Genomic DNA, 144,179 nt, shown 5'->3' with positions numbered 1-144,179 from the left:
ACTGGAACGTACCAATGCAGAACTCCACACAAACATGACCTGAACCTGTAACCCTCCATAACCTCCCTGTCTCACTGGAACATACCAATGCAGAACTCCACACAAATATGCCCTGAACCTGTACCCTTCATAAACTCCTTGTCTCACTGGAACTTACCAATGCAGAACTACACAAAAATATGCCCTGAACCTGGACCCCTCCATAACATCCCTGTCTCACTGGAACGTACCAATGCAGAACTCCACACAAATATGCCCCGAACCTGTACCCCTCCATAACCACCCTGTCTCACTGGAACGTAGCAATGCAGAACTCCACACAAATATGCACTGAACCTGTACCCCTCCATAACCTCCCAGTATCACTGGAACGCACCAATGCCGAACTCCACTCAAATATGCCCTGATCATGTACCGTTCATAACCTCCCTGTGTCACTGGAACGTACCATTGCAGAACTCCACACAAATATGCCCAGAACCTGTACCCCTCCATAACCTCCCTGTCTCACTGGAACGTACCAATGCAGAACTCCACAGAAATATGCCCTGAACCTGTACCCCTCCATAACCTCCCTGTCTTACTGGAACATTCCAATGCAGATCTCCACACAAATATGCCCTGAACCTGTACCCCTCCATAACCTCCCTGTCTCATTGGATCGTAGCAATGCAGAACTCCACACAAATATGCCCTGAATCTGTACCCCTCCAAACCTCCCAGTATCACTGGAACGCACCAATGCGGAACTCCACTCAAATATGCCCTGATCCTGTACCGTTCATAACCTCCCTGTGTCAGTGGTACGTACCATTGCAGAACACCACACAAATATGCCCTGAACCTGTACCCCTCCATAACCTACCTGTCTCACTGGAACGTACCAATGCAGAACTACACACAAATATGCCCTGAACCTGTACCCCTCCATAACCTCCCAGTCTCACTGGAAGGTACCAATGCAGAACTCCACACTAATATGCCCTGAACCTGTACCACGCCATAACCTCCCTGTCTCACTGGAACGTCCCAACACAGAACTCCACACAAATATGCCCTGAACCTGTACCCCTTCATAACCTACCAATCTCACTGGAACGTACCAATGCAGAACTCCACACAAATATTCCCTGATCCTGTCCCCTCCATAAACTCCCAGGCTCAGTGGAACGTACCAATGCAGAACTCCACACAAATATGCCCTGAACCTGTACACTCCATAGCCTCCCTGTCTCACTGGAACGTACCAATGCAGAACTCCACAAAAATATGCCCTGAACCTGTACCCCTCCATAACCTCCCTGTCTCACTGGAACGTACCAATGCAGAACTCCACACAAATATTCCCTGAACCTGTACCCCTCCATAACCTCCCTGTCTCACTGGGACGTAACAATGCGAACTCCACACAAATATGCTCTGAACCTGTACCCCTCCATAACCTGCCTTTCTCACTGGAACGTACCAATGCAGAACTCCACACAAATATCCTCTTAACCTGTACCCTCCATAAACTCCCTGCCTCACTGGAATGTACCAATGCAGAACTCCACACAAATATGCCCTGAACCTGTACCCCTCCATAACCTCCCTGTCTCACTGGAACGTACCAATGCAGAACTCCACAGAAATATTCCCTGAACCTGTACCCTCCGTAGCCTCCCTGTCTCACTGGAACGTACCAATGCAGAACTCCACACAAATATGCCCAGAACCTGTACCCCTCCATAACCTCCCTGTCTCACTGGAACGTATCAATGCAGAACTCCTCACAAATATGCCCTGAACCTGTACCCTCGATAATCTCCCTGTCTCACTGGAACATACCAATGCCGAACTCCACACAAATATGCCCTCAACCTCTACCCCTCCATAACTACCCAGTATCACTGGGACGTAACAATGCGAACTCCACACAAATGTGCTCTGATCCTGTACCCTCCATAACCTCCCTGTCTTACGGAACGTTCCAATGCAGATCTCCACACAAATATGCCCTGAACCTGTACCCCTCCATAACCTCCCTGTCTCATTGGAACGTACCAATGCAGAACTCCACACAAATATGCCCTGTTCCTGTACCCCTCCATAACATCCCTGTCTCACTGGAACATACCAATGCAAAACTCCACACAAATATGTCCTGAACCTGTACCCTCCATAACCTCCCTGTCTCACTGGAACGTACCAATGCAGAACTCCACAGAAATATTCCCTGAACCTGTACCCTCCGAGGCCTCCCTGTCTCACTGGAACGTACCAATGCAGAACTCCACACAAAAATGCCCAGAACCTGTACCCCTCCATAACCTCCCTGTCTCACTGGAACGTATCAATGCAGAACTCCTCACAAATATGCCCTGAACCTGTACCCTCGATAATCTCCCTGTCTCACTGGAACATACCAATGCCGAACTCCACACAAATATGTCCTCAACCTCTACCCCTCCATAACTACCCAGTATCACTGGGACGTAACAATGCCAACTCCACACAAATATGCCCTGAACCTGTACCCCTTCATAACCTACCAATCTCACTGGAACGTACCAATGCAGAACTCCACACAAATATGCCCTGAACCTGTACCCCTTCATAACCTACCAATCTCACTGGAACGTACCAATGCAGAACTCCACACAAATATGCCCTAAACCTGTAACCATCCATGACCTCCCTGTCTCACTGGAACGTACCAATGCAGAACTCCACACAAATATGCACTTAACCTGTAAACATCCATGACCTCCCTGTCTCACTGGAACATACCAATGCAGAACTCCACACAAATATGCCCTGAACCTGTACCCTCCATAGCCTCCCTGACTCACTGGAACGTACCAATGCAGAACTCCACACAAATATGCCCTGAACCTGTACCCCTCCATAACCTCCATGTCTCACTGGAAGGTACCAATGCAGAACTCCACACAAATATGCATTTTTACTGTAACCCTCCATAACCTCCCTGTCTCACTGGATCGTACCAACGCAGAACTCCACAGAAATATGCCCTGAACCTGTACCCTCCGTAGCCTCCCAGTCTCACTGGAACGTAACAATGCAGAACTCCACACAAATATGCCCTGAACCTGTACCCCTTCATAACCTACCAATCTCACTGGAACGTACCAATGCAGAACACCACACAAATATTCCCTGATCCTGTACCCTCCATAACCTCCCAGTCTCATTGGAACGTTCCAATGCAGAACTCCACAGAAATATGCCCTGAACCTGTACCCTCCATAGCCTCCCTGTCTCACTGGAACGTACCAATGCAGAACTCCACACAAATATGTCCTGAACCTGTAACCATCCATGACCTCCCTGTCTCACTGGAACATACCAATGCAGAACTCCGCACAAATATGCCCTGAACCTGTACCCTCCATATCCTCCCTGTCTCACTGGAACATACCAATGCAGATCTCCACACAAATATGCCCTGAACCTGTACCCTTCGTAAACTCCCTGTCTCACTGGAACTTACCAATGCAGAACTACACAAAAATATGCCCTGAACCTGTACCCCTCCATAACATCCCTGTCTCACTGGAACGTACCAATGCAGAACTCCACACAAATATGCCCCGAACCTGTACCCCTCCATAACCACCCTGTCTCACTGGAACGTAGCAATGCAGAACTCCACACAAATATGCCCTGAACCTGTACCCCTCCAAACCTCCCAGTATCACTGGAACGCACCAATGCCGAACTCCACTCAAATATGCCCTGATCCTGTACCGTTCATAACCTCCCTGTGTCAGTGGAACGTACCATTGCAGAACACCACACAAATATGCCCTGAACCTGTACCCTCCATAACCTCCCTGTCTCACTGGAACCTACCAATGCAGAGCTCCACACAAATATGCCCTGAACCTGTACCCTCCATAACCTCCCTGTCTCACTGGAACGTACAAATGCAGAACTCCACACTAATATGCCCTGAACCTGTACACTCCATAGCCTCCCTGTCTCACTGGAACGTACCAATGCAGAACTCCACAAAAATATGCCCTGAACCTGTACCCCTCCATAACCTCCCTGTCTAACTGGAACGTACCAATGCAGAACTCCACACAAATATGCCCTGAACCTGTACCCCTTTATAACCTACCAATCTCACTGGAACGTACCAATGCAGAACTCCACACAAATATTCCCTGATCCTGTACCCTCCATAACCTCCCAGGCTCACTGGAACGTACCAATGCAGAACTCCACAGAAATATGCCCTGAACCTGTACCCTCCATAGCCTCCTTGTCTCACTGGAACGTACCAATGCAGAACTCCACACAAATATGACCTGAACCTTAACCATCCATGACCTCCCTGTCTCACTGGAACATACCAATGCAAAACTCCACACAAATATGTCCTGAACCTGTACCCTCCATAACCTCCCTGTCTCACTGGAACATTCCAATGCAGAACTCCACACAAATATGCCCTGAACCTGTACCCCTCCATAACCTCCCTGTCTCACTGGAACGTACCAATGCAGAACTCCACACAAATATGCCCTGAACCTGTACCCCTTCATAACCTACCAATCTCACTGGAACGTACCAATGCAGAACTCCACACAAATATGCCCTAAACCTGTAACCATCCATGACCTCCCTGTCTCACTGGAACGTACCAATGCAGAACTCCACACAAATATGCCCGTAACCTGTAACCATCCATGACCTCCCTGTCTCACTGGAACATACCAATGCAGAACTCCACAATAATATGCCCTGAACCTGTACCCTCCATAGCCTCCCTGACTCACTGGAACGTACCAATGCAGAACTCCACACAAATATGCCCTGAACCTGTACCCCTCCATAACCTCCATGTCTCACTGGAAGGTACCAATGCAGAACTCCACACAAATATGCATTTTTGCTGTACCCCTCCATAACCTCCCTGTCTCACTGGAACGTACCAACGCAGAACTCCACAGAAATATGCCCTGAACCTGTACCCTCCGTAGCCTCCCTGTCTCACTGGAACGTAACAATGCAGAACTCCACACAAATATGCCCTGAACCTGTACCCCTTCATAACCTACCAATCTCACTGGAACGTACCAATGCAGAACACCACACAAATATTCCCTGATCCTGTACCCTCCATAACCTCCCAGTGTCACTGGAACGTTCCAATGCAGAACTCCACAGAAATATGCCCTGAACCTGTACCATCCATAGCCTCCCTGTCTCACTGGAACGTACCAATGCAGAACTCCACACAAATATGTCCTGAACCTGTAACCATCCATGACCTCCCTGTCTCACTGGAACATACCAATGCAGAACTCCGCACAAATATGCCCTGAACCTGTACCCTCCATATCCTCCCTGTCTCACTGGAACATACCAATGCAGATCTCCACACAAATATGCCCTGAACCTGTACCCTTCATAAACTCCCTGTCTCACTGGAACTTACCAATGCAGAACTACACAAAAATATGCCCTGAACCTGTACCCCTCCATAACATCCCTGTCTCAATGGAACGTACCAATGCAGAACTCCACACAAATATGCCCCGAACCTGTACCCCTCCATAACCACCCTGTCTCACTGGAACGTAGCGATGCAGAACTCCACACAAATATGCCCTGAACCTGTACCCCTCCAAACCTCCCAGTATCACTGGAACGCACCAATGCCGACCTCCACTCAAATATGCCCTGATCCTGTACCGTTCATAACCTCCCTGTGTCAGTGGAACGTACCATTGCAGAACACCACACAAATATGCCCTGAACCTGTACCCCTCCATAACCTCCCTGTCTCACTGGAACGTACCAATGCAGAACTCCACACAAATATGCCCTGAACCTGTACCCTCCATAACCTCCCTGTCTCACTGGAACCTACCAATGCAGAGCTCCACACAAATATGCCCTGAACCTGTACCCTCCATAACCTCCCTGTCTCACTGGAACGTACAAATGCAGAACTCCACACTAATATGCCCTGAACCTGTACACTCCATAGCCTCCCTGTCTCACTGGAACGTACCAATGCAGAACTCCACACAAATATGCCCTGAACCTGTACCCCTTTATAACCTACCAATCTCACTGGAACGTACCATTGCAGAACTCCACACAAATATTCCCTGATCCTGTACCCTCCATAACCTCCCAGGCTCACTGGAACGTACCTATGCAGAACTCCACAGAAATATGCCCTGAACCTGTACCCTCCATAGCCTCCTTGTCTCACTGGAACGTACCAATGCAGAACTCCACACAAACATGACCTGAACCTGTAACCCTCCATAACCTCCCTGTCTCACTGGAACATACCAATGCAGAACTCCACACAAATATGCCCTGAACCTGTACCCTTCATAAACTCCTTGTCTCACTGGAACTTACCAATGCAGAACTACACAAAAATATGCCCTGAACCTGTACCCCTCCATAACATCCCTGTCTCACTGGAACGTACCAATGCAGAACTCCACATAAATATGCCCCGAACCTGTACCGCTCCATAACCACCCTGTCTCACTGGAACGTAGCAATGCAGAACTCCACACAAATATGCACTGAACCTGTACCCCTCCATAACCTCCCAGTATCACTGGAACGCACCAATGCCGAACTCCACTCAAATATGCCCTGATCATGTACCGTTCATAACCTCCCTGTGTCACTGGAACGTACCATTGCAGAACTCCACACAAATATGCCCAGAACCTGTACCCCTCCATAACCTCCCTGTCTCACTGGAACGTACCAATGCAGAACTCCACAGAAATATGCCCTGAACCTGTACCCCTCCATAACCTCCCTGTCTTACTGGAACATTCCAATGCAGATCTCCACACAAATATGCCCTGAACCTGTACCCCTCCATAACCTCCCTGTCTCATTGGATCGTAGCAATGCAGAACTCCACACAAATATGCCCTGAACCTGTACCCCTCCAAACCTCCCAGTATCACTGGAACGCACCAATGCGGAACTCCACTCAAATATGCCCTGATCCTGTACCGTTCATAACCTCCCTGTGTCAGTGGTACGTACCATTGCAGAACACCACACAAATATGCCCTGAACCTGTACCCCTCCATAACCTACCTGTCTCACTGGAACGTACCAATGCAGAACTACACACAAACATGCCCTGAACCTGTACCCCTCCATAACCTCCCAGTCTCACTGGAAGGTACCAATGCAGAACTCCACACTAATATGCCCTGAACCTGTACCACGCCATAACCTCCCTGTCTCACTGGAACGTCCCAACACAGAACTCCACACAAATATGCCCTGAACCTGTACCCCTTCATAACCTACCAATCTCACTGGAACGTACCAATGCAGAACTCCACACAAATATTCCCTGATCCTGTCCCCTCCATAAACTCCCAGGCTCAGTGGAACGTACCAATGCAGAACTCCACACAAATATGCCCTGAACCTGTACACTCCATAGCCTCCCTGTCTCACTGGAACGTACCAATGCAGAACTCCACAAAAATATGCCCTGAACCTGTACCCCTCCATAACCACCCTGTCTCACTGGAACGTACCAATGCAGAACTCCACACAAATATTCCCTGAACCTGTACCCCTCCATAACCTCCCTGTCTCACTGGGACGTAACAATGCGAACTCCACACAAATATGCTCTGAACCTGTACCCCTCCATAACCTGCCTTTCTCACTGGAACGTACCAATGCAGAACTCCACACAAATATCCTCTTAACCTGTACCCTCCATAAACTCCCTGCCTCACTGGAATGTACCAATGCAGAACTCCACACAAATATGCCCTGAACCTGTACCCCTCCATAACCTCCCTGTCTCACTGGAACGTACCAATGCAGAACTCCACAGAAATATTCCCTGAACCTGTACCCTCCGTAGCCTCCCTGTCTCACTGGAACGTACCAATGCAGAACTCCACACAAATATGCCCAGAACCTGTACCCCTCCATAACCTCCCTGTCTCACTGGAACGTATCAATGCAGAACTCCTCACAAATATGCCCTGAACCTGTACCCTCGATAATCTCCCTGTCTCACTGGAACATACCAATGCCGAACTCCACACAAATATGCCCTCAACCTCTACCCCTCCATAACTACCCAGTATCACTGGGACGTAACAATGCGAACTCCACACAAATATGCTCTGATCCTGTACCCTCCATAACATCCCTGTCTTACGGAACGTTCCAATGCAGATCTCCACACAAATATGCCCTGAAGCTGTACCCCTCCATAACCTCCCTGTCTCATTGGAACGTACCAATGCAGAACTCCACACAAATATGCCCTGTTCCTGTACCCCTCCATAACATCCCTGTCTCACTGGAACATACCAATGCAAAACTCCACACAAATATGTCCTGAACCTGTACCCTCCATAACCTCCCTGTCTCACTGGAACGTACCAATGCAGAACTCCACAGAAATATTCCCTGAACCTGTACCCTCCGAGGCCTCCCTGTCTCACTGGAACGTACCAATGCAGAACTCCACACAAAAATGCCCAGAACCTGTACCCCTCCATAACCTCCCTGTCTCACTGGAACGTATCAATGCAGAACTCCTCACAAATATGCCCTGAACCTGTACCCTCGATAATCTCCCTGTCTCACTGGAACATACCAATGCCGAACTCCACACAAATATGTCCTCAACCTCTACCCCTCCATAACTACCCAGTATCACTGGGACGTAACAATGCGAACTCCACACAAATATGCCCTGAACCTGTACCCCTTCATAACCTACCAATCTCACTGGAACGTACCAATGCAGAACTCCACACAAATATGCCCTAAACCTGTAACCATCCATGACCTCCCTGTCTCACTGGAACGTACCAATGCAGAACTCCACACAAATATGCCCTTAACCTGTAACCATCCATGACCTCCCTGTCTCACTGGAACGTACCAATGCAGAAGTCCACACAAATATGCACTTAACCTGTAAACATCCATGACCTCCCTGTCTCACTGGAACATACCAATGCAGAACTCCACACAAATATGCCCTGAACCTGTACCCTCCATAGCCTCCCTGACTCACTGGAACGTACCAATGCAGAACTCCACACAAATATGCCCTGAACCTGTACCCCTCCATAACCTCCATGTCTCACTGGAAGGTACCAATGCAGAACTCCACACAAATATGCATTTTTACTGTAACCCTCCATAACCTCCCTGTCTCACTGGATCGTACCAACGCAGAACTCCACAGAAATATGCCCTGAACCTGTACCCTCCGTAGCCTCCCAGTCTCACTGGAACGTAACAATGCAGAACTCCACACAAATATGCCCTGAACCTGTACCCCTTCATAACCTACCAATCTCACTGGAACGTACCAATGCAGAACACCACACAAATATTCCCTGATCCTGTACCCTCCATAACCTCCCAGTCGCATTGGAACGTTCCAATGCAGAACTCCACAGAAATATGCCCTGAACCTGTACCCTCCATAGCCTCCCTGTCTCACTGGAACGTACCAATGCAGAACTCCACACAAATATGTCCTGAACCTGTAACCATCCATGACCTCCCTGTCTCACTGGAACATACCAATGCAGAACTCCGCACAAATATGCCCTGAACCTGTACCCTCCATATCCTCCCTGTCTCACTGGAACATACCAATGCAGATCTCCACACAAATATGCCCTGAACCTGTACCCTTCGTAAACTCCCTGTCTCACTGGAACTTACCAATGCAGAACTACACAAAAATATGCCCTGAACCTGTACCCCTCCATAACATCCCTGTCTCACTGGAACGTACCAATGCAGAACTCCACACAAATATGCCCCGAACCTGTACCCCTCCATAACCACCCTGTCTCACTGGAACGTAGCAATGCAGAACTCCACACAAATATGCCCTGAACCTGTACCCCTCCAAACCTCCCAGTATCACTGGAACGCACCAATGCCGAACTCCACTCAAATATGCCCTGATCCTGTACCGTTCATAACCTCCCTGTGTCAGTGGAACGTACCATTGCAGAACACCACACAAATATGCCCTGAACCTGTACCCTCCATAACCTCCCTGTCTCACTGGAACCTACCAATGCAGAGCTCCACACAAATATGCCCTGAACCTGTACCCTCCATAACCTCCCTGTCTCACTGGAACGTACAAATGCAGAACTCCACACTAATATGCCCTGAACCTGTACACTCCATAGCCTCCCTGTCTCACTGGAACGTACCAATGCAGAACTCCACAAAAATATGCCCTGAACCTGTACCCCTCCATAACCTCCCTGTCTAACTGGAACGTACCAATGCAGAACTCCACACAAATATGCCCTGAACCTGTACCCCTTTATAACCTACCAATCTCACTGGAACGTACCAATGCAGAACTCCACACAAATATTCCCTGATCCTGTACCCTCCATAACCTCCCAGGCTCACTGGAACGTACCAATGCAGAACTCCACAGAAATATGCCCTGAACCTGTACCCTCCATAGCCTCCTTGTCTCACTGGAACGTACCAATGCAGAACTCCACACAAATATGACCTGAACCTTAACCATCCATGACCTCCCTGTCTCACTGGAACATACCAATGCAAAACTCCACACAAATATGTCCTGAACCTGTACCCTCCATAACCTCCCTGTCTCACTGGAACATACCAATGCAGAACTCCACACAAATATGCCCTGAACCTGTAACCATCCATGACCTCCCTGTCTCACTGGAACGTACCAATGCAGAAGTCCACACAAATATGCACTTAACCTGTAACCATCCATGACCTCCCTGTCTCACTGGAACATACCAATGCAGAACTCCACACAAATATGCCCTGAACCTGTACCCTCCATAGCCTCCCTGACTCACTGGAACGTACCAATGCAGAACTCCACACAAATATGCCCTGAACCTGTACCCCTCCATAACCTCCATGTCTCACTGGAAGGTACCAATGCAGAACTCCACACAAATATGCATTTTTACTGTACCCCTCCATAACCTCCCTGTCTCACTGGATCGTACCAACGCAGAACTCCACAGAAATATGCCCTGAACCTGTACCCTCCGTAGCCTCCCTGTCTCACTGGAACGTAACAATGCAGAACTCCACACAAATATGCCCTGAACCTGTACCCCTTCATAACCTACCAATCTCACTGGAACGTACCAATGCAGAACACCACACAAATATTCCCTGATCCTGTACCCTCCATAACCTCCCAGTCTCATTGGAACGTACCAATGCAGAACTCCACAGAAATATGCCCTGAACCTGTACCCTCCGTAGCCTCCCTGTCTCACTGGAACGTAACAATGCAGAACTCCACACAAATATGCCCTGAACCTGTACCCCTTCATAACCTACCAATCTCACTGGAACGTACCAATGCAGAACACCACACAAATATTCCCTGATCCTGTACCCTCCATAACCTCCCAGGCTCACTGGAACGTACCAATGCAGAACTCCACAGAAATATGCCCTGAACCTGTACCCTCCATAGCCTCCTTGTCTCACTGGAACGTACCAATGCAGAACTCCACACAAATATGACCTGAACCTTAACCATCCATGACCTCCCTGTCTCACTGGAACATACCAATGCAAAACACCACACAAATATGCCCTGAACCTGTACCCCTCCATAACCTCCCTGTCTCACTGGAACGTACCAATGCAGAACTCCACACAAATATGCCCTGAACCTGTACCCCTTCATAACCTACCAATCTCACTGGAACGTACCAATGCAGAACTCCACACAAATATGCCCTAAACCTGTAACCATCCATGACCTCCCTGTCTCACTGGAACGTACCAATGCAGAACTCCACACAAATATGCCCTTAACCTGTAACCATCCATGACCTCCCTGTCTCACTGGAACATACCAATGCAGAACTCCACAATAATATGCCCTGAACCTGTACCCTCCATAGCCTCCCTGACTCACTGGAACGTACCAATGCAGAACTCCACACAAATATGCCCTGAACCTGTACCCCTCCATAACCTCCATGTCTCACTGGAAGGTACCAATGCAGAACTCCACACAAATATGCATTTTTGCTGTACCCCTCCATAACCTCCCTGTCTCACTGGAACGTACCAACGCAGAACTCCACAGAAATATGCCCTGAACCTGTACCCTCCGTAGCCTCCCTGTCTCACTGGAACGTAACAATGCAGAACTCCACACAAATATGCCCTGAACCTGTACCCCTTCATAACCTACCAATCTCACTGGAACGTACCAATGCAGAACACCACACAAATATTCCCTGATCCTGTACCCTCCATAACCTCCCAGTGTCACTGGAACGTTCCAATGCAGAACTCCACAGAAATATGCCCTGAACCTGTACCATCCATAGCCTCCCTGTCTCACTGGAACGTACCAATGCAGAACTCCACACAAATATGTCCTGAACCTGTAACCATCCATGACCTCCCTGTCTCACTGGAACATACCAATGCAGAACTCCGCACAAATATGCCCTGAACCTGTACCCTCCATATCCTCCCTGTCTCACTGGAACATACCAATGCAGATCTCCACACAAATATGCCCTGAACCTGTACCCTTCATAAACTCCCTGTCTCACTGGAACTTACCAATGCAGAACTACACAAAAATATGCCCTGAACCTGTACCCCTCCATAACATCCCTGTCTCACTGGAACGTACCAATGCAGAACTCCACACAAATATGCCCCGAACCTGTACCCCTCCATAACCACCCTGTCTCACTGGAACGTAGCAATGCAGAACTCCACACAAATATGCCCTGAACCTGTACCCCTCCAAACCTCCCAGTATCACTGGAACGCACCAATGCCGACCTCCACTCAAATATGCCCTGATCCTGTACCGTTCATAACCTCCCTGTGTCAGTGGAACGTACCATTGCAGAACACCACACAAATATGCCCTGAACCTGTACCCCTCCATAACCTCCCTGTCTCACTGGAACGTACCAATGCAGAACTCCACACAAATATGCCCTGAACCTGTACCCTCCATAACCTCCCTGTCTCACTGGAACCTACCAATGCAGAGGTCCACACAAATATGCCCTGAACCTGTACCCTCAATAACCTCCCTGTCTCACTGGAACGTACAAATGCAGAACTCCACACTAATATGCCCTGAACCTGTACACTCCATAGCCTCCCTGTCTCACTGGAACGTACCAATGCAGAACTCCACACAAATATGCCCTGAACCTGTACCCCTTTATAACCTACCAATCTCACTGGAACGTACCATTGAAGAACTCCACACAAATATTCCCTGATCCTGTACCCTCCATAACCTCCCAGGCTCACTGGAACGTACCAATGCAGAACTCCACAGAAATATGCCCTGAACCTGTACCCTCCATAGCCTCCTTGTCTCACTGGAACGTACCAATGCAGAACTCCACACAAACATGACCTGAACCTGTAACCCTCCATAACCTCCCTGTCTCACTGGAACATACCAATGCAGAACTCCACACAAATATGCCCTGAACCTGTACCCTTCATAAACTCCTTGTCTCACTGGAACTTACCAATGCAGAACTACACAAAAATATGCCCTGAACCTGTACCCCTCCATAACATCCCTGTCTCACTGGAACGTACCAATGCAGAACTCCACACAAATATGCCCCGAACCTGTACCCCTCCATAACCACCCTGTCTCACTGGAACGTAGCAATGCAGAACTCCACACAAATATGCACTGAACCTGTACCCCTCCATAACCTCCCAGTATCACTGGAACGCACCAATGCCGAACTCCACTCAAATATGCCCTGATCATGTACCGTTCATAACCTCCCTGTGTCACTGGAACGTACCATTGCAGAACTCCACACAAATATGCCCAGAACCTGTACCCCTCCATAACCTCCCTGTCTCACTGGAACGTACCAATGCAGAACTCCACAGAAATATGCCCTGAACCTGTACCCCTCCATAACCTCCCTGTCTTACTGGAACATTCCAATGCAGATCTCCACACAAATATGCCCTGAACCTGTACCCCTCCATAACCTCCCTGTCTCATTGGATCGTAGCAATGCAGAACTCCACACAAATATGCCCTGAACCTGTACCCCTTCATAACCTACCAATCTCACTGGAACGTACCAATGCAGAACTCCACACAAATATGCCCTAAACCTGTAACCATCCATGACCTCCCTGTCTCACTGGAACGTACCAATGCAGAACTCCACACAAATATGCCCTTAACCTGTAACCATCCATGACCTCCCTGTCTCACTGGAACATACCAATGCAGAACTCCACAATAATATGCCCTGAACCTGTACCCTCCATAGCCTCCCTGACTCACTGGAACGTACCAATGCAGAACTCCACACAAATATGCCCTGAACCTGTACCCCTCCATAACCTCCATGTCTCACTGGAAGGTACCAATGCAGAACTCCACACAAATATGCATTTTTGCTGTACCCCTCCATAACCTCCCTGTCTCACTGGAACGTACCAACGCAGAACTCCACAGAAATATGCCCTGAACCTGTACCCTCCGTAGCCTCCCTGTCTCACTGGAACGTAACAATGCAGAACTCCACACAAATATGCCCTGAACCTGTACCCCTTCATAACCTACCAATCTCACTGGAACGTACCAATGCAGAACACCACACAAATATTCCCTGATCCTGTACCCTCCATAACCTCCCAGTGTCACTGGAACGTTCCAATGCAGAACTCCACAGAAATATGCCCTGAACCTGTACCATCCATAGCCTCCCTGTCTCACTGGAACGTACCAATGCAGAACTCCACACAAATATGTCCTGAACCTGTAACCATCCATGACCTCCCTGTCTCACTGGAACATACCAATGCAGAACTCCGCACAAATATGCCCTGAATCTGTACCCTCCATATCCTCCCTGTCTCACTGGAACATACCAATGCAGATCTCCACACAAATATGCCCTGAACCTGTACCCTTCATAAACTCCCTGTCTCACTGGAACTTACCAATGCAGAACTACACAAAAATATGCCCTGAACCTGTACCCCTCCATAACATCCCTGTCTCACTGGAACGTACCAATGCAGAACTCCACACAAATATGCCCCGAACCTGTACCCCTCCATAACCACCCTGTCTCACTGGAACGTAGCAATGCAGAACTCCACACAAATATGCCCTGAACCTGTACCCCTCCAAACCTCCCAGTATCACTGGAACGCACCAATGCCGACCTCCACTCAAATATGCCCTGATCCTGTACCGTTCATAACCTCCCTGTGTCAGTGGAACGTACCATTGCAGAACACCACACAAATATGCCCTGAACCTGTACCCCTCCATAACCTCCCTGTCTCACTGGAACGTACCAATGCAGAACTCCACACAAATATGCCCTGAACCTGTACCCTCCATAACCTCCCTGTCTCACTGGAACCTACCAATGCAGAGCTCCACACAAATATGCCCTGAACCTGTACCCTCAATAACCTCCCTGTCTCACTGGAACGTACAAATGCAGAACTCCACACTAATATGCCCTGAACCTGTACACTCCATAGCCTCCCTGTCTCACTGGAACGTACCAATGCAGAACTCCACACAAATATGCCCTGAACCTGTACCCCTTTATAACCTACCAATCTCACTGGAACGTACCATTGAAGAACTCCACACAAATATTCCCTGATCCTGTACCCTCCATAACCTCCCAGGCTCACTGGAACGTACCAATGCAGAACTCCACAGAAATATGCCCTGAACCTGTACCCTCCATAGCCTCCTTGTCTCACTGGAACGTACCAATGCAGAACTCCACACAAACATGACCTGAACCTGTAACCCTCCATAACCTCCCTGTCTCACTGGAACATACCAATGCAGAACTCCACACAAATATGCCCTGAACCTGTACCCTTCATAAACTCCTTGTCTCACTGGAACTTACCAATGCAGAACTACACAAAAATATGCCCTGAACCTGTACCCCTCCATAACATCCCTGTCTCACTGGAACGTACCAATGCAGAACTCCACACAAATATGCCCCGAACCTGTACCCCTCCATAACCACCCTGTCTCACTGGAACGTAGCAATGCAGAACTCCACACAAATATGCACTGAACCTGTACCCCTCCATAACCTCCCAGTATCACTGGAACGCACCAATGCCGAACTCCACTCAAATATGCCCTGATCATGTACCGTTCATAACCTCCCTGTGTCACTGGAACGTACCATTGCAGAACTCCACACAAATATGCCCAGAACCTGTACCCCTCCATAACCTCCCTGTCTCACTGGAACGTACCAATGCAGAACTCCACAGAAATATGCCCTGAACCTGTACCCCTCCATAACCTCCCTGTCTTACTGGAACATTCCAATGCAGATCTCCACACAAATATGCCCTGAACCTGTACCCCTCCATAACCTCCCTGTCTCATTGGATCGTAGCAATGCAGAACTCCACACAAATATGCCCTGAACCTGTACCCCTCCAAACCTCCCAGTATCACTGGAACGCACCAATGCGGAACTCCACTCAAATATGCCCTGATCCTGTACCGTTCATAACCTCCCTGTGTCAGTGGTACGTACCATTGCAGAACACCACACAAATATGCCCTGAACCTGTACCCCTTCATAACCTACCAATCTCACTGGAACGTACCAATGCAGAACTCCACACAAATATGCCCTAAACCTGTAACCATCCATGACCTCCCTGTCTCACTGGAACGTACCAATGCAGAACTCCACACAAATATGCCCTTAACCTGTAACCATCCATGACCTCCCTGTCTCACTGGAACATACCAATGCAGAACTCCACAATAATATGCCCTGAACCTGTACCCTCCATAGCCTCCCTGACTCACTGGAACGTACCAATGCAGAACTCCACACAAATATGCCCTGAACCTGTACCCCTCCATAACCTCCATGTCTCACTGGAAGGTACCAATGCAGAACTCCACACAAATATGCATTTTTGCTGTACCCCTCCATAACCTCCCTGTCTCACTGGAACGTACCAACGCAGAACTCCACAGAAATATGCCCTGAACCTGTACCCTCCGTAGCCTCCCTGTCTCACTGGAACGTAACAATGCAGAACTCCACACAAATATGCCCTGAACCTGTACCCCTTCATAACCTACCAATCTCACTGGAACGTACCAATGCAGAACACCACACAAATATTCCCTGATCCTGTACCCTCCATAACCTCCCAGTGTCACTGGAACGTTCCAATGCAGAACTCCACAGAAATATGCCCTGAACCTGTACCATCCATAGCCTCCCTGTCTCACTGGAACGTACCAATGCAGAACTCCACACAAATATGTCCTGAACCTGTAACCATCCATGACCTCCCTGTCTCACTGGAACATACCAATGCAGAACTCCGCACAAATATGCCCTGAACCTGTACCCTCCATATCCTCCCTGTCTCACTGGAACATACCAATGCAGATCTCCACACAAATATGCCCTGAACCTGTACCCTTCATAAACTCCCTGTCTCACTGGAACTTACCAATGCAGAACTACACAAAAATATGCCCTGAACCTGTACCCCTCCATAACATCCCTGTCTCACTGGAACGTACCAATGCAGAACTCCACACAAATATGCCCCGAACCTGTACCCCTCCATAACCACCCTGTCTCACTGGAACGTAGCAATGCAGAACTCCACACAAATATGCCCTGAACCTGTACCCCTCCAAACCTCCCAGTATCACTGGAACGCACCAATGCCGACCTCCACTCAAATATGCCCTGATCCTGTACCGTTCATAACCTCCCTGTGTCAGTGGAACGTACCATTGCAGAACACCACACAAATATGCCCTGAACCTGTACCCCTCCATAACCTCCCTGTCTCACTGGAACGTACCAATGCAGAACTCCACACAAATATGCCCTGAACCTGTACCCTCCATAACCTCCCTGTCTCACTGGAACCTACCAATGCAGAGCTCCACACAAATATGCCCTGAACCTGTACCCTCAATAACCTCCCTGTCTCACTGGAACGTACAAATGCAGAACTCCACACTAATATGCCCTGAACCTGTACACTCCATAGCCTCCCTGTCTCACTGGAACGTACCAATGCAGAACTCCACACAAATATGCCCTGAACCTGTACCCCTTTATAACCTACCAATCTCACTGGAACGTACCATTGAAGAACTCCACACAAATATTCCCTGATCCTGTACCCTCCATAACCTCCCAGGCTCACTGGAACGTACCAATGCAGAACTCCACAGAAATATGCCCTGAACCTGTACCCTCCATAGCCTCCTTGTCTCACTGGAACGTACCAATGCAGAACTCCACACAAACATGACCTGAACCTGTAACCCTCCATAACCTCCCTGTCTCACTGGAACATACCAATGCAGAACTCCACACAAATATGCCCTGAACCTGTACCCTTCATAAACTCCTTGTCTCACTGGAACTTACCAATGCAGAACTACACAAAAATATGCCCTGAACCTGTACCCCTCCATAACATCCCTGTCTCACTGGAACGTACCAATGCAGAACTCCACACAAATATGCCCCGAACCTGTACCCCTCCATAACCACCCTGTCTCACTGGAACGTAGCAATGCAGAACTCCACACAAATATGCACTGAACCTGTACCCCTCCATAACCTCCCAGTATCACTGGAACGCACCAATGCCGAACTCCACTCAAATATGCCCTGATCATGTACCGTTCATAACCTCCCTGTGTCACTGGAACGTACCATTGCAGAACTCCACACAAATATGCCCAGAACCTGTACCCCTCCATAACCTCCCTGTCTCACTGGAACGTACCAATGCAGAACTCCACAGAAATATGCCCTGAACCTGTACCCCTCCATAACCTCCCTGTCTTACTGGAACATTCCAATGCAGATCTCCACACAAATATGCCCTGAACCTGTACCCCTCCATAACCTCCCTGTCTCATTGGATCGTAGCAATGCAGAACTCCACACAAATATGCCCTGAACCTGTACCCCTCCAAACCTCCCAGTATCACTGGAACGCACCAATGCGGAACTCCACTCAAATATGCCCTGATCCTGTACCGTTCATAACCTCCCTGTGTCAGTGGTACGTACCATTGCAGAACACCACACAAATATGCCCTGAACCTGTACCCCTCCATAACCTACCTGTCTCACTGGAACGTACCAATGCAGAACTACACACAAATATGCCCTGAACCTGTACCCCTCCATAACCTCCCAGTCTCACTGGAAGGTACCAATGCAGAACTCCACACTAATATGCCCTGAACCTGTACCACGCCATAACCTCCCTGTCTCACTGGAACGTCCCAACACAGAACTCCACACAAATATGCCCTGAACCTGTACCCCTTCATAACCTACCAATCTCACTGGAACGTACCAATGCAGAACTCCACAGAAATATGCCCTGAACCTGTACCCCTCCATAACCTCCCTGTCTTACTGGAACATTCCAATGCAGATCTCCACACAAATATGCCCTGAACCTGTACCCCTCCATAACCTCCCTGTCTCATTGGATCGTAGCAATGCAGAACTCCACACAAATATGCCCTGAACCTGTACCCCTTCATAACCTACCAATCTCACTGGAACGTACCAATGCAGAACTCCACACAAATATGCCCTAAACCTGTAACCATCCATGACCTCCCTGTCTCACTGGAACGTACCAATGCAGAACTCCACACAAATATGCCCTTAACCTGTAACCATCCATGACCTCCCTGTCTCACTGGAACATACCAATGCAGAACTCCACAATAATATGCCCTGAACCTGTACCCTCCATAGCCTCCCTGACTCACTGGAACGTACCAATGCAGAACTCCACACAAATATGCCCTGAACCTGTACCCCTCCATAACCTCCATGTCTCACTGGAAGGTACCAATGCAGAACTCCACACAAATATGCATTTTTGCTGTACCCCTCCATAACCTCCCTGTCTCACTGGAACGTACCAACGCAGAACTCCACAGAAATATGCCCTGAACCTGTACCCTCCGTAGCCTCCCTGTCTCACTGGAACGTAACAATGCAGAACTCCACACAAATATGCCCTGAACCTGTACCCCTTCATAACCTACCAATCTCACTGGAACGTACCAATGCAGAACACCACACAGATATTCCCTGATCCTGTACCCTCCATAACCTCCCAGTGTCACTGGAACGTTCCAATGCAGAACTCCACAGAAATATGCCCTGAACCTGTACCATCCATAGCCTCCCTGTCTCACTGGAACGTACCAATGCAGAACTCCACACAAATATGTCCTGAACCTGTAACCATCCATGACCTCCCTGTCTCACTGGAACATACCAATGCAGAACTCCGCACAAATATGCCCTGAACCTGTACCCTCCATATCCTCCCTGTCTCACTGGAACATACCAATGCAGATCTCCACACAAATATGCCCTGAACCTGTACCCTTCATAAACTCCCTGTCTCACTGGAACTTACCAATGCAGAACTACACAAAAATATGCCCTGAACCTGTACCCCTCCATAACATCCCTGTCTCACTGGAACGTACCAATGCAGAACTCCACACAAATATGCCCCGAACCTGTACCCCTCCATAACCACCCTGTCTCACTGGAACGTAGCAATGCAGAACTCCACACAAATATGCCCTGAACCTGTACCCCTCCAAACCTCCCAGTATCACTGGAACGCACCAATGCCGACCTCCACTCAAATATGCCCTGATCCTGTACCGTTCATAACCTCCCTGTGTCAGTGGAACGTACCATTGCAGAACACCACACAAATATGCCCTGAACCTGTACCCCTCCATAACCTCCCTGTCTCACTGGAACGTACCAATGCAGAACTCCACACAAATATGCCCTGAACCTGTACCCTCCATAACCTCCCTGTCTCACTGGAACCTACCAATGCAGAGCTCCACACAAATATGCCCTGAACCTGTACCCTCAATAACCTCCCTGTCTCACTGGAACGTACAAATGCAGAACTCCACACTAATATGCCCTGAACCTGTACACTCCATAGCCTCCCTGTCTCACTGGAACGTACCAATGCAGAACTCCACACAAATATGCCCTGAACCTGTACCCCTTTATAACCTACCAATCTCACTGGAACGTACCATTGAAGAACTCCACACAAATATTCCCTGATCCTGTACCCTCCATAACCTCCCAGGCTCACTGGAACGTACCAATGCAGAACTCCACAGAAATATGCCCTGAACCTGTACCCTCCATAGCCTCCTTGTCTCACTGGAACGTACCAATGCAGAACTCCACACAAACATGACCTGAACCTGTAACCCTCCATAACCTCCCTGTCTCACTGGAACATACCAATGCAGAACTCCACACAAATATGCCCTGAACCTGTACCCTTCATAAACTCCTTGTCTCACTGGAACTTACCAATGCAGAACTACACAAAAATATGCCCTGAACCTGTACCCCTCCATAACATCCCTGTCTCACTGGAACGTACCAATGCAGAACTCCACACAAATATGCCCCGAACCTGTACCCCTCCATAACCACCCTGTCTCACTGGAACGTAGCAATGCAGAACTCCACACAAATATGCACTGAACCTGTACCCCTCCATAACCTCCCAGTATCACTGGAACGCACCAATGCCGAACTCCACTCAAATATGCCCTGATCATGTACCGTTCATAACCTCCCTGTGTCACTGGAACGTACCATTGCAGAACTCCACACAAATATGCCCAGAACCTGTACCCCTCCATAACCTCCCTGTCTCACTGGAACGTACCAATGCAGAACTCCACAGAAATATGCCCTGAACCTGTACCCCTCCATAACCTCCCTGTCTTACTGGAACATTCCAATGCAGATCTCCACACAAATATGCCCTGAACCTGTACCCCTCCATAACCTCCCTGTCTCATTGGATCGTAGCAATGCAGAACTCCACACAAATATGCCCTGAACCTGTACCCCTCCAAACCTCCCAGTATCACTGGAACGCACCAATGCGGAACTCCACTCAAATATGCCCTGATCCTGTACCGTTCATAACCTCCCTGTGTCAGTGGTACGTACCATTGCAGAACACCACACAAATATGCCCTGAACCTGTACCCCTCCATAACCTACCTGTCTCACTGGAACGTACCAATGCAGAACTACACACAAATATGCCCTGAACCTGTACCCCTCCATAACCTCCCAGTCTCACTGGAAGGTACCAATGCAGAACTCCACACTAATATGCCCTGAACCTGTACCACGCCATAACCTCCCTGTCTCACTGGAACGTCCCAACACAGAACTCCACACAAATATGCCCTGAACCTGTACCCCTTTATAACCTACCAATCTCACTGGAACGTACCAATGCAGAACTCCACACAAATATTCCCTGATCCTGTACCCTCCATAACCTCCCAGTCTCACTGGAACGTACCAATGCAGAACTCCACAGAAATATGCCCTGAACCTGTACCCTCCATAGCCTCCTTGTCTCACTGGAACGTACCAATGCAGAACTCCACACAAATATGACCTGAACCTTAACCATCCATGACCTCCCTGTCTCACTGGAACATACCAATGCAAAACTCCACACAAATATGTCCTGAACCTGTACCCTCCATAACCTCCCTGTCTCACTGGAACATACCAATGCAGAACTCCACACAAATATGCCCTGAACCTGTAACCATCCATGACCTCCCTGTCTCACTGGAACGTACCAATGCAGAAGTCCACACAAATATGCCCTGAACCTGTACCCTCCATAGCCTCCCTGACTCACTGGAACGTACCAATGCAGAACTCCACACAAATATGCCCTGAACCTGTACCCTCCATAGCCTCCCTGACTCACTGGAACGTACCAATGCAGAACTCCACACAAATATGCCCTGAACCTGTACCCCTCCATAACCTCCATGTCTCACTGGAAGGTACCAATGCAGAACTCCACACAAATATGCATTTTTACTGTACCCCTCCATAACCTCCCTGTCTCACTGGATCGTACCAACGCAGAACTCCACAGAAATATGCCCTGAACCTGTACCCTCCGTAGCCTCCCTGTCTCACTGGAACGTAACAATGCAGAACTCCACACAAATATGCCCTGAACCTGTACCCCTTCATAACCTACCAATCTCACTGGAACGTACCAATGCAGAACACCACACAAATATTCCCTGATCCTGTACCCTCCATAACCTCCCAGTCTCATTGGAACGTACCAATGCAGAACTCCACACAAATATGTCCTGAACCTGTAACCATCCATGACCTCCCTGTCTCACTGGAACATACCAATGCAGAGCTCCGCACAAATATGCCCTGAACCTGTACCCTCCATATCCTCCCTGTCTCACTGGAACATACCAATGCAGATCTCCACACAAATATGCCCTGAAACTGTACCCTTCATAAACTCCCTGTCTCACTGGAACTTACCAATGCAGAACTACACAAAAATATGCCCTGAACCTGTACCCCTCCATAACATCCCTGTCTCACTGGAACGTACCAATGCAGAACTCCACACAAATATGCCCCGAGCCTGTACCCCTCCATAACCAAACTGTCTCACTGGAACGTAGCAATGCAGAACTCCACACAAATATGCCCTGAACCTGTACCCCTCCAAACCTCCCAGTATCACTGGAACGCACCAATGCCGAACTCCACTCAAATATGCCCTGATCCTGTACCGTTCATAACCTCCCTGTGTCAGTGGAACGTACCATTGCAGAACACCACACAAATATGCCCTGAACCTGTACCCTCCATAACCTCCCTGTCTCACTGGAACCTACCAATGCAGAGCTCCACACAAATATGCCCTGAACCTGTACCCTCCATAACCTCCCTGTCTCACTGGAACGTACAAATGCAGAACTCCACACTAATATGCCCTGAACCTGTACACTCCATAGCCTCCCTGTCTCACTGGAACGTACCAATGCAGAACTCCACAAAAATATGCCCTGAACCTGTACCCCTTTATAACCTACCAATCTCACTGGAACGTACCAATGCAGAACTCCACACAAATATTCCCTGATCCTGTACCCTCCATAACCTCCCAGGCTCACTGGAACGTACCAATGCAGAACTCCACAGAAATATGCCCTGAACCTGTACCCTCCATAGCCTCCTTGTCTCACTGGAACGTACCAATGCAGAACTCCACACAAATATGACCTGAACCTTAACCATCCATGACCTCCCTGTTTCACTGGAACATACCAATGCAAAACTCCACACAAATATGTCCTGAACCTGTACCCTCCATAACCTCCCTGTCTCACTGGAACATTCCAATGCAGAACACCACACAAATATGCCCTGAACCTGTACCCCTCCATAACCTCCCTGTCTCACTGGAACGTACCAATGCAGAACTCCACACAAATATGCCCTGAACCTGTACCCTCCATAACCTCCCAGGCTCACTGGAACGTACCAATGCAGAACTCCACAGAAATATGCCCTGAACCTGTACCCTCCATAGCCTCCTTGTCTCACTGGAACGTACCAATGCAGAACTCCACACAAATATGACCTGAACCTTAACCATCCATGACCTCCCTGTCTCACTGGAACATACCAATGCAAAACTCCACACAAATATGTCCTGAACCTGTACCCTCCATAACCTCCCTGTCTCACTGGAACATTCCAATGCAGAACACCACACAAATATGCCCTGAACCTGTACCCCTCCATAACCTCCCTGTCTCACTGGAACGTACCAATGCAGAACTCCACACAAATATGCCCTGAACCTGTACCCCTTCATAACCTACCAATCTCACTGGAACGTACCAATGCAGAACTCCACACAAATATGCCCTAAACCTGTAACCATCCATGACCTCCCTGTCTCACTGGAACGTACCAATGCAGAACTCCACACAAATATGCCCTTAACCTGTAACCATCCATGACCTCCCTGTCTCACTGGAACATACCAATGCAGAACTCCACAATAATATGCCCTGAACCTGTACCCTCCATAGCCTCCCTGACTCACTGGAACGTACCAATGCAGAACTCCACACAAATATGCCCTGAACCTGTACCCCTCCATAACCTCCATGTCTCACTGGAAGGTACCAATGCAGAACTCCACACAAATATGCATTTTTGCTGTACCCCTCCATAACCTCCCTGTCTCACTGGAACGTACCAACGCAGAACACCACACAAATATTCCCTGATCCTGTACCCTCCATAACCTCCCAGTGTCACTGGAACGTTCCAATGCAGAACTCCACAGAAATATGCCCTGAACCTGTACCATCCATAGCCTCCCTGTCTCACTGGAACGTACCAATGCAGATCTCCACACAAATATGTCCTGAACCTGTAACCATCCATGACCTCCCTGTCTCACTGGAACATACCAATGCCGAACTCCGCACAAATATGCCCTGAACCTGTACCCTCCATATCCTCCCTGTCTCACTGGAACATACCAATGCAGATCTCCACACAAATATGCCCTGAACCTGTACCCTTCATAAACTCCCTGTCTCACTGGAACTTACCAATGCAGAACTACACAAAAATATGCCCTGAACCTGTACCCCTCCATAACATCCCTGTCTCACTGGAACGTACCAATGCAGAACTCCACACAAATATGCCCCGAACCTGTACCCCTCCATAACCACCCTGTCTCACTGGAACGTAGCAATGCAGAACTCCACACAAATATGCCCTGAACCTGTACCCCTCCAAACCTCCCAGTATCACTGGAACGCACCAATGCCGACCTCCACTCAAATATGCCCTGATCCTGTACCGTTCATAACCTCCCTGTGTCAGTGGAACGTACCATTGCAGAACACCACACAAATATGCCCTGAACCTGTACCCCTCCATAACCTCCCTGTCTCACTGGAACGTACCAATGCAGAACTCCACACAAATATGCCCTGAACCTGTACCTTCCATAACCTCCCTGTCTCACTGGAACCTACCAATGCAGAGCTCCACACAAATATGCCCTGAACCTGTACCCTCCATAACCTCCCTGTCTCACTGGAACGTACAAATGCAGAACTCCACACTAATATGCCCTGAACCTGTACACTCCATAGCCTCCCTGTCTCACTGGAACGTACCAATGCAGAACTCCACACAAATATGCCCTGAACCTGTACCCCTTTATAACCTACCAATCTCACTGGAACGTACCATTGAAGAACTCCACACAAATATTCCCTGATCCTGTACCCTCCATAACCTCCCAGGCTCACTGGAACGTACCAATGCAGAACTCCACAGAAATATGCCCTGAACCTGTACCCTCCATAGCCTCCTTGTCTCACTGGAACGTACCAATGCAGAACTACACACACACACAAGACCTGAACCTGTAACCCTCCATAACCTCCCTGTCTCACTGGAACATACCAATGCAGAACTCCACACAAATATGCCCTGAACCTGTACCCTTCATAAACTCCTTGTCTCACTGGAACTTACCAATGCAGAACTACACAAAAATATGCCCTGAACCTGTACCCCTCCATAACATCCCTGTCTCACTGGAACGTACCAATGCAGAACTCCACACAAATATGCCCCGAACCTGTACCCCTCCATAACCACCCTGTCTCACTGGAACGTAGCAATGCAGAACTCCACACAAATATGCACTGAACCTGTACCCCTCCATAACCTCCCAGTATCACTGGAACGCACCAATGCCGAACTCCACTCAAATATGCCCTGATCATGTACCGTTCATAACCTCCCTGTGTCACTGGAACGTACCATTGCAGAACTCCACACAAATATGCCCAGAACCTGTACCCCTCCATAACCTCCCTGTCTCACTGGAACGTACCAATGCAGAACTCCACAGAAATATGCCCTGAACCTGTACCCCTCCATAACCTCCCTGTCTTACTGGAACATTCCAATGCAGATCTCCACACAAATATGCCCTGAACCTGTACCCCTCCATAACCTCCCTGTCTCATTGGATCGTAGCAATGCAGAACTCCACACAAATATGCCCTGAACCTGTACCCCTCCAAACCTCCCAGTATCACTGGAACGCACCAATGCGGAACTCCACTCAAATATGCCCTGATCCTGTACCGTTCATAACCTCCCTGTGTCAGTGGTACGTACCATTGCAGAACACCACACAAATATGCCCTGAACCTGTACCCCTCCATAACCTACCTGTCTCACTGGAACGTACCAATGCAGAACTACACACAAATATGCCCTGAACCTGTACCCCTCCATAACCTCCCAGTCTCACTGGAAGGTACCAATGCAGAACTCCACACTAATATGCCCTGAACCTGTACCACGCCATAACCTCCCTGTCTCACTGGAACGTACCAACACAGAACTCCACACAAATATGCCCTGAACCTGTACCCCTTCATAACCTACCAATCTCACTGGAACGTACCAATGCAGAACTCCACACAAATATTCCCTGATCCTGTCCCCTCCATAAACTCCCAGGCTCAGTGGAACGTACCAATGCAGAACTCCACACAAATATGCCCTGAACCTGTACACTCCATAGCCTCCCTGTCTCACTGGAACGTACCAATGCAGAACTCCACAAAAATATGCCCTGAACCTGTACCCCTCCATAATCTCCCTGTCTCACTGGAACGTACCAATGCAGAACTCCACACAAATATTCCCTGAACCTGTACCCCTCCATAACCTCCCTGTCTCACTGGGACGTAACAATGCGAACTCCACACAAATATGCTCTGAACCTGTACCCCTCCATAACCTGCCTTTCTCACTGGAACGTACCAATGCAGAACTCCACACAAATATCCTCTTAACCTGTACCCTCCATAAACTCCCTGCCTCACTGGAATGTACCAATGCAGAACTCCACACAAATATGCCCTGAACCTGTACCCCTCCATAACCTCCCTGTCTCACTGGAACGTACCAATGCAGAACTCCACAGAAATATTCCCTGAACCTGTACCCTCCGTAGCCTCCCTGTCTCACTGGAACGTACCAATGCAGAACTCCACACAAATATGCCCAGAACCTGTACCCCTCCATAACCTCCCTGTCTCACTGGAACGTATCAATGCAGAACTCCTCACAAATATGCCCTGAACCTGTACCCTCGATAATCTCCCTGTCTCACTGGAACATACCAATGCCGAACTCCACACAAATATGCCCTCAACCTCTACCCCTCCATAACTACCCATTTTCACTGGGACGTAACAATGCGAACTCCACACAAATATGCTCTGATCCTGTACCCTCCATAACCTCCCTGTCTTACGGAACGTTCCAATGCAGATCTCCACACAAATATGCCCTGAACCTGTACCCCTCCATAACCTCCCTGTCTCATTGGAACGTACCAATGCAGAACTCCACACAAATATGCCCTGTTCCTGTACCCCTCCATAACATCCCTGTCTCACTGGAACATACCAATGCAAAACTCCACACAAATATGTCCTGAACCTGTACCCTCCATAACCTCCCTGTCTCACTGGAACGTACCAATGCAGAACTCCACAGAAATATTCCCTGAACCTGTACCCTCCGAGGCCTCCCTGTCTCACTGGAACGTACCAATGCAGAACTCCACACAAAAATGCCCAGAACCTGTACCCCTCCATAACCTCCCTGTCTCACTGGAACGTATCAATGCAGAACTCCTCACAAATATGCCCTGAACCTGTACCCTCGATAATCTCCCTGTCTCACTGGAACATACCAATGCCGAACTCCACACAAATATGTCCTCAACCTCTACCCCTCCATAACTACCCAGTATCACTGGGACGTAACAATGCGAACTCCACACAAATATGCCCTGAACCTGTACCCCTTCATAACCTACCAATCTCACTGGAACGTACCAATGCAGAACTCCACACAAATATGCCCTGAACCTGTACCCCTCCAAACCTCCCAGTATCACTGGAACGCACCAATGCCGACCTCCACTCAAATATGCCCTGATCCTGTACCGTTCATAACCTCCCTGTGTCAGTGGAACGTACCATTGCAGAACACCACACAAATATGCCCTGAACCTGTACCCCTCCATAACCTCCCTGTCTCACTGGAACGTACCAATGCAGAACTCCACACAAATATGCCCTGAACCTGTACCCTCCATAACCTCCCTGTCTCACTGGAACCTACCAATGCAGAGCTCCACACAAATATGCCCTGAACCTGTACCCTCCATAACCTCCCTGTCTCACTGGAACGTACAAATGCAGAACTCCACACTAATATGCCCTGAACCTGTACACTCCATAGCCTCCCTGTCTCACTGGAACGTACCAATGCAGAACTCCACACAAATATGCCCTGAACCTGTACCCCTTTATAACCTACCAATCTCACTGGAACGTACCATTGAAGAACTCCACACAAATATTCCCTGATCCTGTACCCTCCATAACCTCCCAGGCTCACTGGAACGTACCAATGCAGAACTCCACAGAAATATGCCCTGAACCTGTACCCTCCATAGCCTCCTTGTCTCACTGGAACGTACCAATGCAGAACTCCACACAAACATGACCTGAACCTGTAACCCTCCATAACCTCCCTGTCTCACTGGAACATACCAATGCAGAACTCCACACAAATATGCCCTGAACCTGTACCCTTCATAAACTCCTTGTCTCACTGGAACTTACCAATGCAGAACTACACAAAAATATGCCCTGAACCTGTATCCCTCCATAACATCCCTGTCTCACTGGAACGTACCAATGCAGAACTCCACACAAATATGCCCCGAACCTGTACCCCTCCATAACCACCCTGTCTCACTGGAACGTAGCAATGCAGAACTCCACACAAATATGCACTGAACCTGTACCCCTCCATAACCTCCCAGTATCACTGGAACGCACCAATGCCGAACTCCACTCAAATATGCCCTGATCATGTACCGTTCATAACCTCCCTGTGTCACTGGAACGTACCATTGCAGAACTCCACACAAATATGCCCAGAACCTGTACCCCTCCATAACCTCCCTGTCTCACTGGAACGTACCAATGCAGAACTCCACAGAAATATGCCCTGAACCTGTACCCCTCCATAACCTCCCTGTCTTACTGGAACATTCCAATGCAGATCTCCACACAAATATGCCCTGAACCTGTACCCCTCCATAACCTCCCTGTCTCATTGGATCGTAGCAATGCAGAACTCCACACAAATATGCCCTGAACCTGTACCCCTCCAAACCTCCCAGTATCACTGGAACGCACCAATGCGGAACTCCACTCAAATATGCCCTGATCCTGTACCGTTCATAACCTCCCTGTGTCAGTGGTACGTACCATTGCAGAACACCACACAAATATGCCCTGAACCTGTACCCCTCCATAACCTACCTGTCTCACTGGAACGTACCAATGCAGAACTACACACAAATATGCCCTGAACCTGTACCCCTCCATAACCTCCCAGTCTCACTGGAAGGTACCAATGCAGAACTCCACACTAATATGCCCTGAACCTGTACCACGCCATAACCTCCCTGTCTCACTGGAACGTCCCAACACAGAACTCCACACAAATATGCCCTGAACCTGTACCCCTTCATAACCTACCAATCTCACTGGAACGTACCAATGCAGAACTCCACACAAATATTCCCTGATCCTGTCCCCTCCATAAACTCCCAGGCTCAGTGGAACGTACCAATGCAGATCTCCACACAAATATGCCCTGAACCTGTACACTCCATAGCCTCCCTGTCTCACTGGAACGTACCAATGCAGAACTCCACAAAAATATGCCCTGAACCTGTACCCCTCCATAACCTCCCTGTCTCACTGGAACGTACCAATGCAGAACTCCACACAAATATTCCCTGAACCTGTACCCCTCCATAACCTCCCTGTCTCACTGGGACGTAACAATGCGAACTCCACACAAATATGCTCTGAACCTGTACCCCTCCATAACCTGCCTTTCTCACTGGAACGTACCAATGCAGAACTCCACACAAATATCCTCTTAACCTGTACCCTCCATAAACTCCCTGCCTCACTGGAATGTACCAATGCAGAACTCCACACAAATATGCCCTGAACCTGTACCCCTCCATAACCTCCCTGTCTCACTGGAACGTACCAATGCAGAACTCCACAGAAATATTCCCTGAACCTGTACCCTCCGTAGCCTCCCTGTCTCACTGGAACGTACCAATGCAGAACTCCACACAAATATGCCCAGAACCTGTACCCCTCCATAACCTCCCTGTCTCACTGGAACGTATCAATGCAGAACTCCTCACAAATATGCCCTGAACCTGTACCCTCGATAATCTCCCTGTCTCACTGGAACATACCAATGCCGAACTCCACACAAATATGCCCTCAACCTCTACCCCTCCATAACTACCCAGTATCACTGGGACGTAACAATGCGAACTCCACACAAATATGCTCTGATCCTGTACCCTCCATAACCTCCCTGTCTTACGGAACGTTCCAATGCAGATCTCCACACAAATATGCCCTGAACCTGTACACCTCCATAACCTCCCTGTCTCATTGGAACGTACCAATGCAGAACTCCACACAAATATGCCCTGTTCCTGTACCCCTCCATAACATCCCTGTCTCACTGGAACATACCAATGCAAAACTCCACACAAATATGTCCTGAACCTGTACCCTCCATAACCTCCCTGTCTCACTGGAACGTACCAATGCAGAACTCCACAGAAATATTCCCTGAACCTGTACCCTCCGAGGCCTCCCTGTCTCACTGGAACGTACCAATGCAGAACTCCACACAAAAATGCCCAGAACCTGTACCCCTCCATAACCTCCCTGTCTCACTGGAACGTATCAATGCAGAACTCCTCACAAATATGCCCTGAACCTGTACCCTCGATAATCTCCCTGTCTCACTGGAACATACCAATGCCGAACTCCACACAAATATGTCCTCAACCTCTACCCCTCCATAACTACCCAGTATCACTGGGACGTAACAATGCGAACTCCACACAAATATGCCATGAACCTGTACCCCTTCATAACCTACCAATCTCACTGGAACGTACCAATGCAGAACTCCACACAAATATGCCCTAAACCTGTAACCATCCATGACCTCCCTGTCTCACTGGAACGTACCAATGCAGAACTCCACACAAATATGCCCTAAACCTGTAACCATCCATGACCTCCCTGTCTCACTGGAACGTACCAATGCAGAAGTCCACACAAATATGCCCTTAACCTGTAACCATCCATGACCTCCCTGTCTCACTGGAACATACCAATGCAGAACTCCACACAAATATGCCCTGAACCTGTACCCTCCATAGCCTCCCTGACTCACTGGAACGTACCAATGCAGAACTCCACACAAATATGCCCTGAACCTGTACCCCTCCATAACCTCCATGTCTCACTGGAAGGTACCAATGCAGAACTCCACACAAATATGCATTTTTACTGTAACCCTCCATAACCTCCCTGTCTCACTGGATCGTACCAACGCAGAACTCCACAGAAATATGCCCTGAACCTGTACCCTCCGTAGCCTCCCAGTCTCACTGGAACGTAACAATGCAGAACTCCACACAAATATGCCCTGAACCTGTACCCCTTCATAACCTACCAATCTCACTGGAACGTACCAATGCAGAACACCACACAAATATTCCCTGATCCTGTACCCTCCATAACCTCCCAGTCTCATTGGAACGTTCCAATGCAGAACTCCACAGAAATATGCCCTGAACCTGTACCCTCCATAGCCTCCCTGTCTCACTGGAACGTACCAATGCAGAACTCCACACAAATATGTCCTGAACCTGTAACCATCCATGACCTCCCTGTCTCACTGGAACATACCAATGCAGAACTCCGCACAAATATGCCCTGAACCTGTACCCTCCATATCCTCCCTGTCTCACTGGAACATACCAATGCAGATCTCCACACAAATATGCCCTGAACCTGTACCCTTCATAAACTCCCTGTCTCACTGGAACTTACCAATGCAGAACTACACAAAAATATGCCCTGAACCTGTACCCCTCCATAACATCCCTGTCTCACTGGAACGTACCAATGCAGAACTCCACACAAATATGCCCCGAACCTGTACCCCTCCATAACCACCCTGTCTCACTGGAACGTAGCAATGCAGAACTCCACACAAATATGCCCTGAACCTGTACCCCTCCAAACCTCCCAGTATCACTGGAACGCACCAATGCCGAACTCCACTCAAATATGCCCTGATCCTGTACCGTTCATAACCTCCCTGTGTCAGTGGAACGTACCATTGCAGAACACCACACAAATATGCCCTGAACCTGTACCCTCCATAACCTCCCTGTCTCACTGGAACCTACCAATGCAGAGCTCCACACAAATATGCCCTGAACCTGTACCCTCCATAACCTCCCTGTCTCACTGGAACGTACAAATGCAGAACTCCACACTAATATGCCCTGAACCTGTACACTCCATAGCCTCCCTGTCTCACTGGAACGTACCAATGCAGAACTCCACAAAAATATGCCCTGAACCTGTACCCCTCCATAACCTCCCTGTCTAACTGGAACGTACCAATGCAGAACTCCACACAAATATGCCCTGAACCTGTACCCCTTTATAACCTACCAATCTCACTGGAACGTACCAATGCAGAACTCCACACAAATATTCCCTGATCCTGTACCCTCCATAACCTCCCAGGCTCACTGGAACGTACCAATGCAGAACTCCACAGAAATATGCCCTGAACCTGTACCCTCCATAGCCTCCTTGTCTCACTGGAACGTACCAATGCAGAACTCCACACAAATATGACCTGAACCTTAACCATCCATGACCTCCCTGTCTCACTGGAACATACCAATGCAGAACTCCACACAAATATGCCCTGAACCTGTAACCATCCATGACCTCCCTGTCTCACTGGAACATACCAATGCAGAACTCCACACAAATATGCCCTGAACCTGTACCCTCCATAGCCTCCCTGACTCACTGGAACGTACCAATGCAGAACTCCACACAAATATGCCCTGAACCTGTACCCCTCCATAACCTCCATGTCTCACTGGAAGGTACCAATGCAGAACTCCACACAAATATGCATTTTTACTGTACCCCTCCATAACCTCCCTGTCTCACTGGATCGTACCAACGCAGAACTCCACAAAAATATGCCCTGAACCTGTACCCTCCGTAGCCTCCCTGTCTCACTGGAACGTAACAATGCAGAACTCCACACAAATATGCCCTGAACCTGTACCCCTTCATAACCTACCAATCTCACTGGAACGTACCAATGCAGAACACCACACAAATATTCCCTGATCCTGTACCCTCCATAACCTCCCAGTCTCATTGGAACGTTCCAAAGCAGAACTCCACAGAAATATGCCCTGAACCTGTACCCTCCATAGCCTCCCTGTCTCACTGGAACGTACCAATGCAGAACTCCACACAAATATGTCCTGAACCTGTAACCATCCATGACCTCCCTGTCTCACTGGAACATACCAATGCAGAACTCCGCACAAATATGCCCTGAACCTGTACCCTCCATATCCTCCCTGTCTCACTGGAACATACCAATGCAGATCTCCACACAAATATGCCCTGAACCTGTACCCTTCATAAACTCCCTGTCTCACTGGAACTTACCAATGCAGAACTACACAAAAATATGCCCTGAACCTGTACCCCTCCATAACATCCCTGTCTCACTGGAACGTACCAATGCAGAACTCCACACAAATATGCCCCGAACCTGTACCCCTCCATAACCACCCTGTCTCACTGGAACGTAGCAATGCAGAACTCCACACAAATATGCCCTGAACCTGTACCCCTCCAAACCTCCCAGTATCACTGGAACGCACCAATGCCGAACTCCACTCAAATATGCCCTGATCCTGTACCGTTCATAACCTCCCTGTGTCAGTGGAACGTACCATTGCAGAACACCACACAAATATGCCCTGAACCTGTACCCTCCATAACCTCCCTGTCTCACTGGAACCTACCAATGCAGAGCTCCACACAAATATGCCCTGAACCTGTACCCTCCATAACCTCCCTGTCTCACTGGAACGTACAAATGCAGAACTCCACACTAATATGCCCTGAACCTGTACACTCCATAGCCTCCCTGTCTCACTGGAACGTACCAATGCAGAACTCCACAAAAATATGCCCTGAACCTGTACCCCTCCATAACCTCCCTGTCTAACTGGAACGTACCAATGCAGAACTCCACACAAATATGCCCTGAACCTGTACCCCTTTATAACCTACCAATCTCACTGGAACGTACCAATGCAGAACTCCACACAAATATTCCCTGATCCTGTACCCTCCATAACCTCCCAGGCTCACTGGAACGTACCAATGCAGAACTCCACAGAAATATGCCCTGAACCTGTACCCTCCATAGCCTCCTTGTCTCACTGGAACGTACCAATGCAGAACTCCACACAAATATGACCTGAACCTTAACCATCCATGACCTCCCTGTCTCACTGGAACATACCAATGCAAAACTCCACACAAATATGTCCTGAACCTGTACCCTCCATAACCTCCCTGTCTCACTGGAACATTCCAATGCAGAACACCACACAAATATGCCCTGAACCTGTAGCCCTCCATAACCTCCCTGTCTCACTGGAACGTACCAATGCAGAACTCCACACAAATATGCCCTGAACCTGTACCCCTTCATAACCTACCAATCTCACTGGAACGTACCAATGCAGAACTCCACACAAATATGCCCTAAACCTGTAACCATCCATGACCACCCTGTCTCACTGGAACATACCAATGCAGAACTCCACACAAATATGCCCTGAACCTGTACCCTCCATAGCCTCCCTGACTCACTGGAACGTACCAATGCAGAACTCCACACAAATATGCCCTGAACCTGTACCCCTCCATAACCTCCATGTCTCACTGGAAGGTACCAATGCAGAACTCCACACAAATATGCATTTTTGCTGTACCCCTCCATAACCTCCCTGTCTCACTGGAACGTACCAACGCAGAACTCCACAGAAATATGCCCTGAACCTGTACCCTCCGTAGACTCCCTGTCTCACTGGAACGTAACAATGCAGAACTCCACACAAATATGCCCTGAACCTGTACCCCTTCATAACCTACCAATCTCACTGGAACGTACCAATGCAGAACACCACACAAATATTCCCTGATCCTGTACCCTCCATAGCCTCCCTGTCTCACTGGAACGTACCAATGCAGAACTCCACACAAATATGTCCTGAACCTATAACCATCCATGACCTCCCTGTCTCACTGGAACATACCAATGCAGAACTCCGCACAAATATGCCCTGAACCTGTACCCTCCATATCCTCCCTGTCTCACTGGAACATACCAATGCAGATCTCCACACAAATATGCCCTGAACCTGTACCCTTCATAAACTCCCTGTCTCACTGGAACTTACCAATGCAGAACTACACAAAAATATGCCCTGAACCTGTACCCCTCCATAACATCCCTGTCTCACAGGAACGTACCAATGCAGAACTCCACACAAATATGCCCCGAACCTGTACCCCTCCATAACCACCCTGTCTCACTGGAACGTAGCAATGCAGAACTCCACACAAATATGCCCTGAACCTGTACCCCTCCAAACCTCCCAGTATCACTGGAACGCACCAATGCCGACCTCCACTCAAATATGCCCTGATCCTGTACCGTTCATAACCTCCCTGTGTCAGTGGAACGTACCATTGCAGAACACCACACAAATATGCCCTGAACCTGTACCCCTCCATAACCTCCCTGTCTCACTGGAACGTACCAATGCAGAACTCCACACAAATATGCCCTGAACCTGTACCCTCCATAACCTCCCTGTCTCACTGGAACCTACCAATGCAGAGCTCCACACAAATATGCCCTGAACCTGTACCCTCCATAACCTCCCTGTCTCACTGGAACGTACAAATGCAGAACTCCACACTAATATGCCCTGAACCTGTACACTCCATAGCCTCCCTGTCTCACTGGAACGTACCAATGCAGAACTCCACACAAATATGCCCTGAACCTGTACCCCTTTATAACCTACCAATCTCACTGGAACGTACCATTGCAGAACTCCACACAAATATTCCCTGATCCTGTACCCTCCATAACCTCCCAGGCTCACTGGAACGTACCAATGCAGAACTCCACAGAAATATGCCCTGAACCTGTACCCTCCATAGCCTCCTTGTCTCACTGGAACGTACCAATGCAGAACTCCACACAAACATGACCTGAACCTGTAACCCTCCATAACCTCCCTGTCTCACTGGAACATACCAATGCAGAACTCCACACAAATATGCCCTGAACCTGTACCCATCATAAACTCCTTGTCTCACTGGAACTTACCAATGCAGAACTACACAAAAATATGCCCTGAACCTGTACCCCTCCATAACATCCCTGTCTCACTGGAACGTACCAATGCAGAACTCCACACAAATATGCCCCGAACCTGTACCCCTCCATAACCACCCTGTCTCACTGGAACGTAGCAATGCAGAACTCCACACAAATATGCACTGAACCTGTACCCCTCCATAACCTCCCAGTATCACTGGAACGCACCAATGCCGAACTCCACTCAAATATGCCCTGATCATGTACCGTTCATAACCTCCCTGTGTTACTGGAACGTACCATTGCAGAACTCCACACAAATATGCCCAGAACCTGTACCCCTCCATAACCTCCCTGTCTCACTGGAACGTACCAATGCAGAACTCCACAGAAATATGCCCTGAACCTGTACCCCTCCATAACCTCCCTGTCTTACTGGAACATTCCAATGCAGATCTCCACACAAATATGCCCTGAACCTGTACCCCTCCATAACCTCCCTGTCTCATTGGATCGTAGCAATGCAGAACTCCACACAAATATGCCCTGAACCTGTACCCCTCCAAACCTCCCAGTATCACTGGAACGCACCAATGCGGAACTCCACTCAAATATGCCCTGATCCTGTACCGTTCATAACCTCCCTGTGTCAGTGGTACGTACCATTGCAGAACACCACACAAATATGCCCTGAACCTGTACCCCTCCATAACCTACCTGTCTCACTGGAACGTACCAATGCAGAACTACACACAAATATGCCCTGAACCTGTACCCCTCCATAACCTCCCAGTCTCACTGGAAGGTACCAATGCAGAACTCCACACTAATATGCCCTGAACCTGTACCACGCCATAACCTCCCTGTCTCACTGGAACGTCCCAACACAGAACTCCACACAAATATGCCCTGAACCTGTACCCCTTCATAACCTACCAATCTCACTGGAACGTACCAATGCAGAACTCCACACAAATATTCCCTGATCCTGTCCCCTCCATAAACTCCCAGGCTCAGTGGAACGTACCAATGCAGAACTCCACACAAATATGCCCTGAACCTGTACACTCCATAGCCTCCCTGTCTCACTGGAACGTACCAATGCAGAACTCCACAAAAATATGCCCTGAACCTGTACCCCTCCATAACCTCCCTGTCTCACTGGAACGTACCAATGCAGAACTCCACACAAATATTCCCTGAACCTGTACCCCTCCATAACCTCCCTGTCTCACTGGGAAGTAACAATGCGAACTCCACACAAATATGCTCTGAACCTGTACCCCTCCATAACCTGCCTTTCTCACTGGAACGTACCAATGCAGAACTCCACACAAATATCCTCTTAACCTGTACCCTCCATAAACTCCCTGCCTCACTGGAATGTACCAATGCAGAACTCCACACAAATATGCCCTGAACCTGTACCCCTCCATAACCTCCCTGTCTCACTGGAACGTACCAATGCAGAACTCCACAGAAATATTCCCTGAACCTGTACCCTCCGTAGCCTCCCTGTCTCACTGGAACGTACCAATGCAGAACTCCACACAAATATGCCCAGAACCTGTACCCCTCCATAACCTCCCTGTCTCACTGGAACGTATCAATGCAGAACTCCTCACAAATATGCCCTGAACCTGTACCCTCGATAATCTCCCTGTCTCACTGGAACATACCAATGCCGAACTCCACACAAATATGCCCTCAACCTCTACCCCTCCATAACTACCCAGTATCACTGGGACGTAACAATGCGAACTCCACACAAATATGCTCTGATCCTGTACCCTCCATAACCTCCCTGTCTTACTGGAACGTTCCAATGCAGATCTCCACACAAATATGCCCTGAACCTGTACCCCTCCATAACCTCCCTGTCTCATTGGAACGTACCAATGCAGAACTCCACACAAATATGCCCTGTTCCTGTACCCCTCCATAACATCCCTGTCTCACTGGAACATACCAATGCAAAACTCCACACAAATATGTCCTGAACCTGTACCCTCCATAACCTCCCTGTCTCACTGGAACGTACCAATGCAGAACTCCACAGAAATATTCCCTGAACCTGTACCCTCCGAGGCCTCCCTGTCTCACTGGAACGTACCAATGCAGAACTCCACACAAAAATGCCCAGAACCTGTACCCCTCCATAACCTCCCTGTCTCACTGGAACGTATCAATGCAGAACTCCTCACAAATATGCCCTGAACCTGTACCCTCGATAATCTCCCTGTCTCACTGGAACATACCAATGCCGAACTCCACACAAATATGTCCTCAACCTCTACCCCTCCATAACTACCCAGTATCACTGGGACGTAACAATGCGAACTCCACACAAATATGCCCTGAACCTGTACCCCTTCATAACCTACCAATCTCACTGGAACGTACCAATGCAGAACTCCACACAAATATGCCCTAAACCTGTAACCATCCATGACCTCCCTGTCTCACTGAAACGTACCAATGCAGAACTCCACACAAATATGCCCTTAACCTGTAACCATCCATGACCTCCCTGTCTCACTGGAACATACCAATGCAGAACTCCACACAAATATGCCCTGAACCTGTACCCCTCCATAACCTCCATGTCTCACTGGAAGGTACCAATGCAGAACTCCACACAAATATGCATTTTTGCTGTACCCCTCCATAACATCCCTGTCTCACTGGAACCTACCAATGCAGAGCTCCACACAAATATGCCCTGAACCTGTACCCTCCATAACCTCCCTGTCTCACTGGAACGTACAAATGCAGAACTACACACAAATATGCCCTGAACCTGTACCCCTCCATAACCTCCCAGTCTCACTGGAACGTACCAATGCAGAACTCCACACTAATATGCCCTGAACCTGTACACTCCATAGCCTCCCTGTCTCACTGGAACGTACCAATGCAGAACTCCACAAAAATATGCCCTGAACCTGTACCCCTCCATAACCTCCCTGTCTAACTGGAACGTACCAATGCAGAACTCCACACAAATATGCCCTGAACCTGTACCCCTTTATAACCTACCAATCTCACTGGAACGTACCAATGCAGAACTCCACACAAATATTCCCTGATCCTGTACCCTCCATAACCTCCCAGGCTCACTGGAACGTACCAATGCAGAACTCCACAGAAATATGCCCTGAACCTGTACCCACCATAGCCTCCTTGTCTCACTGGAACGTACCAATGCAGAACTCCACACAAATATGACCTGAACCTGTAACCATCCATGACCTCCCAGTCTCACTGGAACATACCAATGCAAAACTCCACACAAATATGTCCTGAACCTGTACCCTCCATAACCTCCCTGTCTCACTGGAACATACCAATGCAGAACTCCACACAAATATGCCCTGTACCTGTACCCTTCATAAACTCCTTGTCTCACTGGAACTTACCAATGCAGAACTACACAAAAATATGCCCTGAACCTGTACCCCTCCATAACATCCCTGTCTCACTGGAACGTACCAATGCAGAACTCCTCACAAATATGCCCCGAACCTGTACCCCTCCATAACCACCCTGTCTCACTGGAACGTAGCAAAGCAGAACTCCACACAAATATTCCCTGAACCTGTACCCCTCCATAACCTCCCAGTATCACTGGAACGCACCAATGCCGAACTCCACTCAAATATGCCCTGATCATGTACCGTTCATAACCTCCCTGTGTCACTGGAACGTACCATTGCAGAACTCCACACAAATATGCCCAGAACCTGTACCCCTCCATAACCTCCCTGTCTCACTGGAACGTACCAATGCAGAACTCCACAGAAATATGCCCTGAACCTGTACCCCTCCATAACCTCCCTGTCTCACTGCAATGTACCGATGCAGAACTCCACACAAATATGCCCTGATCCTGTACCCTCCATAACCTCCCTGTCTTACTGGAACATTCCAATGCAGATCTCCACACAAATATGCCCTGAACCTGTACCCCTCCATAACCTCCCTGTCTCATTGGAAAGTACCAATGCAGAACTCCACACAAATATGCCCTGTTCCTGTACCCCTCCATAACATCCCTGTCTCACTGGATCGTAGCAATGCAGAACTCCACACAAATATGCCCTGAACCTGTACCCCTCCATAACCACCCTGTCTCACTGGAACGTAGCAATGCAGAACTCCACACTAATATGCCCTGAACCTGTACCCCTCCAAACCTCCCAGTATCACTGGAACGCACCAATGCCGAACTCCACTCAAATATGCCCTGATCCTGTACCGTTCATAACCTCACTGTGTCAGTGGAACGTACCATTGCAGAACACCACACAAATATGCCCTGAACCTGTACCCCTCCATAACCTACCTGTCTCACTGGAACGTACCAATGCAGAACTCCACACAAATATGCCCTGAACCTGTACCCTCCATAACCTCCCTGACTCACTGGAACGTACCAATGCAGAGCTCCACACAAATATGCCCTGAACCTGTACCCTTCATAACCTCCCTGTCTCACTGGAATGTACAAATGCAGAACTACACACAAATATGCCCTGAACCTGTACCCCTCCATAACCTCCCAGTCTCACTGGAACGTACCAATGCAGAACTCCACACTAATATGCCCTGAACCTGTACCCCGCCATAACCTCCCTGTCTCACTGGAACGTCCCAACACAGAACTCCACACAAATATGCCCTGAACCTGTACCCCTTCATAACCTACCAATCTCACTGGAACGAACCAATGCAGAACTCCACACAAATATTCCCTGATCCTGTCCCCTCCATAAACTCCCAGGCTCAGTGGAACGTACCAATGCAGAACTCCACAGAAATATGCCCTGAACCTGTACACTCCATAGCCTCCCCGTCTCACTGGAACGTACCAATGCAGAACTCCACACAAATATGCCCTGAACCTGTACCCCTTCATAACCTACCAATCTCACTGGAACGAACCAATGCAGAACTCCACACAAATATTCCCTGATCCTGTCCCCTCCATAAACTCCCAGGCTCAGTGGAACGTACCAATGCAGAACTCCACAGAAATATGCCCTGAACCTGTACACTCCATAGCCTCCCCGTCTCACTGGAACGTACCAATGCAGAACTCCACAAAAATATGCCCTGAACCTGTACCCCTCCATAACCTCCCTGTCTCACTGGAACGTACCAATGCAGAACTCCACACAAATATTCCCTGAACCTGTACCCCTCCATAACCTCCCTGTCTCACTGGGACGTAACAATGCGAACTCCACACAAATATGCTCTGAACCTGTACCCCTCCATAACGTGCCTTTCTCACTGGAACGTACCAATGCAGAACTCCACACAAATATCCTCTTAACCTGTACCCTCCATAACCTCCCTGCCTAACTGGAATGTACCAATGCAGAACTCCACACAAATATGCACAGAACCTGTACCCCTCCATAACCTCCCTGTCTCACTGGAACGTACCAATGCAGAACTCCACAGAAATATTCCCTGAACCTGTACCCCTCCATAACATCCCTGTCTCATTGGAACGTACCAATGCAGAACTCCACACAAATATGCCCTGTTCCTGTACCCCTCCATAACATCCCTGTCTCACTGGAACATACCAATGCAAAACTCCACACAAATATGTCCTGAACCTGTACCCTCCATAACCTCCCTGTCTCACTGGAACGTACCAATGCAGAACTCCACAGAAATATTCCCTGAACCTGTACCCTCCGTAGCCTCCCTGTCTCACTGGAACGTACCAATGCAGAACTCCACACAAATATGCCCAGAACCTGTACCCCTCCATAACCTCCCTGTCTAACTGGAACGTATCAATGCAGAACTCCTCACAAATATGCCCTGAACCTGTACCCTCGATAATCTCCCTGTCTCACTGGAACATACCAATGCCGAACTCCACACAAATATGCCCTCAACCTCTACCCCTCCATAACTACCCAGTATCACTGGGACGTAACAATGCGAACTCCACACAAATATGCCCTGAACCTGTACCCCTTCATAACCTACCAATCTCACTGGAACGTACCAATGCAGAACTCCACACAAATATGCCCTAAACCTGTAACCATCCATGACCTCCCTGTCTCACTGGAACGTACCAATGCAGAACTCCACACAAATATGCCCTTAACCTGTAACCATCCATGACCTCCCTGTCTCACTGGAACATACCAATGCAGAACTCCACACAAATATGCCCTGAACCTGTACCCTCCATAGCCTCCCTGACTCACTGGAACGTACCAATGCAGAACTCCACACAAATATGCCCTGAACCTGTACCCCTCCATAACCTCCATGTCTCACTGGAAGGTACCAATGCAGAACTCCACACAAATATGCATTTTTGCTGTACCCCTCCATAACCTCCCTGTCTCACTGGAACCTACCAATGCAGAGCTCCACACAAATATGCCCTGAACCTGTTCACTCCATAACCTCCCTGTCTCACTGGAACGTACAAATGCAGAACTACACACAAATATGCCCTGAACCTGTACCCCTCCAGAACCTCCCAGTCTCACTGGAACGTACCAATGCAGAACTCCACACTAATATGCCCTGAACCTGTACACTCCATAGCCTCCCTGTCTCACTGGAACGTACCAATGCAGAACTCCACAAAAATATGCCCTGAACCTGTACCCCTCCATAACCTCCCTGTCTAACTGGAACGTACCAATGCAGAACTCCACACAAATATGCCCTGAACCTGTACCCCTTTATAACCTCCCAGGCTCACTGGAACGTACCAATGCAGAACTCCACAGAAATATGCCCTGAACCTGTACCCACCATAGCCTCCTTGTCTCACTGGAACGTACCAATGCAGAACTCCACACAAATATGACCTGAACCTGTAACCATCCATGACCTCCCTGTCTCACTGGAACATACCAATGCAAAACTACACACAAATATGTCCTGAACCTGTACCCTCCATATCCTCCCTGTCTCACTGGAACATACCAATGCAGAACTCCACACAAATATGCCCTGAACCTGTACCCTTCATAAACTCCTTGTCTCACTGGAACTTACCAATGCAGAACTACACAAAAATATGCCCTGAACCTGTACCCCTCCATAACATCCCTGTCTCACTGGAACGTACCAATGCAGAACTCCACACAAATATGCCCCGAAACTGTACCCCTCCATAACCACCCTGTCTCACTGGAACGTAGCAATGCAGAACTCCACACAAATATGCCCTGAACCTGTACCCCTCCATAACCACCCAGTATCACTGGAACGCACCAATGCCGAACTCCACTCAAATATGCCCTGATCATGTACCGTTCATAACCTCCCTGTGTCACTGGAACGTACCATTGCAGAACTCCACACAAATATGCCCAGAACCTGTACCCCTCCATAACCTCCCTGTCTCACTGGAACGTACCAATGCAGAACTCCACAGAAATATGCCCTGAACCTGTACCCCTCCATAACCTCCCTGTCTCACTGCAATGTACCGATGCAGAACTCCACACAAATATGCCCTGATCCTGTACCCTCCATAACCTCCCTGTCTTACTGGAACATTCCAATGCAGATCTCCACACAAATATGCCCTGAACCTGTACCCCTCCATAACCTCCCTGTCTCATTGGAAAGTACCAATGCAGAACTCCACACAAATATGCCCTGTTCCTGTACCCCTCCATAACATCCCTGTCTCACTGGATCGTAGCAATGCAGAACTCCACACAAATATGCCCTGAACCTGTACCCCTCCATAACCACCCTGTCTCACTGGAACGTAGCAATGCAGAACTCCACACTAATATGCCCTGAACCTGTACCCCTCCAAACCTCCCAGTATCACTGGAACGCACCAATGCCGAACTCCACTCAAATATGCCCTGATCCTGTACCGTTCATAACCTCCCTGTGTCAGTGGAACGTACCATTGCAGAACACCACACAAATATGCCCTGAACCTGTACCCCTCCATAACCTACCTGTCTCACTGGAACGTACCAATGCAGAACTCCACACAAATATGCCCTGAACCTGTACCCTCCATAACCTCCCTGACTCACTGGAACGTACCAATGCAGAGCTCCACACAAATATGCCCTGAACCTGTACCCTCCATAACCTCCCTGTCTCACTGGAATGTACAAATGCAGAACTACACACAAATATGCCCTGAACCTGTACCCCTCCATAACCTCCCAGTCTCACTGGAACGTACCAATGCAGAACTCCACACTAATATGCCCTGAACCTGTACCCCGCCATAACCTCCCTGTCTCACTGGAACGTCCCAACACAGAACTCCACACAAATATGCCCTGAACCTGTACCCCTTCATAACCTACCAATCTCACTGGAACGTACCAATGCAGAACTCCACACAAATATTCCCTGATCCTGTCCCCTCCATAAACTCCCAGGCTCAGTGGAACGTACCAATGCAGAACTCCACAGAAATATGCCCTGAACCTGTACACTCCATAGCCTCCCCGTCTCACTGGAACGTACCAATGCAGAACTCCACAAAAATATGCCCTGAACCTGTACCCCTCCATAACCTCCCTGTCTCACTGGGACGTAACAATGCGAACTCCACACAAATATGCTCTGAACCTGTACCCCTCCATAACCTGCCTTTCTCACTGGAACGTACCAATGCAGAACTCCACACAAATATCCTCTTATCCTGTACCCTCCATAACCTCCCTGCCTAACTGGAATGTACCAATGCAGAACTCCACACAAATATGCACTGAACCTGTACCCCTCCATAACCTCCCTGTCTCACTGGAACGTACCAATGCAGAACTCCACAGAAATATTCCCTGAACCTGTACCCTCCGTAGCCTCCCTGTCTCACTGGAACGTACCAATGCAGAACTCCACACAAATATGCCCAGAACCTGTACCCCTCCATAACCTCCCTGTCTCACTGGAACGTATCAATGCAGAACTCCACACAAATATGCCCTGAACCTGTACCCCTCCATAACCTCCATGTCTCACTGGAAGGTACCAATGCAGAACTCCACACAAATATGCATTTTTGCTGTACCCCTCCATAACCTCCCTGTCTCACTGGAACCTACCAATGCAGAGCTCCACACAAATATGCCCTGAACCTGTTCACTCCATAACCTCCCTGTCTCACTGGAACGTACAAATGCAGAACTACACACAAATATGCCCTGAACCTGTACCCCTCCATAACCTCCCAGTCTCACTGGAACGTACCAATGCAGAACTCCACACTAATATGCCCTGAACCTGTACACTCCATAGCCTCCCTGTCTCACTGGAACGTACCAATGCAGAACTCCACAAAAATATGCCCTGAACCTGTACCCCTCCATAACCTCCCTGTCTAACTGGAACGTACCAATGCAGAACTCCACACAAATATGCCCTGAACCTGTACCCCTTTATAACCTCCCAGGCTCACTGGAACGTACCAATGCAGAACTCCACAGAAATATGCCCTGAACCTGTACCCACCATAGCCTCCTTGTCTCACTGGAACGTACCAATGCAGAACTCCACACAAATATGACCTGAACCTGTAACCATCCATGACCTCCCTGTCTCACTGGAACATACCAATGCAAAACTACACACAAATATGTCCTGAACCTGTACCCTCCATATCCTCCCTGTCTCACTGGAACATACCAATGCAGAACTCCACACAAATATGCCCTGAACCTGTACCCTTCATAAACTCCTTGTCTCACTGGAACTTACCAATGCAGAACTACACAAAAATATGCCCTGAACCTGTACCCCTCCATAACATCCCTGTCTCACTGGAACGTACCAATGCAGAACTCCACACAAATATGCCCCGAAACTGTACCCCTCCATAACCACCCTGTCTCACTGGAACGTAGCAATGCAGAACTCCACACAAATATGCCCTGAACCTGTACCCCTCCATAACCACCCAGTATCACTGGAACGCACCAATGCCGAACTCCACTCAAATATGCCCTGATCATGTACCGTTCATAACCTCCCTGTGTCACTGGAACGTACCATTGCAGAACTCCACACAAATATGCCCAGAACCTGTACCCCTCCATAACCTCCCTGTCTCACTGGAACGTACCAATGCAGAACTCCACAGAAATATGCCCTGAACCTGTACCCCTCCATAACCTCCCTGTCTCACTGCAATGTACCGATGCAGAACTCCACACAAATATGCCCTGATCCTGTACCCTCCATAACCTCCCTGTCTTACTGGAACATTCCAATGCAGATCTCCACACAAATATGCCCTGAACCTGTACCCCTCCATAACCTCCCTGTCTCATTGGAAAGTACCAATGCAGAACTCCACACAAATATGCCCTGTTCCTGTACCCCTCCATAACATCCCTGTCTCACTGGATCGTAGCAATGCAGAACTCCACACAAATATGCCCTGAACCTGTACCCCTCCATAACCACCCTGTCTCACTGGAACGTAGCAATGCAGAACTCCACACTAATATGCCCTGAACCTGTACCCCTCCAAACCTCCCAGTATCACTGGAACGCACCAATGCCGAACTCCACTCAAATATGCCCTGATCCTGTACCGTTCATAACCTCCCTGTGTCAGTGGAACGTACCATTGCAGAACACCACACAAATATGCCCTGAACCTGTACCCCTCCATAACCTACCTGTCTCACTGGAACGTACCAATGCAGAACTCCACACAAATATGCCCTGAACCTGTACCCTCCATAACCTCCCTGACTCACTGGAACGTACCAATGCAGAGCTCCACACAAATATGCCCTGAACCTGTACCCTCCATAACCTCCCTGTCTCACTGGAATGTACAAATGCAGAACTACACACAAATATGCCCTGAACCTGTACCCCTCCATAACCTCCCAGTCTCACTGGAACGTACCAATGCAGAACTCCACACTAATATGCCCTGAACCTGTACCCCGCCATAACCTCCCTGTCTCACTGGAACGTCCCAACACAGAACTCCACACAAATATGCCCTGAACCTGTACCCCTTCATAACCTACCAATCTCACTGGAACGTACCAATGCAGAACTCCACACAAATATTCCCTGATCCTGTCCCCTCCATAAACTCCCAGGCTCAGTGGAACGTACCAATGCAGAACTCCACAGAAATATGCCCTGAACCTGTACACTCCATAGCCTCCCCGTCTCACTGGAACGTACCAATGCAGAACTCCACAAAAATATGCCCTGAACCTGTACCCCTCCATAACCTCCCTGTCTCACTGGGACGTAACAATGCGAACTCCACACAAATATGCTCTGAACCTGTACCCCTCCATAACCTGCCTTTCTCACTGGAACGTACCAATGCAGAACTCCACACAAATATCCTCTTATCCTGTACCCTCCATAACCTCCCTGCCTAACTGGAATGTACCAATGCAGAACTCCACACAAATATGCACTGAACCTGTACCCCTCCATAACCTCCCTGTCTCACTGGAACGTACCAATGCAGAACTCCACAGAAATATTCCCTGAACCTGTACCCTCCGTAGCCTCCCTGTCTCACTGGAACGTACCAATGCAGAACTCCACACAAATATGCCCAGAACCTGTACCCCTCCATAACCTCCCTGTCTCACTGGAACGTATCAATGCAGAACTCCACACAAATATGCCCTGAACCTGTACCCCTCCATAACCTCCATGTCTCACTGGAAGGTACCAATGCAGAACTCCACACAAATATGCATTTTTGCTGTACCCCTCCATAACCTCCCTGTCTCACTGGAACCTACCAATGCAGAGCTCCACACAAATATGCCCTGAACCTGTTCACTCCATAACCTCCCTGTCTCACTGGAACGTACCAATGCAGAACTCCACACTAATATGCCCTGAACCTGTACACTCCATAGCCTCCCTGTCTCACTGGAACGTACCAATGCAGAACTCCACAAAAATATGCCCTGAACCTGTACCCCTCCATAACCTCCCTGTCTAACTGGAACGTACCAATGCAGAACTCCACACAAATATGCCCTGAACCTGTACCCCTTTATAACCTCCCAGGCTCACTGGAACGTACCAATGCAGAACTCCACAGAAATATGCCCTGAACCTGTACCCACCATAGCCTCCTTGTCTCACTGGAACGTACCAATGCAGAACTCCACACAAATATGACCTGAACCTGTAACCATCCATGACCTCCCTGTCTCACTGGAACATACCAATGCAAAACTACACACAAATATGTCCTGAACCTGTACCCTCCATATCCTCCCTGTCTCACTGGAACATACCAATGCAGAACTCCACACAAATATGCCCTGAACCTGTACCCTTCATAAACTCCTTGTCTCACTGGAACTTACCAATGCAGAACTACACAAAAATATGCCCTGAACCTGTACCCCTCCATAACATCCCTGTCTCACTGGAACGTACCAATGCAGAACTCCACACAAATATGCCCCGAAACTGTACCCCTCCATAACCACCCTGTCTCACTGGAACGTAGCAATGCAGAACTCCACACAAATATGCCCTGAACCTGTACCCCTCCATAACCACCCAGTATCACTGGAACGCACCAATGCCGAACTCCACTCAAATATGCCCTGATCATGTACCGTTCATAACCTCCCTGTGTCACTGGAACGTACCATTGCAGAACTCCACACAAATATGCCCAGAACCTGTACCCCTCCATAACCTCCCTGTCTCACTGGAACGTACCAATGCAGAACTCCACAGAAATATGCCCTGAACCTGTACCCCTCCATAACCTCCCTGTCTCACTGCAATGTACCGATGCAGAACTCCACACAAATATGCCCTGATCCTGTACCCTCCATAACCTCCCTGTCTTACTGGAACATTCCAATGCAGATCTCCACACAAATATGCCCTGAACCTGTACCCCTCCATAACCTCCCTGTCTCATTGGAAAGTACCAATGCAGAACTCCACACAAATATGCCCTGTTCCTGTACCCCTCCATAACATCCCTGTCTCACTGGATCGTAGCAATGCAGAACTCCACACAAATATGCCCTGAACCTGTACCCCTCCATAACCACCCTGTCTCACTGGAACGTAGCAATGCAGAACTCCACACTAATATGCCCTGAACCTGTACCCCTCCAAACCTCCCAGTATCACTGGAACGCACCAATGCCGAACTCCACTCAAATATGCCCTGATCCTGTACCGTTCATAACCTCCCTGTGTCAGTGGAACGTACCATTGCAGAACACCACACAAATATGCCCTGAACCTGTACCCCTCCATAACCTACCTGTCTCACTGGAACGTACCAATGCAGAACTCCACACAAATATGCCCTGAACCTGTACCCTCCATAACCTCCCTGACTCACTGGAACGTACCAATGCAGAGCTCCACACAAATATGCCCTGAACCTGTACCCTCCATAACCTCCCTGTCTCACTGGAATGTACAAATGCAGAACTACACACAAATATGCCCTGAACCTGTACCCCTCCATAACCTCCCAGTCTCACTGGAACGTACCAATGCAGAACTCCACACTAATATGCCCTGAACCTGTACCCCGCCATAACCTCCCTGTCTCACTGGAACGTCCCAACACAGAACTCCACACAAATATGCCCTGAACCTGTACCCCTTCATAACCTACCAATCTCACTGGAACGTACCAATGCAGAACTCCACACAAATATTCCCTGATCCTGTCCCCTCCATGAACTCCCAGGCTCAGTGGAACGTACCAATGCAGAACTCCACAGAAATATGCCCTGAACCTGTACACTCCATAGCCTCCCCGTCTCACTGGAACGTACCAATGCAGAACTCCACAAAAATATGCCCTGAACCTGTACCCCTCCATAACCTCCCTGTCTCACTGGGACGTAACAATGCGAACTCCACACAAATATGCTCTGAACCTGTACCCCTCCATAACCTGCCTTTCTCACTGGAACGTACCAATGCAGAACTCCACACAAATATCCTCTTATCCTGTACCCTCCATAACCTCCCTGCCTAACTGGAATGTACCAATGCAGAACTCCACACAAATATGCACTGAACCTGTACCCCTCCATAACCTCCCTGTCTCACTGGAACGTACCAATGCAGAACTCCACAGAAATATTCCCTGAACCTGTACCCTCCGTAGCCTCCCTGTCTCACTGGAACGTACCAATGCAGAACTCCACACAAATATGCCCAGAACCTGTACCCCTCCATAACCTCCCTGTCTCACTGGAACGTATCAATGCAGAACTCCTCACAAATATGCCCTGAACCTGTACCCTCGATAATCTCCCTGTCTCACTGGAACATACCAATGCCGAACTCCACACAAATATGCCCGCAACCTCTACCCCTCCATAACTACCCAGTATCACTGGGACGTAACAATGCGAACTCCACACAAATATGCTCTGATCCTGTACCCTCCATAACCACCCTGTCTTACTGGAACATTCCAATGCAGATCTCCACACAAATATGCCCTGAACCTGTACCCCTCCATAACCTCCCTGTCTCATTGGAACGTACCAATGCAGAACTCCACACAAATATGCCATGTTCCTGTACCCCTCCATAACATCCCTGTCTCACTGGAACATACCAATGCAAAACTCCACACAAATATGTCCTGAACCTGTACCCTCCATAACCTCCCTGTCTCACTGGAACGTACCAATGCAGAACTCCACAGAAATATTTCCTGAACCTGTACCCTCCGTAGCCTCCCTGTCTCACTGGAACGTACCAATGCAGAACTCCACACAAATATGCCCAGAACCTGTACCCCTCCATAACCTCCCTGTCTCACTGGAACGTATCAATGCAGAACTCCTCACAAATATGCCCTGAACCTGTACCCTCGATAATCTCCCTGTCTCACTGGAACATACCAATGCCGAACTCCACACAAATATGCCCTCAACCTCTACCCCTCCATAACTACCCAGTATCACTGGGACGTACCAATGCGAACTCCACACAAATATGCCCTGAACCTGTACCCCTTCATAACCTACCAATCTCACTAGAACGTACCAATGCAGAACTCCACACAAATATGCCCTAAACCTGTAACCATCCATGACCTCCCTGTCTCACTGGAAAGTACCAATGCAGAACTCCACACAAATATGCCCTTAACCTGTAACCATCCATGACCTCCCTGTCTCACTGGAACATACCAATGCAGAACTCCACACAAATATGCCCTGAACCTGTACCCTCCATAGCCTCCCTGACTCACTGGAACTTACCAATGCAGAATACCACACAAATATGCCCTGAACCTGTACCCCTCCATAACCTCCATGTCTCACTGGAAGGTACCAATGCAGAACTCCACACAAATATGCATTTTTGCTGTACCACTCCATAACCTCCCTGTCTCACTGGAACCTACCAATGCAGAGCTCCACACAAATATGCCCTGAACCTGTACCCTCCATAACCTCCCTGTCTCACTGGAACGTACAAATGCAGAACTACACACAAATATGCCCTGAACCTGTACCCCTCCATAACCTCCCTGTCTCACTGGAACGTACCAATGCAGAACTCCACACAAATATGCCCTAAACCTGTAACCATCCAAGACCTCCCTGTCTCACTGGAACGTACCAATGCAGAACTCCACACAAATATGCCCTTAACCTGTAACCATCCATGACCTCCCTGTCTCACTGGAACATACCAATGCAGAACTCCACACAAATATGCCCTGAACCTGTACCCTCCATAGCCTCCCTGACTCACTGGAACGTACCAATGCAGAACTCCACACAAATATGCCCTGAACCTGTACCCCTCCATAACCTCCATGTCTCACTGGAAGGTACCAATGCAGAACTCCACACAAATATGCATTTTTGCTGTACCCCTCCATAACCTCCCTGTCTCACTGGAACATACAAATGCAGAACTCCACACAAATATGCCCTGAACCTGTACCCTTCATAAACTCCTTGTCTCACTGGAACTTACCAATGCAGAACTACACAAAAATATGCCCTGAACCTGTACCCCTCCATAACATCCCTGTCTCACAGGAATGTACCAATGCAGAACTCCACACGAATATGCCCCGAACCTGTACCCCTCCATAACCACCCTGTCTCACTGGAACGTAGCAATGCAGAACTCCACACAAATATGCCCTGAACCTGTACCCCTCCATAACCTCCCAGTATCAATGGAACGCACCAATGCCGAACTCCACTCAAATATGCCCTGATCATGTACCGTTCATAACCTCCCTGTGTCACTGGAACGTACCATTGCAGAACTCCACACAAATATGCCCAGAACCTGTACCCCTCCATAACCTCCCTGTCTCACTGGAACGTACCAATGCAGAACTCCACAGAAATATGCCCTGAACCTGTACCCCTCCATAACCTCCCTGTCTCACTGCAATGTACCGATGCAGAACTCCACACAAATATGCCCTGATCCTGTACCCTCCATAACCTCCCTGTCTTACTGGAACATTCCAATGCAGATCTCCACACAAATATGACCTGAACCTGTACCCCTCCATAACCTCCCTGTCTCATTGGAACGTACCAATGCAGAACTCCACACAAATATGCCCTGTTCCTGTACCCCTCCATAACATCCCTGTCTCACTGGATCGTAGCAATGCAGAACTCCACACAAATATGCCCTGAACCTGTACCCCTCCATAACCACCCTGTCTCACTGGAACGTAGCAATGCAGAACTCCACACAAATATGCCCTGAACCTGTACCCCTCCAAACCTCCCAGTATCACTGGAACGCACCAATGCCGAACTCCACTCAAATATGCCCTGATCCTGTACCGTTCATAACCTCCCTGTGTCAGTGGAACGTACCATTGCAGAACACCACACAAATATGCCCTGAACCTGTACCCCTCCATAACCTACCTGTCTCACTGGAACGTACCAATGCAGAACTCCACACAAATATGCCCTGAACCTGTACCCTCCATAACCTCCCTGTCTCACTGGAACGTACCAATGCAGAGCTCCACACAAATATGCCCTGAACCTGTACCCTCCATAACCTCCCTGTCTCACTGGAATGTACAAATGCAGAACTACACACAAATATGCCCTGAACCTGTACCCCTCCATAACCTCCCAGTCTCACTGGAACGTACCAATGCAGAACTCCACACTAATATGCCCTGAACCTGTACCCCGCCATAACCTCCCTGTCTCACTGGAACGTCCCAACACAGAACTCCACACAAATATGCCCTGAACCTGTACCCCTTCATTACCTACCAATCTCACTGGAAAGTACCAATGCCGAACTCCACACAAATATTCCCTGATCCTGTCCCCTCCATAAACTCCCAGGCTCAGTGGAACGTACCAATGCAGAACTCCACACAAATATGCACTGAACCTGTACCCCTCCATAACCTCCATGTCTCACTGGAAGGTAACAATGCAGAACTCCACACAAATATGCATTTTTGCTGTACCCCTCCATAACCTCCCTGTCTCACTGGAACATACCAATGCAGAACTCCACACAAATATGCCCTGAACCTGTACCCCTCCATAACCTCCATGTCTCACTGGAAGGTACCAATGCAGAACTCCACACAAATATGAATTTTTGCTGTACCCCTCCATAATTTCCCTGTCTCACTGGAACATACCAATGCAGAACTCCACACAAATATGCCCTGAACCTGTACCCTTCATAAACTCCTTGTCTCACTGGAACTTACCAATGCAGAACTACACAAAAATATGCCCTGAACCTGTACCCCTCCATAACATCCCTGTCTCACTGGAACGTACCAATGCAGAACTCCACACAAATATGCCCCGAACCTGTACCCCTCCATAACCACCCTGTCTCACTGGAACGTAACAATGCAGAACTCCACACAAATATGCCCTGAACCTGTACCCCTCCATAACCTCCCAGTATCACTGGAACGCACCAATGCCGAACTCCACTCAAATATGCCCTGATCATGTACCGTTCATAACCTCCCTGTGTCACTGGAACGTACCATTGCAGAACTCCACAAAAAATATGCCCAGAACCTGTACCCCTCCATAACCTCCCTGTCTCACTGGAACGTACCAATGCAGAACTCCACAGAAATATGCCCTGAACCTGTACCCCTCCATAACCTCCCTGTCTCACTGCAATGTACCGATGCAGAACTCCACACAAATATGCCCTGATCCTGTACCCTCCATAACCTCCCTGTCTTACTGGAACATTCCAATGCAGATCTCCACACAAATATGCCCTGAACCTGTACCCCTCCATAACCTCCCTGTCTCATTGGAACGTACCAATGCAGAACTCCACACAAATATGCCCTGTTCCTGTACCCCTCCATAACATCCCTGTCTCACTGGATCGTAGCAATGCAGAACTCCACACAAATATGCCCTGAACCTGTACCCCTCCATAACCACCCTGTCTCACTGGAACGTAGCAATGCAGAACTCCACACAAATATGCCCTGAACCTGTACCCCTCCAAACCTCCCAGTATCACTGGAACGCACCAATGCCGAACTCCACTCAAATATGCCCTGATCCTGTACCGTTCATAACCTCCCTGTGTCAGTGGAACGTACCATTGCAGAACACCACACAAATATGCCCTGAACCTGTACCCCTCCATAACCTACCTGTCTCACTGGAACGTACCAATGCAGAACTCCACACAAATATGCCCTGAACCTGTACCCTCCATAACCTCCCTGTCTCACTGGAACGTACCAATGCAGAGCTCCACACAAATATGCCCTGAACCTGTACCCCTCCATAACCTCCCAGTATCACTGGAACGCACCAATGCCGAACTCCACTCAAATATGCCCTGATCATGTACCGTTCATAACCTCCCTGTGTCACTGGAACGTACCATTGCAGAACTCCACAGAAATATGCCCAGAACCTGTACCCCTCCATAACCTCCCTGTCTCACTGGAACGTACCAATGCAGAACTCCACAGAAATATGCCCTGAACCTGTACCCCTCCATAACCTCCCTGTCTCACTGCAATGTACCGATGCAGAACTCCACACAAATATGCCCTGATCCTGTACCCTCCATAACCTCCCTGTCTTACTGGAACATTCCAATGCAGATCTCCACACAAATATGCCCTGAACCTGTACCCCTCCATAACCTCCCTGTCTCATTGGAACGTACCAATGCAGAACTCCACACAAATATGCCCTGTTCCTGTACCCCTCCATAACATCCCTGTCTCACTGGATCGTAGCAATGCAGAACTCCACACAAATATGCCCTGAACCTGTACCCCTCCATAACCACCCTGTCTCACTGGAACGTAGCAATGCAGAACTCCACACAAATATGCCCTGAACCTGTACCCCTCCAAACCTCCCAGTATCACTGGAACGCACCAATGCCGAACTCCACTCAAATATGCCCTGATCCTGTACCGTTCATAACCTCCCTGTGTCAGTGGAACGTACCATTGCAGAACACCACACAAATATGCCCTGAACCTGTACCCCTCCATAACCTACCTGTCTCACTGGAACGTACCAATGCAGAACTCCACACAAATATGCCCTGAACCTGTACCCTCCATAACCTCCCTGTCTCACTGGAACGTACCAATGCAGAGCTCCACACAAATATGCCCTGAACCTGTACCCTCCATAACCTCCCTGTCTCACTGGAATGTACAAATGCAGAACTACACACAAATATGCCCTGAACCTGTACCCCTCCATAACCTCCCAGTCTCACTGGAACGTACCAATGCAGAACTCCACACTAATATGCCCTGAACCTGTACCCCGCCATAATCTCCCTGTCTCACTGGAACGTCCCAACACAGAACTCCACACAAATATGCCCTGAACCTGTACCCCTTCATAACCTACCAATCTCACTGGAACGTACCAATGCAGAACTCCACACAAATATTCCCTGATCCTGTCCCCTCCATAAACTCCCAGGCTCAGTGGAACGTTCCAATGCAGAACTCCACAGAAATATGCCCTGAACCTGTACACTCCATAGCCACCCTGTCTCACTGGAACGTACCAATGCAGAACTCCACAAAAATATGCCCTGAACCTGTACCCCTCCATAACCTCCCTGTCTCATTGGAACGTACCAATGCAGAACTCCACACAAATATGCCCTGTTCTAGTACCCCTCCATAACATCCCTGTCTCACTGGAACATACCAATGCAAAACTCCACACAAATATGTCCTGAACCTGTACCCTCCATAACCTCCCTGTCTCACTGGAACGTACCAATGCAGAACTCCACAGAAATATTCCCTGAACCTGTACCCTCCGTAGCCTCCCTGTCTCACTGGAACGTACCAATGCAGAACTCCACACAAATATGCCCTGAACCTGTACCCCTCCATAACCTCCCTGTCTCATTGGAACGTACCAATGCAGAACTCCACACAAATATGCCCTGTTCCTGTACCCCTCCATAACATCCCTGTCTCACTGGATCGTAGCAATGCAGAACTCCACACAAATATGCCCTGAACCTGTACCCCTCCATAACCTCCCTGTCTCATTGGAACGTACCAATGCAGAACTCCACACAAATATGCCCTGAACCTGTACCCCTTCATAACCTACCAATCTCACTGGAACGTACCAATGCAGAACTCCACACAAATATGCCCTAAACCTGTAACCATCCATGACCTCCCTGTCTCACTGGAACATACCAATGCAGAACTCCACACAAATATGCCCTGAACCTGTACCCTCCATAGCCTCCCTGACTCACTGGAACGTACCAATGCAGAACTCCACACAAATATGCCCTGAACCTGTACCCCTCCATAACCTCCATGTCTCACTGGAAGGTACCAATGCAGAACTCCACACAAATATGCATTTTTGCTGTACCCCTCCATAACCTCCCTGTCTCACTGGAACCTACCAATGCAGAGCTCCACACAAATATGCCCTGAACCTGTACCCTCCATAACCTCCCTGTCTCACTGGAACGTACAAATGCAGAACTACACACAAATATGCCCTGAACCTGTACCCCTCCATAACCTCCCAGTCTCACTGGAACGTACCAATGCAGAACTCCACACAAATATGCCCTTAACCTGTAACCATCCATGACCTCCCTGTCTCACTGGAACATACCAATGCAGAACTCCACACAAATATGCCCTGAACCTGTACCCTCCATAGCCTCCCTGACTCACTGGAACGTACCAATGCAGAACTCCACACAAATATGCCCTGAACCTGTACCCTCCATAACCTCCCTGTCTCACTGGAACGTACAAATGCAGAACTACACACAAATATGCCCTGAACCTGTACCCCTCCATAACCTCCCAGTCTCACTGGAACGTACCAATGAGGAACTCCACACTAATATGCCCTGAACCTGTACACTCCATAGCCTCCCTGTCTCACTGGAACGTACCAATGCAGAACTCCACAAAAATATGCCCTGAACCTGTACCCCTCCATAACCTCCCTGTCTAACTGGAACGTACCAATGCAGAACTCCACACAAATATGCCCTGAACCTGTACCCCTTTATAACCTACCAATCTCACTGGAACGTACCAATGCAGAACTCCACACAAATATTCCCTGATCCTGTACCCTCCATAACCTCCCAGGCTCACTGGAACGTACCAATGCAGAACTCCACAGAAATATGCCCTGAACCTGTACCCACCATAGCCTCCTTGTCTCACTGGAACGTACCAATGCAGAACTCCACACAAATATGACCTGAACCTGTAACCATCCATGACCTCCCTGTCTCACTGGAACATACCAATGCAAAACTCCACACAAATATGTCCTGAACCTGTACCCTCCATAACCTCCCTGTCTCACTGGAACATACCAATGCAGAACTCCACACAAATATGCCCTGAACCTGTACCCTTCATAAACTCCTTGTCTCACTGGAACTTACCAATGCAGAACTACACAAAAATATGCCCTGAACCTGTACCCCTCCATAACATCCCTGTCTCACTGGAACGTACCAATGCAGAACTCCACACAAATATGCCCCGAACCTGTACCCCTCCATAACCACCCTGTCTCACTGGAACGTAGCAATGCAGAACTCCACACAAATATGCCCTGATCCTGTACCCCTCCATAACCTCCCAGTATCACTGGAACGCACCAATGCCGAACTCCACTCAAATATGCCCTGATCATGTACCGTTCATAACCTCCCTGTGTAACTGGAACGTACCATTGCAGAACTCCACACAAATATGCCCAGAACCTGTACCCCTCCATAACCTCCCTGTCTCACTGGAACGTACCAATGCAGAACTCCACAGAAATATGCCCTGAACCTGTACCCTCCATAACCTCCCTGTCTTACTGGAACATTCCAATGCAGATCTCCACACAAATATGCCCTGAACCTGTACCCCTCCATAACCTCCCTGTCTCATTGGAAAGTACCAATGCAGAACTCCACACAAATATGCCCTGTTCCTATACCCCTCCATAACATCCCTGTCTCACTGGATCGTAGCAATGCAGAACTCCACACAAATATGCCCTGAAAATGTACCCCTCCATAACCACCCTGTCTCACTGGAACGTAGCAATGCAGAACTCCACACTAATATGCCCTGCACCTGTACCCCTCCAAACCTCCCAGTATCACTGGAACGCACCAATGCCGAACTCCACTCAAATATGCCCTGATCCTGTACCGTTCATAACCTCCCTGTGTCAGTGGAACGTACCATTGCAGAACACCACACAAATATGCCCTGAACCTGTACCCCTCCATAACCTACCTGTCTCACTGGAACGTACCAATGCAGAACTCCACACAAATATGCCCTGAACCTGTACCCTCCATAACCTCCCTGACTCACTGGAACGTACCAATGCAGAGCTCCACACAAATATGCCCTGAACCTGTACCCTCCATAACCTCCCTGTCTCACTGGAATGTACAAATGCAGAACTACACACAAATATGCCCTGAACCTGTACCCCTCCATAACCTCCCAGTCTCACTGGAACGTACCAATGCAGAACTCCACACTAATATGCCCTGAACCTGTACCCCGCCATAAACTCCCAGGCTCAGTGGAACGTACCAATGCAGAACTCCACAGAAATATGCCCTGAACCTGTACACTCCATTGCCTCCCCGTCTCACTGGAACGTACCAATGCAGAACTCCACAAAAATATGCCCTGAACCTGTACCCCTCCATAACCTCCCTGTCTCACTGGAACGTACCAATGCAGAACTCCACACAAATATTCCCTGAACCTGTACCCCTCCATAACCTCCCTGTCTCACTGGGACGTAACAATGCGAACTCCACACAAATATGCTCTGAACCTGTACCCCTCCATAACCTGCCTTTCTCACTGGAACGTACCAATGCAGAACTCCACACAAATATCCTCTTAACCTGTACCCTCCATAACCTCCCTGCCTAACTGGAATGTACCAATGCAGAACTCCACACAAATATGCACTGAACCTGTACCCCTCCATAACCTCCCTGTCTCACTGGAACGTACCAATGCAGAACTCCACAGAAATATTCCCTGAACATGTACCCTCCGTAGCCTCCCTGTCTCACTGGAACGTACCAATGCAGAACTCCACACAAATATGCCCAGAACCTGTTCCCCTCCATAACCTCCCTGTCTCACTGGAACGTATCAATGCAGAATTCCTCACAAATATGCCCTGAACCTGTACCCTCGATAATCTCCCTGTCTCACTGGAACATACCAATGCCGAACTCCACACAAATATGCCCTCAACCTCTACCCCTCCATAACTACCCAGTATCACTGGGACGTAACAATGCGAACTCCACACAAATATGCTCTGATCCTGTACCCTCCATAACCTCCCTGTCTTACTGGAACATTCCAATGCAGATCTCCACACAAATATGCCCTGAACCTGTACCCCTCCATAACCTCCCTGTCTCATTGGAACGTACCAATGCAGAACTCCACACAAATATGCCCTGAACCTGTACCCTCCATAACCTCCCTGTCTCACTGGAACGTACCAATGCAGAGCTCCACACAAATATGCCCTGAACCTGTACCCTCCATAACCTCCCTGTCTCACTGGAATGTACAAATGCAGAACTACACACAAATATGCCCTGAACCTGTACCCCTCCATAACCTCCCAGTCTCACTGGAACGTACCAATGCAGAACTCCACACTAATATGCCCTGAACCTGTACCCCGCCATATCCTCCCTGTCTCACTGGAACGTCCCAACACAGAACTCCACACAAATATGCCCTGAACCTGTACCCCTTCATAACCTACCAATCTCACTGGAACGTACCAATGCAGAACTCCACACAAATATTCCCTGATCCTGTCCCCTCCATAAACTCCCAGGCTCAGTGGAACGTACCAATGCAGAACTCCACAGAAATATGCCCTGAACCTGTATACTCCATAGCCTCCCCGTCTCACTGGAACGTACCAATGCAGAACTCCACACAAATATGCCCTAAACCTGTAACCATCCATGACCTCCCTGTCTCACTGGAACGTACCAATGCAGAACTCCACACAAATATGCCCTAAACCTGTAACCATCCATGACCTCCCTGTCTCACTGGAACGTACCAATGCAGAACTCCACACAAATATGCCCTTAACCTGTAACCATCCATGACCTCCCTGTCTCACTGGAACATACCAATGCAGAACTCCACACAAATATGCCCTGAACCTGTACCCTCCATAGCCTCCCTGACTCACTGGAACGTACCAATGCAGAACTCCACACAAATATGCCCTGAACCTGTACCCCTCCATAACCTCCATGTCTCACTGGAAGGTACCAATGCAGAACTCCACACAAATATGCATTTTTGCTGTACCCCTCCATAACCTCCCTGTCTCACTGGAACGTACCAACGCAGAACTCCACAGAAATATGCCCTGAACCTGTACCCTCCGTAGCCTCCCTGTCTCACTGGAACGTAACAATGCAGAACTCCACACAAATATGCCCTGAACCTGTACCCCTTCATAACCTACCAATCTCACTGGAACGTACCAATGCAGAACACCACACAAATATTCCCTGATCCTGTACCCTCCATAACCTCCCAGTGTCACTGGAACGTTCCAATGCAGAACTCCACAGAAATATGCCCTGAACCTGTACCATCCATAGCCTCCCTGTCTCACTGGAACGTACCAATGCAGAACTCCACACAAATATGTAATGAACCTGTAACCATCCATGACCTCCCTGTCTCACTGGAACATACCAATGCAGAACTCCGCACAAATATGCCCTGAACCTGTACCCTTCATAAACTCCCTGTCTCACTGGAACTTACCAATGCAGAACTACACAAAAATATGCCCTGAACCTGTACCCCTCCATAACATCCCTGTCTCACTGGAACGTACCAATGCAGAACTCCACACAAATATGCCCCGAACCTGTACCCCTCCATAACCACCCTGTCTCACTGGAACGTAGCAATGCAGAACTCCACACAAATATGCCCTGAACCTGTACCCCTCCAAACCTCCCAGTATCACTGGAACGCACCAATGCCGACCTCCACTCAAATATGCCCTGATCCTGTACCGTTCATAACCTCCCTGTGTCAGTGGAACGTACCATTGCAGAACACCACACAAATATGCCCTGAACCTGTACCCCTCCATAACCTCCCTGTCTCACTGGAACGTACCAATGCAGAACTCCACACAAATATGCCCTGAACCTGTACCCTCCATAACCTCCCTGTCTCACTGGAACCTACCAATGCAGAGCTCCACACAAATATGCCCTGAACCTGTACCCTCCATAACCTCCCTGTCTCACTGGAACGTACAAATGCAGAACTCCACACTAATATGCCCTGAACCTGTACACTCCATAGCCTCCCTGTCTCACTGGAACGTACCAATGCAGAACTCCACACAAATATGCCCTGAACCTGTACCCCTTTATAACCTACCAATCTCACTGGAACGTACCATTGCAGAACTCCACACAAATATTCCCTGATCCTGTACCCTCCATAACCTCCCAGGCTCACTGGAACGTACCAATGCAGAACTCCACAGAAATATGCCCTGAACCTGTACCCTCCATAGCCTCCTTGTCTCACTGGAACGTACCAATGCAGAACTCCACACAAACATGACCTGAACCTGTAACCCTCCATAACCTCCCTGTCTCACTGGAACATACCAATGCAGAACTCCACACAAATATGCCCTGAACCTGTACCCTTCATAAACTCCTTGTCTCACTGGAACTTACCAATGCAGAACTACACAAAAATATGCCCTGAACCTGTACCCCTCCATAACATCCCTGTCTCACTGGAACGTACCAATGCAGAACTCCACACAAATATGCCCCGAACCTGTACGCCTCCATAACCACCCTGTCTCACTGGAACGTAGCAATGCAGAATTCCACACAAATATGCACTGAACCTGTACCCCTCCATAACCTCCCAGTATCACTGGAACGCACCAATGCCGAACTCCACTCAAATATGCCCTGATCATGTACCGTTCATAACCTCCCTGTGTCACTGGAACGTACCATTGCAGAACTCCACACAAATATGCCCAGAACCTGTACCCCTCCATAACCTCCCTGTCTCACTGGAACGTACCAATGCAGAACTCCACAGAAATATGCCCTGAACCTGTACCCCTCCATAACCTCACTGTCTCACTGCAATGTACCGATGCAGAACTCCACACAAATATGCCCTGATCCTGTACGCTCCATAACCTCCCTCTCTTACTGGAACATTCCAATGCAGATCTCCACACAAATATGCCCTGAACCTGTACCCCTCCATAACCTCCCTGTCTCATTGGATCGTAGCAATGCAGAACTCCACACAAATATGCCCTGAACCTGTACCCCTCCAAACCTCCCAGTATCACTGGAACGCACCAATGCGGAACTCCACTCAAATATGCCCTGATCCTGTACCGTTCATAAACTCCCTGTGTCAGTGGTACGTACCATTGCAGAACACCACACAAATATGCCCTGAACCTGTACCCCTCCATAACCTACCTGTCTCACTGGAACGTACCAATGCAGAACTACACACAAATATGCCCTGAACCTGTACCCCTCCATAACCTCCCAGTCTCACTGGAAGGTACCAATGCAGAACTCCACACTAATATGCCCTGAACCTGTACCACGCCATAACCTCCCTGTCTCACTGGAACGTCCCAACACAGAACTCCACACAAATATGCCCTGAACCTGTACCCCTTCATAACCTACCAATCTCACTGGAACGTACCAATGCAGAACTCCACACAAATATTCCCTGATCCTGTCCCCTCCATAAACTCCCAGGCTCAGTGGAACGTACCAATGCAGAACTCCACACAAATATGCCCTGAACCTGTACACTCCATAGCCTCCCTGTCTCACTGGAACGTACCAATGCAGAACTCCACAAAAATATGCCCTGAACCTGTACCCCTCCATAACCTCCCTGTCTCACTGGAACGTACCAATGCAGAACTCCACACAAATATTCCCTGAACCTGTACCCCTCCATAACCTCCCTGTCTCACTGGGACGTAACAATGCGAACTCCACACAAATATGCTCTGAACCTGTACCCCTCCATAACCTGCCTTTCTCACTGGAACGTACCAATGCAGAACTCCACACAAATATCCTCTTCACCTGTACCCTCCATAAACTCCCTGCCTCACTGGAATGTACCAATGCAGAACTCCACACAAATATGCCCTGAACCTGTACCCCTCCATAACCTCCCTGTCTCACTGGAACGTACCAATGCAGAACTCCACAGAAATATTCCCTGAACCTGTACCCTCCGTAGCCTCCCTGTCTCACTGGAACGTACCAATGCAGAACTCCACACAAATATGCCCAGAACCTGTACCCCTCCATAACCTCCCTGTCTCACTGGAACGTATCAATGCAGAACTCCTCACAAATATGCCCTGAACCTGTACCCTCGATAATCTCCCTGTCTCACTGGAACATACCAATGCCGAACTCCACACAAATATGCCCTCAACCTCTACCCCTCCATAACTACCCAGTATCACTGGGACGTAACAATGCGAACTCCACACAAATATGCTCTGATCCTGTACCCTCCATAACCTCCCTGTCTTACTGGAACGTTCCAATGCAGATCTCCACACAAATATGCCCTGAACCTGTACCCCTCCATAACCTCCCTGTCTCATTGGAACGTACCAATGCAGAACTCCACACAAATATGCCCTGTTCCTGTACCCCTCCATAACATCCCTGTCTCACTGGAACATACCAATGCAAAACTCCACACAAATATGTCCTGAACCTGTACCCTCCATAACCTCCCTGTCTCACTGGAACGTACCAATGCAGAACTCCACAGAAATATTCCCTGAACCTGTACCCTCCGAGGCCTCCCTGTTTTCACTGGAACGTACCAATGCAGAACTCCACACAAAAATGCCCAGAACCTGTACCCCTCCATAACCTCCCTGTCTCACTGGAACGTATCAATGCAGAACTCCTCACAAATATGCCCTGAACCTGTACCCTCGATAATCTCCCTGTCTCACTGGAACATACCAATGCCGAACTCCACACAAATATGTCCTCAACCTCTACCCCTCCATAACTACCCAGTATCACTGGGACGTAACAATGCGAACTCCACACAAATATGCCCTGAACCTGTACCCCTTCATAACCTACCAATCTCACTGGAACGTACCAATGCAGAACTCCACACAAATATGCCCTAAACCTGTAACCATCCATGACCTCCCTGTCTCACTGGAACGTACCAATGCAGAACTCCACACAAATATGCCCTTAACCTGTAACCATCCATGACCTCCCTGTCTCACTGGAACATACCAATGCAGAACTCCACACAAATATGCCCTGAACCTGTACCCCTCCATAACCTCCATGTCTCACTGGAAGGTACCAATGCAGAACTCCACACAAATATGCATTTTTGCTGTACCCCTCCATAACCTCCCTGTCTCACTGGAACCTACCAATGCAGAGCTCCACACAAATATGCCCTGAACCTGTACCCTCCATAACCTCCCTGTCTCACTGGAACGTACAAATGCAGAACTACACACAAATATGCCCTGAACCTGTACCCCTCCATAACCTCCCAGTCTCACTGGAACGTACCAATGCAGAACTCCACACTAATATGCCCTGAACCTGTACACTCCATAGCCTCCCTGTCTCACTGGAACGTACCAATGCAGAACTCCACAAAAATATGCCCTGAACCTGTACCCCTCCATAACCTCCCTGTCTAACTCGAACGTACCAATGCAGAACTCCACACAAATATGCCCTGAACCTGTACCCCTTTATAACCTACCAATCTCACTGGAACGTACCAATGCAGAACTCCACACAAATATTCCCTGATCCTGTACCCTCCATAACCTCCCAGGCTCACTGGAACGTACCAATGCAGAACTCCACAGAAATATGCCCTGAACCTGTACCCACCATAGCCTCCTTGTCTCACTGGAACGTACCAATGCAGAACTCCACACAAATATGACCTGAACCTGTAACCATCCATGACCTCCCTGTCTCACTGGAACATACCAATGCAAAACTCCACACAAATATGTCCTGAACCTGTACCCTCCATAACCTCCCTGTCTCACTGGAACATACCAATGCAGAACTCCACACAAATATGCCCTGAACCTGTACCCTTCATAAACTCCTTGTCTCACTGGAACTTACCAATGCAGAACTACACAAAAATATGCCCTGAACCTGTACCCCTCCATAACATCCCTGTCTCACTGGAACGTACCAATGCTGAACTCCTCACAAATATGCCCCGAACCTGTACCCCTCCATAACCACCCTGTCTCACTGGAACGTAGCAAAGCAGAACTCCACACAAATATGCCCTGAACCTGTACCCCTCCATAACCTCCCAGTATCACTGGAACGCACCAATGCCGAACTCCACTCAAATATGCCCTGATCATGTACCGTTCATAACCTCCCTGTGTCACTGGAACGTACCATTGCAGAACTCCACACAAATATGCCCAGAACCTGTACCCCTCCATAACCTCCCTGTCTCACTGGAACGTACCAATGCAGAACTCCACAGAAATATGCCCTGAACCTGTACCCCTCCATAACCTCCCTGTCTCACTGCAATGTACCGATGCAGAACTCCACACAAATATGCCCTGATCCTGTACCCTCCATAACCTCCCTGTCTTACTGGAACATTCCAATGCAGATCTCCACACAAATATGCCCTGAACCTGTACCCCTCCATAACCTCCCTGTCTCATTGGAAAGTACCAATGCAGAACTCCACACAAATATGCCCTGTTCCTGTACCCCTCCATAACATCCCTGTCTCACTGGATCGTAGCAATGCAGAACTCCACACAAATATGCCCTGAACCTGTACCCCTCCATAACCACCCTGTCTCACTGGAACGTAGCAATGCAGAACTCCACACTAATATGCCCTGAACCTGTACCCCTCCAAACCTCCCAGTATCACTGGAACGCACCAATGCCGAACTCCACTCAAATATGCCCTGATCCTGTACCGTTCATAACCTCCCTGTGTCAGTGGAACGTACCATTGCAGAACACCACACAAATATGCCCTGAACCTGTACCCCTCCATAACCTACCTGTCTCACTGGAACGTACCAATGCAGAACTCCACACAAATATGCCCTGAACCTGTACCCTCCATAACCTCCCTGACTCACTGGAACGTACCAATGCAGAGCTCCACACAAATATGCCCTGAACCTGTACCCTTCATAACCTCCCTGTCTCACTGGAATGTACAAATGCAGAACTACACACAAATATGCCCTGAACCTGTACCCCTCCATAACCTCCCAGTCTCACTGGAACGTACCAATGCAGAACTCCACACTAATATGCCCTGAACCTGTACCCCGCCATAACCTCCCTGTCTCACTGGAACGTCCCAACACAGAACTCCACACAAATATGCCCTGAACCTGTACCCCTTCATAACCTACCAATCTCACTGGAACGAACCAATGCAGAACTCCACACAAATATTCCCTGATCCTGTCCCCTCCATAAACTCCCAGGCTCAGTGGAACGTACCAATGCAGAACTCCACAGAAATATGCCCTGAACCTGTACACTCCATAGCCTCCCCGTCTCACTGGAACGTACCAATGCAGAACTCCACAAAAATATGCCCTGAACCTGTACCCCTCCATAACCTCCCTGTCTCACTGGAACGTACCAAAGCAGAACTCCACACAAATATTCCCTGAACCTGTACCCCTCCATAACCTCCCTGTCTCACTGGGACGTAACAATGCGAACTCCACACAAATATGCTCTGAACCTGTACCCCTCCATAACGTGCCTTTCTCACTGGAACGTACCAATGCAGAACTCCACACAAATATCCTCTTAACCTGTACCCTCCATAACCTCCCTGCCTAACTGGAATGTACCAATGCAGAACTCCACACAAATATGCACTGAACCTGTACCCCTCCATAACCTCCCTGTCTCACTGGAACGTACCAATGCAGAACTCCACAGAAATATTCCCTGAACCTGTACCCCTCCATAACATCCCTGTCTCATTGGAACGTACCAATGCAGAACTCCACACAAATATGCCCTGTTCCTGTACCCCTCCATAACATCCCTGTCTCACTGGAACATACCAATGCAAAACTCCACACAAATATGTCCTGAACCTGTACCCTCCATAACCTCCCTGTCTCACTGGAACGTACCAATGCAGAACTCCACAGAAATATTCCCTGAACCTGTACCCTCCGTAGCCTCCCTGTCTCACTGGAACGTACCAATGCAGAACTCCACACAAATATGCCCAGAACCTGTACCCCTCCATAACCTCCCTGTCTCACTGGAACGTATCAATGCAGAACTCCTCACAAATATGCCCTGAACCTGTACCCTCGATAATCTCCCTGTCTCACTGGAACATACCAATGCCGAACTCCACACAAATATGCCCTCAACCTCTACCCCTCCATAACTACCCAGTATCACTGGGACGTAACAATGCGAACTCCACACAAATATGCCCTGAACCTGTACCCCTTCATAACCTACCAATCTCACTGGAACGTACCAATGCAGAACTCCACACAAATATGCCCTAAACCTGTAACCATCCATGACCTCCCTGTCTCACTGGAACGTACCAATGCAGAACTCCACACAAATATGCCCTTAACCTGTAACCATCCATGACCTCCCTGTCTCACTGGAACATACCAATGCAGAACTCCACACAAATATGCCCTGAACCTGTACCCTCCATAGCCTCCCTGACTCACTGGAACGTACCAATGCAGAACTCCACACAAATATGCCCTGAACCTGTACCCCTCCATAACCTCCATGTCTCACTGGAAGGTACCAATGCAGAACTCCACACAAATATGCATTTTTGCTGTACCCCTCCATAACCTCCCTGTCTCACTGGAACCTACCAATGCAGAGCTCCACACAAATATGCCCTGAACCTGTTCACTCCATAACCTCCCTGTCTCACTGGAACGTACAAATGCAGAACTACACACAAATATGCCCTGATCCTGTACCCCTCCATAACCTCCCAGTCTCACTGGAACGTACCAATGCAGAACTCCACACTAATATGCCCTGAACCTGTACACTCCATAGCCTCCCTGTCTCACTGGAACGTACCAATGCAGAACTCCACAAAAATATGCCCTGAACCTGTACCCCTCCATAACCTCCCTGTCTAACTGGAACGTACCAATGCAGAACTCCACACAAATATGCCCTGAACCTGTACCCCTTTATAACCTCCCAGGCTCACTGGAACGTACCAATGCAGAACTCCACAGAAATATGCCCTGAACCTGTACCCACCATAGCCTCCTTGTCTCACTGGAACGTACCAATGCAGAACTCCACACAAATATGACCTGAACCTGTAACCATCCATGACCTCCCTGTCTCACTGGAACATACCAATGCAAAACTACACACAAATATGTCCTGAACCTGTACCCTCCATAACCTCCCTGTCTCACTGGAACATACCAATGCAGAACTCCACACAAATATGCCCTGAACCTGTACCCTTCATAAACTCCTTGTCTCACTGGAACTTACCAATGCAGAACTACACAAAAATATGCCCTGAACCTGTACCCCTCCATAACATCCCTGTCTCACTGGAACGTACCAATGCAGAACTCCACACAAATATGCCCCGAAACTGTACCCCTCCATAACCACCCTGTCTCACTGGAACGTAGCAATGCAGAACTCCACACAAATATGCCCTGAACCTGTACCCCTCCATAACCACCCAGTATCACTGGAACGCACCAATGCCGAACTCCACTCAAATATGCCCTGATCATGTACCGTTCATAACCTCCCTGTGTCACTGGAACGTACCATTGCAGAACTCCACACAAATATGCCCAGAACCTGTACCCCTCCATAACCTCCCTGTCTCACTGGAACGTACCAATGCAGAACTCCACAGAAATATGCCCTGAACCTGTACCCCTCCATAACCTCCCTGTCTCACTGCAATGTACCGATGCAGAACTCCACACAAATATGCCCTGATCCTGTACCCTCCATAACCTCCCTGTCTTACTGGAACATTCCAATGCAGATCTCCACACAAATATGCCCTGAACCTGTACCCCTCCATAACCTCCCTGTCTCATTGGAAAGTACCAATGCAGAACTCCACACAAATATGCCCTGTTCCTGTACCCCTCCATAACATCCCTGTCTCACTGGATCGTAGCAATGCAGAACTCCACACAAATATGCCCTGAACCTGTACCCCTCCATAACCACCCTGTCTCACTGGAACGTAGCAATGCAGAACTCCACACTAATATGCCCTGAACCTGTACCCCTCCAAACCTCCCAGTATCACTGGAACGCACCAATGCCGAACTCCACTCAAATATGCCCTGATCCTGTACCGTTCATAACCTCCCTGTGTCAGTGGAACGTACCATTGCAGAACACCACACAAATATGCCCTGAACCTGTACCCCTCCATAACCTACCTGTCTCACTGGAACGTACCAATGCAGAACTCCACACAAATATGCCCTGAACCTGTACCCTCCATAACCTCCCTGACTCACTGGAACGTACCAATGCAGAGCTCCACACATATATGCCCTGAACCTGTACCCTCCATAACCTCCCTGTCTCACTGGAATGTACAAATGCAGAACTACACACAAATATGCCCTGAACCTGTACCCCTCCATAACCTCCCAGTCTCACTGGAACGTACCAATGCAGAACTCCACACTAATATGCCCTGAACCTGTACCCCGCCATAACCTCCCTGTCTCACTGGAACGTCCCAACACAGAACTCCACACAAATATGCCCTGAACCTGTACCCCTTCATAACCTACCAATCTCACTGGAACGTACCAATGCAGAACTCCACACAAATATTCCCTGATCCTGTCCCCTCCATAAACTCCCAGGCTCAGTGGAACGTACCAATGCAGAACTGCACAGAAATATGCCCTGAACCTGTACACTCCATAGCCTCCCCGTCTCACTGGAACGTACCAATGCAGAACTCCACAAAAATATGCCCTGAACCTGTACCCCTCCATAACCTACCTGTCTCACTGGTACGTAACAATGCGAACTCCACACAAATATGCTCTGAACCTGTACCCCTCCATAACCTGCCTTTCTCACTGGAACGTACCAATGCAGAACTCCACACAAATATCCTCTTAACCTGTACCGTCCATAACCTCCCTGCCTAACTGGAATGTACCAATGCAGAACTCCACACAAATATGCACTGAACCTGTACCCCTCCATAACCTCCCTGTCTCACTGGAACGTACCAATGCAGAACTCCACAGAAATATTCCCTGAACCTGTACCCTCCGTAGCCTCCCTGTCTCACTGGAACGTACCAATGCAGAACTCCACACAAATATGCCCAGAACCTGTACCCCTCCATAACCTCCCTGTCTCACTGGAACGTATCAATGCAGAACTCCTCACAAATATGCCCTGAACCTGTACCCTCGATAATCTCCCTGTCTCACTGGAACATACCAATGCCGAACTCCACACAAATATGCCCGCAACCTCTACCCCTCCATAACTACCCAGTATCACTGGGACGTAACAATGCGAACTCCACACAAATATGCTCTGATCCTGTACCCTCCATAACCTCCCTGTCTTACTGGAACATTCCAATGCAGATCTCCACACAAATATGCCCTGAACCTGTACCCCTCCATAACCTCCCTGTCTCATTGGAACGTACCAATGCAGAACTCCACACAAATATGCCCTGTTCCTGTACCCCTCCATAACATCCCTGTCTCACTGGAACATACCAATGCAAAACTCCACACAAATATGTCCTGAACCTGTACCCTCCATAACCTCCCTGTCTCACTGGAACGTACCAATGCAGAACTCCACAGAAATATTCCCTGAACCTGTACCCTCCGTAGCCTCCCTGTCTCACTGGAACGTACCAATGCAGAACTCCACACAAATATGCCCAGAACCTGTACCCCTCCATAACCTCCCTGTCTCACTGGAACGTATCAATGCAGAACTCCTCACAAATATGCCCTGAACCTGTACCCTCGATAATCTCCCTGTCTCACTGGAACATACCAATGCCGAACTCCACACAAATATGCCCTCAACCTCTACCCCTCCATAACTACCCAGTATCACTGGGACGTACCAATGCGAACTCCACACAAATATGCCCTGAACCTGTACCCCTTCATAACCTACCAATCTCACTAGAACGTACCAATGCAGAACTCCACACAAATATGCCCTAAACCTGTACCCTCCATGACCTCCCTGTCTCACTGGAACATACCAATGCAGAACTCCACACAAATATGCCCTGAACCTGTACCCTCCATGACCTCCCTGTCTCACTGGAACATACCAATGCAGAACTCCACACAAATATGCCCTGAACCTGTACCCTCCATAGCCTCCCTGACTCACTGGAACGTACCAATGCAGAATACCACACAAATATGCCCTGAACCTGTACCCCTCCATAACCTCCATGTCTCACTGGAAGGTACCAATGCAGAACTCCACACAAATATGCATTTTTGCTGTACCACTCCATAACCTCCCTGTCTCACTGGAACGTATCAATGCAGAACTCCACACAAATATGCCCTAAACCTGTAACCATCCATAACCTCCCTGTCTCACTGGAACATACCAATGCAGAACTCCACAAAAATATGCCCTGAACCTGTACCCCTCCATAACCTCCCTGTCTAACTGGAACGTACCAATGCAGAACTCCACACAAATATGCCCTGAACCTGTACCCCTTTATAACCTCCCAGGCTCACTGGAACGTACCAATGCAGAACTCCACAGAAATATGCCCTGAACCTGTACCCACCATAGCCTCCTTGTCTCACTGGAACGTACCAATGCAGAACTCCACACAAATATGACCTGAACCTGTAACCATCCATGACCTCCCTGTCTCACTGGAACATACCAATGCAAAACTACACACAAATATGTCCTGAACCTGTACCCTCCATAACCTCCCTGTCTCACTGGAACATACCAATGCAGAACTCCACACAAATATGCCCTGAACCTGTACCCTTCATAAACTCCTTGTCTCACTGGAACTTACCAATGCAGAACTACACAAAAATATGCCCTGAACCTGTACCCCTCCATAACATCCCTGTCTCACTGGAACGTACCAATGCAGAACTCCACACAAATATGCCCCGAAACTGTACCCCTCCATAACCACCCTGTCTCACTGGAACGTAGCAATGCAGAACTCCACACAAATATGCCCTGAACCTGTACCCCTCCATAACCACCCAGTATCACTGGAACGCACCAATGCCGAACTCCACTCAAATATGCCCTGATCATGTACCGTTCATAACCTCCCTGTGTCACTGGAACGTACCATTGCAGAACTCCACACAAATATGCCCAGAACCTGTACCCCTCCATAACCTCCCTGTCTCACTGGAACGTACCAATGCAGAACTCCACAGAAATATGCCCTGAACCTGTACCCCTCCATAACCTCCCTGTCTCACTGCAATGTACCGATGCAGAACTCCACACAAATATGCCCTGATCCTGTACCCTCCATAACCTCCCTGTCTTACTGGAACATTCCAATGCAGATCTCCACACAAATATGCCCTGAACCTGTACCCCTCCATAACCTCCCTGTCTCATTGGAAAGTACCAATGCAGAACTCCACACAAATATGCCCTGTTCCTGTACCCCTCCATAACATCCCTGTCTCACTGGATCGTAGCAATGCAGAACTCCACACAAATATGCCCTGAACCTGTACCCCTCCATAACCACCCTGTCTCACTGGAACGTAGCAATGCAGAACTCCACACTAATATGCCCTGAACCTGTACCCCTCCAAACCTCCCAGTATCACTGGAACGCACCAATGCCGAACTCCACTCAAATATGCCCTGATCCTGTACCGTTCATAACCTCCCTGTGTCAGTGGAACGTACCATTGCAGAACACCACACAAATATGCCCTGAACCTGTACCCCTCCATAACCTACCTGTCTCACTGGAACGTACCAATGCAGAACTCCACACAAATATGCCCTGAACCTGTACCCTCCATAACCTCCCTGACTCACTGGAACGTACCAATGCAGAGCTCCACACATATATGCCCTGAACCTGTACCCTCCATAACCTCCCTGTCTCACTGGAATGTACAAATGCAGAACTACACACAAATATGCCCTGAACCTGTACCCCTCCATAACCTCCCAGTCTCACTGGAACGTACCAATGCAGAACTCCACACTAATATGCCCTGAACCTGTACCCCGCCATAACCTCCCTGTCTCACTGGAACGTCCCAACACAGAACTCCACACAAATATGCCCTGAACCTGTACCCCTTCATAACCTACCAATCTCACTGGAACGTACCAATGCAGAACTCCACACAAATATTCCCTGATCCTGTCCCCTCCATAAACTCCCAGGCTCAGTGGAACGTACCAATGCAGAACTGCACAGAAATATGCCCTGAACCTGTACACTCCATAGCCTCCCCGTCTCACTGGAACGTACCAATGCAGAACTCCACAAAAATATGCCCTGAACCTGTACCCCTCCATAACCTACCTGTCTCACTGGTACGTAACAATGCGAACTCCACACAAATATGCTCTGAACCTGCACCCCTCCATAACCTGCCTTTCTCACTGGAACGTACCAATGCAGAACTCCACACAAATATCCTCTTAACCTGTACCCTCCATAACCTCCCTGCCTAACTGGAATGTACCAATGCAGAACTCCACACAAATATGCACTGAACCTGTACCCCTCCATAACCTCCCTGTCTCACTGGAACGTACCAATGCAGAACTCCACAGAAATATTCCCTGAACCTGTACCCTCCGTAGCCTCCCTGTCTCACTGGAACGTACCAATGCAGAACTCCACACAAATATGCCCAGAACCTGTACCCCTCCATAACCTCCCTGTCTCACTGGAACGTATCAATGCAGAACTCCTCACAAATATGCCCTGAACCTGTACCCTCGATAATCTCCCTGTCTCACTGGAACATACCAATGCCGAACTCCACACAAATATGCCCGCAACCTCTACCCCTCCATAACTACCCAGTATCACTGGGACGTAACAATGCGAACTCCACACAAATATGCTCTGATCCTGTACCCTCCATAACCTCCCTGTCTTACTGGAACATTCCAATGCAGATCTCCACACAAATATGCCCTGAACCTGTACCCCTCCATAACCTCCCTGTCTCATTGGAACGTACCAATGCAGAACTCCACACAAATATGCCCTGTTCCTGTACCCCTCCATAACATCCCTGTCTCACTGGAACATACCAATGCAAAACTCCACACAAATATGTCCTGAACCTGTACCCTCCATAACCTCCCTGTCTCACTGGAACGTACCAATGCAGAACTCCACAGAAATATTCCCTGAACCTGTACCCTCCGTAGCCTCCCTGTCTCACTGGAACGTACCAATGCAGAACTCCACACAAATATGCCCAGAACCTGTACCCCTCCATAACCTCCCTGTCTCACTGGAACGTATCAATGCAGAACTCCTCACAAATATGCCCTGAACCTGTACCCTCGATAATCTCCCTGTCTCACTGGAACATACCAATGCCGAACTCCACACAAATATGCCCTCAACCTCTACCCCTCCATAACTACCCAGTATCACTGGGACGTACCAATGCGAACTCCACACAAATATGCCCTGAACCTGTACCCCTTCATAACCTACCAATCTCACTAGAACGTACCAATGCAGAACTCCACACAAATATGCCCTAAACCTGTACCCTCCATGACCTCCCTGTCTCACTGGAACATACCAATGCAGAACTCCACACAAATATGCCCTGAACCTGTACCCTCCATGACCTCCCTGTCTCACTGGAACATACCAATGCAGAACTCCACACAAATATGCCCTGAACCTGTACCCTCCATAGCCTCCCTGACTCACTGGAACGTACCAATGCAGAATACCACACAAATATGCCCTGAACCTGTACCCCTCCATAACCTCCATGTCTCACTGGAAGGTACCAATGCAGAACTCCACACAAATATGCATTTTTGCTGTACCACTCCATAACCTCCCTGTCTCACTGGAACGTATCAATGCAGAACTCCACACAAATATGCCCTAAACCTGTAACCATCCATGACCTCCCTGTCTCACTGGAACATACCAATGCAGAACTCCACACAAATATGCCCTGAACCTGTACCCTTCATAAACTCCCTGTCTCACTGGAACATACCAATGCCGAACTCCACACAAATATGCCCTGAACCTGTACCCTTCATAACCTCCCTGTCTCACTGGAACATACCAATGCCGAACTCCACACAAATATGCCCTGAACCTGTACCCTTCATAAACTCCCTGTCTCACTGCAACATACCAATGCAGAACTCCACACAAATATGCCCTGAACCTGTACCCTTCATAACCTCCCTGTCTCACTGGAACATACCAATGCCGAACTCCACACAAATATGCCCTCAACCTCTACCCCTCCATAACTACCCAGTATCACTGGGACGTAACAATGCGAACTCCACACAAATATGCCCTGAACCTGTACCCCTTCATAACCTACCAATCTCACTGGAACGTACCAATGCAGAACTCCACACAAATATGCCCTAAACCTGTAACCATCCATGACCTCCCTGTCTCACTGGAACGTACCAATGCAGAACTCCACACAAATATGCCCTTAACCTGTAACCATCCATGACCTCCCTGTCTCACTGGAACATACCAATGCAGAACTCCACACAAATATGCCCTGAACCTGTACCCTCCATAGCCTCCCTGACTCACTGGAACGTACCAATGCAGAACTCCACACAAATATGCCCTGAACCTGTACCCCTCCATAACCTCCATGTCTCACTGGAAGGTACCAATGCAGAACTCCACACAAATATGCATTTTTGCTGTACCCCTCCATAACCTCCCTGTCTCACTGGAACCTACCAATGCAGAGCTCCACACAAATATGCCCTGAACCTGTTCACTCCATAACCTCCCTGTCTCACTGGAACGTACAAATGCAGAACTACACACAAATATGCCCTGAACCTGTACCCCTCCATAACCTCCCAGTCTCACTGGAACGTACCAATGCAGAACTCCACACTAATATGCCCTGAACCTGTACACTCCATAGCCTCCCTGTCTCACTGGAACGTACCAATGCAGAACTCCACAAAAATATGCCCTGAACCTGTACCCCTCCATAACCTCCCTGTCTAACTGGAACGTACCAATGCAGAACTCCACACAAATATGCCCTGAACCTGTACCCCTTTATAACCTCCCAGGCTCACTGGAACGTACCAATGCAGAACTCCACAGAAATATGCCCTGAACCTGTACCCACCATAGCCTCCTTGTCTCACTGGAACGTACCAATGCAGAACTCCACACAAATATGACCTGAACCTGTAACCATCCATGACCTCCCTGTCTCACTGGAACATACCAATGCAAAACTACACACAAATATGTCCTGAACCTGTACCCTCCATAACCTCCCTGTCTCACTGGAACATACCAATGCAGAACTCCACACAAATATGCCCTGAACCTGTACCCTTCATAAACTCCTTGTCTCACTGGAACTTACCAATGCAGAACTACACAAAAATATGCCCTGAACCTGTACCCCTCCATAACATCCCTGTCTCACTGGAACGTACCAATGCAGAACTCCACACAAATATGCCCCGAAACTGTACCCCTCCATAACCACCCTGTCTCACTGGAACGTAGCAATGCAGAACTCCACACAAATATGCCCTGAACCTGTACCCCTCCATAACCACCCAGTATCACTGGAACGCACCAATGCCGAACTCCACTCAAATATGCCCTGATCATGTACCGTTCATAACCTCCCTGTGTCACTGGAACGTACCATTGCAGAACTCCACACAAATATGCCCAGAACCTGTACCCCTCCATAACCTCCCTGTCTCACTGGAACGTACCAATGCAGAACTCCACAGAAATATGCCCTGAACCTGTACCCCTCCATAACCTCCCTGTCTCACTGCAATGTACCGATGCAGAACTCCACACAAATATGCCCTGATCCTGTACCCTGCATAACCTCCCTGTCTTACTGGAACATTCCAATGCAGATCTCCACACAAATATGCCCTGAACCTGTACCCCTCCATAACCTCCCTGTCTCATTGGAAAGTACCAATGCAGAACTCCACACAAATATGCCCTGTTCCTGTACCCCTCCATAACATCCCTGTCTCACTGGATCGTAGCAATGCAGAACTCCACACAAATATGCCCTGAACCTGTACCCCTCCATAACCACCCTGTCTCACTGGAACGTAGCAATGCAGAACTCCACACTAATATGCCCTGAACCTGTACCCCTCCAAACCTCCCAGTATCACTGGAACGCACCAATGCCGAACTCCACTCAAATATGCCCTGATCCTGTACCGTTCATAACCTCCCTGTGTCAGTGGAACGTACCATTGCAGAACACCACACAAATATGCCCTGAACCTGTACCCCTCCATAACCTACCTGTCTCACTGGAACGTACCAATGCAGAACTCCACACAAATATGCCCTGAACCTGTACCCTCCATAACCTCCCTGACTCACTGGAACGTACCAATGCAGAGCTCCACACATATATGCCCTGAACCTGTACCCTCCACAACCTCCCTGTCTCACTGGAATGTACAAATGCAGAACTACAAACAAATATGCCCTGAACCTGTACCCCTCCATAACCTCCCAGTCTCACTGGAACGTACCAATGCAGAACTCCACACTAATATGCCCTGAACCTGTACCCCGCCATAACCTCCCTGTCTCACTGGAACGTCCCAACACAGAACTCCACACAAATATGCCCTGAACCTGTACCCCTTCATAACCTACCAATCTCACTGGAACGTACCAATGCAGAACTCCACACAAATATTCCCTGATCCTGTCCCCTCCATAAACTCCCAGGCTCAGTGGAACGTACCAATGCAGAACTGCACAGAAATATGCCCTGAACCTGTACACTCCATAGCCTCCCCGTCTCACTGGAACGTACCAATGCAGAACTCCACAAAAATATGCCCTGAACCTGTACCCCTCCATAACCTACCTGTCTCACTGGTACGTAACAATGCGAACTCCACACAAATATGCTCTGAACCTGTACCCCTCCATAACCTGCCTTTCTCACTGGAACGTACCAATGCAGAACTCCACACAAATATCCTCTTAACCTGTACCCTCCATAACCTCCCTGCCTAACTGGAATGTACCAATGCAGAACTCCACACAAATATGCACTGAACCTATACCCCTCCATAACCTCCCTGTCTCACTGGAACGTACCAATGCAGAACTCCACAGAAATATTCCCTGAACCTGTACCCTCCGTAGCCTCCCTGTCTCACTGGAACGTACCAATGCAGAACTCCACACAAATATGCCCAGAACCTGTACCCCTCCATAACCTCCCTGTCTCACTGGAACGTATCAATGCAGAACTCCTCACAAATATGCCCTGAACCTGTACCCTCGATAACCTCCCTGTCTCACTGGAACGTACCAATGCAGAACTCCACAGAAATATGCCCTGAACCTGAACCCCTTCATAACCTACCAAACTCACTGGAACGTACCAATGCAGAACTCCACACAAATATGCCCTGAACCTGTACCCTCCATAGCCTCCCTGACTCACTGGAACGTACCAATGCAGAACTCCACACAAATATGCATTTTTGCTGTACCACTCCATAACCTCCCTGTCTCACTGGAACGTATCAATGCAGAACTCCACACAAATATGCCCTAAACCTGTAACCATCCATGACCTCCCTGTCTCACTGGAACGTACCAATGCAGAACTCCACACAAATATGCCCTTAACCTGTAACCATCCATGACCTCCCTGTCTCACTGGAACATACCAATGCAGAACTCCACACAAATATGCCCTGAACCTGTACCCTCCATAGCCTCCCTGACTCACTGGAACGTACCAATGCAGAACTCCACACAAATATGCCCTGAACCTGTACCCCTCCATAACCTCCATGTCTCACTGGAAGGTACCAATGCAGAACTCCACACAAATATGCATTTTTGCTGTACCCCCCCATAACCTCCCTGTCTCACTGGAACATACAAATGCAGAACTCCACACAAATATGCCCTGAACCTGTACCCTTCATAAACTCCTTGTCTCACTGGAACTTACCAATGCAGAACTACACAAAAATATGCCCTGAACCTGTACCCCTCCATAACATCCCTGTCTCACAGGAATGTACCAATGCAGAACTCCACACGAATATGCCCCGAACCTGTACCCCTCCATAACCACCCTGTCTCACTGGAACGTAGCAATGCAGAACTCCACACAAATATGCCCTGAACCTGTACCCCTCCATAACCTCCCAGTATCAATGGAACGCACCAATGCCGAACTCCACTCAAATATGCCCTGATCATGTACCGTTCATAACCTCCCTGTGTCACTGGAACGTACCATTGCAGAACTCCACACAAATATGCCCAGAACCTGTACCCCTCCATAACCTCCCTGTCTCACTGGAACGTACCAATGCAGAACTCCACAGAAATATGCCCTGAACCTGTACCCCTCCATAACCTCCCTGTCTCACTGCAATGTACCGATGCAGAACTCCACACAAATATGCCCTGATCCTGTACCCTCCATAACCTCCCTGTCTTACTGGAACATTCCAATGCAGATCTCCACACAAATATGACCTGAACCTGTACCCCTCCATAGCCTCCCTGTCTCATTGGAACGTACCAATGCAGAACTCCACACAAATATGCCCTGTTCCTGTACCCCTCCATAACATCCCTGTCTCACTGGATCGTAGCAATGCAGAACTCCACACAAATATGCCCTGAACCTGTACCCCTCCATAACCACCCTGTCTCACTGGAACGTAGCAATGCAGAACTCCACACAAATATGCCCTGAACCTGTACCCCTCCAAACCTCCCAGTATCACTGGAACGCACCAATGCCGAACTCCACTCAAATATGCCCTGATCCTGTACCGTTCATAACCTCCCTGTGTCAGTGGAACGTACCATTGCAGAACACCACACAAATATGCCCTGAACCTGTACCCCTCCATAACCTACCTGTCTCACTGGAACGTACCAATGCAGAACTCCACACAAATATGCCCTGAACCTGTACCCTCCATAACCTCCCTGTCTCACTGGAACGTACCAATGCAGAGCTCCACACAAATATGCCCTGAACCTGTACCCTCCATAACCTCCCTGTCTCACTGGAATGTACAAATGCAGAACTACACACAAATATGCCCTGAACCTGTACCCCTCCATAACCTCCCAGTCTCACTGGAACGTACCAATGCAGAACTCCACACTAATATGCCCTGAACCTGTACCCCGCCATAACCTCCCTGTCTCACTGGAACGTCCCAACACAGAACTCCACACAAATATGCCCTGAACCTGTACCCCTTCATTACCTACCAATCTCACTGGAAAGTACCAATGCCGAACTCCACACAAATATTCCCTGATCCTGTCCCCTCCATAAACTCCCAGGCTCAGTGGAACGTACCAATGCAGAACTCCACACAAATATGCACTGAACCTGTACCCCTCCATAACCTCCATGTCTCACTGGAAGGTAACAATGCAGAACTCCACACAAATATGCATTTTTGCTGTACCCCTCCATAACCTCTCTGTCTCACTGGAACATACCAATGCAGAACTCCACACAAATATGCCCTGAACCTGTACCCCTCCATAACCTCCATGTCTCACTGGAAGGTACCAATGCAGAACTCCACACAAATATGCATTTTTGCTGTACCCCTCCATAATTTCCCTGTCTCACTGGAACATACCAATGCCGAACTCCACACAAATATGCCCTCAACCTCTACCCCTCCATAACTACCCAGTATCACTGGGACGTACCAATGCGAACTCCACACAAATATGCCCTGAACCTGTACCCCTTCATAACCTACCAATCTCACTAGAACGTACCAATGCAGAACTCCACACAAATATGCCCTAAACCTGTACCCTCCATGACCTCCCTGTCTCACTGGAACATACCAATGCAGAACTCCACACAAATATGCCCTGAACCTGTACCCTCCATGACCTCCCTGTCTCACTGGAACATACCAATGCAGAACTCCACACAAATATGCCCTGAACCTGTACCCTCCATAGCCTCCCTGACTCACTGGAACGTACCAATGCAGAATACCACACAAATATGCCCTGAACCTGTACCCCTCCATAACCTCCATGTCTCACTGGAAGGTACCAATGCAGAACTCCACACAAATATGCATTTTTGCTGTACCACTCCATAACCTCCCTGTCTCACTGGAACGTATCAATGCAGAACTCCACACAAATATGCCCTAAACCTGTAACCATCCATGACCTCCCTGTCTCACTGGAACATACCAATGCAGAACTCCACAAAAATATGCCCTGAACCTGTACCCCTCCATAACCTCCCTGTCTAACTGGAACGTACCAATGCAGAACTCCACACAAATATGCCCTGAACCTGTACCCCTTTATAACCTCCCAGGCTCACTGGAACGTACCAATGCAGAACTCCACAGAAATATGCCCTGAACCTGTACCCACCATAGCCTCCTTGTCTCACTGGAACGTACCAATGCAGAACTCCACACAAATATGACCTGAACCTGTAACCATCCATGACCTCCCTGTCTCACTGGAACATACCAATGCAAAACTACACACAAATATGTCCTGAACCTGTACCCTCCATAACCTCCCTGTCTCACTGGAACATACCAATGCAGAACTCCACACAAATATGCCCTGAACCTGTACCCTTCATAAACTCCTTGTCTCACTGGAACTTACCAATGCAGAACTACACAAAAATATGCCCTGAACCTGTACCCCTCCATAACATCCCTGTCTCACTGGAACGTACCAATGCAGAACTCCACACAAATATGCCCCGAAACTGTACCCCTCCATAACCACCCTGTCTCACTGGAACGTAGCAATGCAGAACTCCACACAAATATGCCCTGAACCTGTACCCCTCCATAACCACCCAGTATCACTGGAACGCACCAATGCCGAACTCCACTCAAATATGCCCTGATCATGTACCGTTCATAACCTCCCTGTGTCACTGGAACGTACCATTGCAGAACTCCACACAAATATGCCCAGAACCTGTACCCCTCCATAACCTCCCTGTCTCACTGGAACGTACCAATGCAGAACTCCACAGAAATATGCCCTGAACCTGTACCCCTCCATAACCTCCCTGTCTCACTGCAATGTACCGATGCAGAACTCCACACAAATATGCCCTGATCCTGTACCCTCCATAACCTCCCTGTCTTACTGGAACATTCCAATGCAGATCTCCACACAAATATGCCCTGAACCTGTACCCCTCCATAACCTCCCTGTCTCATTGGAAAGTACCAATGCAGAACTCCACACAAATATGCCCTGTTCCTGTACCCCTCCATAACATCCCTGTCTCACTGGATCGTAGCAATGCAGAACTCCACACAAATATGCCCTGAACCTGTACCCCTCCATAACCACCCTGTCTCACTGGAACGTAGCAATGCAGAACTCCACACTAATATGCCCTGAACCTGTACCCCTCCAAACCTCCCAGTATCACTGGAACGCACCAATGCCGAACTCCACTCAAATATGCCCTGATCCTGTACCGTTCATAACCTCCCTGTGTCAGTGGAACGTACCATTGCAGAACACCACACAAATATGCCCTGAACCTGTACCCCTCCATAACCTACCTGTCTCACTGGAACGTACCAATGCAGAACTCCACACAAATATGCCCTGAACCTGTACCCTCCATAACCTCCCTGACTCACTGGAACGTACCAATGCAGAGCTCCACACATATATGCCCTGAACCTGTACCCTCCATAACCTCCCTGTCTCACTGGAATGTACAAATGCAGAACTACACACAAATATGCCCTGAACCTGTACCCCTCCATAACCTCCCAGTCTCACTGGAACGTACCAATGCAGAACTCCACACTAATATGCCCTGAACCTGTACCCCGCCATAACCTCCCTGTCTCACTGGAACGTCCCAACACAGAACTCCACACAAATATGCCCTGAACCTGTACCCCTTCATAACCTACCAATCTCACTGGAACGTACCAATGCAGAACTCCACACAAATATTCCCTGATCCTGTCCCCTCCATAAACTCCCAGGCTCAGTGGAACGTACCAATGCAGAACTGCACAGAAATATGCCCTGAACCTGTACACTCCATAGCCTCCCCGTCTCACTGGAACGTACCAATGCAGAACTCCACAAAAATATGCCCTGAACCTGTACCCCTCCATAACCTACCTGTCTCACTGGTACGTAACAATGCGAACTCCACACAAATATGCTCTGAACCTGTACCCCTCCATAACCTGCCTTTCTCACTGGAACGTACCAATGCAGAACTCCACACAAATATCCTCTTAACCTGTACCCTCCATAACCTCCCTGCCTAACTGGAATGTACCAATGCAGAACTCCACACAAATATGCACTGAACCTGTACCCCTCCATAACCTCCCTGTCTCACTGGAACGTACCAATGCAGAACTCCACAGAAATATTCCCTGAACCTGTACCCTCCGTAGCCTCCCTGTCTCACTGGAACGTACCAATGCAGAACTCCACACAAATATGCCCAGAACCTGTACCCCTCCATAACCTCCCTGTCTCACTGGAACGTATCAATGCAGAACTCCTCACAAATATGCCCTGAACCTGTACCCTCGATAATCTCCCTGTCTCACTGGAACATACCAATGCCGAACTCCACACAAATATGCCCGCAACCTCTACCCCTCCATAACTACCCAGTATCACTGGGACGTAACAATGCGAACTCCACACAAATATGCTCTGATCCTGTACCCTCCATAACCTCCCTGTCTTACTGGAACATTCCAATGCAGATCTCCACACAAATATGCCCTGAACCTGTACCCCTCCATAACCTCCCTGTCTCATTGGAACGTACCAATGCAGAACTCCACACAAATATGCCCTGTTCCTGTACCCCTCCATAACATCCCTGTCTCACTGGAACATACCAATGCAAAACTCCACACAAATATGTCCTGAACCTGTACCCTCCATAACCTCCCTGTCTCACTGGAACGTACCAATGCAGAACTCCACAGAAATATTCCCTGAACCTGTACCCTCCGTAGCCTCCCTGTCTCACTGGAACGTACCAATGCAGAACTCCACACAAATATGCCCAGAACCTGTACCCCTCCATAACCTCCCTGTCTCACTGGAACGTATCAATGCAGAACTCCTCACAAATATGCCCTGAACCTGTACCCTCGATAATCTCCCTGTCTCACTGGAACATACCAATGCCGAACTCCACACAAATATGCCCTCAACCTCTACCCCTCCATAACTACCCAGTATCACTGGGACGTACCAATGCGAACTCCACACAAATATGCCCTGAACCTGTACCCCTTCATAACCTACCAATCTCACTAGAACGTACCAATGCAGAACTCCACACAAATATGCCCTAAACCTGTACCCTCCATGACCTCCCTGTCTCACTGGAACATACCAATGCAGAACTCCACACAAATATGCCCTGAACCTGTACCCTCCATGACCTCCCTGTCTCACTGGAACATACCAATGCAGAACTCCACACAAATATGCCCTGAACCTGTACCCTCCATAGCCTCCCTGACTCACTGGAACGTACCAATGCAGAATACCACACAAATATGCCCTGAACCTGTACCCCTCCATAACCTCCATGTCTCACTGGAAGGTACCAATGCAGAACTCCACACAAATATGCATTTTTGCTGTACCACTCCATAACCTCCCTGTCTCACTGGAACGTATCAATGCAGAACTCCACACAAATATGCCCTAAACCTGTAACCATCCATGACCTCCCTGTCTCACTGGAACATACCAATGCAGAACTCCACACAAATATGCCCTGAACCTGTACCCTTCATAAACTCCCTGTCTCACTGGAACGTACAAATGCAGAACTACACACAAATATGCCCTGAACCTGTACCCCTCCATAACCTCCCAGTCTCACTGGAACGTACCAATGCAGAACTCCACACAAATATGCCCTTAACCTGTAACCATCCATGACCTCCCTGTCTCACTGGAACATACCAATGCAGAACTCCACACAAATATGCCCTGAACCTGTACCCTCCATAGCCTCCCTGACTCACTGGAACGTACCAATGCAGAACTCCACACAAATATGCCCTGAACCTGTACCCTCCATAACCTCCCTGTCTCACTGGAACGTACAAATGCAGAACTACACACAAATATGCCCTGAACCTGTACCCCTCCATAACCTCCCAGTCTCACTGGAACGTACCAATGAGGAACTCCACACTAATATGCCCTGAACCTGTACACTCCATAGCCTCCCTGTCTCACTGGAACGTACCAATGCAGAACTCCACAAAAATATGCCCTGAACCTGTACCCCTCCATAACCTCCCTGTCTAACTGGAACGTACCAATGCAGAACTCCACACAAATATGCCCTGAACCTGTACCCCTTTATAACCTACCAATCTCACTGGAACGTACCAATGCAGAACTCCACACAAATATTCCCTGATCCTGTACCCTCCATAACCTCCCAGGCTCACTGGAACGTACCAATGCAGAACTCCACAGAAATATGCCCTGAACCTGTACCCACCATAGCCTCCTTGTCTCACTGGAACGTACCAATGCAGAACTCCACACAAATATGACCTGAACCTGTAACCATCCATGACCTCCCTGTCTCACTGGAACATACCAATGCAAAACTCCACACAAATATGTCCTGAACCTGTACCCTCCATAACCTCCCTGTCTCACTGGAACATACCAATGCAGAACTCCACACAAATATGCCCTGAACCTGTACCCTTCATAAACTCCTTGTCTCACTGGAACTTACCAATGCAGAACTACACAAAAATATGCCCTGAACCTGTACCCCTCCATAACATCCCTGTCTCACTGGAACGTACCAATGCAGAACTCCACACAAATATGCCCCGAACCTGTACCCCTCCATAACCACCCTGTCTCACTGGAACGTAGCAATGCAGAACTCCACACAAATATGCCCTGATCCTGTACCCCTCCATAACCTCCCAGTATCACTGGAACGCACCAATGCCGAACTCCACTCAAATATGCCCTGATCATGTACCGTTCATAACCTCCCTGTGTAACTGGAACGTACCATTGCAGAACTCCACACAAATATGCCCAGAACCTGTACCCCTCCATAACCTCCCTGTCTCACTGGAACGTACCAATGCAGAACTCCACAGAAATATGCCCTGAACCTGTACCCTCCATAACCTCCCTGTCTTACTGGAACATTCCAATGCAGATCTCCACACAAATATGCCCTGAACCTGTACCCCTCCATAACCTCCCTGTCTCATTGGAAAGTACCAATGCAGAACTCCACACAAATATGCCCTGTTCCTATACCCCTCCATAACATCCCTGTCTCACTGGATCGTAGCAATGCAGAACTCCACACAAATATGCCCTGAAAATGTACCCCTCCATAACCACCCTGTCTCACTGGAACGTAGCAATGCAGAACTCCACACTAATATGCCCTGCACCTGTACCCCTCCAAACCTCCCAGTATCACTGGAACGCACCAATGCCGAACTCCACTCAAATATGCCCTGATCCTGTACCGTTCATAACCTCCCTGTGTCAGTGGAACGTACCATTGCAGAACACCACACAAATATGCCCTGAACCTGTACCCCTCCATAACCTACCTGTCTCACTGGAACGTACCAATGCAGAACTCCCCACAAATATGCCCTGAACCTGTACCCTCCATAACCTCCCTGACTCACTGGAACGTACCAATGCAGAGCTCCACACAAATATGCCCTGAACCTGTACCCTCCATAACCTCCCTGTCTCACTGGAATGTACAAATGCAGAACTACACACAAATATGCCCTGAACCTGTACCCCTCCATAACCTCCCAGTCTCACTGGAACGTACCAATGCAGAACTCCACACTAATATGCCCTGAACCTGTACCCCGCCATAAACTCCCAGGCTCAGTGGAACGTACCAATGCAGAACTCCACAGAAATATGCCCTGAACCTGTACACTCCATTGCCTCCCCGTCTCACTGGAACGTACCAATGCAGAACTCCACAAAAATATGCCCTGAACCTGTACCCCTCCATAACCTCCCTGTCTCACTGGAACGTACCAATGCAGAACTCCACACAAATATTCCCTGAACCTGTACCCCTCCATAACCTCCCTGTCTCACTGGGACGTAACAATGCGAACTCCACACAAATATGCTCTGAACCTGTACCCCTCCATAACCTGCCTTTCTCACTGGAACGTACCAATGCAGAACTCCACACAAATATCCTCTTAACCTGTACCCTCCATAACCTCCCTGCCTAACTGGAATGTACCAATGCAGAACTCCACACAAATATGCACTGAACCTGTACCCCTCCATAACCTCCCTGTCTCACTGGAACGTACCAATGCAGAACTCCACAGAAATATTCCCTGAACATGTACCCTCCGTAGCCTCCCTGTCTCACTGGAACGTACCAATGCAGAACTCCACACAAATATGCCCAGAACCTGTTCCCCTCCATAACCTCCCTGTCTCACTGGAACGTATCAATGCAGAATTCCTCACAAATATGCCCTGAACCTGTACCCTCGATAATCTCCCTGTCTCACTGGAACATACCAATGCCGAACTCCACACAAATATGCCCTCAACCTCTACCCCTCCATAACTACCCAGTATCACTGGGACGTAACAATGCGAACTCCACACAAATATGCTCTGATCCTGTACCCTCCATAACCTCCCTGTCTTACTGGAACATTCCAATGCAGATCTCCACACAAATATGCCCTGAACCTGTACCCCTCCATAACCTCCCTGTCTCATTGGAACGTACCAATGCAGAACTCCACACAAATATGCCCTGAACCTGTACCCTCCATAACCTCCCTGTCTCACTGGAACGTACCAATGCAGAGCTCCACACAAATATGCCCTGAACCTGTACCCTCCATAACCTCCCTGTCTCACTGGAATGTACAAATGCAGAACTACACACAAATATGCCCTGAACCTGTACCCCTCCATAACCTCCCAGTCTCACTGGAACGTACCAATGCAGAACTCCACACTAATATGCCCTGAACCTGTACCCCGCCATATCCTCCCTGTCTCACTGGAACGTCCCAACACAGAACTCCACACAAATATGCCCTGAACCTGTACCCCTTCATAACCTACCAATCTCACTGGAACGTACCAATGCAGAACTCCACACAAATATTCCCTGATCCTGTCCCCTCCATAAACTCCCAGGCTCAGTGGAACGTACCAATGCAGAACTCCACAGAAATATGCCCTGAACCTGTATACTCCATAGCCTCCCCGTCTCACTGGAACGTACCAATGCAGAACTCCACACAAATATGCCCTAAACCTGTAACCATCCATGACCTCCCTGTCTCACTGGAACGTACCAATGCAGAACTCCACACAAATATGCCCTAAACCTGTAACCATCCATGACCTCCCTGTCTCACTGGAACGTACCAATGCAGAACTCCACACAAATATGCCCTTAACCTGTAACCATCCATGACCTCCCTGTCTCACTGGAACATACCAATGCAGAACTCCACACAAATATGCCCTGAACCTGTACCCTCCATAGCCTCCCTGACTCACTGGAACGTACCAATGCAGAACTCCACACAAATATGCCCTGAACCTGTACCCCTCCATAACCTCCATGTCTCACTGGAAGGTACCAATGCAGAACTCCACACAAATATGCATTTTTGCTGTACCCCTCCATAACCTCCCTGTCTCACTGGAACGTACCAACGCAGAACTCCACAGAAATATGCCCTGAACCTGTACCCTCCGTAGCCTCCCTGTCTCACTGGAACGTAACAATGCAGAACTCCACACAAATATGCCCTGAACCTGTACCCCTTCATAACCTACCAATCTCACTGGAACGTACCAATGCAGAACACCACACAAATATTCCCTGATCCTGTACCCTCCATAACCTCCCAGTGTCACTGGAACGTTCCAATGCAGAACTCCACAGAAATATGCCCTGAACCTGTACCATCCATAGCCTCCCTGTCTCACTGGAACGTACCAATGCAGAACTCCACACAAATATGTAATGAACCTGTAACCATCCATGACCTCCCTGTCTCACTGGAACATACCAATGCAGAACTCCGCACAAATATGCCCTGAACCTGTACCCTCCATATCCTCCCTGTCTCACTGGAACATACCAATGCAGATCTCCACACAAATATGCCCTGAACCTGTACCCTTCATAAACTCCCTGTCTCACTGGAACTTACCAATGCAGAACTACACAAAAATATGCCCTGAACCTGTACCCCTCCATAACATCCCTGTCTCACTGGAACGTACCAATGCAGAACTCCACACAAATATGCCCCGAACCTGTACCCCTCCATAACCACCCTGTCTCACTGGAACGTAGCAATGCAGAACTCCACACAAATATGCCCTGAACCTGTACCCCTCCAAACCTCCCAGTATCACTGGAACGCACCAATGCCGACCTCCACTCAAATATGCCCTGATCCTGTACCGTTCATAACCTCCCTGTGTCAGTGGAACGTACCATTGCAGAACACCACACAAATATGCCCTGAACCTGTACCCCTCCATAACCTCCCTGTCTCACTGGAACGTACCAATGCAGAACTCCACACAAATATGCCCTGAACCTGTACCCTCCATAACCTCCCTGTCTCACTGGAACCTACCAATGCAGAGCTCCACACAAATATGCCCTGAACCTGTACCCTCCATAACCTCCCTGTCTCACTGGAACGTACAAATGCAGAACTCCACACTAATATGCCCTGAACCTGTACACTCCATAGCCTCCCTGTCTCACTGGAACGTACCAATGCAGAACTCCACACAAATATGCCCTGAACCTGTACCCCTTTATAACCTACCAATCTCACTGGAACGTACCATTGCAGAACTCCACACAAATATTCCCTGATCCTGTACCCTCCATAACCTCCCAGGCTCACTGGAACGTACCAATGCAGAACTCCACAGAAATATGCCCTGAACCTGTACCCTCCATAGCCTCCTTGTCTCACTGGAACGTACCAATGCAGAACTCCACACAAACATGACCTGAACCTGTAACCCTCCATAACCTCCCTGTCTCACTGGAACATACCAATGCAGAACTCCACACAAATATGCCCTGAACCTGTACCCTTCATAAACTCCTTGTCTCACTGGAACTTACCAATGCAGAACTACACAAAAATATGCCCTGAACCTGTACCCCTCCATAACATCCCTGTCTCACTGGAACGTACCAATGCAGAACTCCACACAAATATGCCCCGAACCTGTACGCCTCCATAACCACCCTGTCTCACTGGAACGTAGCAATGCAGAATTCCACACAAATATGCACTGAACCTGTACCCCTCCATAACCTCCCAGTATCACTGGAACGCACCAATGCCGAACTCCACTCAAATATGCCCTGATCATGTACCGTTCATAACCTCCCTGTGTCACTGGAACGTACCATTGCAGAACTCCACACAAATATGCCCAGAACCTGTACCCCTCCATAACCTCCCTGTCTCACTGGAACGTACCAATGCAGAACTCCACAGAAATATGCCCTGAACCTGTACCCCTCCATAACCTCACTGTCTCACTGCAATGTACCGATGCAGAACTCCACACAAATATGCCCTGATCCTGTACGCTCCATAACCTCCCTGTCTTACTGGAACATTCCAATGCAGATCTCCACACAAATATGCCCTGAACCTGTACCCCTCCATAACCTCCCTGTCTCATTGGATCGTAGCAATGCAGAACTCCACACAAATATGCCCTGAACCTGTACCCCTCCAAACCTCCCAGTATCACTGGAACGCACCAATGCGGAACTCCACTCAAATATGCCCTGATCCTGTACCGTTCATAAACTCCCTGTGTCAGTGGTACGTACCATTGCAGAACACCACACAAATATGCCCTGAACCTGTACCCCTCCATAACCTACCTGTCTCACTGGAACGTACCAATGCAGAACTACACACAAATATGCCCTGAACCTGTACCCCTCCATAACCTCCCAGTCTCACTGGAAGGTACCAATGCAGAACTCCACACTAATATGCCCTGAACCTGTACCACGCCATAACCTCCCTGTCTCACTGGAACGTCCCAACACAGAACTCCACACAAATATGCCCTGAACCTGTACCCCTTCATAACCTACCAATCTCACTGGAACGTACCAATGCAGAACTCCACACAAATATTCCCTGATCCTGTCCCCTCCATAAACTCCCAGGCTCAGTGGAACGTACCAATGCAGAACTCCACACAAATATGCCCTGAACCTGTACACTCCATAGCCTCCCTGTCTCACTGGAACGTACCAATGCAGAACTCCACAAAAATATGCCCTGAACCTGTACCCCTCCATAACCTCCCTGTCTCACTGGAACGTACCAATGCAGAACTCCACACAAATATTCCCTGAACCTGTACCCCTCCATAACCTCCCTGTCTCACTGGGACGTAACAATGCGAACTCCACACAAATATGCTCTGAACCTGTACCCCTCCATAACCTGCCTTTCTCACTGGAACGTACCAATGCAGAACTCCACACAAATATCCTCTTCACCTGTACCCTCCATAAACTCCCTGCCTCACTGGAATGTACCAATGCAGAACTCCACACAAATATGCCCTGAACCTGTACCCCTCCATAACCTCCCTGTCTCACTGGAACGTACCAATGCAGAACTCCACAGAAATATTCCCTGAACCTGTACCCTCCGTAGCCTCCCTGTCTCACTGGAACGTACCAATGCAGAACTCCACACAAATATGCCCAGAACCTGTACCCCTCCATAACCTCCCTGTCTCACTGGAACGTATCAATGCAGAACTCCTCACAAATATGCCCTGAACCTGTACCCTCGATAATCTCCCTGTCTCACTGGAACATACCAATGCCGAACTCCACACAAATATGCCCTCAACCTCTACCCCTCCATAACTACCCAGTATCACTGGGACGTAACAATGCGAACTCCACACAAATATGCTCTGATCCTGTACCCTCCATAACCTCCCTGTCTTACTGGAACGTTCCAATGCAGATCTCCACACAAATATGCCCTGAACCTGTACCCCTCCATAACCTCCCTGTCTCATTGGAACGTACCAATGCAGAACTCCACACAAATATGCCCTGTTCCTGTACCCCTCCATAACATCCCTGTCTCACTGGAACATACCAATGCAAAACTCCACACAAATATGTCCTGAACCTGTACCCTCCATAACCTCCCTGTCTCACTGGAACGTACCAATGCAGAACTCCACAGAAATATTCCCTGAACCTGTACCCTCCGAGGCCTCCCTGTCTCACTGGAACGTACCAATGCAGAACTCCACACAAAAATGCCCAGAACCTGTACCCCTCCATAACCTCCCTGTCTCACTGGAACGTATCAATGCAGAACTCCTCACAAATATGCCCTGAACCTGTACCCTCGATAATCTCCCTGTCTCACTGGAACATACCAATGCCGAACTCCACACAAATATGTCCTCAACCTCTACCCCTCCATAACTACCCAGTATCACTGGGACGTAACAATGCGAACTCCACACAAATATGCCCTGAACCTGTACCCCTTCATAACCTACCAATCTCACTGGAACGTACCAATGCAGAACTCCACACAAATATGCCCTAAACCTGTAACCATCCATGACCTCCCTGTCTCACTGGAACGTACCAATGCAGAACTCCACACAAATATGCCCTTAACCTGTAACCATCCATGACCTCCCTGTCTCACTGGAACATACCAATGCAGAACTCCACACAAATATGCCCTGAACCTGTACCCCTCCATAACCTCCATGTCTCACTGGAAGGTACCAATGCAGAACTCCACACAAATATGCATTTTTGCTGTACCCCTCCATAACCTCCCTGTCTCACTGGAACCTACCAATGCAGAGCTCCACACAAATATGCCCTGAACCTGTACCCTCCATAACCTCCCTGTCTCACTGGAACGTACAAATGCAGAACTACACACAAATATGCCCTGAACCTGTACCCCTCCATAACCTCCCAGTCTCACTGGAACGTACCAATGCAGAACTCCACACTAATATGCCCTGAACCTGTACACTCCATAGCCTCCCTGTCTCACTGGAACGTACCAATGCAGAACTCCACAAAAATATGCCCTGAACCTGTACCCCTCCATAACCTCCCTGTCTAACTGGAACGTACCAATGCAGAACTCCACACAAATATGCCCTGAACCTGTACCCCTTTATAACCTACCAATCTCACTGGAACGTACCAATGCAGAACTCCACACAAATATTCCCTGATCCTGTACCCTCCATAACCTCCCAGGCTCACTGGAACGTACCAATGCAGAACTCCACAGAAATATGCCCTGAACCTGTACCCACCATAGCCTCCTTGTCTCACTGGAACGTACCAATGCAGAACTCCACACAAATATGACCTGAACCTGTAACCATCCATGACCTCCCTGTCTCACTGGAACATACCAATGCAAAACTCCACACAAATATGTCCTGAACCTGTACCCTCCATAACCTCCCTGTCTCACTGGAACATACCAATGCAGAACTCCACACAAATATGCCCTGAACCTGTACCCTTCATAAACTCCTTGTCTCACTGGAACTTACCAATGCAGAACTACACAAAAATATGCCCTGAACCTGTACCCCTCCATAACATCCCTGTCTCACTGGAACGTACCAATGCTGAACTCCTCACAAATATGCCCCGAACCTGTACCCCTCCATAACCACCCTGTCTCACTGGAACGTAGCAAAGCAGAACTCCACACAAATATGCCCTGAACCTGTACCCCTCCATAACCTCCCAGTATCACTGGAACGCACCAATGCCGAACTCCACTCAAATATGCCCTGATCATGTACCGTTCATAACCTCCCTGTGTCACTGGAACGTACCATTGCAGAACTCCACACAAATATGCCCAGAACCTGTACCCCTCCATAACCTCCCTGTCTCACTGGAACGTACCAATGCAGAACTCCACAGAAATATGCCCTGAACCTGTACCCCTCCATAACCTCCCTGTCTCACTGCAATGTACCGATGCAGAACTCCACACAAATATGCCCTGATCCTGTACCCTCCATAACCTCCCTGTCTTACTGGAACATTCCAATGCAGATCTCCACACAAATATGCCCTGAACCTGTACCCCTCCATAACCTCCCTGTCTCATTGGAAAGTACCAATGCAGAACTCCACACAAATATGCCCTGTTCCTGTACCCCTCCATAACATCCCTGTCTCACTGGATCGTAGCAATGCAGAACTCCACACAAATATGCCCTGAACCTGTACCCCTCCATAACCACCCTGTCTCACTGGAACGTAGCAATGCAGAACTCCACACTAATATGCCCTGAACCTGTACCCCTCCAAACCTCCCAGTATCACTGGAACGCACCAATGCCGAACTCCACTCAAATATGCCCTGATCCTGTACCGTTCATAACCTCCCTGTGTCAGTGGAACGTACCATTGCAGAACACCACACAAATATGCCCTGAACCTGTACCCCTCCATAACCTACCTGTCTCACTGGAACGTACCAATGCAGAACTCCACACAAATATGCCCTGAACCTGTACCCTCCATAACCTCCCTGACTCACTGGAACGTACCAATGCAGAGCTCCACACAAATATGCCCTGAACCTGTACCCTTCATAACCTCCCTGTCTCACTGGAATGTACAAATGCAGAACTACACACAAATATGCCCTGAACCTGTACCCCTCCATAACCTCCCAGTCTCACTGGAACGTACCAATGCAGAACTCCACACTAATATGCCCTGAACCTGTACCCCGCCATAACCTCCCTGTCTCACTGGAACGTCCCAACACAGAACTCCACACAAATATGCCCTGAACCTGTACCCCTTCATAACCTACCAATCTCACTGGAACGAACCAATGCAGAACTCCACACAAATATTCCCTGATCCTGTCCCCTCCATAAACTCCCAGGCTCAGTGGAACGTACCAATGCAGAACTCCACAGAAATATGCCCTGAACCTGTACACTCCATAGCCTCCCCGTCTCACTGGAACGTACCAATGCAGAACTCCACAAAAATATGCCCTGAACCTGTACCCCTCCATAACCTCCCTGTCTCACTGGAACGTACCAAAGCAGAACTCCACACAAATATTCCCTGAACCTGTACCCCTCCATAACCTCCCTGTCTCACTGGGACGTAACAATGCGAACTCCACACAAATATGCTCTGAACCTGTACCCCTCCATAACGTGCCTTTCTCACTGGAACGTACCAATGCAGAACTCCACACAAATATCCTCTTAACCTGTACCCTCCATAACCTCCCTGCCTAACTGGAATGTACCAATGCAGAACTCCACACAAATATGCACTGAACCTGTACCCCTCCATAACCTCCCTGTCTCACTGGAACGTACCAATGCAGAACTCCACAGAAATATTCCCTGAACCTGTACCCCTCCATAACATCCCTGTCTCATTGGAACGTACCAATGCAGAACTCCACACAAATATGCCCTGTTCCTGTACCCCTCCATAACATCCCTGTCTCACTGGAACATACCAATGCAAAACTCCACACAAATATGTCCTGAACCTGTACCCTCCATAACCTCCCTGTCTCACTGGAACGTACCAATGCAGAACTCCACAGAAATATTCCCTGAACCTGTACCCTCCGTAGCCTCCCTGTCTCACTGGAACGTACCAATGCAGAACTCCACACAAATATGCCCAGAACCTGTACCCCTCCATAACCTCCCTGTCTCACTGGAACGTATCAATGCAGAACTCCTCACAAATATGCCCTGAACCTGTACCCTCGATAATCTCCCTGTCTCACTGGAACATACCAATGCCGAACTCCACACAAATATGCCCTCAACATCTACCCCTCCATAACTACCCAGTATCACTGGGACGTAACAATGCGAACTCCACACAAATATGCCCTGAACCTGTACCCCTTCATAACCTACCAATCTCACTGGAACGTACCAATGCAGAACTCCACACAAATATGCCCTAAACCTGTAACCATCCATGACCTCCCTGTCTCACTGGAACGTACCAATGCAGAACTCCACACAAATATGCCCTTAACCTGTAACCATCCATGACCTCCCTGTCTCACTGGAACATACCAATGCAGAACTCCACACAAATATGCCCTGAACCTGTACCCTCCATAGCCTCCCTGACTCACTGGAACGTACCAATGCAGAACTCCACACAAATATGCCCTGAACCTGTACCCCTCCATAACCTCCATGTCTCACTGGAAGGTACCAATGCAGAACTCCACACAAATATGCATTTTTGCTGTACCCCTCCATAACCTCCCTGTCTCACTGGAACCTACCAATGCAGAGCTCCACACAAATATGCCCTGAACCTGTTCACTCCATAACCTCCCTGTCTCACTGGAACGTACAAATGCAGAACTACACACAAATATGCCCTGATCCTGTACCCCTCCATAACCTCCCAGTCTCACTGGAACGTACCAATGCAGAACTCCACACTAATATGCCCTGAACCTGTACACTCCATAGCCTCCCTGTCTCACTGGAACGTACCAATGCAGAACTCCACAAAAATATGCCCTGAACCTGTACCCCTCCATAACCTCCCTGTCTAACTGGAACGTACCAATGCAGAACTCCACACAAATATGCCCTGAACCTGTACCCCTTTATAACCTCCCAGGCTCACTGGAACGTACCAATGCAGAACTCCACAGAAATATGCCCTGAACCTGTACCCACCATAGCCTCCTTGTCTCACTGGAACGTACCAATGCAGAACTCCACACAAATATGACCTGAACCTGTAACCATCCATGACCTCCCTGTCTCACTGGAACATACCAATGCAAAACTACACACAAATATGTCCTGAACCTGTACCCTCCATAACCTCCCTGTCTCACTGGAACATACCAATGCAGAACTCCACACAAATATGCCCTGAACCTGTACCCTTCATAAACTCCTTGTCTCACTGGAACTTACCAATGCAGAACTACACAAAAATATGCCCTGAACCTGTACCCCTCCATAACATCCCTGTCTCACTGGAACGTACCAATGCAGAACTCCACACAAATATGCCCCGAAACTGTACCCCTCCATAACCACCCTGTCTCACTGGAACGTAGCAATGCAGAACTCCACACAAATATGCCCTGAACCTGTACCCCTCCATAACCACCCAGTATCACTGGAACGCACCAATGCCGAACTCCACTCAAATATGCCCGGATCATGTACCGTTCATAACCTCCCTGTGTCACTGGAACGTACCATTGCAGAACTCCACACAAATATGCCCAGAACCTGTACCCCTCCATAACCTCCCTGTCTCACTGGAACGTACCAATGCAGAACTCCACAGAAATATGCCCTGAACCTGTACCCCTCCATAACCTCCCTGTCTCACTGCAATGTACCGATGCAGAACTCCACACAAATATGCCCTGATCCTGTACCCTCCATAACCTCCCTGTCTTACTGGAACATTCCAATGCAGATCTCCACACAAATATGCCCTGAACCTGTACCCCTCCATAACCTCCCTGTCTCATTGGAAAGTACCAATGCAGAACTCCACACAAATATGCCCTGTTCCTGTACCCCTCCATAACATCCCTGTCTCACTGGATCGTAGCAATGCAGAACTCCACACAAATATGCCCTGAACCTGTACCCCTCCATAACCACCCTGTCTCACTGGAACGTAGCAATGCAGAACTCCACACTAATATGCCCTGAACCTGTACCCCTCCAAACCTCCCAGTATCACTGGAACGCACCAATGCCGAACTCCACTCAAATATGCCCTGATCCTGTACCGTTCATAACCTCCCTATGTCAGTGGAACGTACCATTGCAGAACACCACACAAATATGCCCTGAACCTGTACCCCTCCATAACCTACCTGTCTCACTGGAACGTACCAATGCAGAACTCCACACAAATATGCCCTGAACCTGTACCCTCCATAACCTCCCTGACTCACTGGAACGTACCAATGCAGAGCTCCACACATATATGCCCTGAACCTGTACCCTCCATAACCTCCCTGTCTCACTGGAATGTACAAATGCAGAACTACACACAAATATGCCCTGAACCTGTACCCCTCCATAACCTCCCAGTCTCACTGGAACGTACCAATGCAGAACTCCACACTAATATGCCCTGAACCTGTACCCCGCCATAACCTCCCTCACTCACTGGAACGTCCCAACACAGAACTCCACACAAATATGCCCTGAACCTGTACCCCTTCATAACCTACCAATCTCACTGGAACGTACCAATGCAGAACTCCACACAAATATTCCCTGATCCTGTCCCCTCCATAAACTCCCAGGCTCAGTGGAACGTACCAATGCAGAACTGCACAGAAATATGCCCTGAACCTGTACACTCCATAGCCTCCCCGTCTCACTGGAACGTACCAATGCAGAACTCCACAAAAATATGCCCTGAACCTGTACCCCTCCATAACCTACCTGTCTCACTGGTACGTAACAATGCGAACTCCACACAAATATGCTCTGAACCTGTACCCCTCCATAACCTGCCTTTCTCACTGGAACGTACCAATGCAGAACTCCACACAAATATCCTCTTAACCTGTACCGTCCATAACCTCCCTGCCTAACTGGAATGTACCAATGCAGAACTCCACACAAATATGCACTGAACCTGTACCCCTCCATAACCTCCCTGTCTCACTGGAACGTACCAATGCAGAACTCCACAGAAATATTCCCTGAACCTGTACCCTCCGTAGCCTCCCTGTCTCACTGGAACGTACCAATGCAGAACTCCACACAAATATGCCCAGAACCTGTACCCCTCCATAACCTCCCTGTCTCACTGGAACGTATCAATGCAGAACTCCTCACAAATATGCCCTGAACCTGTACCCTCGATAATCTCCCTGTCTCACTGGAACATACCAATGCCGAACTCCACACAAATATGCCCGCAACCTCTACCCCTCCATAACTACCCAGTATCACTGGGACGTAACAATGCGAACTCCACACAAATATGCTCTGATCCTGTACCCTCCATAACCTCCCTGTCTTACTGGAACATTCCAATGCAGATCTCCACACAAATATGCCCTGAACCTGTACCCCTCCATAACCTCCCTGTCTCATTGGAACGTACCAATGCAGAACTCCACACAAATATGCCCTGTTCCTGTACCCCTCCATAACATCCCTGTCTCACTGGAACATACCAATGCAAAACTCCACACAAATATGTCCTGAACCTGTACCCTCCATAACCTCCCTGTCTCACTGGAACGTACCAATGCAGAACTCCACAGAAATATTCCCTGAACCTGTACCCTCCGTAGCCTCCCTGTCTCACTGGAACGTACCAATGCAGAACTCCACACAAATATGCCCAGAACCTGTACCCCTCCATAACCTCCCTGTCTCACTGGAACGTATCAATGCAGAACTCCTCACAAATATGCCCTGAACCTGTACCCTCGATAATCTCCCTGTCTCACTGGAACATACCAATGCCGAACTCCACACAAATATGCCCTCAACCTCTACCCCTCCATAACTACCCAGTATCACTGGGACGTACCAATGCGAACTCCACACAAATATGCCCTGAACCTGTACCCCTTCATAACCTACCAATCTCACTAGAACGTACCAATGCAGAACTCCACACAAATATGCCCTAAACCTGTACCCTCCATGACCTCCCTGTCTCACTGGAACATACCAATGCAGAACTCCACACAAATATGCCCTGAACCTGTACCCTCCATGACCTCCCTGTCTCACTGGAACATACCAATGCAGAACTCCACACAAATATGCCCTGAACCTGTACCCTCCATAGCCTCCCTGACTCACTGGAACGTACCAATGCAGAATACCACACAAATATGCCCTGAACCTGTACCCCTCCATAACCTCCATGTCTCACTGGAAGGTACCAATGCAGAACTCCACACAAATATGCATTTTTGCTGTACCACTCCATAACCTCCCTGTCTCACTGGAACGTATCAATGCAGAACTCCACACAAATATGCCCTAAACCTGTAACCATCCATAACCTCCCTGTCTCACTGGAACATACCAATGCAGAACTCCACAAAAATATGCCCTGAACCTGTACCCCTCCATAACCTCCCTGTCTAACTGGAACGTACCAATGCAGAACTCCACACAAATATGCCCTGAACCTGTACCCCTTTATAACCTCCCAGGCTCACTGGAACGTACCAATGCAGAACTCCACAGAAATATGCCCTGAACCTGTACCCACCATAGCCTCCTTGTCTCACTGGAACGTACCAATGCAGAACTCCACACAAATATGACCTGAACCTGTAACCATCCATGACCTCCCTGTCTCACTGGAACATACCAATGCAAAACTACACACAAATATGTCCTGAACCTGTACCCTCCATAACCTCCCTGTCTCACTGGAACATACCAATGCAGAACTCCACACAAATATGCCCTGAACCTGTACCCTTCATAAACTCCTTGTCTCACTGGAACTTACCAATGCAGAACTACACAAAAATATGCCCTGAACCTGTACCCCTCCATAACATCCCTGTCTCACTGGAACGTACCAATGCAGAACTCCACACAAATATGCCCCGAAACTGTACCCCTCCATAACCACCCTGTCTCACTGGAACGTAGCAATGCAGAACTCCACACAAATATGCCCTGAACCTGTACCCCTCCATAACCACCCAGTATCACTGGAACGCACCAATGCCGAACTCCACTCAAATATGCCCTGATCATGTACCGTTCATAACCTCCCTGTGTCACTGGAACGTACCATTGCAGAACTCCACACAAATATGCCCAGAACCTGTACCCCTCCATAACCTCCCTGTCTCACTGGAACGTACCAATGCAGAACTCCACAGAAATATGCCCTGAACCTGTACCCCTCCATAACCTCCCTGTCTCACTGCAATGTACCGATGCAGAACTCCACACAAATATGCCCTGATCCTGTACCCTCCATAACCTCCCTGTCTTACTGGAACATTCCAATGCAGATCTCCACACAAATATGCCCTGAACCTGTACCCCTCCATAACCTCCCTGTCTCATTGGAAAGTACCAATGCAGAACTCCACACAAATATGCCCTGTTCCTGTACCCCTCCATAACATCCCTGTCTCACTGGATCGTAGCAATGCAGAACTCCACACAAATATGCCCTGAACCTGTACCCCTCCATAACCACCCTGTCTCACTGGAACGTAGCAATGCAGAACTCCACACTAATATGCCCTGAACCTGTACCCCTCCAAACCTCCCAGTATCACTGGAACGCACCAATGCCGAACTCCACTCAAATATGCCCTGATCCTGTACCGTTCATAACCTCCCTGTGTCAGTGGAACGTACCATTGCAGAACACCACACAAATATGCCCTGAACCTGTACCCCTCCATAACCTACCTGTCTCACTGGAACGTACCAATGCAGAACTCCACACAAATATGCCCTGAACCTGTACCCTCCATAACCTCCCTGACTCACTGGAACGTACCAATGCAGAGCTCCACACATATATGCCCTGAACCTGTACCCTCCATAACCTCCCTGTCTCACTGGAATGTACAAATGCAGAACTACACACAAATATGCCCTGAACCTGTACCCCTCCATAACCTCCCAGTCTCACTGGAACGTACCAATGCAGAACTCCACACTAATATGCCCTGAACCTGTACCCCGCCATAACCTCCCTGTCTCACTGGAACGTCCCAACACAGAACTCCACACAAATATGCCCTGAACCTGTACCCCTTCATAACCTACCAATCTCACTGGAACGTACCAATGCAGAACTCCACACAAATATTCCCTGATCCTGTCCCCTCCATAAACTCCCAGGCTCAGTGGAACGTACCAATGCAGAACTGCACAGAAATATGCCCTGAACCTGTACACTCCATAGCCTCCCCGTCTCACTGGAACGTACCAATGCAGAACTCCACAAAAATATGCCCTGAACCTGTACCCCTCCATAACCTACCTGTCTCACTGGTACGTAACAATGCGAACTCCACACAAATATGCTCTGAACCTGCACCCCTCCATAACCTGCCTTTCTCACTGGAACGTACCAATGCAGAACTCCACACAAATATCCTCTTAACCTGTACCCTCCATAACCTCCCTGCCTAACTGGAATGTACCAATGCAGAACTCCACACAAATATGCACTGAACCTGTACCCCTCCATAACCTCCCTGTCTCACTGGAACGTACCAATGCAGAACTCCACAGAAATATTCCCTGAACCTGTACCCTCCGTAGCCTCCCTGTCTCACTGGAACGTACCAATGCAGAACTCCACACAAATATGCCCAGAACCTGTACCCCTCCATAACCTCCCTGTCTCACTGGAACGTATCAATGCAGAACTCCTCACAAATATGCCCTGAACCTGTACCCTCGATAATCTCCCTGTCTCACTGGAACATACCAATGCCGAACTCCACACAAATATGCCCGCAACCTCTACCCCTCCATAACTACCCAGTATCACTGGGACGTAACAATGCGAACTCCACACAAATATGCTCTGATCCTGTACCCTCCATAACCTCCCTGTCTTACTGGAACATTCCAATGCAGATCTCCACACAAATATGCCCTGAACCTGTACCCCTCCATAACCTCCCTGTCTCATTGGAACGTACCAATGCAGAACTCCACACAAATATGCCCTGTTCCTGTACCCCTCCATAACATCCCTGTCTCACTGGAACATACCAATGCAAAACTCCACACAAATATGTCCTGAACCTGTACCCTCCATAACCTCCCTGTCTCACTGGAACGTACCAATGCAGAACTCCACAGAAATATTCCCTGAACCTGTACCCTCCGTAGCCTCCCTGTCTCACTGGAACGTACCAATGCAGAACTCCACACAAATATGCCCAGAACCTGTACCCCTCCATAACCTCCCTGTCTCACTGGAACGTATCAATGCAGAACTCCTCACAAATATGCCCTGAACCTGTACCCTCGATAATCTCCCTGTCTCACTGGAACATACCAATGCCGAACTCCACACAAATATGCCCTCAACCTCTACCCCTCCATAACTACCCAGTATCACTGGGACGTACCAATGCGAACTCCACACAAATATGCCCTGAACCTGTACCCCTTCATAACCTACCAATCTCACTAGAACGTACCAATGCAGAACTCCACACAAATATGCCCTAAACCTGTACCCTCCATGACCTCCCTGTCTCACTGGAACATACCAATGCAGAACTCCACACAAATATGCCCTGAACCTGTACCCTCCATGACCTCCCTGTCTCACTGGAACATACCAATGCAGAACTCCACACAAATATGCCCTGAACCTGTACCCTCCATAGCCTCCCTGACTCACTGGAACGTACCAATGCAGAATACCACACAAATATGCCCTGAACCTGTACCCCTCCATAACCTCCATGTCTCACTGGAAGGTACCAATGCAGAACTCCACACAAATATGCATTTTTGCTGTACCACTCCATAACCTCCCTGTCTCACTGGAACGTATCAATGCAGAACTCCACACAAATATGCCCTAAACCTGTAACCATCCATGACCTCCCTGTCTCACTGGAACATACCAATGCAGAACTCCACACAAATATGCCCTGAACCTGTACCCTTCATAAACTCCCTGTCTCACTGGAACATACCAATGCCGAACTCCACACAAATATGCCCTGAACCTGTACCCTTCATAACCTCCCTGTCTCACTGGAACATACCAATGCCGAACTCCACACAAATATGCCCTGAACCTGTACCCTTCATAAACTCCCTGTCTCACTGCAACATACCAATGCAGAACTCCACACAAATATGCCCTGAACCTGTACCCTTCATAACCTCCCTGTCTCACTGGAACATACCAATGCCGAACTCCACACAAATATGCCCTCAACCTCTACCCCTCCATAACTACCCAGTATCACTGGGACGTAACAATGCGAACTCCACACAAATATGCCCTGAACCTGTACCCCTTCATAACCTACCAATCTCACTGGAACGTACCAATGCAGAACTCCACACAAATATGCCCTAAACCTGTAACCATCCATGACCTCCCTGTCTCACTGGAACGTACCAATGCAGAACTCCACACAAATATGCCCTTAACCTGTAACCATCCATGACCTCCCTGTCTCACTGGAACATACCAATGCAGAACTCCACACAAATATGCCCTGAACCTGTACCCTCCATAGCCTCCCTGACTCACTGGAACGTACCAATGCAGAACTCCACACAAATATGCCCTGAACCTGTACCCCTCCATAACCTCCATGTCTCACTGGAAGGTACCAATGCAGAACTCCACACAAATATGCATTTTTGCTGTACCCCTCCATAACCTCCCTGTCTCACTGGAACCTACCAATGCAGAGCTCCACACAAATATGCCCTGAACCTGTTCACTCCATAACCTCCCTGTCTCACTGGAACGTACAAATGCAGAACTACACACAAATATGCCCTGAACCTGTACCCCTCCATAACCTCCCAGTCTCACTGGAACGTACCAATGCAGAACTCCACACTAATATGCCCTGAACCTGTACACTCCATAGCCTCCCTGTCTCACTGGAACGTACCAATGCAGAACTCCACAAAAATATGCCCTGAACCTGTACCCCTCCATAACCTCCCTGTCTAACTGGAACGTACCAATGCAGAACTCCACACAAATATGCCCTGAACCTGTACCCCTTTATAACCTCCCAGGCTCACTGGAACGTACCAATGCAGAACTCCACAGAAATATGCCCTGAACCTGTACCCACCATAGCCTCCTTGTCTCACTGGAACGTACCAATGCAGAACTCCACACAAATATGACCTGAACCTGTAACCATCCATGACCTCCCTGTCTCACTGGAACATACCAATGCAAAACTACACACAAATATGTCCTGAACCTGTACCCTCCATAACCTCCCTGTCTCACTGGAACATACCAATGCAGAACTCCACACAAATATGCCCTGAACCTGTACCCTTCATAAACTCCTTGTCTCACTGGAACTTACCAATGCAGAACTACACAAAAATATGCCCTGAACCTGTACCCCTCCATAACATCCCTGTCTCACTGGAACGTACCAATGCAGAACTCCACACAAATATGCCCCGAAACTGTACCCCTCCATAACCACCCTGTCTCACTGGAACGTAGCAATGCAGAACTCCACACAAATATGCCCTGAACCTGTACCCCTCCATAACCACCCAGTATCACTGGAACGCACCAATGCCGAACTCCACTCAAATATGCCCTGATCATGTACCGTTCATAACCTCCCTGTGTCACTGGAACGTACCATTGCAGAACTCCACACAAATATGCCCAGAACCTGTACCCCTCCATAACCTCCCTGTCTCACTGGAACGTACCAATGCAGAACTCCACAGAAATATGCCCTGAACCTGTACCCCTCCATAACCTCCCTGTCTCACTGCAATGTACCGATGCAGAACTCCACACAAATATGCCCTGATCCTGTACCCTGCATAACCTCCCTGTCTTACTGGAACATTCCAATGCAGATCTCCACACAAATATGCCCTGAACCTGTACCCCTCCATAACCTCCCTGTCTCATTGGAAAGTACCAATGCAGAACTCCACACAAATATGCCCTGTTCCTGTACCCCTCCATAACATCCCTGTCTCACTGGATCGTAGCAATGCAGAACTCCACACAAATATGCCCTGAACCTGTACCCCTCCATAACCACCCTGTCTCACTGGAACGTAGCAATGCAGAACTCCACACTAATATGCCCTGAACCTGTACCCCTCCAAACCTCCCAGTATCACTGGAACGCACCAATGCCGAACTCCACTCAAATATGCCCTGATCCTGTACCGTTCATAACCTCCCTGTGTCAGTGGAACGTACCATTGCAGAACACCACACAAATATGCCCTGAACCTGTACCCCTCCATAACCTACCTGTCTCACTGGAACGTACCAATGCAGAACTCCACACAAATATGCCCTGAACCTGTACCCTCCATAACCTCCCTGACTCACTGGAACGTACCAATGCAGAGCTCCACACATATATGCCCTGAACCTGTACCCTCCATAACCTCCCTGTCTCACTGGAATGTACAAATGCAGAACTACAAACAAATATGCCCTGAACCTGTACCCCTCCATAACCTCCCAGTCTCACTGGAACGTACCAATGCAGAACTCCACACTAATATGCCCTGAACCTGTACCCCGCCATAACCTCCCTGTCTCACTGGAACGTCCCAACACAGAACTCCACACAAATATGCCCTGAACCTGTACCCCTTCATAACCTACCAATCTCACTGGAACGTACCAATGCAGAACTCCACACAAATATTCCCTGATCCTGTCCCCTCCATAAACTCCCAGGCTCAGTGGAACGTACCAATGCAGAACTGCACAGAAATATGCCCTGAACCTGTACACTCCATAGCCTCCCCGTCTCACTGGAACGTACCAATGCAGAACTCCACAAAAATATGCCCTGAACCTGTACCCCTCCATAACCTACCTGTCTCACTGGTACGTAACAATGCGAACTCCACACAAATATGCTCTGAACCTGTACCCCTCCATAACCTGCCTTTCTCACTGGAACGTACCAATGCAGAACTCCACACAAATATCCTCTTAACCTGTACCCTCCATAACCTCCCTGCCTAACTGGAATGTACCAATGCAGAACTCCACACAAATATGCACTGAACCTGTACCCCTCCATAACCTCCCTGTCTCACTGGAACGTACCAATGCAGAACTCCACAGAAATATTCCCTGAACCTGTACCCTCCGTAGCCTCCCTGTCTCACTGGAACGTACCAATGCAGAACTCCACACAAATATGCCCAGAACCTGTACCCCTCCATAACCTCCCTGTCTCACTGGAACGTATCAATGCAGAACTCCTCACAAATATGCCCTGAACCTGTACCCTCGATAACCTCCCTGTCTCACTGGAACGTACCAATGCAGAACTCCACAGAAATATGCCCTGAACCTGAACCCCTTCATAACCTACCAAACTCACTGGAACGTACCAATGCAGAACTCCACACAAATATGCCCTGAACCTGTACCCTCCATAGCCTCCCTGACTCACTGGAACGTACCAATGCAGAACTCCACACAAATATGCATTTTTGCTGTACCACTCCATAACCTCCCTGTCTCACTGGAACGTATCAATGCAGAACTCCACACAAATATGCCCTAAACCTGTAACCATCCATGACCTCCCTGTCTCACTGGAACGTACCAATGCAGAACTCCACACAAATATGCCCTTAACCTGTAACCATCCATGACCTCCCTGTCTCACTGGAACATACCAATGCAGAACTCCACACAAATATGCCCTGAACCTGTACCCTCCATAGCCTCCCTGACTCACTGGAACGTACCAATGCAGAACTCCACACAAATATGCCCTGAACCTGTACCCCTCCATAACCTCCATGTCTCACTGGAAGGTACCAATGCAGAACTCCACACAAATATGCATTTTTGCTGTACCCCCCCATAACCTCCCTGTCTCACTGGAACATACAAATGCAGAACTCCACACAAATATGCCCTGAACCTGTACCCTTCATAAACTCCTTGTCTCACTGGAACTTACCAATGCAGAACTACACAAAAATATGCCCTGAACCTGTACCCCTCCATAACATCCCTGTCTCACAGGAATGTACCAATGCAGAACTCCACACGAATATGCCCCGAACCTGTACCCCTCCATAACCACCCTGTCTCACTGGAACGTAGCAATGCAGAACTCCACACAAATATGCCCTGAACCTGTACCCCTCCATAACCTCCCAGTATCAATGGAACGCACCAATGCCGAACTCCACTCAAATATGCCCTGATCATGTACCGTTCATAACCTCCCTGTGTCACTGGAACGTACCATTGCAGAACTCCACACAAATATGCCCAGAACCTGTACCCCTCCATAACCTCCCTGTCTCACTGGAACGTACCAATGCAGAACTCCACAGAAATATGCCCTGAACCTGTACCCCTCCATAACCTCCCTGTCTCACTGCAATGTACCGATGCAGAACTCCACACAAATATGCCCTGATCCTGTACCCTCCATAACCTCCCTGTCTTACTGGAACATTCCAATGCAGATCTCCACACAAATATGACCTGAACCTGTACCCCTCCATAGCCTCCCTGTCTCATTGGAACGTACCAATGCAGAACTCCACACAAATATGCCCTGTTCCTGTACCCCTCCATAACATCCCTGTCTCACTGGATCGTAGCAATGCAGAACTCCACACAAATATGCCCTGAACCTGTACCCCTCCATAACCACCCTGTCTCACTGGAACGTAGCAATGCAGAACTCCACACAAATATGCCCTGAACCTGTACCCCTCCAAACCTCCCAGTATCACTGGAACGCACCAATGCCGAACTCCACTCAAATATGCCCTGATCCTGTACCGTTCATAACCTCCCTGTGTCAGTGGAACGTACCATTGCAGAACACCACACAAATATGCCCTGAACCTGTACCCCTCCATAACCTACCTGTCTCACTGGAACGTACCAATGCAGAACTCCACACAAATATGCCCTGAACCTGTACCCTCCATAACCTCCCTGTCTCACTGGAACGTACCAATGCAGAGCTCCACACAAATATGCCCTGAACCTGTACCCTCCATAACCTCCCTGTCTCACTGGAATGTACAAATGCAGAACTACACACAAATATGCCCTGAACCTGTACCCCTCCATAACCTCCCAGTCTCACTGGAACGTACCAATGCAGAACTCCACACTAATATGCCCTGAACCTGTACCCCGCCATAACCTCCCTGTCTCACTGGAACGTCCCAACACAGAACTCCACACAAATATGCCCTGAACCTGTACCCCTTCATTACCTACCAATCTCACTGGAAAGTACCAATGCCGAACTCCACACAAATATTCCCTGATCCTGTCCCCTCCATAAACTCCCAGGCTCAGTGGAACGTACCAATGCAGAACTCCACACAAATATGCACTGAACCTGTACCCCTCCATAACCTCCATGTCTCACTGGAAGGTAACAATGCAGAACTCCACACAAATATGCATTTTTGCTGTACCCCTCCATAACCTCTCTGTCTCACTGGAACATACCAATGCAGAACTCCACACAAATATGCCCTGAACCTGTACCCCTCCATAACCTCCATGTCTCACTGGAAGGTACCAATGCAGAACTCCACACAAATATGCATTTTTGCTGTACCCCTCCATAATTTCCCTGTCTCACTGGAACATACCAATGCCGAACTCCACACAAATATGCCCTCAACCTCTACCCCTCCATAACTACCCAGTATCACTGGGACGTACCAATGCGAACTCCACACAAATATGCCCTGAACCTGTACCCCTTCATAACCTACCAATCTCACTAGAACGTACCAATGCAGAACTCCACACAAATATGCCCTAAACCTGTACCCTCCATGACCTCCCTGTCTCACTGGAACATACCAATGCAGAACTCCACACAAATATGCCCTGAACCTGTACCCTCCATGACCTCCCTGTCTCACTGGAACATACCAATGCAGAACTCCACACAAATATGCCCTGAACCTGTACCCTCCATAGCCTCCCTGACTCACTGGAACGTACCAATGCAGAATACCACACAAATATGCCCTGAACCTGTACCCCTCCATAACCTCCATGTCTCACTGGAAGGTACCAATGCAGAACTCCACACAAATATGCATTTTTGCTGTACCACTCCATAACCTCCCTGTCTCACTGGAACGTATCAATGCAGAACTCCACACAAATATGCCCTAAACCTGTAACCATCCATGACCTCCCTGTCTCACTGGAACATACCAATGCAGAACTCCACAAAAATATGCCCTGAACCTGTACCCCTCCATAACCTCCCTGTCTAACTGGAACGTACCAATGCAGAACTCCACACAAATATGCCCTGAACCTGTACCCCTTTATAACCTCCCAGGCTCACTGGAACGTACCAATGCAGAACTCCACAGAAATATGCCCTGAACCTGTACCCACCATAGCCTCCTTGTCTCACTGGAACGTACCAATGCAGAACTCCACACAAATATGACCTGAACCTGTAACCATCCATGACCTCCCTGTCTCACTGGAACATACCAATGCAAAACTACACACAAATATGTCCTGAACCTGTACCCTCCATAACCTCCCTGTCTCACTGGAACATACCAATGCAGAACTCCACACAAATATGCCCTGAACCTGTACCCTTCATAAACTCCTTGTCTCACTGGAACTTACCAATGCAGAACTACACAAAAATATGCCCTGAACCTGTACCCCTCCATAACATCCCTGTCTCACTGGAACGTACCAATGCAGAACTCCACACAAATATGCCCCGAAACTGTACCCCTCCATAACCACCCTGTCTCACTGGAACGTAGCAATGCAGAACTCCACACAAATATGCCCTGAACCTGTACCCCTCCATAACCACCCAGTATCACTGGAACGCACCAATGCCGAACTCCACTCAAATATGCCCTGATCATGTACCGTTCATAACCTCCCTGTGTCACTGGAACGTACCATTGCAGAACTCCACACAAATATGCCCAGAACCTGTACCCCTCCATAACCTCCCTGTCTCACTGGAACGTACCAATGCAGAACTCCACAGAAATATGCCCTGAACCTGTACCCCTCCATAACCTCCCTGTCTCACTGCAATGTACCGATGCAGAACTCCACACAAATATGCCCTGATCCTGTACCCTCCATAACCTCCCTGTCTTACTGGAACATTCCAATGCAGATCTCCACACAAATATGCCCTGAACCTGTACCCCTCCATAACCTCCCTGTCTCATTGGAAAGTACCAATGCAGAACTCCACACAAATATGCCCTGTTCCTGTACCCCTCCATAACATCCCTGTCTCACTGGATCGTAGCAATGCAGAACTCCACACAAATATGCCCTGAACCTGTACCCCTCCATAACCACCCTGTCTCACTGGAACGTAGCAATGCAGAACTCCACACTAATATGCCCTGAACCTGTACCCCTCCAAACCTCCCAGTATCACTGGAACGCACCAATGCCGAACTCCACTCAAATATGCCCTGATCCTGTACCGTTCATAACCTCCCTGTGTCAGTGGAACGTACCATTGCAGAACACCACACAAATATGCCCTGAACCTGTACCCCTCCATAACCTACCTGTCTCACTGGAACGTACCAATGCAGAACTCCACACAAATATGCCCTGAACCTGTACCCTCCATAACCTCCCTGACTCACTGGAACGTACCAATGCAGAGCTCCACACATATATGCCCTGAACCTGTACCCTCCATAACCTCCCTGTCTCACTGGAATGTACAAATGCAGAACTACACACAAATATGCCCTGAACCTGTACCCCTCCATAACCTCCCAGTCTCACTGGAACGTACCAATGCAGAACTCCACACTAATATGCCCTGAACCTGTACCCCGCCATAACCTCCCTGTCTCACTGGAACGTCCCAACACAGAACTCCACACAAATATGCCCTGAACCTGTACCCCTTCATAACCTACCAATCTCACTGGAACGTACCAATGCAGAACTCCACACAAATATTCCCTGATCCTGTCCCCTCCATAAACTCCCAGGCTCAGTGGAACGTACCAATGCAGAACTGCACAGAAATATGCCCTGAACCTGTACACTCCATAGCCTCCCCGTCTCACTGGAACGTACCAATGCAGAACTCCACAAAAATATGCCCTGAACCTGTACCCCTCCATAACCTACCTGTCTCACTGGTACGTAACAATGCGAACTCCACACAAATATGCCCTGAACCTGTACCCTCCATGACCTCCCTGTCTCACTGGAACATACCAATGCAGAACTCCACACAAATATGCCCTGAACCTGTACCCTCCATAGCCTCCCTGACTCACTGGAACGTACCAATGCAGAATACCACACAAATATGCCCTGAACCTGTACCCCTCCATAACCTCCATGTCTCACTGGAAGGTACCAATGCAGAACTCCACACAAATATGCATTTTTGCTGTACCACTCCATAACCTCCCTGTCTCACTGGAACGTATCAATGCAGAACTCCACACAAATATGCCCTAAACCTGTAACCATCCATGACCTCCCTGTCTCACTGGAACATACCAATGCAGAACTCCACAAAAATATGCCCTGAACCTGTACCCCTCCATAACCTCCCTGTCTAACTGGAACGTACCAATGCAGAACTCCACACAAATATGCCCTGAACCTGTACCCCTTTATAACCTCCCAGGCTCACTGGAACGTACCAATGCAGAACTCCACAGAAATATGCCCTGAACCTGTACCCACCATAGCCTCCTTGTCTCACTGGAACGTACCAATGCAGAACTCCACACAAATATGACCTGAACCTGTAACCATCCATGACCTCCCTGTCTCACTGGAACATACCAATGCAAAACTACACACAAATATGTCCTGAACCTGTACCCTCCATAACCTCCCTGTCTCACTGGAACATACCAATGCAGAACTCCACACAAATATGCCCTGAACCTGTACCCTTCATAAACTCCTTGTCTCACTGGAACTTACCAATGCAGAACTACACAAAAATATGCCCTGAACCTGTACCCCTCCATAACATCCCTGTCTCACTGGAACGTACCAATGCAGAACTCCACACAAATATGCCCCGAAACTGTACCCCTCCATAACCACCCTGTCTCACTGGAACGTAGCAATGCAGAACTCCACACAAATATGCCCTGAACCTGTACCCCTCCATAACCACCCAGTATCACTGGAACGCACCAATGCCGAACTCCACTCAAATATGCCCTGATCATGTACCGTTCATAACCTCCCTGTGTCACTGGAACGTACCATTGCAGAACTCCACACAAATATGCCCAGAACCTGTACCCCTCCATAACCTCCCTGTCTCACTGGAACGTACCAATGCAGAACTCCACAGAAATATGCCCTGAACCTGTACCCCTCCATAACCTCCCTGTCTCACTGCAATGTACCGATGCAGAACTCCACACAAATATGCCCTGATCCTGTACCCTCCATAACCTCCCTGTCTTACTGGAACATTCCAATGCAGATCTCCACACAAATATGCCCTGAACCTGTACCCCTCCATAACCTCCCTGTCTCATTGGAAAGTACCAATGCAGAACTCCACACAAATATGCCCTGTTCCTGTACCCCTCCATAACATCCCTGTCTCACTGGATCGTAGCAATGCAGAACTCCACACAAATATGCCCTGAACCTGTACCCCTCCATAACCACCCTGTCTCACTGGAACGTAGCAATGCAGAACTCCACACTAATATGCCCTGAACCTGTACCCCTCCAAACCTCCCAGTATCACTGGAACGCACCAATGCCGAACTCCACTCAAATATGCCCTGATCCTGTACCGTTCATAACCTCCCTGTGTCAGTGGAACGTACCATTGCAGAACACCACACAAATATGCCCTGAACCTGTACCCCTCCATAACCTACCTGTCTCACTGGAACGTACCAATGCAGAACTCCACACAAATATGCCCTGAACCTGTACCCTCCATAACCTCCCTGACTCACTGGAACGTACCAATGCAGAGCTCCACACATATATGCCCTGAACCTGTACCCTCCATAACCTCCCTGTCTCACTGGAATGTACAAATGCAGAACTACACACAAATATGCCCTGAACCTGTACCCCTCCATAACCTCCCAGTCTCACTGGAACGTACCAATGCAGAACTCCACACTAATATGCCCTGAACCTGTACCCCGCCATAACCTCCCTGTCTCACTGGAACGTCCCAACACAGAACTCCACACAAATATGCCCTGAACCTGTACCCCTTCATAACCTACCAATCTCACTGGAACGTACCAATGCAGAACTCCACACAAATATTCCCTGATCCTGTCCCCTCCATAAACTCCCAGGCTCAGTGGAACGTACCAATGCAGAACTGCACAGAAATATGCCCTGAACCTGTACACTCCATAGCCTCCCCGTCTCACTGGAACGTACCAATGCAGAACTCCACAAAAATATGCCCTGAACCTGTACCCCTCCATAACCTACCTGTCTCACTGGTACGTAACAATGCGAACTCCACACAAATATGCTCTGAACCTGTACCCCTCCATAACCTGCCTTTCTCACTGGAACGTACCAATGCAGAACTCCACACAAATATCCTCTTAACCTGTACCCTCCATAACCTCCCTGCCTAACTGGAATGTACCAATGCAGAACTCCACACAAATATGCACTGAACCTGTACCCCTCCATAACCTCCCTGTCTCACTGGAACGTACCAATGCAGAACTCCACAGAAATATTCCCTGAACCTGTACCCTCCGTAGCCTCCCTGTCTCACTGGAACGTACCAATGCAGAACTCCACACAAATATGCCCAGAACCTGTACCCCTCCATAACCTCCCTGTCTCACTGGAACGTATCAATGCAGAACTCCTCACAAATATGCCCTGAACCTGTACCCTCGATAATCTCCCTGTCTCACTGGAACATACCAATGCCGAACTCCACACAAATATGCCCGCAACCTCTACCCCTCCATAACTACCCAGTATCACTGGGACGTAACAATGCGAACTCCACACAAATATGCTCTGATCCTGTACCCTCCATAACCTCCCTGTCTTACTGGAACATTCCAATGCAGATCTCCACACAAATATGCCCTGAACCTGTACCCCTCCATAACCTCCCTGTCTCATTGGAACGTACCAATGCAGAACTCCACACAAATATGCCCTGTTCCTGTACCCCTCCATAACATCCCTGTCTCACTGGAACATACCAATGCAAAACTCCACACAAATATGTCCTGAACCTGTACCCTCCATAACCTCCCTGTCTCACTGGAACGTACCAATGCAGAACTCCACAGAAATATTCCCTGAACCTGTACCCTCCGTAGCCTCCCTGTCTCACTGGAACGTACCAATGCAGAACTCCACACAAATATGCCCAGAACCTGTACCCCTCCATAACCTCCCTGTCTCACTGGAACGTATCAATGCAGAACTCCTCACAAATATGCCCTGAACCTGTACCCTCGATAATCTCCCTGTCTCACTGGAACATACCAATGCCGAACTCCACACAAATATGCCCTCAACCTCTACCCCTCCATAACTACCCAGTATCACTGGGACGTACCAATGCGAACTCCACACAAATATGCCCTGAACCTGTACCCCTTCATAACCTACCAATCTCACTAGAACGTACCAATGCAGAACTCCACACAAATATGCCCTAAACCTGTACCCTCCATGACCTCCCTGTCTCACTGGAACATACCAATGCAGAACTCCACACAAATATGCCCTGAACCTGTACCCTCCATGACCTCCCTGTCTCACTGGAACATACCAATGCAGAACTCCACACAAATATGCCCTGAACCTGTACCCTCCATAGCCTCCCTGACTCACTGGAACGTACCAATGCAGAATACCACACAAATATGCCCTGAACCTGTACCCCTCCATAACCTCCATGTCTCACTGGAAGGTACCAATGCAGAACTCCACACAAATATGCATTTTTGCTGTACCACTCCATAACCTCCCTGTCTCACTGGAACGTATCAATGCAGAACTCCACACAAATATGCCCTAAACCTGTAACCATCCATGACCTCCCTGTCTCACTGGAACATACCAATGCAGAACTCCACACAAATATGCCCTGAACCTGTACCCTTCATAAACTCCCTGTCTCACTGGAACATACCAATGCCGAACTCCACACAAATATGCCCTGAACCTGTACCCTTCATAACCTCCCTGTCTCACTGGAACATACCAATGCCGAACTCCACACAAATATGCCCTGAACCTGTACCCTTCATAAACTCCCTGTCTCACTGCAACATACCAATGCAGAACTCCACACAAATATGCCCTGAACCTGTACCCTTCATAACCTACCAATCTCACTGGAACGTACCAATGCAGAACTCCACACAAATATTCCCTGATCCTGTCCCCTCCATAAACTCCCAGGCTCAGTGGAACGTACCAATGCAGAACTGCACAGAAATATGCCCTGAACCTGTACACTCCATAGCCTCCCCGTCTCACTGGAACGTACCAATGCAGAACTCCACAAAAATATGCCCTGAACCTGTACCCCTCCATAACCTACCTGTCTCACTGGTACGTAACAATGCGAACTCCACACAAATATGCTCTGAACCTGTACCCCTCCATAACCTGCCTTTCTCACTGGAACGTACCAATGCAGAACTCCACACAAATATCCTCTTAACCTGTACCCTCCATAACCTCCCTGCCTAACTGGAATGTACCAATGCAGAACTCCACACAAATATGCACTGAACCTGTACCCCTCCATAACCTCCCTGTCTCACTGGAACGTACCAATGCAGAACTCCACAGAAATATTCCCTGAACCTGTACCCTCCGTAGCCTCCCTGTCTCACTGGAACGTACCAATGCAGAACTCCACACAAATATGCCCAGAACCTGTACCCCTCCATAACCTCCCTGTCTCACTGGAACGTATCAATGCAGAACTCCTCACAAATATGCCCTGAACCTGTACCCTCGATAATCTCCCTGTCTCACTGGAACATACCAATGCCGAACTCCACACAAATATGCCCGCAACCTCTACCCCTCCATAACTACCCAGTATCACTGGGACGTAACAATGCGAACTCCACACAAATATGCTCTGATCCTGTACCCTCCATAACCTCCCTGTCTTACTGGAACATTCCAATGCAGATCTCCACACAAATATGCCCTGAACCTGTACCCCTCCATAACCTCCCTGTCTCATTGGAACGTACCAATGCAGAACTCCACACAAATATGCCCTGTTCCTGTACCCCTCCATAACATCCCTGTCTCACTGGAACATACCAATGCAAAACTCCACACAAATATGTCCTGAACCTGTACCCTCCATAACCTCCCTGTCTCACTGGAACGTACCAATGCAGAACTCCACAGAAATATTCCCTGAACCTGTACCCTCCGTAGCCTCCCTGTCTCACTGGAACGTACCAATGCAGAACTCCACACAAATATGCCCAGAACCTGTACCCCTCCATAACCTCCCTGTCTCACTGGAACGTATCAATGCAGAACTCCTCACAAATATGCCCTGAACCTGTACCCTCGATAATCTCCCTGTCTCACTGGAACATACCAATGCCGAACTCCACACAAATATGCCCTCAACCTCTACCCCTCCATAACTACCCAGTATCACTGGGACGTACCAATGCGAACTCCACACAAATATGCCCTGAACCTGTACCCCTTCATAACCTACCAATCTCACTAGAACGTACCAATGCAGAACTCCACACAAATATGCCCTAAACCTGTACCCTCCATGACCTCCCTGTCTCACTGGAACATACCAATGCAGAACTCCACACAAATATGCCCTGAACCTGTACCCTCCATGACCTCCCTGTCTCACTGGAACATACCAATGCAGAACTCCACACAAATATGCCCTGAACCTGTACCCTCCATAGCCTCCCTGACTCACTGGAACGTACCAATGCAGAATACCACACAAATATGCCCTGAACCTGTACCCCTCCATAACCTCCATGTCTCACTGGAAGGTACCAATGCAGAACTCCACACAAATATGCATTTTTGCTGTACCACTCCATAACCTCCCTGTCTCACTGGAACGTATCAATGCAGAACTCCACACAAATATGCCCTAAACCTGTAACCATCCATGACCTCCCTGTCTCACTGGAACATACCAATGCAGAACTCCACACAAATATGCCCTGAACCTGTACCCTTCATAAACTCCCTGTCTCACTGGAACATACCAATGCCGAACTCCACACAAATATGCCCTGAACCTGTACCCTTCATAACCTCCCTGTCTCACTGGAACATACCAATGCCGAACTCCACACAAATATGCCCTGAACCTGTACCCTTCATAAACTCCCTGTCTCACTGGAACATACCAATGCAGAACTCCACACAAATATGCCCTGAACCTGTACCCTTCATAACCTCCCTGTCTCACTGGAACATACCAATGCCGAACTCCACACAAATATGCCCTCAACCTCTACCCCTCCATAACTACCCAGTATCACTGGGACGTAACAATGCGAACTCCACACAAATATGCCCTGAACCTGTACCCCTTCATAACCTACCAATCTCACTGGAACGTACCAATGCAGAACTCCACACAAATATGCCCTAAACCTGTAACCATCCATGACCTCCCTGTCTCACTGGAACGTACCAATGCAGAACTCCACACAAATATGCCCTTAACCTGTAACCATCCATGACCTCCCTGTCTCACTGGAACATACCAATGCAGAACTCCACACAAATATGCCCTGAACCTGTACCCTCCATAGCCTCCCTGACTCACTGGAACGTACCAATGCAGAACTCCACACAAATATGCCCTGAACCTGTACCCCTCCATAACCTCCATGTCTCACTGGAAGGTACCAATGCAGAACTCCACACAAATATGCATTTTTGCTGTACCCCTCCATAACCTCCCTGTCTCACTGGAACCTACCAATGCAGAGCTCCACACAAATATGCCCTGAACCTGTTCACTCCATAACCTCCCTGTCTCACTGGAACGTACAAATGCAGAACTACACACAAATATGCCCTGAACCTGTACCCCTCCATAACCTCCCAGTCTCACTGGAACGTACCAATGCAGAACTCCACACTAATATGCCCTGAACCTGTACACTCCATAGCCTCCCTGTCTCACTGGAACGTACCAATGCAGAACTCCACAAAAATATGCCCTGAACCTGTACCCCTCCATAACCTCCCTGTCTAACTGGAACGTACCAATGCAGAACTCCACACAAATATGCCCTGAACCTGTACCCCTTTATAACCTCCCAGGCTCACTGGAACGTACCAATGCAGAACTCCACAGAAATATGCCCTGAACCTGTACCCACCATAGCCTCCTTGTCTCACTGGAACGTACCAATGCAGAACTCCACACAAATATGACCTGAACCTGTAACCATCCATGACCTCCCTGTCTCACTGGAACATACCAATGCAAAACTACACACAAATATGTCCTGAACCTGTACCCTCCATAACCTCCCTGTCTCACTGGAACATACCAATGCAGAACTCCACACAAATATGCCCTGAACCTGTACCCTTCATAAACTCCTTGTCTCACTGGAACTTACCAATGCAGAACTACACAAAAATATGCCCTGAACCTGTACCCCTCCATAACATCCCTGTCTCACTGGAACGTACCAATGCAGAACTCCACACAAATATGCCCCGAAACTGTACCCCTCCATAACCACCCTGTCTCACTGGAACGTAGCAATGCAGAACTCCACACAAATATGCCCTGAACCTGTACCCCTCCATAACCACCCAGTATCACTGGAACGCACCAATGCCGAACTCCACTCAAATATGCCCTGATCATGTACCGTTCATAACCTCCCTGTGTCACTGGAACGTACCATTGCAGAACTCCACACAAATATGCCCAGAACCTGTACCCCTCCATAACCTCCCTGTCTCACTGGAACGTACCAATGCAGAACTCCACAGAAATATGCCCTGAACCTGTACCCCTCCATAACCTCCCTGTCTCACTGCAATGTACCGATGCAGAACTCCACACAAATATGCCCTGATCCTGTACCCTCCATAACCTCCCTGTCTTACTGGAACATTCCAATGCAGATCTCCACACAAATATGCCCTGAACCTGTACCCCTCCATAACCTCCCTGTCTCATTGGAAAGTACCAATGCAGAACTCCACACAAATATGCCCTGTTCCTGTACCCCTCCATAACATCCCTGTCTCACTGGATCGTAGCAATGCAGAACTCCACACAAATATGCCCTGAACCTGTACCCCTCCATAACCACCCTGTCTCACTGGAACGTAGCAATGCAGAACTCCACACTAATATGCCCTGAACCTGTACCCCTCCAAACCTCCCAGTATCACTGGAACGCACCAATGCCGAACTCCACTCAAATATGCCCTGATCCTGTACCGTTCATAACCTCCCTGTGTCAGTGGAACGTACCATTGCAGAACACCACACAAATATGCCCTGAACCTGTACCCCTCCATAACCTACCTGTCTCACTGGAACGTACCAATGCAGAACTCCACACAAATATGCCCTGAACCTGTACCCTCCATAACCTCCCTGACTCACTGGAACGTACCAATGCAGAGCTCCACACATATATGCCCTGAACCTGTACCCTCCATAACCTCCCTGTCTCACTGGAATGTACAAATGCAGAACTACACACAAATATGCCCTGAACCTGTACCCCTCCATAACCTCCCAGTCTCACTGGAACGTACCAATGCAGAACTCCACACTAATATGCCCTGAACCTGTACCCCGCCATAACCTCCCTGTCTCACTGGAACGTCCCAACACAGAACTCCACACAAATATGCCCTGAACCTGTACCCCTTCATAACCTACCAATCTCACTGGAACGTACCAATGCAGAACTCCACACAAATATTCCCTGATCCTGTCCCCTCCATAAACTCCCAGGCTCAGTGGAACGTACCAATGCAGAACTGCACAGAAATATGCCCTGAACCTGTACACTCCATAGCCTCCCCGTCTCACTGGAACGTACCAATGCAGAACTCCACAAAAATATGCCCTGAACCTGTACCCCTCCATAACCTACCTGTCTCACTGGTACGTAACAATGCGAACTCCACACAAATATGCTCTGAACCTGTACCCCTCCATAACCTGCCTTTCTCACTGGAACGTACCAATGCAGAACTCCACACAAATATCCTCTTAACCTGTACCCTCCATAACCTCCCTGCCTAACTGGAATGTACCAATGCAGAACTCCACACAAATATGCACTGAACCTGTACCCCTCCATAACCTCCCTGTCTCACTGGAACGTACCAATGCAGAACTCCACAGAAATATTCCCTGAACCTGTACCCTCCGTAGCCTCCCTGTCTCACTGGAACGTACCAATGCAGAACTCCACACAAATATGCCCAGAACCTGTACCCCTCCATAACCTCCCTGTCTCACTGGAACGTATCAATGCAGAACTCCTCACAAATATGCCCTGAACCTGTACCCTCGATAACCTCCCTGTCTCACTGGAACGTACCAATGCAGAACTCCACAGAAATATGCCCTGAACCTGAACCCCTTCATAACCTACCAAACTCACTGGAACGTACCAATGCAGAACTCCACACAAATATGCCCTGAACCTGTACCCTCCATAGCCTCCCTGACTCACTGGAACGTACCAATGCAGAACTCCACACAAATATGCATTTTTGCTGTACCACTCCATAACCTCCCTGTCTCACTGGAACGTATCAATGCAGAACTCCACACAAATATGCCCTAAACCTGTAACCATCCATGACCTCCCTGTCTCACTGGAACGTACCAATGCAGAACTCCACACAAATATGCCCTTAACCTGTAACCATCCATGACCTCCCTGTCTCACTGGAACATACCAATGCAGAACTCCACACAAATATGCCCTGAACCTGTACCCTCCATAGCCTCCCTGACTCACTGGAACGTACCAATGCAGAACTCCACACAAATATGCCCTGAACCTGTACCCCTCCATAACCTCCATGTCTCACTGGAAGGTACCAATGCAGAACTCCACACAAATATGCATTTTTGCTGTACCCCCCCATAACCTCCCTGTCTCACTGGAACATACAAATGCAGAACTCCACACAAATATGCCCTGAACCTGTACCCTTCATAAACTCCTTGTCTCACTGGAACTTACCAATGCAGAACTACACAAAAATATGCCCTGAACCTGTACCCCTCCATAACATCCCTGTCTCACAGGAATGTACCAATGCAGAACTCCACACGAATATGCCCCGAACCTGTACCCCTCCATAACCACCCTGTCTCACTGGAACGTAGCAATGCAGAACTCCACACAAATATGCCCTGAACCTGTACCCCTCCATAACCTCCCAGTATCAATGGAACGCACCAATGCCGAACTCCACTCAAATATGCCCTGATCATGTACCGTTCATAACCTCCCTGTGTCACTGGAACGTACCATTGCAGAACTCCACACAAATATGCCCAGAACCTGTACCCCTCCATAACCTCCCTGTCTCACTGGAACGTACCAATGCAGAACTCCACAGAAATATGCCCTGAACCTGTACCCCTCCATAACCTCCCTGTCTCACTGCAATGTACCGATGCAGAACTCCACACAAATATGCCCTGATCCTGTACCCTCCATAACCTCCCTGTCTTACTGGAACATTCCAATGCAGATCTCCACACAAATATGACCTGAACCTGTACCCCTCCATAACCTCCCTGTCTCATTGGAACGTACCAATGCAGAACTCCACACAAATATGCCCTGTTCCTGTACCCCTCCATAACATCCCTGTCTCACTGGATCGTAGCAATGCAGAACTCCACACAAATATGCCCTGAACCTGTACCCCTCCATAACCACCCTGTCTCACTGGAACGTAGCAATGCAGAACTCCACACAAATATGCCCTGAACCTGTACCCCTCCAAACCTCCCAGTATCACTGGAACGCACCAATGCCGAACTCCACTCAAATATGCCCTGATCCTGTACCGTTCATAACCTCCCTGTGTCAGTGGAACGTACCATTGCAGAACACCACACAAATATGCCCTGAACCTGTACCCCTCCATAACCTACCTGTCTCACTGGAACGTACCAATGCAGAACTCCACACAAATATGCCCTGAACCTGTACCCTCCATAACCTCCCTGTCTCACTGGAACGTACCAATGCAGAGCTCCACACAAATATGCCCTGAACCTGTACCCTCCATAACCTCCCTGTCTCACTGGAATGTACAAATGCAGAACTACACACAAATATGCCCTGAACCTGTACCCCTCCATAACCTCCCAGTCTCACTGGAACGTACCAATGCAGAACTCCACACTAATATGCCCTGAACCTGTACCCCGCCATAACCTCCCTGTCTCACTGGAACGTCCCAACACAGAACTCCACACAAATATGCCCTGAACCTGTACCCCTTCATTACCTACCAATCTCACTGGAAAGTACCAATGCCGAACTCCACACAAATATTCCCTGATCCTGTCCCCTCCATAAACTCCCAGGCTCAGTGGAACGTACCAATGCAGAACTCCACACAAATATGCACTGAACCTGTACCCCTCCATAACCTCCATGTCTCACTGGAAGGTAACAATGCAGAACTCCACACAAATATGCATTTTTGCTGTACCCCTCCATAACCTCTCTGTCTCACTGGAACATACCAATGCAGAACTCCACACAAATATGCCCTGAACCTGTACCCCTCCATAACCTCCATGTCTCACTGGAAGGTACCAATGCAGAACTCCACACAAATATGCATTTTTGCTGTACCCCTCCATAATTTCCCTGTCTCACTGGAACATACCAATGCAGAACTCCACACAAATATGCCCTGAACCTGTACCCTTCATAAACTCCTTGTCTCACTGGAACTTACCAATGCAGAACTACACAAAAATATGCCCTGAACCTGTACCCCTCCATAACATCCCTGTCTCACTGGAACGTACCAATGCAGAACTCCACACAAATATGCCCCGAACCTGTACCCCTCCATAACCACCCTGTCTCACTGGAACGTAACAATGCAGAACTCCACACAAATATGCCCTGAACCTGTACCCCTCCATAACCTCCCAGTATCACTGGAACGCACCAATGCCGAACTCCACTCAAATATGCCCTGATCATGTACCGTTCATAACCTCCCTGTGTCACTGGAACGTACCATTGCAGAACTCCACAGAAATATGCCCAGAACCTGTACCCCTCCATAACCTCCCTGTCTCACTGGAACGTACCAATGCAGAACTCCACAGAAATATGCCCTGAACCTGTACCCCTCCATAACCTCCCTGTCTCACTGCAATGTACCGATGCAGAACTCCACACAAATATGCCCTGAACCTGTACCCTCCATAACCTCCCTGTCTCACTGGAACGTACAAATGCAGAACTACACACAAATATGCCCTGAACCTGTACCCCTCCATAACCTCCCAGTCTCACTGGAACGTACCAATGCAGAACTCCACACTAATATGCCCTGAACCTGTACACTCCATAGCCTCCCTGTCTCACTGGAACGTACCAATGCAGAACTCCACAAAAATATGCCCTGAACCTGTACCCCTCCATAACCTCCCTGTCTAACTGGAACGTACCAATGCAGAACTCCACACAAATATGCCCTGAACCTGTACCCCTTTATAACCTACCAATCTCACTGGAACGTACCAATGCAGAACTCCACACAAATATTCCCTGATCCTGTACCCTCCATAACCTCCCAGGCTCACTGGAACGTACCAATGCAGAACTCCACAGAAATATGCCCTGAACCTGTACCCACCATAGCCTCCTTGTCTCACTGGAACGTACCAATGCAGAACTCCACACAAATATGACCTGAACCTGTAACCATCCATGACCTCCCTGTCTCACTGGAACATACCAATGCAAAACTCCACACAAATATGTCCTGAACCTGTACCCTCCATAACCTCCCTGTCTCACTGGAACATACCAATGCAGAACTCCACACAAATATGCCCTGAACCTGTACCCTTCATAAACTCCTTGTCTCACTGGAACTTACCAATGCAGAACTACACAAAAATATGCCCTGAACCTGTACCCCTCCATAACATCCCTGTCTCACTGGAACGTACCAATGCAGAACTCCTCACAAATATGCCCCGAACCTGTACCCCTCCATAACCACCCTGTCTCACTGGAACGTAGCAAAGCAGAACTCCACACAAATATGCCCTGAACCTGTACCCCTCCATAACCTCCCAGTATCACTGGAACGCACCAATGCCGAACTCCACTCAAATATGCCCTGATCATGTACCGTTCATAACCTCCCTGTGTCACTGGAACGTACCATTGCAGAACTCCACACAAATATGCCCAGAACCTGTACCCCTCCATAACCTCCCTGTCTCACTGGAACGTACCAATGCAGAACTCCACAGAAATATGCCCTGAACCTGTACCGCTCCATAACCTCCCTGTCTCACTGCAATGTACCGATGCAGAACTCCACACAAATATGCCCTGATCCTGTACCCTCCATAACCTCCCTGTCTTACTGGAACATTCCAATGCAGATCTCCACACAAATATGCCCTGAACCTGTACCCCTCCATAACCTCCCTGTCTCATTGGAAAGTACCAATGCAGAACTCCACACAAATATGCCCTGTTCCTGTACCCCTCCATAACATCCCTGTCTCACTGGATCGTAGCAATGCAGAACTCCACACAAATATGCCCTGAACCTGTACCCCTCCATAACCACCCTGTCTCACTGGAACGTAGCAATGCAGAACTCCACACTAATATGCCCTGAACCTGTACCCCTCCAAACCTCCCAGTATCACTGGAACGCACCAATGCCGAACTCCACACAAATATGCCCAGAACCTGTACCCCTCCATAACCTCCCTGTCTCACTGGAACGTATCAATGCAGAACTCCTCACAAATATGCCCTGAACCTGTACCCTCGATAACCTCCCTGTCTCACTGGAACGTACCAATGCAGAACTCCACAGAAATATGCCCTGAACCTGAACCCCTTCATAACCTACCAAACTCACTGGAACGTACCAATGCAGAACTCCACACAAATATGCCCTGAACCTGTACCCTCCATAGCCTCCCTGACTCACTGGAACGTACCAATGCAGAACTCCACACAAATATGCATTTTTGCTGTACCACTCCATAACCTCCCTGTCTCACTGGAACGTATCAATGCAGAACTCCACACAAATATGCCCTAAACCTGTAACCATCCATGACCTCCCTGTCTCACTGGAACGTACCAATGCAGAACTCCACACAAATATGCCCTTAACCTGTAACCATCCATGACCTCCCTGTCTCACTGGAACATACCAATGCAGAACTCCACACAAATATGCCCTGAACCTGTACCCTCCATAGCCTCCCTGACTCACTGGAACGTACCAATGCAGAACTCCACACAAATATGCCCTGAACCTGTACCCCTCCATAACCTCCATGTCTCACTGGAAGGTACCAATGCAGAACTCCACACAAATATGCATTTTTGCTGTACCCCCCCATAACCTCCCTGTCTCACTGGAACATACAAATGCAGAACTCCACACAAATATGCCCTGAACCTGTACCCTTCATAAACTCCTTGTCTCACTGGAACTTACCAATGCAGAACTACACAAAAATATGCCCTGAACCTGTACCCCTCCATAACATCCCTGTCTCACAGGAATGTACCAATGCAGAACTCCACACGAATATGCCCCGAACCTGTACCCCTCCATAACCACCCTGTCTCACTGGAACGTAGCAATGCAGAACTCCACACAAATATGCCCTGAACCTGTACCCCTCCATAACCTCCCAGTATCAATGGAACGCACCAATGCCGAACTCCACTCAAATATGCCCTGATCATGTACCGTTCATAACCTCCCTGTGTCACTGGAACGTACCATTGCAGAACTCCACACAAATATGCCCAGAACCTGTACCCCTCCATAACCTCCCTGTCTCACTGGAACGTACCAATGCAGAACTCCACAGAAATATGCCCTGAACCTGTACCCCTCCATAACCTCCCTGTCTCACTGCAATGTACCGATGCAGAACTCCACACAAATATGCCCTGATCCTGTACCCTCCATAACCTCCCTGTCTTACTGGAACATTCCAATGCAGATCTCCACACAAATATGACCTGAACCTGTACCCCTCCATAACCTCCCTGTCTCATTGGAACGTACCAATGCAGAACTCCACACAAATATGCCCTGTTCCTGTACCCCTCCATAACATCCCTGTCTCACTGGATCGTAGCAATGCAGAACTCCACACAAATATGCCCTGAACCTGTACCCCTCCATAACCACCCTGTCTCACTGGAACGTAGCAATGCAGAACTCCACACAAATATGCCCTGAACCTGTACCCCTCCAAACCTCCCAGTATCACTGGAACGCACCAATGCCGAACTCCACTCAAATATGCCCTGATCCTGTACCGTTCATAACCTCCCTGTGTCAGTGGAACGTACCATTGCAGAACACCACACAAATATGCCCTGAACCTGTACCCCTCCATAACCTACCTGTCTCACTGGAACGTACCAATGCAGAACTCCACACAAATATGCCCTGAACCTGTACCCTCCATAACCTCCCTGTCTCACTGGAACGTACCAATGCAGAGCTCCACACAAATATGCCCTGAACCTGTACCCTCCATAACCTCCCTGTCTCACTGGAATGTACAAATGCAGAACTACACACAAATATGCCCTGAACCTGTACCCCTCCATAACCTCCCAGTCTCACTGGAACGTACCAATGCAGAACTCCACACTAATATGCCCTGAACCTGTACCCCGCCATAACCTCCCTGTCTCACTGGAACGTCCCAACACAGAACTCCACACAAATATGCCCTGAACCTGTACCCCTTCATTACCTACCAATCTCACTGGAAAGTACCAATGCCGAACTCCACACAAATATTCCCTGATCCTGTCCCCTCCATAAACTCCCAGGCTCAGTGGAACGTACCAATGCAGAACTCCACACAAATATGCACTGAACCTGTACCCCTCCATAACCTCCATGTCTCACTGGAAGGTAACAATGCAGAACTCCACACAAATATGCATTTTTGCTGTACCCCTCCATAACCTCTCTGTCTCACTGGAACATACCAATGCAGAACTCCACACAAATATGCCCTGAACCTGTACCCCTCCATAACCTCCATGTCTCACTGGAAGGTACCAATGCAGAACTCCACACAAATATGCATTTTTGCTGTACCCCTCCATAATTTCCCTGTCTCACTGGAACATACCAATGCAGAACTCCACACAAATATGCCCTGAACCTGTACCCTTCATAAACTCCTTGTCTCACTGGAACTTACCAATGCAGAACTACACAAAAATATGCCCTGAACCTGTACCCCTCCATAACATCCCTGTCTCACTGGAACGTACCAATGCAGAACTCCACACAAATATGCCCCGAACCTGTACCCCTCCATAACCACCCTGTCTCACTGGAACGTAACAATGCAGAACTCCACACAAATATGCCCTGAACCTGTACCCCTCCATAACCTCCCAGTATCACTGGAACGCACCAATGCCGAACTCCACTCAAATATGCCCTGATCATGTACCGTTCATAACCTCCCTGTGTCACTGGAACGTACCATTGCAGAACTCCACAGAAATATGCCCAGAACCTGTACCCCTCCATAACCTCCCTGTCTCACTGGAACGTACCAATGCAGAACTCCACAGAAATATGCCCTGAACCTGTACCCCTCCATAACCTCCCTGTCTCACTGCAATGTACCGATGCAGAACTCCACACAAATATGCCCTGAACCTGTACCCTCCATAACCTCCCTGTCTCACTGGAACGTACAAATGCAGAACTACACACAAATATGCCCTGAACCTGTACCCCTCCATAACCTCCCAGTCTCACTGGAACGTACCAATGCAGAACTCCACACTAATATGCCCTGAACCTGTACACTCCATAGCCTCCCTGTCTCACTGGAACGTACCAATGCAGAACTCCACAAAAATATGCCCTGAACCTGTACCCCTCCATAACCTCCCTGTCTAACTGGAACGTACCAATGCAGAACTCCACACAAATATGCCCTGAACCTGTACCCCTTTATAACCTACCAATCTCACTGGAACGTACCAATGCAGAACTCCACACAAATATTCCCTGATCCTGTACCCTCCATAACCTCCCAGGCTCACTGGAACGTACCAATGCAGAACTCCACAGAAATATGCCCTGAACCTGTACCCACCATAGCCTCCTTGTCTCACTGGAACGTACCAATGCAGAACTCCACACAAATATGACCTGAACCTGTAACCATCCATGACCTCCCTGTCTCACTGGAACATACCAATGCAAAACTCCACACAAATATGTCCTGAACCTGTACCCTCCATAACCTCCCTGTCTCACTGGAACATACCAATGCAGAACTCCACACAAATATGCCCTGAACCTGTACCCTTCATAAACTCCTTGTCTCACTGGAACTTACCAATGCAGAACTACACAAAAATATGCCCTGAACCTGTACCCCTCCATAACATCCCTGTCTCACTGGAACGTACCAATGCAGAACTCCTCACAAATATGCCCCGAACCTGTACCCCTCCATAACCACCCTGTCTCACTGGAACGTAGCAAAGCAGAACTCCACACAAATATGCCCTGAACCTGTACCCCTCCATAACCTCCCAGTATCACTGGAACGCACCAATGCCGAACTCCACTCAAATATGCCCTGATCATGTACCGTTCATAACCTCCCTGTGTCACTGGAACGTACCATTGCAGAACTCCACACAAATATGCCCAGAACCTGTACCCCTCCATAACCTCCCTGTCTCACTGGAACGTACCAATGCAGAACTCCACAGAAATATGCCCTGAACCTGTACCGCTCCATAACCTCCCTGTCTCACTGCAATGTACCGATGCAGAACTCCACACAAATATGCCCTGATCCTGTACCCTCCATAACCTCCCTGTCTTACTGGAACATTCCAATGCAGATCTCCACACAAATATGCCCTGAACCTGTACCCCTCCATAACCTCCCTGTCTCATTGGAAAGTACCAATGCAGAACTCCACACAAATATGCCCTGTTCCTGTACCCCTCCATAACATCCCTGTCTCACTGGATCGTAGCAATGCAGAACTCCACACAAATATGCCCTGAACCTGTACCCCTCCATAACCACCCTGTCTCACTGGAACGTAGCAATGCAGAACTCCACACTAATATGCCCTGAACCTGTACCCCTCCAAACCTCCCAGTATCACTGGAACGCACCAATGCCGAACTCCACTCAAATATGCCCTGATCCTGTACCGTTCATAACCTCCCTGTGTCAGTGGAACGTACCATTGCAGAACACCACACAAATATGCCCTGAACCTGTACCCCTCCATAACCTACCTGTCTCACTGGAACGTACCAATGCAGAACTCCACACAAATATGCCCTGAACCTGTACCCTCCATAACCTCCCTGACTCACTGGAACGTACCAATGCAGAGCTCCACACAAATATGCCCTGAACCTGTACCCTTCATAACCTCCCTGTCTCACTGGAATGTACAAATGCAGAACTACACACAAATATGCCCTGAACCTGTACCCCTCCATAACCTCCCAGTCTCACTGGAACGTACCAATGCAGAACTCCACACTAATATGCCCTGAACCTGTACCCCGCCATAACCTCCCTGTCTCACTGGAACGTCCCAAAACAGAACTCCACACAAATATGCCCTGAACCTGTACCCCTTCATAACCTACCAATCTCACTGGAACGAACCAATGCAGAACTCCACACAAATATTCCCTGATCCTGTCCCCTCCATAAACTCCCAGGCTCAGTGGAACGTACCAATGCAGAACTCCACAGAAATATGCCCTGAACCTGTACACTCCATAGCCTCCCCGTCTCACTGGAACGTACCAATGCAGAACTCCACAAAAATATGCCCTGAACCTGTACCCCTCCATAACCTCCCTGTCTCACTGGAACGTACCAAAGCAGAACTCCACACAAATATTCCCTGAACCTGTACCCCTCCATAACCTCCCTGTCTCACTGGGACGTAACAATGCGAACTCCACACAAATATGCTCTGAACCTGTACCCCTCCATAACGTGCCTTTCTCACTGGAACGTACCAATGCAGAACTCCACACAAATATCCTCTTAACCTGTACCCTCCATAACCTCCCTGCCTAACTGGAATGTACCAATGCAGAACTCCACACAAATATGCACTGAACCTGTACCCCTCCATAACCTCCCTGTCTCACTGGAACGTACCAATGCAGAACTCCACAGAAATATTCCCTGAACCTGTACCCCTCCATAACATCCCTGTCTCATTGGAACGTACCAATGCAGAACTCCACACAAATATGCCCTGTTCCTGTACCCCTCCATAACATCCCTGTCTCACTGGAACATACCAATGCAAAACTCCACACAAATATGTCCTGAACCTGTACCCTCCATAACCTCCCTGTCTCACTGGAACGTACCAATGCAGAACTCCACACAAATATGCCCAGAACCTGTACCCCTCCATAACCTCCCTGTCTCACTGGAACATACCAATGCCGAACTCCACACAAATATGCCCTCAACCTCTACCCCTCCATAACTACCCAGTATCACTGGGACGTAACAATGCGAACTCCACACAAATATGCCCTGAACCTGTACCCCTTCATAACCTACCAATCTCACTGGAACGTACCAATGCAGAACTCCACACAAATATGCCCTAAACCTGTAACCATCCATGACCTCCCTGTCTCACTGGAACGTACCAATGCAGAACTCCACACAAATATGCCCTGAACCTGTACCCCTCCATAACCTCCCTGTCTAACTGGAACGTACCAATGCAGAACTCCACACAAATATGCCCTGAACCTGTACCCCTTTATAACCTACCAATCTCACTGGAACGTACCAATGCAGAACTCCACACAAATATGCCCTTAACCTGTAACCATCCATGACCTCCCTGTCTCACTGGAACATACCAATGCAGAACTCCACACAAATATGCCCTGAACCTGTACCCTCCATAGCCTCCCTGACTCACTGGAACGTACCAATGCAGAACTCCACACAAATATGCCCTGAACCTGTACCCCTCCATAACCTCCATGTCTCACTGGAAGGTACCAATGCAGAACTCCACACAAATATGCATTTTTGCTGTACCCCTCCATAACCTCCCTGTCTCACTGGAACCTACCAATGCAGAGCTCCACACAAATATGCCCTGAACCTGTTCACTCCATAACCTCCCTGTCTCACTGGAACGTACAAATGCAGAACTACACACAAATATGCCCTGAACCTGTACCCCTCCATAACCTCCCAGTCTCACTGGAACGTACCAATGCAGAACTCCACACTAATATGCCCTGAACCTGTACACTCCATAGCCTCCCTGTCTCACTGGAACGTACCAATGCAGAACTCCACACAAATATGCCCTGAACCTGTACCCCTTTATAACCTCCCAGGCTCACTGGAACGTACCAATGCAGAACTCCACAGAAATATGCCCTGAACCTGTACCCACCATAGCCTCCTTGTCTCACTGGAACGTACCAATGCAGAACTCCACACAAATATGACCTGAACCTGTAACCATCCATGACCTCCCTGTCTCACTGGAACATACCAATGCAAAACTACACACAAATATGTCCTGAACCTGTACCCTCCATAACCTCCCTGTCTCACTGGAACATACCAATGCAGAACTCCACACAAATATGCCCTGAACCTGTACCCTTCATAAACTCCTTGTCTCACTGGAACTTACCAATGCAGAACTACACAAAAATATGCCCTGAACCTGTACCCCTCCATAACATCCCTGTCTCACTGGAACGTACCAATGCAGAACTCCACACAAATATGCCCCGAAACTGTACCCCTCCATAACCACCCTGTCTCACTGGAACGTAGCAATGCAGAACTCCACACAAATATGCCCTGAACCTGTACCCCTCCATAACCACCCAGTATCACTGGAACGCACCAATGCCGAACTCCACTCAAATATGCCCTGATCATGTACCGTTCATAACCTCCCTGTGTCACTGGAACGTACCATTGCAGAACTCCACACAAATATGCCCAGAACCTGTACCCCTCCATAACCTCCCTGTCTCACTGGAACGTACCAATGCAGAACTCCACAGAAATATGCCCTGAACCTGTACCCCTCCATAACCTCCCTGTCTCACTGCAATGTACCGATGCAGAACTCCACACAAATATGCCCTGATCCTGTACCCTCCATAACCTCCCTGTCTTACTGGAACATTCCAATGCAGATCTCCACACAAATATGCCCTGAACCTGTACCCCTCCATAACCTCCCTGTCTCATTGGAAAGTACCAATGCAGAACTCCACACAAATATGCCCTGTTCCTGTACCCCTCCATAACATCCCTGTCTCACTGGATCGTAGCAATGCAGAACTCCACACAAATATGCCCTGAACCTGTACCCCTCCATAACCACCCTGTCTCACTGGAACGTAGCAATGCAGAACTCCACACTAATATGCCCTGAACCTGTACCCCTCCAAACCTCCCAGTATCACTGGAACGCACCAATGCCGAACTCCACTCAAATATGCCCTGATCCTGTACCGTTCATAACCTCCCTGTGTCAGTGGAACGTACCATTGCAGAACACCACACAAATATGCCCTGAACCTGTACCCCTCCATAACCTACCTGTCTCACTGGAACGTACCAATGCAGAACTCCACACAAATATGCCCTGAACCTGTACCCTCCATAACCTCCCTGACTCACTGGAACGTACCAATGCAGAGCTCCACACATATATGCCCTGAACCTGTACCCTCCATAACCTCCCTGTCTCACTGGAATGTACAAATGCAGAACTACACACAAATATGCCCTGAACCTGTACCCCTCCATAACCTCCCAGTCTCACTGGAACGTACCAATGCAGAACTCCACACTAATATGCCCTGAACCTGTACCCCGCCATAACCTCCCTGTCTCACTGGAACGTCCCAACACAGAACTCCACACAAATATGCCCTGAACCTGTACCCCTTCATAACCTACCAATCTCACTGGAACGTACCAATGCAGAACTCCACACAAATATTCCCTGATCCTGTCCCCTCCATAAACTCCCAGGCTCAGTGGAACGTACCAATGCAGAACTGCACAGAAATATGCCCTGAACCTGTACACTCCATAGCCTCCCCGTCTCACTGGAACGTACCAATGCAGAACTCCACAAAAATATGCCCTGAACCTGTACCCCTCCATAACCTACCTGTCTCACTGGTACGTAACAATGCGAACTCCACACAAATATGCTCTGAACCTGTACCCCTCCATAACCTGCCTTTCTCACTGGAACGTACCAATGCAGAACTCCACACAAATATCCTCTTAACCTGTACCCTCCATAACCTCCCTGCCTAACTGGAATGTACCAATGCAGAACTCCACACAAATATGCACTGAACCTGTACCCCTCCATAACCTCCCTGTCTCACTGGAACGTACCAATGCAGAACTCCACAGAAATATTCCCTGAACCTGTACCCTCCGTAGCCTCCCTGTCTCACTGGAACGTACCAATGCAGAACTCCACACAAATATGCCCAGAACCTGTACCCCTCCATAACCTCCCTGTCTCACTGGAACGTATCAATGCAGAACTCCTCACAAATATGCCCTGAACCTGTACCCTCGATAATCTCCCTGTCTCACTGGAACATACCAATGCCGAACTCCACACAAATATGCCCGCAACCTCTACCCCTCCATAACTACCCAGAGTCACTGGGACGTAACAATGCGAACTCCACACAAATATGCTCTGATCCTGTACCCTCCATAACCTCCCTGTCTTACTGGAACATTCCAATGCAGATCTCCACACAAATATGCCCTGAACCTGTACCCCTCCATAACCTCCCTGTCTCATTGGAACGTACCAATGCAGAACTCCACACAAATATGCCCTGTTCCTGTACCCCTCCATAACATCCCTGTCTCACTGGAACATACCAATGCAAAACTCCACACAAATATGTCCTGAACCTGTACCCTCCATAACCTCCCTGTCTCACTGGAACGTACCAATGCAGAACTCCACAGAAATATTCCCTGAACCTGTACCCTCCGTAGCCTCCCTGTCTCACTGGAACGTACCAATGCAGAACTCCACACACATATGCCCAGAACCTGTACCCCTCCATAACCTCCCTGTCTCACTGGAACGTATCAATGCAGAACTCCTCACAAATATGCCCTGAACCTGTACCCTCGATAATCTCCCTGTCTCACTGGAACATACCAATGCCGAACTCCACACAAATATGCCCTCAACCTCTACCCCTCCATAACTACCCAGTATCACTGGGACGTACCAATGCGAACTCCACACAAATATGCCCTGAACCTGTACCCCTTCATAACCTACCAATCTCACTAGAACGTACCAATGCAGAACTCCACACAAATATGCCCTGAACCTGTAACCATCCATGACCTCCCTGTCTCACTGGAACGTACCAATGCAGAACTCCACACAAATATGCCCTTAACCTGTAACCATCCATGACCTCCCTGTCTCACTGGAACATACCAATGCAGAACTCCACACAAATATGCCCTGAACCTGTACCCTCCATAGCCTCCCTGACTCACTGGAACGTACCAATGCAGAATACCACACAAATATGCCCTGAACCTATACCCCTCCATAACCTCCATGTCTCACTGGAAGGTACCAATGCAGAACTCCACACAAATATGCATTTTTGCTGTACCACTCCATAACCTCCCTGTCTCACTGGAACGTATCAATGCAGAACTCCACACAAATATGCCCTAAACCTGTAACCATCCATGACCTCCCTGTCTCACTGGAACGTACCAATGCAGAACTCCACACAAATATGCCCTTAACCTGTAACCATCCATGACCTCCCTGTCTCACTGGAACATACAAATGCAGAACTCCACACAAATATGCCCTGAACCTGTACCCTCCATAGCCTCCCTGACTCACTGGAACGTACCAATGCAGAACTCCACACAAATATGCCCTGAACCTGTACCCCTCCATAACCTCCATGTCTCACTGGAAGGTACCAATGCAGAACTCCACACAAATATGCATTTTTGCTGTACCCCCCCATAACCTCCCTGTCTCACTGGAACATACAAATGCAGAACTCCACACAAATATGCCCTGAACCTGTACCCTTCATAAACTCCTTGTCTCACTGGAACTTACCAATGCAGAACTACACAAAAATATGCCCTGAACCTGTACCCCTCCATAACATCCCTGTCTCACAGGAATGTACCAATGCAGAACTCCACACGAATATGCCCCGAACCTGTACCCCTCCATAACCACCCTGTCTCACTGGAACGTAGCAATGCAGAACTCCACACAAATATGCCCTGAACCTGTACCCCTCCATAACCTCCCAGTATCAATGGAACGCACCAATGCCGAACTCCACTCAAATATGCCCTGATCATGTACCGTTCATAACCTCCCTGTGTCACTGGAACGTACCATTGCAGAACTCCACACAAATATGCCCAGAACCTGTACCCCTCCATAACCTCCCTGTCTCACTGGAACGTACCAATGCAGAACTCCACAGAAATATGCCCTGAACCTGTACCCCTCCATAACCTCCCTGTCTCACTGCAATGTACCGATGCAGAACTCCACACAAATATGCCCTGATCCTGTACCCTCCATAACCTCCCTGTCTTACTGGAACATTCCAATGCAGATCTCCACACAAATATGACCTGAACCTGTTCCCCTCCATAACCTCCCTGTCTCATTGGAACGTACCAATGCAGAACTCCACACAAATATGCCCTGTTCCTGTACCCCTCCATAACATCCCTGTCTCACTGGATCGTAGCAATGCAGAACTCCACACAAATATGCCCTGAACCTGTACCCCTCCATAACCACCCTGTCTCACTGGAACGTAGCAATGCAGAACTCCACACAAATATGCCCTGAACCTGTACCCCTCCAAACCTCCCAGTATCACTGGAACGCACCAATGCCGAACTCCACTCAAATATGCCCTGATCCTGTACCGTTCATAACCTCCCTGTGTCAGTGGAACGTACCATTGCAGAACACCACACAAATATGCCCTGAACCTGTACCCCTCCATAACCTACCTGTCTCACTGGAACGTACCAATGCAGAACTCCACACAAATATGCCCTGAACCTGTACCCTCCATAACCTCCCTGTCTCACTGGAACGTACCAATGCAGAGCTCCACACAAATATGCCCTGAACCTGTACCCTTCATAAACTCCTTGTCTCACTGGAACTTACCAATGCAGAACTACACAAAAATATGCCCTGAACCTGTACCCCTCCATAACATCCCTGTCTCACTGGAACGTACCAATGCAGAACTCCACACAAATATGCCCCGAAACTGTACCCCTCCATAACCACCCTGTCTCACTGGAACGTAGCAATGCAGAACTCCACACAAATATGCCCTGAACCTGTACCCCTCCATAACCACCCAGTATCACTGGAACGCACCAATGCCGAACTCCACTCAAATATGCCCTGATCATGTACCGTTCATAACCTCCCTGTGTCACTGGAACGTACCATTGCAGAACTCCACACAAATATGCCCAGAACCTGTACCCCTCCATAACCTCCCTGTCTCACTGGAACGTACCAATGCAGAACTCCACAGAAATATGCCCTGAACCTGTACCCCTCCATAACCTCCCTGTCTCACTGCAATGTACCGATGCAGAACTCCACACAAATATGCCCTGATCCTGTACCCTCCATAACCTCCCTGTCTTACTGGAACATTCCAATGCAGATCTCCACACAAATATGCCCTGAACCTGTACCCCTCCATAACCTCCCTGTCTCATTGGAAAGTACCAATGCAGAACTCCACACAAATATGCCCTGTTCCTGTACCCCTCCATAACATCCCTGTCTCACTGGATCGTAGCAATGCAGAACTCCACACAAATATGCCCTGAACCTGTACCCCTCCATAACCACCCTGTCTCACTGGAACGTAGCAATGCAGAACTCCACACTAATATGCCCTGAACCTGTACCCCTCCAAACCTCCCAGTATCACTGGAACGCACCAATGCCGAACTCCACTCAAATATGCCCTGATCCTGTACCGTTCATAACCTCCCTGTGTCAGTGGAACGTACCATTGCAGAACACCACACAAATATGCCCTGAACCTGTACCCCTCCATAACCTACCTGTCTCACTGGAACGTACCAATGCAGAACTCCACACAAATATGCCCTGAACCTGTACCCTCCATAACCTCCCTGACTCACTGGAACGTACCAATGCAGAGCTCCACACATATATGCCCTGAACCTGTACCCTCCATAACCTCCCTGTCTCACTGGAATGTACAAATGCAGAACTACACACAAATATGCCCTGAACCTGTACCCCTCCATAACCTCCCAGTCTCACTGGAACGTACCAATGCAGAACTCCACACTAATATGCCCTGAACCTGTACCCCGCCATAACCTCCCTGTCTCACTGGAACGTCCCAACACAGAACTCCACACAAATATGCCCTGAACCTGTACCCCTTCATAACCTACCAATCTCACTGGAACGTACCAATGCAGAACTCCACACAAATATTCCCTGATCCTGTCCCCTCCATAAACTCCCAGGCTCAGTGGAACGTACCAATGCAGAACTGCACAGAAATATGCCCTGAACCTGTACACTCCATAGCCTCCCCGTCTCACTGGAACGTACCAATGCAGAACTCCACAAAAATATGCCCTGAACCTGTACCCCTCCATAACCTACCTGTCTCACTGGTACGTAACAATGCGAACTCCACACAAATATGCTCTGAACCTGTACCCCTCCATAACCTGCCTTTCTCACTGGAACGTACCAATGCAGAACTCCACACAAATATCCTCTTAACCTGTACCCTCCATAACCTCCCTGCCTAACTGGAATGTACCAATGCAGAACTCCACACAAATATGCACTGAACCTGTACCCCTCCATAACCTCCCTGTCTCACTGGAACGTACCAATGCAGAACTCCACAGAAATATTCCCTGAACCTGTACCCTCCGTAGCCTCCCTGTCTCACTGGAACGTACCAATGCAGAACTCCACACAAATATGCCCAGAACCTGTACCCCTCCATAACCTCCCTGTCTCACTGGAACGTATCAATGCAGAACTCCTCACAAATATGCCCTGAACCTGTACCCTCGATAATCTCCCTGTCTCACTGGAACATACCAATGCCGAACTCCACACAAATATGCCCGCAACCTCTACCCCTCCATAACTACCCAGAGTCACTGGGACGTAACAATGCGAACTCCACACAAATATGCTCTGATCCTGTACCCTCCATAACCTCCCTGTCTTACTGGAACATTCCAATGCAGATCTCCACACAAATATGCCCTGAACCTGTACCCCTCCATAACCTCCCTGTCTCATTGGAACGTACCAATGCAGAACTCCACACAAATATGCCCTGTTCCTGTACCCCTCCATAACATCCCTGTCTCACTGGAACATACCAATGCAAAACTCCACACAAATATGTCCTGAACCTGTACCCTCCATAACCTCCCTGTCTCACTGGAACGTACCAATGCAGAACTCCACAGAAATATTCCCTGAACCTGTACCCTCCGTAGCCTCCCTGTCTCACTGGAACGTACCAATGCAGAACTCCACACACATATGCCCAGAACCTGTACCCCTCCATAACCTCCCTGTCTCACTGGAACGTATCAATGCAGAACTCCTCACAAATATGCCCTGAACCTGTACCCTCGATAATCTCCCTGTCTCACTGGAACATACCAATGCCGAACTCCACACAAATATGCCCTCAACCTCTACCCCTCCATAACTACCCAGTATCACTGGGACGTACCAATGCGAACTCCACACAAATATGCCCTGAACCTGTACCCCTTCATAACCTACCAATCTCACTAGAACGTACCAATGCAGAACTCCACACAAATATGCCCTGAACCTGTAACCATCCATGACCTCCCTGTCTCACTGGAACGTACCAATGCAGAACTCCACACAAATATGCCCTTAACCTGTAACCATCCATGACCTCCCTGTCTCACTGGAACATACCAATGCAGAACTCCACACAAATATGCCCTGAACCTGTACCCTCCATAGCCTCCCTGACTCACTGGAACGTACCAATGCAGAATACCACACAAATATGCCCTGAACCTATACCCCTCCATAACCTCCATGTCTCACTGGAAGGTACCAATGCAGAACTCCACACAAATATGCATTTTTGCTGTACCACTCCATAACCTCCCTGTCTCACTGGAACGTATCAATGCAGAACTCCACACAAATATGCCCTAAACCTGTAACCATCCATGACCTCCCTGTCTCACTGGAACGTACCAATGCAGAACTCCACACAAATATGCCCTTAACCTGTAACCATCCATGACCTCCCTGTCTCACTGGAACATACAAATGCAGAACTCCACACAAATATGCCCTGAACCTGTACCCTCCATAGCCTCCCTGACTCACTGGAACGTACCAATGCAGAACTCCACACAAATATGCCCTGAACCTGTACCCCTCCATAACCTCCATGTCTCACTGGAAGGTACCAATGCAGAACTCCACACAAATATGCATTTTTGCTGTACCCCCCCATAACCTCCCTGTCTCACTGGAACATACAAATGCAGAACTCCACACAAATATGCCCTGAACCTGTACCCTTCATAAACTCCTTGTCTCACTGGAACTTACCAATGCAGAACTACACAAAAATATGCCCTGAACCTGTACCCCTCCATAACATCCCTGTCTCACAGGAATGTACCAATGCAGAACTCCACACGAATATGCCCCGAACCTGTACCCCTCCATAACCACCCTGTCTCACTGGAACGTAGCAATGCAGAACTCCACACAAATATGCCCTGAACCTGTACCCCTCCATAACCTCCCAGTATCAATGGAACGCACCAATGCCGAACTCCACTCAAATATGCCCTGATCATGTACCGTTCATAACCTCCCTGTGTCACTGGAACGTACCATTGCAGAACTCCACACAAATATGCCCAGAACCTGTACCCCTCCATAACCTCCCTGTCTCACTGGAACGTACCAATGCAGAACTCCACAGAAATATGCCCTGAACCTGTACCCCTCCATAACCTCCCTGTCTCACTGCAATGTACCGATGCAGAACTCCACACAAATATGCCCTGATCCTGTACCCTCCATAACCTCCCTGTCTTACTGGAACATTCCAATGCAGATCTCCACACAAATATGACCTGAACCTGTTCCCCTCCATAACCTCCCTGTCTCATTGGAACGTACCAATGCAGAACTCCACACAAATATGCCCTGTTCCTGTACCCCTCCATAACATCCCTGTCTCACTGGATCGTAGCAATGCAGATCTCCACACAAATATGCCCTGAACCTGTACCCCTCCATAACCACCCTGTCTCACTGGAACGTAGCAATGCAGAACTCCACACAAATATGCCCTGAACCTGTACCCCTCCAAACCTCCCAGTATCACTGGAACGCACCAATGCCGAACTCCACTCAAATATGCCCTGATCCTGTAC

This window comes from Hemitrygon akajei, unplaced genomic scaffold (genome assembly GCF_048418815.1).
Source record: "Hemitrygon akajei unplaced genomic scaffold, sHemAka1.3 Scf000098, whole genome shotgun sequence".
Taxonomy (NCBI): Eukaryota; Metazoa; Chordata; class Chondrichthyes; order Myliobatiformes; family Dasyatidae; genus Hemitrygon; species Hemitrygon akajei.
The sequence above is the reverse complement of the archived record's forward strand: the minus strand, read 5'-3'. Positions refer to the sequence as shown.